This window comes from Melospiza georgiana, chromosome 21, assembly GCF_028018845.1.
Source record: "Melospiza georgiana isolate bMelGeo1 chromosome 21, bMelGeo1.pri, whole genome shotgun sequence".
Taxonomy (NCBI): domain Eukaryota; kingdom Metazoa; phylum Chordata; class Aves; order Passeriformes; family Passerellidae; genus Melospiza; species Melospiza georgiana.
Genome location: NC_080450.1, coordinates 6,536,691 through 6,655,269, shown reverse-complemented (window position 1 = coordinate 6,655,269; position 118,579 = coordinate 6,536,691). Strand labels below are relative to the sequence as shown.

The window sequence follows — 118,579 nt, the reverse complement described above, 5'->3', positions numbered from 1 at the left end:
ATCTCTTCATGCCACTTCCTCACCATGTTGGTTTGACTGCTTGTCACTATTTGGAATGAAATTTGTGTTTCCCATACTTTTAATCTTAACGAAAAAACCAATATTTTTCAATAATAAAAATTATATATATGTGTAGTTATATATAAATTTATATATATGTGTGTGTGTGTGTGTGGGTGCGCGCGCATGCTAAATGCTTCAGGAATCTTCGCTCCTGCTATTTTACCTTTTTTCCTAAGAAGATGAAAATCACATGAAACAATGTAGTCTTAGTCCATAAAAAAAATGCATACTTCTCATTGCAAGAGAAAAAAAAAATGCATATAATTATTACCATTCTTCATGCATTTTTTAAAATGCAAATGTAAAAATTCCTTGCTGTTTGATATAATTTTGAATGTGAAGATGAACTGTGTACATGTACTTCAAAAGTAATGAATACTAGAATAAATGAATAAATAAAACATCATAGTCACTGTTCATATGCAAGGGTCTCTACTCTCTTTATTACCTAGACATAAATGATAATTACTAAAGAAAGCAACACAGAGGTTTGCACTTTATGCATGCCTCAGGTCACTTTTTAATCTTGGGAACTTCATTCCTCTTCTTCTATCTTCTTATGAATCTCCCGGCTCTTGGCTCGGAGCTTGTTGACCTGTGACTCTGCAATGTCAGCCCGCTCCTCGGCCTCCTCCAGCTCGTGCTGGATCTTGCGGAACTTGGACAGGTTCACATTGGACAGCTCCTCCTGTGTGGGGAAAGGGAGTTGGGAAAACAACAGGCAGCGTGTTGGATGTTTATTACCATAAAACTGGGTCAGCAAAAATTCAAAAGCCACAGCTGGGCTAGCAGAGCAGATTCAGAACCAAGATGAGAAGCTGCTCAGGGTGTTATGGGTGTCAGAAGAAAAAAGAATACTGGAATGTCAAAAAGATATTATACACAGCATGGTCTATTCAGAGTTCCTGAATATACAGACTGACCGTACTGTTTCTGGCATCCAGGGCAAGGCAGAAGCAAAGAAATAGCTGGGAAATGAGGCCTACAGCAAAATATATAGGGCTGGGGAAGTGTACTTCCTCCCATACCTGGCAAGTCTTATTCTCACAATCCCCATTGTATCAAAATATCACCATGTTACATCAAAACAGTCAAGGTTTCAAAAAGCTGTGCAAAGAAAACATGACTACAGAATTCCACCTCCACCAGAAGAAAGTCTGGTTTGGACAAATAGGTACTTACAGCCTCCTCAGCTTGTCTCTTGTAGGATTTCACTTTCATTTGCAGCTTGTCCACCAGATCCTGCAGCCTCAGCACATTCTTCCTGTCTTCCTCAGACTAGAGCAGTTGGTAAATAGATTAGAGAGTCAATTCTTGGTTCTGCATCATGGGAGGTTAACAATTCCCCATGGGGATGATGTGTGCAAAATGTGACTCACTGTGAGAAAGCCCAGTGAGAGCAGGAGAGCTCCTGCCTTACCTGGTAGGTGAGTTCCTTCACCCTGCGCTCGTACTTGCGCACGCCCTTCACGGCTTCAGCGCTGCGCTTCTGCTCAGCATCAACCTCCCCTTCCAGCTCCCGCACCTGCAAGGACAAGCCCAGCCCTGCAGCTGCCCTGCCAATGTCTCTCCAAGGAGGGACACGCTCCCTCAGGCACAGCCCCAGCCCTACACACCCTGGCCTCCAGCTTCTGGATCTGCTTCTTCCCTCCCTTCAGTGCCAGCTGCTCGGCCTCTTCCAGACGGTGCTGTAGGTCCTTCACTGTCTGGTCCAGGTTCTTCTTCATCCTCTCCAGGTGGGCACTGGTGTCCTGCTCCTTCTTCAGCTCTTCTGCCATCATGGCCGCCTGATAGAGCAAAAGGTCAAAGCCATTTTGGGGCTGGAGATATTTTGGGCAGAGTACATTCATCATCAGCAATGCCAAGAGCGTCCAACTCACATCTGTGATGGCCTTCTTGGCCTTCTCCTCAGCATTGCGGGCTTCCTGGATGGTATCCTCCATTTCGCCCTGGATCTGGGAAATGTCTGTTTCCAGCTTCTTCTTGGTGTTGATCAGGCTGGTGTTCTGTTGAAGAGCATGAACATGATTTTTTTTTTTTGTTAGCTTGCAGTATCATATCAAGTACAGCATAAGTATTTCTTTTTAATGTAGATTGTGCCATCAGGTCACATTGGATTCCAAGAGAACTATTGTTGTAGCTATTAATTTCTCAGGTATGATGTGCTTTGGTATTTCGTGAGCATCCTCTAAGTCTTTTCTCAGACAACAAAGAAGGAATTTACACTGAAAAATGAAAAAAAATGTTTTCCTTACCATTTTCACTGTAGTGGCCATAAAACTTTGAGACGGTTCTATAGAATATTGATAGTGACATTGTTAAATTAAATTAATGACAGAGTTAGTGTAGTCCTATTTTGTTCACGATCATCCTACATTTGCCTTTAAAGTCCCCAATGGAAATGTGAAAAGTGTTAAACTCAAGTAAAAGAGTAAGAACCTCACAAACTTCTCTGGATTTATTAAGGTATCTATACTGTAGTCTACTTGGAATTCTTATTCTATCTACATCTGAAAAAAAATCTTGATATTATCTATCATCAATTACTTCTTATTTACTGTGAAAGATCCTACATTTAACAAAATACTGTTACAACTCTTCCAGTCGTAAGTTCATTTATATGTATGGAGCAATACTATAAATATTAACTATGCTAATTAACTGACCTGACTATGGAGGAGCTGAACTCTCTCACTGGCATCCAGAAGCTCCTGCTCAGCCAATTTCCTCGACCGCTCCGTCTGCTCCAGGGCTGCCCGGAGCTCCTCAACTTCAGCCTGCAGCAGGTTTGCTCTGCGCTCCACCATGGCCACCTGCTCCTTCAGGTCATCCTGTGCTCTCACAGCATCATCCAGGTGCAGCTGGGTGTCCTGGAAAGAGAGATACAACAGACTGGGAGGTGTGTGCTTTCTATTTTTGTATTTCATATTTTCCCATCAACTTAGAACTGAAAGACATGTAACAGAGGAAAAAAATTTAGCTCTGTCAAAAATCAGCACATTGTGCCATACCTTCAGCACTGCCTGGGTGTTTCTCAGGTTCTTCTGTGCCTCTGCAGCCTGGCGGTTGGCATGGCTCAGTTGGATCTCCATTTCATTCAGGTCTCCCTCCATCTTCTTCTTCAGCCTCAGGGCTTCATTCCTGCTCCTGATCTCAGCGTCCAGGGTGCTCTGCATCGAGTCCACAACTCTGAGGTGGTTTCTCTTCATCTGATCAATCTCCTCATCTTTCTCTGCTATCTTCCTGTCAATCTCAGACTTCACTTGGTTGAGCTCAAGCTGCAGGCGCAGGATTTTCCCCTCCTCATGTTCCAGGGAGGCCTGGAAAAGTGGACACAAACATTGATAACATTGATGACAGTTCTTCTTACATTCTAGGGAATTACAAAATATTTTGTGAGATTTCCGCTGAATGCACTCCACAGAAAGAAGAGAGGCCAACCAGGCCTTGCTAGCCCTATCTCCTCATTTCTTTCCTGCAGACACCAGTGTACGGTCATGTACCTCAGCTTCCTCCAGGGAGGCTTGCAGTTCAGATTTCTCCTGCTCAATCTGCTTCTTCACTTTCTCCAGCTCATGAACTGCCTTTCCTCCCTCTGCAATCTGCTCTGTGAGGTCGGAAATCTCCTCTGCAAGGAAGGGAGACAAGCGCCATAGTCAGGCAGAGAGCTGAATGGTGAAAGGCTCTGGCCTACCAAGGTGCCAGCCATGATCTTATTCCTGCAGGCCCAGAGCTGTTAAGCGTGGCAGACAGACAAGCTTGTGAGAAATGCCAGGGAGGAGCAAAGGGCCAGGGACTTACGCTGCAAGTTCTTGTTCTCCCGCTTCATTGTTTCCAGGTGGTCCAAGGACTCCTCATAGGCATTCTTCATCTTGAACAGCTCCGTGCTCAGAGAGCGCGACTCCTTCTGCGAGGCCTCCAGCTCAGCCTGCGTTTCCTCATACTTCTGCTTCCATTCTGCCAGGATCTGAAGAGAAATGGGGGGTGAGTAGGGCTGTGGCCATCACAGGGCCCTGCTCTGGCCAGGAGTGCTGGTGCTGGAGGCCAAAAGACCTTGTCAAAGTTCTTCTGCTTCTTATCCAGAGCAGCACAGGCAGCATTGGATCTCTCCACATCAATCATCAGGTCCTCCACTTCATTCTGCAGCCTCTGCTTTGTCTTTTCCAGGGAGGCACATTTGGAATTGACAGCCTCAACATGCTCCTCTGCATCCTGCAGACGCTGGGCCAGTTTCTTCCTGGAAAGCAGTAATCATAAGTAAGACTGTGGCATGAAGCAGCACATTTTTCACAAGGCTAAACTGAGCCTCTTGGTATTGTGTGACCCACATTCACAGAAAGGTGTAAGACTTTTCCCAGACAGCCACTGTATTTCCATGTCTGAATTCAGGAACAATCTTGCAGCAGTTCCCCCTCTGCTGGCCTCTCTCTGCTATTCTGGATCTTTCTGCTTTTCCCCAATGTGTCCCTGCTTTCTGTCATATTTTGTCTCTTTGTGACAGCACTCAAAGCAGAACACTGATTTCTTCCTGACAATGCCATGGTGGGCTCCTCAAATTTCTATCCTTACTCTCTGCCAGTGTTCTCCACATTCCCCACGTACTTGGCCTCCTCGAGCTCCTCTGTGCGCTGAATCGCGTCCGTCTCGTATTTGGTTCTCCACTGGGCCACTTCACCATTTGCCTTGGACAGGGCTCGCTGAAGCTCTGCCTTGGCCTCCTGCTCCTCCTCATATTGTTCCCGGAGCAAGTCACAGTCGTGGCGAGCAGACTGTAGGCCATGGGCAAGGGCGTTCTTGGCCTTGGTGAGAAAAAAAAACAGAGGGAAAATGAATGGAAATATCTTGGGAAATCTTAATGAGAAGATCTTAGAAAGACCTTTGATGGGTAAGATGTGTGAATTTGCAAAAGAATTAACATATAGACTGCACTGAAAGAGAAGCAAGGCTTTGATGGGAAAACTTGCACACTGTTATCTAAGGGGTAATTTTTGTCCCTTTCATCGTTTTGATTAACCGATTTAATATATTTAGGAAAAAGCCTTCTCACCTTTATCTCTTCCTCCAGATGCCTCTTGAGTTCCTCAATCTGCTGGGTGAAAGCCTGTTTGCCTCTTGACAGCTGAGAAACCAAAGCATCCTTCTCTTCCACTTGACGTGAATATTCACCTGAGAAAATTTGCAGATACACAACAGTTTTAAGGCCATTGATGGTGACACTGTAAACATTTGGAGATGTAAAACCAGATAGTTTTCAGTCCATGCTGAAATTTATGATCCCATTTCAAGCACTTCACAGTAGGTGTGCAACAAAGTGTGCTGAAAAAACCACTTGCCCAGAAGAGTACTTTTTGCAAAAACTCTGTTACATTATTGATCTTCATATGTAGATGAGGGTGTCTCACCTGACTCTGTCTGCAGACGAGCTCTTTGAGCATTGAGGTCATTGATCATGCGCTGATGCTCCTCTTCCTTGGACTTAATCTCACTCAGCTGATCTTCGAGAGTGCGGCACATCTTCTCCAGGTTGGCCTGTGTTTTAGAATATGGAAAACGATGCATTAATAATCCACACTTGAAAGAAATCAAGGAGCAAGGATGTGTTGTATTCCACTGGGTCAATGAACCAATAAAATAATTGTGTACCTTGGCTTTGGAGACAGACTCCATGTTGCTGGCCAAGTCATCAATCTCCATCTTCAGCTCACTCTTCTCCTTCTCCAGCTTCTGCTTCACGCGTTGCAGGTTGTCGATCTGCTCGCCCAGCTCAGCTGTGCTGTCCGCGTGCTTCTTGCGCAGGGCGGCAGCCGTGGCTTCGTGCTGCAGCGTGGCCTCTTCCAGGTCACGGCGCATCTTCTGGAACTCTGCCTCACGCTTCTTGTTCATATCAATTTGAGCTGCTGTGGCCCCTCCTGCTTCTTCCAGGCGTTCGCTGATCTCCTCCAGCTCCCTGGACAGGTCAGCGCGATGCTTCTCTGCTTTAGCGCGAGAGGTTCGCTCTGCCTCAATTTCCTCCTCCAGCTCCTCAATGCGGGCCTGCAGAACAGCAGGGACCCTTCACAGCCATGCCCTCCTCCTGCCTGAGCTGAGCCTGAGCAAGGCAGGGCGAGGCACAGAAACTTGCCTGCAGCTCCTTGATCTTCTTCTGAAGTTGCATGCCCAGGGCTTGTTCATCCTCGGTTTTACTCTGGATCTGGCTGATTTCAAAGTCTTTCCTTTGGGACAAGTGAACTGTGTTAGAGCACAAAGAAACAAGACAAGTGCTGCAGCCCAGCACTCAGGTGCCCCAGAGCCACACTTACTTCTTCAGTTTCTCATCCAGCTGCTGCTTATCATTCTCCAAATCCATGATGCTGTCCTGGGCCAGCTTCAGGTCTCCTTCCAGTTTCCTCTTGGCTCTCTCCAGGTCCATGCGCAGTTTCTTCTCTTGCTCCAGGGACCCTTCCAGCTAAACACAACAAGACCATCAGGGCTCTGCCAGCCAGTTTGGACTCCATACCTGTCCTCTTCCTGCTCTATGTCTGTGGGCTTACATCATCCACTTGCTGTTCCAGCTTGGTCTTGGATTTGGTCAGAGTATTGACTTTGTCTTCCTCTGCCTGCAGGTCATCCAGGGTCTGCTGATGCGCCTCTTGGAGGGCTTTCTTCTCCTTTGTCAGCTTGGCAATTGTCTCGTCCAGACCTGCCATCTCCTCAGTCAGGTTTTTCACCTTTGAGAAGAAGGGAGCAAATATAAATAAAGGAAATAGCTATAGATGTCCTGCTATGGCACACAGCCCATTTTCTGGAGTGTGAGTGGCAGGTTCTACCTCATACCTTATTTTCAGTGGCATGTTTTTCCTTCTCCACCTTGGCCAGTGTTAGCTCAAGGTCATCAATATCTTTCTTCAGCTCTGAGCATTCATCCTCCAGCTTCCTCTTCTTGGCTGTCAACTCAGCATTAATTTCTTCTTCATCCTCTGCCCTTTCAGTCACTTCCTTAATTTTGGCTTCCAGCTGGATTTTGGTTTTGATCAGCTGATCGCACCTTTCCTCTGCATCGGCCAAAGCATCTGCTTCCTAGTAGAGAAATGTTCATTTGTTTAATAATCACAACTGTTTGCAAAATGTGAATAGAGAAATGGTATTTCTCACTGAGGAAAAGAAACATGGAATTATTCTTTTTTGTTTTCTTCTAGGAAGTTGATTCTTGCATAGACTCTTTTAAATCAGAGTAGGGTTTCATTCTATTTCATTTTTTTGCTCTGATCCATTATTCCCTCCTATTTTTCTTATGGATAATAAGATAAAATCGAGTAGTACTTTTATTTTCAAGAGTTTTGATTACTTTCTCTGAAAGCTAAATACTGTATATAAATGTGGAGAAATTTTTTTTCTTTATTTTTTCATAAGCTTTTCTTGACAAGACTGACTTTGAATTAATTTTCTTTGAGTGAGATAAGTTGATATATAATCAAGGTGCAATTAGAGATTTCAAATTGAACCTGAGTTTACTTTGAATCTGTGTAGCAAACATCTAAATACAAAAGGTAATCTTTAAATATTGACCAATGCCCTGATCTCCCAAAGGACTTAGGAGGTACATATAGGGATGGGACAGAATGCAGAGGGTTTTTGTGTCCTCCTAGAAAAGTGATTGCAGAAAGACAAGTGACATAAAATGTATCATAGAAAATGGCATAGAGGTCTTTAGGCAACTGACTGAAACAGAGAAAGTTTCAAATAATTGTTCCACAGACCACTAACTGTAAATTCTTAATCTCCAGTGACTACGCTTGTATTGCGTGCCTGGAGAAACAGCCCCATGCCCATACATGCTTCAAAAGCCATTCCCAAGCTAGAACCTCCTATTATAATGGTGACACTGAATGGTCTGAAGTCTACCTTCCATTAGTCATATTAAAATATTTTATCAGACAATTTATTGTGTAACATGAGAGTTGTGTGCTGTGAGAGTACCCAGAAAAATACATTAACGATACTTACAGATTGCACTTGGAGCTGCAGGTCATTCTTCTCCTGCATCAGAGAGGCCATTTTCTCCTCCAGCTCCTTCCGCTTTGCCTCAGACTTTGCAAGTTCCTCCTTGGTTTTCTCAAACTCTCCCTTCATGTTGGCCATCTCCTTCTCAGACTCTGCACTCTTCAGCAAGGGCTTGATCTTGAAGAACAGCTTCATCCATGGCCAGTGTTTGACATTCATGAATGAGCGAACGTTGTACTGGATGCAGAAGATGGACTCTCTGAGGCAAAATTAAAATGTACAATGAATATTCTCAGTCTGATGAGTGTCAATACTTCGCCCCCAAGCAGAATGGCATTTCAGGTGAAGAAGGGGAAGATGTACCTGCGCTCCACCATTCTGCGGTATTCCACCCTCATCAGGAAGCCCCTGCACCTGGCCTGGGTGCGGGTGATGAGCTCTGCCAGCTTCTCATCTCTCATCTCCTCCAGAAGCCCCAGCAGCCCAGCTTTGAAGAACACCTTGAGAGAGACAATATTGCAGCACATCACTGTCAGATGGAGAGAGCAAAGCCCAGGCAGGCAGTGAATGGGGGAGTTTGTACCTTGGTGTGTCCAAATTTATACTGGGTGTGATCCACATCGATTGACCCAAGGAGCTTCTCAGAAGCCTTCTTGCTATCGATGAACTGTCCCTCAGGGATGGCACTGGCATTAAGCACCTTGTATCTGTGGAATTGGAGGAAATAGAATATAAGAGAATGTCCAGTAATAAGAGCATTCTGTTTAGTGAAACTAAGAGCAGTGTTTGCAGCAGAACCAGGCTGAAGAAATTGGAATTTCATCCCTTTTTTAGAGATACCATTCTTATGAAGTCTTAACCTGGTAACAAAATTTAAGGAAACTTTTCCAGTCTTTAGGTGACCAGCCACAATGAAGAAGACATTGATTTACAGTGAGTTCAATCCTTATCCTTTTACTGAAACTATTCTCTAGAAAATTGCTTGAGAGAATCATTGCCACTTTCCTATACCCTCTGCACTGGAGAAAAACCTCTTCCCCTGAAACTTGCAGCTGATGCAATGGCCAAGGAACTCATGGTTTGTAATTTTTACCTGAGTACCTTTTGCTACCAATCCCAGCCTACATTTTATAATCTTGTAATCGCTGGGTCTTGCAGGTCTACTGTGCTTCCATACTCAGATGCTCCTGCAGTCAGTGAGGACACCTGACACTCTTCATTTCTCAACAATTTTTCTTTTCTAAGCGATATATGGTGCCTTTTGTTATGCACCTCAAAATTCCCTTTTCTTCTAATTATAGCCAGAAAGAGCTAGTGTTAAAAAATATCCCCAAGTGATAAAATAGTTGGCAGGAAAGACAGAATGGAAATCAAAAGGGAAACTGACCTCTGTTTGAAATCAGCATAGAGGATTCTGCTGGGGAACCCTTTCCTGCAGATCCTGATCCCTTCCAGCACGCCGTTACAGCGCAGCTGGTGCAGCACCAGCTCGTGCTCCATGGCACCTAAGCAACAAGGCAATTATTTGTTAATTCATGATAAAACATAGAGAATAATAGGAGCATCACACTGTTTTTTATTTCTGCTTACCAGGTGTTTTAGACTCGTTGGGGATGATGCAGCGCACAAAATGTGGATGGGTGCTCCGCAGATTGGTCATCAGCTTGTTCAGATTCTCCTGTGGGTTCATGAATAAAGGTTTTCAGTTAACACGTAGTACCTCCTCAGTTACTCTTTCAGATGTGAGAAAAGTCTTGTAAAACATTAACAGAATTGTAATTCCTAACTATAGCCATTTTTAATGTGAGTCTTTCACTCTTCAGCAGGAGAGAAAGCAACAAAACCTTGCAATGTGCTTTAACGATACTGGGGAATGTATCTATGCTTTCCTCAGCTGACTTGATGTCAGCTCATTTATGAATAACTAAATAATTATTCTTGATACAGAAAAATGTTAACACCTGGAGTCGAATGCCTTATTGCAGCTAGAGTGTGGATTTATGATCTTCAACTCAAAACAAACAAAAAAAAACCAAATCAGGAAAGAAGCAGAGAAAACGACTTTGGAACTCACCCTGAAAAGAGCTGAGACAGTCTGGAAAGAAGAGCCCTTCTTCTTGCCTCCCTTCTTGCCACCACCACCACCTCCACTAGCCTCTGAAGAACACAAAAAAAAAATAAAATGATGGTTTTACAACTTGTAAAGACCAAGTTTTTCGTATATACCAGTCATGATAGGAATGGAACAAGGAAAAGAACAATAGCTGATGTTCATGGCTCTGGTAGAGTCAATAAATAAACATGGAAATATGAATTTCAGAGAACTGACCTGCCTCTCCTCCAGCAGAGGCAAAGAGTAAGGCCAGGGTCTTCAGGGATGACTTCTGATACAGCCCCACAACAGTTTCATTCAGAGGGTCCTTGTTCTTGTCAAGCCACCCAGAGATGTTGTAGTCCACTGTTCCAGCATAGTGCACCAGGGAGAAGTGGGCCTCAGCCTTGCCTTTGCCTGGCTTGGGCTTCTGGAAGTTGTTGGACTTGCCCAGGTGCTGGTCATAGAGCTTGTTCTTGAAAGAGGTGTCAGTTGCCTTGGGGAACATGCACTCCTCTTCCAGGATGGAGAAGATGCCCATGGGCTGGGAGAAATCACAAGGAAAGAGGGAGGACAAGGTGAAAAGGTCGAAAGACTCAGAGATGAAAACACTTCCTGAGTGGGACAATATTTCTGCTCTCAGGGATTGTTCTGTTCAGCAAATCATAAAATGATACAAACTGATGTGTCTGCAGTATCATATTTACCATTTCAAGTTGCATTTAGAAATAGATATAAAATAATGCATTCTGAAAATACCTGACATTGTGAATTACAGAAATACCTTCTCAATGAGCTCAATGCAGGCAGCCAGGTCCATGCCAAAGTCAATGAACTCCCATTCAATGCCCTCCTTCTTGTACTCCTCCTGCTCCAGCACGAACATGTGGTGGTTGAAGAACTGTTGCAGTTTCTCATTGGTGAAGTTGATGCACAGCTGCTCCAGACTGTTGAACTGCACAATTACAAACCAAGATTATTATGAATGTAAATTAAGTAAGTTAGGGATAAAGAACAGTGCTGTCTATTTGTACCAAACACAGGAAATCTCTAAGAGCTCCATGTTAATTGATCCAGAAGTTTGGAATTTCTGTCAGTGTTTGTCAACCTGAACTTTATCCATATATTCATTACTCTAGAAACTTAGATAATTGTAATAACTCAGATTTTATCAGCTTTGATATCTACTAGACTGCGCTAATTCAGTTACAGGAGAGTCCACAGCACAACACAACCCAACATTCACAAATGTTGATTTCAAATCATGTGCCAAGCCTTCAGCAGAAAATCTGCACTTAGGGATTTCATTGGCATATGTACAAAACAAAAGCCTATTTCCAATTAGAACCCTGTGAGAATCAGAATGCTCTAGATACACTATAAAAGATAAAACCATTTATTAAAAAAAAATAAAACAAAAAATGAAAACAAAAAAACGCCAACAAATCAGCATCATTCCTTCTGATGAAATTTGTCATAGAGCAATGTGATTTTTACAAGCATGCTAATAAACCCCTGCTCCTTACATCAAAGATCTCAAAGCCAGCAATGTCCAGGACACCAATGAAGTACTGCCTGGGCTGCTTTGTGTCCAGCTGTTGGTTGATACGAACAACCATCCACAGGAACATCTTCTCAAACACTGCTTTTGCCAGGGCACCCACAGAATTGTATACCTAAAATGTAAAACAGAAAGAGTGTAGTTATCATGCAGGACAAAAGAGAAAGTCCAGAGAACCTATCCACAAAACAGGGGGTTGTTGTTACCTGCTGCACAGTTTGGCCCTTGGTCACGTATTCATTCCCCACCTTGACTCGGGGGTAGCAGAGGGCCTTGAGCAGGTCTGCTGAGTTCAGACCCATCAGGTAGGCAGCCTTGTCAGCAACTGAACATCAAAAAAATTGGTTGTTAAATAGACATTACTATTCCTTTAAAAAATATATCAAAAGGGCAATTCCAGTAAAAACCAAAATATTATAAAAGATAAAAAAAGGATAGGCAATAACGGCAGCACTCTTTGGAAGACACTGGACCTTACAATATGTGTTATTCAAAATAATCTGATTTGGGTTCCTCCAGAGAAGTCCTCTGGGTAGGACCCACTGCTATTCTACAATACTGGCACTGGGGAAATGCACAGGCTGAGTCAATCATTCTGACCCTCACATGCTGCCTTCAACTCAGTGAGTGTTCACTATCTCCTGTGCTCTGGGATGGGTTGTGCTGGTACCTTCGGTGCCATCAGGCTCTGCCTGCTCCTCTCGTTGCTTCTGCTTGAATTTCAGGTTCCCATAGTGCATGACAGCCCCTGTCAGCTTGTAGATGGCTGTTTTCTCATCAGCACTGAAGCCCAGGATGTCAATGGCACTCTGACAAAAGAGTTATTAAGGTGAGTACCCCAGCTGTTAAAGGACAGAGAAATGAAACTTCACATGAGAAAACTTCTGCTACTCACATCAGTGGCCATCAGCTCTTCCTGGTCGTTAATGCTGGGAACTGTGATCTCACCTTGACTCACATACAGGTAGTCATAGGGGTTGGTGGTGATCAGTAACATCTCTGAAAAGAAGAACAAAACCGAGCCAGGTCAAATGTAATTGTCACAGAAAAGAATTCAAAGTTGTTCCATGACATTTGCATGGAGGAGTTAGTGATCTTTCCTACCAATCAGCTCTGGCTTCTTGTTGGACATGATCTGATAAAAGATGTGGTAGCTCCTTTCCGCCTTGAGCTGGAAAGTAACTCTGGACTTCTCCAGCAGATCTGGCAAGGAAGGTAGCACAGTCAAGCACAAGAAGTGGGGAAGGCTGGAGGGAAGGGGGATCAGGCCAGAAAGGTGTCTTACATGTTTCAATATCAGCAGAAGCCAGCTTGCCTGTGGCACCAAAATGGATTCTGATGAATTTACCCTGAAAGCAGCAGGAAAGTCAAATGAGATTTATTTTACTAATCTGGACAGCAAGAATATTCCAATTGGTGTTGACAGTTGTACCAATTAATAACTCACAAAGCGTGAGGAGTTGTCGTTCCTCACGGTCTTGGCATTTCCAAAGGCCTCCAGCAGTGGGTTGGCACTGATGATTTGATCCTCAAGTGTCCCCTAGAATAGAAGTCTTCTCGTCATGATCTAGTTCATCAAGAAATTGAGTAGTTGCAGGCTTCTAGCCCTGGGACCTCACCTGCATTTTGCCTGAGGTCTGCTCCTCCTTTTTCTTGTCTCCACTGGCTGCAATTGTTGCAAAGTACTGGATGACACGCTTGGTGTTCACAGTCTTCCCGGCCCCGGATTCTCCGCTGCCAAAGCCAAGAGAGAAGCAGAGGGTGCGTGGTCAGGCAGGAGGGGCCCTGGCACCGGGCAGCCCTGCAGGGACCCGCGCAGGGGGGTACCTACGTGATCAGGATGGACTGGTTCTCACGATCTGTGAACAAGGCAGAAACAAGTAGACTTTGTAAATGAAGAACTCAAAAATACTGAAAATAATGTAAGTTATGACAAGAAAAACACCTGCATTTTTTTCTTTGTTTACTCCTAAGTCATTTTTGCCATTTCAATTCCTTTCAAAGTTATTTGCACTTGCACTCTTTCTTGAAACATATTCACAAATGTTCCTCCAAATATCATAGGGAAGGCCCATGACATTTTTAAAAATCCCTTCCAGAACGAAACATTCTGCTATTCTATAATTCTTTGCCATGGACATAGAAAACCCTTGAAGAGCCATATGCTGCTCCTCTATTTCGGTCTATAGTGTTTTCCTTCTCCTGCATACAGGAAATCATTTTAATTTTCTGCTACACAGACTGTTTATACAGCAGCAGAGAAAGAGAGATTAAAGACCTATGACAAAGGAATCTTGGTCATGGATAACACTTTGGAACTCAACAACACAGAGGAAGAAAGGAATGAAAAAGGCAGAAGCAAAACTAGCCACTCTACACAATCCTATTTCATTTTTCATGAGAGGGTTTTTTCAAGACAAAGCAGAAGAGTTGTGCTTATGATGAGAGCCACTCACCAGTCAACATGAACTGATAGGCATTGTCAGAGATGGAGAAGATGTGTGGAGGGGCCTCCTGGCGCTTCTTGCCTCGGTAGGCCAACACCACCTCGGGGTTGTACACCGGCAGCCACTTGTAGGGGTTGACAGTGACGCAGAAGAGACCCGAGTAGGTCTGCAAGGAAGGGACACAGCACGTTGCCTTGCCCTGAGCCTGGCCCAGCAGCTCCTGAGGCTGCCCAGAGGAAGCTGCTGCTGCCACTTACGTAGATCATCCAGGCTGCGTAACGCTCTTTGAGGTTGTACAGCACAGCGGGTTCGTGCAGGTGGGTCATCATGGCCATGTCCTCGATTTTGTCATACTTGGGAGGGTTCATGGAGAAGATTTGATCTTCCTTCACAGTCAAGGTCTGTCAGAGTGCAGGAAGATACATGCATGTCAGCAGAGAGCCAGAAAGAGGATGAACTGCTGTTCATAAATTTTGTATTTTACGCACCTCTCCCCCTTCAGTCTTGACAGTGACTTTGCCTGATTCTCTGCTCGTGATAGTGCTCTTCACATAGGATTCCTTTGCATGTACCACGAAGACAGATGACTTGGCATCGAATGGTTTGTTCTGGGCCTCAATTCTCTCCTTCTCTGACTTTCGGAGGTAAGGAGCCGCCTCCCCAAAGATGGCCATCTCCGCGTCCGTAGACATGGCTGCGGTTTACCGCGTGCAGCAAGGCACGGAGCTGAAATGGAGAGGTGGTTCTGAGTGAAGGGGGAAATTTGTTTTAAGCAGCAACCTTAGGCTGTGCAGTGTTCTGCTGTGCCTGTTATTACAGTCTTCCTGCTTTACCTGCTGTTTACCATAGATACTTTTCATTCACTTTAATCTTAAAGAAGCTAGGTGTGTTTGATTGAGGGCAAGTTTTTTTCCCTTTTTCCAGTTTCCAGTTTCAGTTAATTAGATCTCATTGTGTTTTAGAAGGCTATGTAGAAAATTAGATTGATTGGCAGATTCAGTGGTAATCAAATATGCAGCAGAAACACCAAGCAGAATCAGAAGAGATACCAAGAGAAGTCATGTTATCAAAATTATGAAAGCCCACTTATATTCTTTCTCTCTCTCTCATTTCAGCCCTTGTAATTTGTGCCAATTATAGAGATGGAGTATCATCAGGGAACAGATGTGGAGTAAGCAGAAGCAGAGGTCTGAGTTGTCTATGCAAACCTTTTCCCTCTGTAGAGAAATCAGAGTTTTGTTTTCTCCAATTGTTCTGCCTTTTCCTGTTCAAGCTCACCCTTTAATATGAACTTGTATAGAAAAATGAAAACTTCTCAATGTAAAGCATTTGGAGGGATTTGACAAAATCTTAACTGTATACATGCTCCTCATTCACCTTTTCTTTCCTGGGTTCCTGTTCACAGTCAATCTCCTTTTAAGAGTTCTGTGTGTAAGTGGTCAATTATTTCCCAGCAGGCTCCAAACAAATCATCCAGCACAGTTATAAAAGGAAATTTGCCCTTTTAGACAGCACAGCTCAGGTAGAATTGCACTGCTTTAACGGGCACAGATGTAAAGGGTTATGGGAAGTGGCCTTAGAAATCATTAAAAAGGCAAACCTGGAGTCTGTTCCTATGGAGTAAGTAAATCAGTCTTACCTCTTGTACCACCAGTAGACTCTAAGCCTGGAAGCTGGTCAATACTGAAAAAGAGAAGTGACAACTTCTTTCTTATCTTTGAACAAACTCCCAAGAATAAGCCACAGGGCAAAAACGTGCCAGTGACTTCAACAGAGAGGGAACATGCCTATTGACACAGACAGTGCTTTGAGGAAAGCAGTTCCACAGGCAGCAGGAATGCTGTGGGGTTCTGCCAGCACCCTACTTTCCCCATTCTTACCTTTAATCCTTCCACAGAGGCAGAACAGGCTTGTCCTACCAGCACTTTTATAGGTTCTGGTTTGCACATTCAATTCCCTCCTCCTCTTTCTTAGGTCAAAAAATTTTTGGCAAAGCATTGTTTGGCAAACTTGACTGAGTGCTTGTGGATATATTTAGAAATATTTGAGGTCTTCCTAGCTATGTGAATAAATCTCCTATAAATATTATGACTAGGAATCTAGGAAGGAGGAAGTGCAGCCCAGCAAAAAGAGCACGACACTGGATCTTGGAATTGTTGGCTTCTCTTCTCCTGTTAATTGCTCTTTGACATATAAGATTTGTGTGTCTCAGGACTCAGCAGAAGTTTGAAGGATTACTATTTCATGAGCTTTGGAGGGAACCTATTCTAAAACATTCTGGAAATAAAGAATAGAAGTAATCTAGTATAATCTAATTCCAAGACTGGATGACCAAGTCATGCTTGTGTAACTGCTCTTATTTACAACTCCTTAGCTTTTTGGTGGGTTCTTTCAAAATATCAGACAAGACAGATTATTCCCCTTGATTCATACATTTAATTACATCTTTTCCCTTTTTCTGAAGTATTACTGAGCGGCTATGATTTGAAATTCAATTTTAAAGGTATTATTTTGTCATTCTCCATCTCTGGCTGTGCTGGTTTGCTCTGATGTGTGTCCATCAGAAATTGCAGTGAGATCACACTAACAGGAATTCTTAAGGATGCATTTTATAACTTTCATCTTTTAGGTTTATTGGCAGTTTTAACTCACCAATGTCTATTTTAGAAACCTTGGACAGTGGCTGTGGTTAACAAATGCAAGAATAGGATTAAGATCCCAAGCTGTCCTCCTCCAGCCTTCCCAAGCACAAACAAAAATGCCACTGAAATATAGAGAATTCCTGGAAGGTTTTGCATTTCCTTTGCAAAGAATTAGGAAAGATCTGCTGTTCAAAGCTCTTCCATGGAGCTGGGATGTGGTGTTTCTCTATCATATGGTGAAGACTTGCATTTTCTCTCAAACATCAGGAAACTGAAGCAATGTGAGAACGATGACCAGTCTTCTCAACTCACTTCTTTAAAGAACATTTGTGTGCTTATAACACTGCATGCATGACTGAAATATCTGAGATCATGTATTCTTTTAAGAGATTGCCAATGTCTTTCTGAAAAATATATGTGGAGATAATTTCTGTTTGAAAAATAATATTGTGTGTTTGTAGAACTGTCACTGAAGAAAACATCATCCTCCGGCACACAAAAAATACCTTAACAAAGAATAGACTTGACTGTTCTTTATGTGTCACATGAAATTAAGATGAATTTGCAGTTTTTTGATAAACTTGTCTCTTACTGCTGACTCCTGAGCTGTGGGGACTTAAAGCTCTCCAGCTGAGAGCCATACAGCCATAGGAAAGCTCCCATCCAATATCTCCTTTTACAGTTATTACTGTGTTTAAGTGTCTAGTTGCAGCTGCAAAATGATTCCTCATAATTCAATTTCCCTCCTGGGTTCTCTACACATGTCAATTAAAGAGGATGACATGGATTCCAGTGCACTGGTTCAAAGGTTACATTTGTAGTATATCATCCTTTCTGTCAGTTTGATATCTTGCATTTTGTTTCACCTCCTAGAGTAATGGGAATCATCTGGGAAGGCAACAAATTCAAGAAGGAATGCCAGATGACTTGTTTTTCTGTTTCTTCCAAACCTAGAAGCCTGAGATTAAAGGACTACTGATTTTCATCTGCCTTGTTCAGGAAATAGCACCTCATCTATATTTTTTCCTGCAATGAGTACAACATCTGACCCAAAGCCATTCTAGGACTCTGAGTTTCTCATAGATTGTCTTGCCCCTTCATGTTCTTTGAATTTTCTGAATATTTTTCCATCTTTGTGACATCTCATGAGCCCATAATATTTCAGACTTTTACAGAGTATTTTTAACTAGGATGAAATAGTGTCAACTTTTGCTTAAGCTATTTTCTGCTGTTTTTTAATTTTGGAAAGGATTGCATAAAGGTTTTTCATTTGTGGATGGAAAAAAGATTCATAAATACAGAGAAGTGAGGGTTCTACTTCCGTGATTGTAGAGATGGACTTCATGCTACTGGAAAAGTTATTGACCTCAATCTTCAACTCATCATTTTCCTTTGACAGCTTCTGATTGATGCTTTGCAGGTTTTTACTCACTAAATCCCTCTGTCTTCAGCAGTTAGTTTGTGAAACAAATATTAAAACAACATGTTTTCCCCAAGATACTCTGATACTCCACTTCTTTATTCCTGATCCCTCTGCCTCCATCTCCAAACAGTCCAGTTAGGTAGGGAATGGGAAGGAGAAGTGATTCCATGACAGCTTCTCTCTGCTTCTTCTTCCTCTTTGTACTTCTCCCTTACTCCAGCATGGGCTCTCCATGGGCTGCAATTCCTCCAGGAAATTTCCACCTCCTCCAGTCCTTGAGCTGCATGTGGGAATTTTGTCTACAGTGGTCCTCTCCATAGGCTGCAAGGAAGTCTCTGCCCAGTGCCTGGAGCACCTTCTCCCGCTCCTTTTTATTTGACAAGATAGAACACAGGATCAAAAGAAGAAAAACACTCACTAAGGTCAAACTCATCAACAGACACTGCTCTTTTCCTATTCACTAAAATGGTAATTTCATCACAGAAAGCTTGATCAGGTAATATTTCTTCTGTTAAGGACTCCCAATGATCTTTTTCTCAGTCAGTGTAGATGAAATAAGTTTCCGTGAAGATTTTGCCCCACTGAATAAGTCTGGCAAGTTAATTCAGAAACTTGAGTAATATACCACAAACCAGATAATGAGGGTAGAGCAGAAGGTAGGAAATGTTGATGGACATTTTACACCTCTTGAGAGATCTAAGGATGATGGAATTGGAAACTGGAACATTGGATGTTGTAGGCTGGATGAGGCCTTTTGCAGCTTGTGAAGATATGACCACCTGTCCTATGTACTGATGTATTTTTCTAGGGATACGTGGGATATATCATTCCCCATATGTTTTTTTGGATTTCCTGGCTCACTGGCTGCTTCCCAGATTCAAATGAGCTGTTTCAAAACTTTTTTTTTTCTTACACACTATTCTTCACATTAATATTAGGCTTAGGGGTATAATAATGTTGATTTTATCACATTACAAAAATTATTTATACTGCAAAGATGTGTGAATTTGTTGATTTTCATAGTCCTCAGTTACAATTCATTTTCAGTGAAAATTTCGTGTTTGATCTGTGCTAGGGATTTGATGCGGGGCTATAGGTGGGAATATGACTCTTATTAGAGACCATTTGTCTTTGGCGTCTTGTGTAAGGCAAATGTACTCAAGGAGTTGGTGATACCTACTTGGTTGGTCCTTGCACTGTGGACTTTAGAATTCCATATGTTATTAAGGTAAGCTTTAAATTAAATATCTATGAGAAAGGCGAATTGTGTCTGTATCAAGGGGTAGAATGTCTCAGTCCTGACCAGGAGACCAGTGTCCGTGGAGAAGTCAAGGACCTGCATCCCAGTTAACCTCAGAGTGCCCAGGCCCACCCTGAGCTCTGCTGCCCATCCTGCACCACCTTAGGGCTCTGCTGTGCACTTCTGTGTGGATCACCTCTTTTCTTGTACGCTCTGTCATTAGCATCACTGCTGTTACTGTTGTTTTTCTTATCTCATTGCTATTTCCAGTAAATTGTCCTTATCTCAGCCTGTGATCTTTGCTTTTTCTGCCTCTCCTGTGTGCTGCAGAGGAGGGAGAGGGGGGAAGGGCCCATGGTTTTAGAGGGAGTACTAATCTGTAGAATACATTCACAACACTATCTTATTCAACTGACTGTTTTATTAAACCAGATTTTCTTGGACCTTTCTTATTGAGATCCACAAAAAAACCTGCATTGTCCATCTCCTCCTCCCTGCCGGCTCCCATCCGCCTGCAAATCTGCAGCTTGTTCACACCTTCTCACTTCAAGCCACGATTTCATCTTGAGTTACTGTGAAAATCCTTCTTTGCGGGCTAATTGGAAAGAGCACATCTTCCTCAAAGACAAAAATAACTATCTAACTAGGTGTGCTGGGACAATTGGACAATCTGCTTAACTGCCTTCCCTACCTCTTGTGCAAGCAGGGTAGTGTATCAGGCACTGGGAGCAGGATGAAATTATTTAGATTTGCCAATTTAAATGCAGTTAGAAAAGGGGCTGTGACCTTTCTCGGCTGCTTTAAGGTTTGTTGAAGATAAATCCAGATAAAACGAACGATGTGATCAGCATTTGTCATGACATTCTTTGGAAAACAGAGCTTTAGAATTCTTGGCTTTCAGTCGAGTTCTTATTAGTTCTTTCTCACTCTTCCCTGCTTACATGAGTTTCCAGGGGTATTTGCCTCCCATACAGATACAGCAATGTCATTAGCTCTTCTGTAAAAGTCAGCCCAGACCCTAATTTCTTTTTATCTGCTGTGAGAAGCATCCGACTCTCACCCACCTCCCTCAACAAATCCATGTGTGAGCACCTCCTAGGAGATCATGACAGGGACCAGGCTGGTCCTTTTAGATATTCCACATGGGGAGGGTTTTTAATGCTTAACACCAAATTTACTTATTTGAAGATGTTTGATTCCTGTTGTTGCATGCGATTTTGCTTCAGCACAATGGCACAGCAGTGTGATGGAGCCACAATGCAAACACAGCAGAGCGATTGCAATATTGAGTGGGGTCACAAATCACACCTGAGTCCTGCTCCACACACCCACCATCACTGAGGGGCCCCAGGAAGGAATGTCCCTCCCTTGCTGCTGACAGAGTTGTCTTCCCACTCTGTAATGGCTGTTGAGGGCAACACACAAATGGGTTAAAAGCCTGTCTGGGCAGCCATCTCTGCACAAAAAGAGGCTTAAGCTGGAACTGGTGCATGAAAAAAGTGATTTAGAAACCACTGACTTAAGAAATAGCAAAACCCAGTTTATAAGTGAAGGGTAGTGAATACCAAAGCTGTCAGTGAAAAAACATACATGAAAAATACTTTTCCAGTACAGGAAAGAGTGTGCAGTCTAAAGAACTGTTAAAAAGAAGCACTGTAAACTACCAAGAACATAACATGGTCACAAACAACTCTGGGTGAGAATTTGGTTTCTGGAGACTGTTTTGTAGCCTTTGGGCCACCAAGAAGGTCAGGGGGCACATCATTGGAGCACATGATGTGCAAGGAAAAGCTAAAAGAAGTGTGTTTATGCAATCTGATGAAGAAAGGATAAAAGGGAGATATTATTTACAGGTATCTGATACAGTGAGAGAGAGCGAACACAAGCTGGAATGTGGGAAATTCAGATTAGATCTAAGGAAAATTGTTTTTATCCTGACAGTGATCCAAATCAGAGAGTTTCCATGTTTAGAGGTGTTCAGGATGTGGCTGGACAAATCCTGAGCAACCTGAGGTAATTTGGCTTGCTTTGAATAGGGTGTTAGATTAGGTGACCTTTGAAGAGCCTTGAAATCTCAGCTATTCTGGATGATTTCATGATCTCAGCTGAGCAGCACAGCAAGGCTCTTCTACTGGGGGAAGAAGCAGCACACATCTGGTTCAGGCATTGCTGCCTGGCTTTGCAGACTGTGGTACAGATGTGCAATAACAGCATGACTCACTAAATTAGCTTGTACTCTCATCAGACAGCATTAACACTGAGGTTAAGGGCCAGGCACTGAAGAAGAAACCCAGGATCTATGATAAACTTCAGCAGCTTTGCTGAAGCCCTGCTGGTGTGCCCCACTGCCCATAGCAGCCCAGGTCTGGGCTTTGCTCAGCTGTGAGCAGCCCCAGCTGTGCTGTGGTCATACATTGGCCCCTGAACACAGTGGGCATCTGAGACTGTGGCTCCAGCCCTGTGGGATGGGTGCAAGGAGCTTTTCCCCTGCCAGGAGTGTGCTCTGCCCAGAGGCACAAGCAGTGCTAACGGAGGCTGAACTGGCTGCAGAGCAGCAGCACCTGGGCTCCAGGCTCTCCATGGCCTCTTGGCCAGGGGAACATCCCTGCCCTGCTGCTGCCTGCTGGCTTCTTGTGACAGACATGCCAGGGCACAAAGGCCAGCCCAGAGCACTGTCCTGGCAGTGGCTGGGCAGTGTGGGAAGCATGAACAGACAGATGTGCTGAGGCTGTCCCTAAACACTGCCCCATTCCTCAAGTGCTCCTGGCTCAGGCACGTGCCAGTCTTGGTGTCTCTGTACTGTTTGGGATCTGGAGTCTGCACCTGGTGCTGCTCCCTTGCATTTGTGTGGCAGATCTTTGAATTAATGAAAACCTTCACCACCACTGGGTTGGTGGTGATGATCTGATATAACAATGGCTGATTTGAAGTCTCCTGTCCCTCTGTGACTTCACCTGATGGCCCTTCTTCTGGTAGAGGGAAGATCAGCAATCCATCCACTCCCTTTCATTGTCCTATCTAGGTTTTACAGACCTTATCTTACATCTGCTGGCTGCCTCCTCTTCAGCTTGAGGGGCACAGGGCTGACGGAGCATTTTCAAGAGCTGACATTTCAGACGCCTGTGTCGGATGACACTGGATGCTGTTTTCAGTGGGAGTGCAGGATGCCTGAAAATATCCCTCATTCTGGTTCATGTTAGTGTTGGAGAGTTGAAAAAGTTGTCTGTCTGCAGTGTGCATAAAGCCTGTGAGATTCTCAAAATGAACCTGCCTATGCTGGGGAAACCACTGGAGCATGATTTGGTATGAAAATTTCTTGGCTTAGCAAATCCAATACAAACACATCTCTGATGACCCCAGCTGATGGGCCTATTTTTAAGACTATTGATATCAGTGCTCTCAGGGGTCAGGTTTCAGAAGAAAGAATCTAATTTTTCGCTGACATTGTAAATTTGAGGGGGAGGTTAGAGGTCTCTGAAGCATTTGACTCCACCAGCTGCAAAGGGAATATGATCTGGGCCAAATATAAGAACTCAGGGATTTATACATTTGCTTTAGACGATAGAATTTTATTTAAAGTGATAGTTCTCCTCACAACCATAACCACATATGTCTGTCTCACGCCATTGATGGTATTCTAATGTTTCTGATCTGTATTTGCTTTGCTGTTGCTGTGCAGAGTCTGAAGCACTCCAGGGAGTGAATCTCTATGTAACTGTGTAGGTGGATTGGTTTTTCCTCGTGAAAAAATGTCCTCCATGTTCCTTCCAGAGAACTATGGACACTGTTGAATGTGGCCATACTTGCTCCCTTTTTTTGTTTAGTCATCCCAATTCTCAACTAAGTATTTGCAACAGCATTCATAGCTGTCTCTGATAAGAAAAGAGGTTCTTGTGTGTCACAGAGGAAATTTTTTCCTCTTATTAGGTCATAAAATTGCTCAAGAGAGAACAATATCTCCACTTTTGCATTGGGAATTGGAATTATTTCCTCCTTTGGAAGTAGAAGTGTGGCTGTGGAACTGCAGAAAAGGGTCTTTGTGTCCTGTTGGACTAACTCCTACCTGTGTTATGCAACAGGAGGGGGGTATCCTATGTGGCATCAGATTTCCACAGGGAACCAGGATCATCATGTGTTAGGCTCATGAGAAGGGTTTGCAGCATCATCTCTGTTCTCTGAGCCTTCAATATCAGTAGTCTCCAAAGGCACTAACTCAGAAAAAAAACAGAGGAAAGTTGTAGACTGCATATCTGAATGTCATGGGAGATTTCACTTAGCAACCTATTTCATGCTCAAATGAGTTCTAATCTCCTTCTGTTCAGCCAGGAATGACACATCAGTGCCAGAGGAAACAGCATGTGCTCCCTGGTCACAGAAGTATTGCAGAAAAGGGAGTCCTGTTATTGGGAACTTGACAATGTCCCACAGAGACTGGACTCTTGGGAAGGATGAAAGTTTGACAAGAAAGTCTCACAGATATATGTGTGCTTAGCTGAAAGATTTTTGGATGTAGAATCTGAAGAAGGAATAGAGATGGAAGCAAGTTTTGATAGAGAAGAAAAGAATTGCTGAGCCAGTGTTACTGGATAACCAAGGAGGCAAAGGGTGTGTTAGTTAGAAGGGGTTTTTATGGCTTAGAGCAAAGGATAAATCCACCTCAAACAAGATGTTTTTACCAAGCAGAAAGATAGCACAGGCAAACAAGGCAGCAAATGTTGCAAGAAGAAAAAATGTCTCAGAATTTTCCACTGCAAGAAAACTGAAAAACAACTTCTAGCTTAAACTGTAATGTACTAACTTTTAGTGATTGGAGAACAGTAACATGAATATGGTAATTATAGCAGTTATGATAGGCTATAGGTAAAAGTTGAGGGATAGATTGGTTCTACTGTATTAAGATGCTCAGCAAAGAAAAGTCTAAAATGCACTGTAACCAAAACCAAAGGGTGTCCAGGCCTGCCTGCAGCTGGAGCTGACAGCTGTGGGCACAGCTCTGTCACCCATGACCCTGGCCTGCTGTGACATCCTGGGTACAATAAACTGCATTTTGGAGAGCTGCCTGGAGTCCCACATCCCTTATTTCAGCTCTTACACTCGACAACATTGGACTGTGGTTGCCAATGACTTGAATTTAGCTACAGGGAAGGTGCTGGGCTTTGTGCAGTTTGCTGTTGCCAAAGCAGCAGTTCCCTCATGTCCTCACCTGAGATGTCCATGCAGCAATCCTGCCAGTGCCAAGGGGCAGTTAACATGCCCAGGAAATAATCCCACTTATGCAATGGCTGCTTGGGTTATTTGGGAGCAGGCTGTGGCATGGCATCCATTAATCTGCATAACAAGGAAGATTGGCTTCCACATCATGCAAAGCATTCAGGGCACTTCCAGCACAGGCAGTGTGTTAGCAGGGAGGCATGCACAGAGCAAGGAGTTCAGAGCAAGGACAGGCACAGGCTGGCTGCTGATAGTGGCACAGCTTTGTCCTCTCAGAAAGGAAACGGGAAATTAAAGGTTTGTCTGTGAGACTCAGAGAAGAAAATGCTGGAAAAATGTTCCTTGAATTGCAATGGTCAAATTGCAGGTGATGAGGGAAGCATTTTTGGGCTATATAATTGCGCAGGAGAGTGTTTGTATGTCCGAGAGTTTGTGTCTGTGGAAATGAACAGGGGCTCTCACACACACCTGCATTTTCCATTGCCTTGAACCAAATTCTCTGCCATCTCTTCTGCCAGGAAAGATCACAAATAAACAACCCTGGTTTGCCTGTGGCAAAAGGCTTTTACTGATGATTCTCTGAGGCCATATTGGGCTGGACACTTTGATCACAAACCCATCATTCTGGTGTTTCTCTCCCTTTTATTTTGATCTATTTGCTTCCCATTAAGCAAATATTTGCTCAGTGCTTCCTCCCTGTCAGCACTGAGCAAGTAACACGTGTGGCTAATGCAGAAAAGAAATAGGGAGGTTGGTGCCTTCCAGCCAGAGCAGCCAGAGGAACTTGCTAAATATGTTTGTCATTCACTTGTTGTCTCAGACACTGCCAGAATATTTTGAGCAGCAAAAGCCCCTGCAGCCCTGCTGGCTGAAGGGCATCAGCTGGCAGATTGGCTGTCTGGTGGGAAGTGCTCCTTTCCCAGTCTCCCAGTGCTCAGTGCCTGCCTGGTTTCCAGCTTTACAGCAGTTTCTATGAAGGATCTGTTCCCCAGGTTTTCTTGTCAGGCAGCAAGGCTGAGTCTGGCACTGTGACACAGACAAGACTGCCACAGATCCAGGTCCAACCAAGCAGTGAGGCTGAGCAAGAACTCCCCAAAGGCACAGGCACATGGAGAACACAAATGTACACAATAAACAGCCGACCACATGTCAGAGCAGGTGAACACACAATTGTGAGAATTCCCACAAATAAGAGAGCACAGAGATCTCACCTCATTCCCCTTGGGCAGTTCAGGGTGAAGTCCCAGAAGAGATGCTCATAAGTACAAGGGGAACCTTCTGGAGCCTGTCTGGGCATAGGCACTCCATGTGCCCAAGAGCTGTCCCTGGAGCCCAGTCTCCTCAGGCTACATGGTGTGCTCCTCATGACTTGCACAAAGGCAGCTCTGAGAGGTGTTGGATATCTGAAGGAATCAGAGGACTTTCCCACTTCTTCAGGTAACCTACTGCCATTTTACAGAACAAGATTTATGGATATAATTTATACAATTTTTGGAGTGTACTTCAATGTTTTCATGTTTTCTTTAATGGTCTGTTAACAACAATTGCTTTTTTTTTTTTTTTTTTTTTTTTTTTTTTTTTGGTGAAAATACTGTCTTCCCAAGCTCCTGCGTTTCATCTGGTTGAAACATGCAGAAACCTGCAACCTGTGATTTTTTCCAGAAGTGTTTGTATGCCTGGGCTCCAGCATCTCCAGTTCTCTGATAACAATAATTCTTTTGCAGTTGTCACCAGATTTGTTCTGGGCTTGCCTTTCCAGAACAGAAGACAAGTGTGCTGCTGCTTAACTGCACTGCATGATGGATCAGCTGCTGTCACATATGGATAAAACTCTTCCACATTGTTCAGCAAGGGCTAAATGTCTGGATAATGAAAAGGAGGAAATGAACTGGGGTTACATATTCCTTCCCTTGTGTAGGACTGGACTTCAGCGTATAAATTCCTGATGGGAGACCCCCAAAAATACCATGGCATTGCACATTTCCTCAGCTGAGAAAAGCAATTGGTCCACTTTGACCCTGCTCCATTCCCACATCTGTGAGTCAGAAACCAGAGCCATGCCTATATGGGTATCACGATGGATTTTCTTCCCCAAAGCTTTTGAGATAATGTTGTCTGCTTGCAGAAATTTCATAGCAAATTCATGCTGTGGCTGCACTGTGTCCAGTCTTGGTGTCAGAAAGTCAGAAAAGCCCTGCATGCCTATGCTGCTATTCAGCTCTGTACTACAACCTGTACTGTAGTACAGTGTTGTACTTCAGACTGTACTACAGCCACTGATTTCTGTTACATTTAATTTCATAGAGAGTCCTATTCACTATTCTTTTTTTATTTATATATTTTCTTTGTAAAATTCTTTCATTAGATGAAGTTAATTTTCTTACTCTAATCCACAGTTTGGAACTCTGCCTTCTTTTTTTTATTCAATTTCTTTCTCACTGGCCTACTTATACCTCCATCCTGTCTGGGGTTGTTCTGCTGGGAACCCATTCGTGCCAATCATTCCCATGGGCTAATCAGGATAGAATACCTGATAATGTTAGCAACATTAATTTGAAGATATTTGAAGCTGATCCACACCCAACATTTTGATGTTTCTGATAATGTCTGCGAGAGGGTTTGGTAACAATATTGGTTAAGAAAATTCTTATCTCAAACTTCTTCCCTCCTGTGTAGAGAAGGACAAATATTTCTTAATCTGTACCTGAACTGAATAAAGGAACAAAGTTAAAAGTAACTATGCCAAAAAGAGGGCATCTCATAGTCTCTCATGTCTCTTCCACTTCAACCTTTCTTCACAAATGAACTGCCTACATTGAATTCTATCGTCCTAGGAAAGATCTTAGGCCTCGGATAACTAACAGTGTTGTGGACAAATCTTTGTGATTTAAATAGAGAAATGAGCTACCATCAATGGAAAATTCTGTTTTCCTTGATAACATTTTAAGTATCTTTTTAGCTGTAATTGAGCACAGCTCTGCGCGGGGGTGGTTCTGGCCTCAGCCAGGGGGGCTGGCAGGAAACTTCTGCTGCTGCCACTGAATTTCTCTGCTCCAGCCTGAGCACTGGAGTGCACAGCACTGATCACAACACCTTTTTGAGCACACTTTGGTTTTACTCTACAAAAGCTGTATTGGTACTTTCAGCACATTTTCCTCCCTAGTGTTTATTGATACATAAATTACAAATGCTGGGATATACTCTAAGGTTCACTCCTGAGTCCCTCTTAAAGCCTGATATTTTGTTTGCAATTTCCATTTCCCTGGCATTGATTTGAGCACTGTTCATATTCACCAGAAAGTAATTCAGTTTCTTCAGATTTTAATTCATTTAGCAATATTGGGTGAGTACCCTCTATTCTTGGTGCATTGCTACTCCTCTATTTATTCCAAAACCTACTGCATTAAAAAAAAAATAATAAAAAAGCAGGAACATTCTTAATTGCTCTCTAGTGAAAAATTAGCTTTTCTGTGCTCTTTTTATACCTTGATCATCTGTTGGCTTTTTTAGATACTCTTGAAATGTTCATTGCAACCAAAAAACTCACAAGCAACTCCCATGGGATTTTTTTGTAATCAAGAGTTAGCTCCACAAACAGCTTTCAGTTAAAAATAATTTTTCTCTTAATCACATTGATAAAAATTATTCTTGGTGTAGCCCTGTTGCTATTACAACCAGTCTTTGAATGGTCAACAATAGGACAATTATGTCCTCAGACTGCCATTGCTAATCTTATCATGGAAGCAATTTTATTCTCCTGCTATAAACAGTATTTTTTCTTCTTTACTCTCAGCTGTGCCAGATGCGAATCTTGTCAAACAAAAAACTAAACTATGATTCACAAGTGCTGAAAACTATGAAGATATCCAGAAAAAGAAAAAAAAAAAAAAAAAAAAAAAAAAGACAGGAAAAAAGGTGGTCAGATTTTATAAATCTGTGGATTATTCAGTGCAACACTATTTGAAAAGCATTCCCCATGGGATTTTCAGCTTGCCTGTGCTGTTGTCAGCCATGCTGTCAGTATGACAGGGCATGCTGGAGGCATCAGCAGCGTGCTCTGCGAGCCCTCTGACAGGGAATGCTCAGCTCCTGCTGCAGCAGCACTTCTGCTGCCTTCTGTGTAAAATGAGAGCTGCCAGGAATGTTAGCACCAACCAAAGAAACAGAATTGCTGAAACACTGATCATTCAGAGCAAGGCTTCTCATCCCAACACTTCCCAGTTTTAAGATGCAGCTGGGCACTGGACTCTGGAGATGGTAGGACACACTTTCCTTAATCTAACATCCCTTTCTCCTGTTGGAAAATGAAGTGCATGGGTTTGGTGAAATGCATGCTTCCCTGCAGGAAGTGTCCAGTCCAAAGTGGTGCTGTAGTGCTGTGTGGTTCAGAGATTCCATATCAGGTAAGACTAGAAGGGTTTGGGGACTGGATTTTTGAGTAAAACAGGTTGATAAACAGAACCCTTAGAATCTTAAAAATATTCAGGGGAGAGATACAGAATAGGTACAGGGAAATTTTGGCCATGGCAAAGGTAAGTTAGTATTTCTGGGGTAGAACTTACTTGTGAAGATTGCTCTGTCCCATGCACCAAAACATGGAGGGACTTTGAAGATCCATCTGTCTCCTCATTCTACTCTCTTGAGACTGCTTCAAGGTTAATTTTTCAATTTATTTATGGTAAAGCTTAATGATATACCATAATATGCCACATAAACCTGTACGATATTTCACACTTGCGTATTTCAGAAAAGAGAGAAGGAAGAGAGAAACTCCAAAGATATCTCAGCATCACTTGACTGTGAAGTGCATCAGAAGGTAAAAACAGAACACCTGGGCAGGTGCTGAGTGAGTATCAAAGCTGCACAGTTACTTAGGCTTCTCCTGTCTTTCCAGGAAGCATCCATGGAAGAGAGCAGGAGAGTGGGTCCTGGATGAGGACATGACCTTCAGGATGGCCTTTCCATCTCTCAGCAAAGCAGCTGAGGAGCTCCTGTTACAGAACAGGTGTGTGGGGTGAGCAGCCTGGGTGGTGCTGGGTGGAACAGTCAAGAAGAAAGGCAACAGGTGGTAGAAGGGGTTGATGGTGGAGAAGGATCTGGATCAGAAGGGAATCAGGGTTACTGAAATTGTGCAATTTTGAAAAGGTGACTGCTCCTCCCAGAAAACATCGGAGAACATGTTGAGCAGTTGAAATCACTGAGAGATAACAGATGCCATGAAGGCATCTGTTTTTGATAACCTTCCTTTAAACGCCATTATTTGAAGAAGCATATATATTATCCTTATCTGAGATGTAGCTATACTTTTCTTAAGAATTGTCACATGCTACTTATGATATAAAAACCAGTTTTAACACCCATAATACCTCCTGCAACAAAGTTCAGGCAGTTACACACAGAACTATTGTGAGTTATGTTGTACTGTGGTTTTCATGCCAGTTTTCCTCCCACTTCCACAAGGGCTCATTCACAATCTCAAATCACTCCTAGGAAAACCATATTTTTCTCTCTGTTAGTTCTAAGCATCTCCTAGTTTGATTTCAGAAGTTCTGTATTGCAATGTGGACATAGTCCATTCTTCATTAGGGCCAGATTTTTGGCTAACTGAGGCAGGTATTTTTCAGGATGTCACAAACATTAAAAAGTGTTTTGGAATACCAAAAAAGGAGGAAATTATGAACATTTCCAAGAGCATCTAAGGCTGGGAAAGCTTCCTGCCTAGCTTAAATTCTAATATTCTGTGACCTGGCTCGTGTGTCTGCCATGAGCACCATCACATTTAGACTCTGTGTCTAGAAGTATTACCAGCTTGCAAAGTAGTTGGATGTCATGGAAAGCCTGCAGTGTGAACCCATTCTCTCCTCTCTCCAATGAGTGTCCCACATTCTCCTCATCCTTCCCAGTCCCTATGAGCACTTCCGCTTTCTCAAGCTGCCCCACTTCAGTGTTTTCAGCCTTTTCTTTTAGCATCACTGCTCACAAGGCCTTGGGAAGTGAGGAGGCACCAGACACAACCTGCCTGCCCCTCCTGCAGTGCCAGGACAGAGCAGAGATTCAGAGAATAGATTTGTTTATCAAGGCACACTCTTAGTCTTCTTAGCAAGGCACCCATTGTAGGGTGTTGTGTGTGATAGGGGTCAGTGAACAGGAGGTTCCCAAGAGCAGTGATCAAAAGCAGCAGAGTTAAGTCCAGTGTCAGTTTGTCAGGTACCAAAACCCAAACAATGCTAAATTGTTTCCTCTCTTCCTTTCTCTTTCTCTTCCTTCCACCTCTATTTTCTGTCTCTTTCTCCCCTGATCTTCATGAATTTTCTTGCTCCCCATCTCAATATTATTTTCTCAATCTTGCTTTCTTTCTCATTTTTCTCAGTATCTTCCTTCCTCTTCTTTCTCTGACATTTTCTGTGCTTCACTCTTTTTCCATTTCTTTCTCACAGTATCTCCCCAACCCACTTCTCCTCTACTCTCCCTCTCCTGCTCAACCTGACTCTCCCTCTTTTGCTTCTCTCTTCCTTTCTGTCACTCACTCGCTGGTCCCTTTATTTTCTGCTGTTGGGGAAGAAAACACTTTCTGGTCAAGGCAATGTTGCTGTGGGCAGAGGGCATAAAAATTCAGTACTTGGAGAACTGGAAAGCTGAATTGATGGCAAGAAGCCTCTGTGAGGAACCTGTGTCTTCAGGTCAGAAATACTTTCTCAATGTCTTAGTGCCTCCTAAAGTGCTGATGCTTTGGTGCACAGGGGACACAGTTGTCCATGCCCAAGCTGTTGAAGGTCAGAGAACTCCATAGTCCCCATGGGGCAGCAGCTCTGGTGGAGCTGCATCTATTTTAAAACTCCTCTGAGATTTGTTTCTTCAGGCCACTTATGGGCCCATGTTTCTTCCAAGATCAGTTACCTGTGCATCAGCACATTTTCTATCACACGCAGCCTGTCTCCAGAAATAGTGTGTTGATGCAAAATGACTCCTTGTCCTCCAGCCAAGGCAGCAAATCAAAACTGAAGAGAAATTGGTTTGCCTTACTCATCCCTTTAATATTCCACTCTGATTCCAACAAGACTCCAGCCCTGCTTTCCAGGCTGGCTGGTGGCAAGGCCAGCTCAGCACAGGGCAATGTGTGTGATTTCTCTCCCTCTCCCACCTGTGCAGTTGGAATTCTGGCCCCAGGTGTTGTCTCTAAAGGAACCTGCAATGTTACCTTTCATCAGCTGAGCATTAGCAAGAAATCCTGAGACCAGAATTTCTTACAGGTGAGACACAGAAGAGCCCAAGAGTCTCAGGTGCTTCAAGTGCATCCTGATTCTTCCACAGTCAGAGCAGCTTGTACATTTTGGAGAGTGATTATGATGTTGTCCAAAGGGAACAGGGAGTTTTGGCATTGAAACATGGTCCCCAAAGTTGTTGTGATATTAACTACTCTGTCAGCAGGTCTATAAAGGTACCCAGGGTATCTTTTCCGTGTTGCCCAGATATCACTGGCACTGATGAAGTTTTCACAGCTTCACACATAGAGATGATGTCTCTGAAGAGCATCACTTACAGTGGCACAAGAGTCAAACCGGGGCATCGTCTTTTCCTTAAATATATTTAGCTGCTGCCTAGCCAACTACTTCCATATTTGGTTGTAACATGGAAGGATTCTGTGGGTGTAAACCTCAGTGTGGTTGGGAGGAGGAGGACCTCCCAGTTCTGAACATTGCTGCAAACACACTGTGTGCTGTGGTCAGTGCAAAAGGCTCTGCAGTACATCCAGCTCCCTTCCCCAGCCATTTCACAGCTCTTTGGAGTACTCTCTGTAAATGGAGAGGTGTAGACATAGACAGGGACCTGGAGAGACTGCTGAGTGTCCCTGCAGTCAAAGCCATGTCTCATTTACCATTCCCCACATCTGCCTGTAGAATCTTCCCTCAGCAGCTTCCTGATGTGCCAGGCTCTGGTGAATGGTGTGTTAAACTGCCTCTTACTGTGCAGGTTGCCTCTAAACACCTATTCCAGACAAAGGAAGCTCCAATGTCAGAGTCAGTGTGATGTCCCAGTGGGCACTGATCTCTTTGCTTCAGGGTGGAGGTACCTGTGCTCTCCAGACTCACCACCTGCTCAGCCCCCACTGGGGCACTGAATGAGAATGCCTGGGAATGGGAAACATCCTTTCTACCTTGCTCTTCCTCATGGTCAGCTTTTCCTCATTTTTGTCCTGCTCATTCATTATATTCTGCAGTGTTACCCAATGTGGGATGAATAAAAAAAAGCCAGGGTCTATCAGCTACTTTTTCCATCCAGTTTTCAGTTTCCTTATACAACAAAGCTCATGAACTGCTGTAAAAGGAAGACAGGAAGCACTGTTTGGCAATGTGGAAACACCATGTTAAGAACTTCTCTGTATTCTCAGGGTGCCAGACTTGGAGATTTCTTTATGGTGTTAACAGAGTTGCTCTCAATTCCAGTGTTAAAAAATAAAACCAGTTCGTTTTGATATGTATGCTTGTAAATTTGTAAAACACAGGCTTAAAATTTCTCTTCCTAAAAAGCATTATTTATTTAATATTTATTTATTCTAACTTTAAATCACAATTCCATTTCTGGGAAACACTCTAGTACAGTGTAAAATTTTTTGTTTGCTCTCATGCACATTACTTTTACTGTAGTTGGAGTTTCTAAATCTTACTCCAGAAAATTCAGGAGTTTACTCCTGAATATTGTTTGAATATTGTTTGAACAAAATCAGCACCTAAATAACTGCAAAACTAAAATATAGCTACTGCTTTTCATGCAAAGGAATCTACGGTCTTTGTCTTTAGACATTGACTAATTCATAAAGCCTTGTTGCAGAAAGAAGTGACAGAGGGCTCACATTTTGTGCAGCCCTCAGGTCACTTTGATGCCTCATGCAATTTTCATTCTTCCTCTGCTATTTTCTTGCTGTGAAACTCGCGGCTCTTCACTCGGAGCTTGTTGACCTGTGACTCTGCAATGTCAGCCCGCTCCTCGGCCTCCTCCAGCTCGTGCTGGATCTTGCGGAACTTGGACAGGTTCACATTGGACAGTTCCTCCTGTGAGAGCAGAGCCAATCAGGGCTCATGATCACAGGGTAGGGGTTTCACTCCTGCTGCAAGTCAGCCTTGTGGGGCTGCAAATCTCCATTCCCCTCCCACCACTGCTCACACATCAGCCTCACACAGAGCTCCTCATCCTCCCCTTCACAGGACCCTACTGGGGCAATTTCACCAGGATGATATCCTGGTGTCCTTGCTCCAGGTGAGGAGCAATTTCATAATTTCAGTTTGTCATTTCTGTACTTATTCTCCCGCTTGTTTAGTGCTCATGTGCTGGGGAGTATATCTGGATGACACAGTTCCTCTCCTTAGGAGGATACTTGTGTGAAACTCAGAGAAAGCAATGATTTTATATCCCTGAGCAATACTCACAGCTTCCTCAGCTTGTCTCTTGTAGGATTTCACTTTCATTTGCAGCTTGTCTACCAGATCCTGCAGCCTCAGCACATTCTTCCTGTCTTCCTCGGACTTGAGTGTTAGCATATTGGAAAGAATAATTATTGCTTTCTGCCCACACCAATATAGCATTTATCCTTGCAGTCCATGAAAATCTCTTTTGATTGATGGAATAAGGGTACATCAGCCCAAGGAGAGCTCCTGCCTTACCTGGTAGGTGAGTTCCTTCACCCTGCGCTCGTACTTGCGCACACCCTTCACGGCTTCAGCGCTGCGCTTCTGCTCAGCATCAACCTCCCCTTCCAGCTCCCGCACCTGCAAGGACAAGCCCAGCCCTGCAGCTGCCCTGCCAATGTCTCTCCAAGGAGGGACACGCTCCCTCAGGCACAGCCCCAGCCCTACACACCCTGGCCTCCAGCTTCTGGATCTGCTTCTTCCCTCCCTTCAGTGCCAACTGCTCAGCCTCTTCCAGACGGTGCTGCAGGTCCTTCACTGTCTGGTCCAGGTTCTTCTTCATCCTCTCCAGGTGGGCACTGGTGTCCTGCTCCTTCTTCAGCTCTTCTGCCATCATGGCCGCCTGGTCAGAACAAAAGGTCAAAGCCATTTTGTGGCTGGAGATATTTTGGGGAGAGTACATTCACCATCAGCAATGCCAGGAGCGTCCAACTCACATCTGTGATGGCCTTCTTGGCCTTCTCCTCAGCATTGCGGGCTTCCTGGATGGTATCCTCCATTTCACCCTGGATCTGGGCAATGTCTGTTTCCAGCTTCTTCTTGGTGTTGATCAGGCTGGTGTTCTGTTGAAGGAAAAAAGCATGTCTTTTTTCTCCAGTTCCTTCACACTATCCTTGGAAAAATCAAATTACCTATTTTTATTTATGATTTTATTACAGTTGCATATGAAGAATACAAAAAACTGATAAATGAAAATGGTAGACTGCTGAAGACTATTGTATTTCAATTAAAAAAGGAAAACAGACCTATTGTTAACTTTAATTCTCTAAATACTGTCGGTGCTATAGGCTTTCAATTCTAGAATTTACCTGAGTGTGGAGGAGCTGAACTCTCTCACTTGCATCCAGAAGCTCCTGCTCAGCCAATTTCCTCGACCGCTCCGTCTGCTCCAGGGCTGCCCGGAGCTCCTCAACTTCAGCCTGCAGCAGGTTTGCTCTGCGCTCCACCATGGCCACCTGCTCCTTCAGGTCCTCCTGTGTCCTGAGAGCATCGTCCAGGTGCAGCTGAGTGTCCTGAAAGAAAGGTAAGAGAGATTGGAAGGCATATCCTTCCTCTTTACTTTTTTTTCCATTTTTATATCAACAGGGAAAACATGGAACAGTAAAAGAGAAATATTTGCAGCTGTGTAAGAAACCCATGAGCACCTGGTCTGTAATGCCATACCTTGAGCACAGCCTGGGTGTTCCTCAGGTTCTTCTGTGCCTCTGCAGCCTGGCGGTTGGCATGGCTCAGCTGGATCTCCATTTCATTCAGGTCTCCCTCCATCTTCTTCTTCAGCCTCAGGGCTTCATTCCTGCTCCTGATCTCAGCATCCAGGGTGCTCTGCATCGAGTCCACAATTCTGAGGTGGTTTCTCTTCATCTGATCAATCTCCTCATCTTTCTCTGCTATCTTCCTGTCAATCTCAGCCTTCACTTGGTTGAGCTCAAGCTGCAGGCGCAGGATCTTCCCCTCCTCATGTTCCAGGGAGGCCTGGAAAAAGCATAAAATCCTGTTAATTGTAAAAAATCGCAATATCAACAACTTTACATGAATTGCTATTTCAAAGAATAATGTATAACCACAGGTCTGAGATTGAAAGAAAGGAAAGAAAAAAGCATACCTGTGGTTTCAAAGATTTTACCGGTGTGAAGAAAACCTGCTTCCTATGCCTCCACTCAATTCTCAGTGCATAGAATTATTTAAATGTTACCTGAAGTTGCTGAGCAGTGTGGTAACTTATCAGGTAAAAACAGAAGGCTTTACCTCAGCTTCCTCCAGGGAGGCTTGCAGTTCAGATTTCTCCTGCTCAATCTGCTTCTTCACTTTCTCCAGCTCATGAATTGCCTTTCCTCCCTCTGCAATCTGCTCCGTGAGGTCGGAAATCTCCTCTGCAAGGAAGGGAGAAAAGCGCCATAGTCAGGCACAGAGCTGAATGGAGAAAGGCTCTGGCCTACCAAGGTGCCAGCCATGATCTTATTCCTGCAGGCCCAGGGCTGTTAAGCGTGGCAGACAGACAAGCTTGTGAGAAATGCCAGGGAGGAGCAGAGGGCCAGGGACTTACGCTGCAAGTTCTTGTTCTCCCGCTTCATTGTTTCCAGGTGGTCCAAGGACTCCTCATAGGCATTCTTCATCTTGAACAGCTCCGTGCTCAGAGAGCGCGACTCCTTCTGCGAGGCCTCCAGCTCAGCCTGCGTTTCCTCATACTTCTGCTTCCATTCTGCCAGGATCTGAAGAGAAATGGGGTGTCTGTAGGGCTGTGGACATCACAGGGCCCTGCTCTGGCCAGGAGTGCTGGTGCTGGAGGCCAATTGACCTTGTCAAAGTTCTTCTGCTTCTTATCCAGAGCAGCGCAGGCAGCATTGGATCTCTCCACATCAATCATCAGGTCCTCCACTTCATTCTGCAGCCTCTGTTTTGTCTTTTCCAGGGAGGCACATTTGGCATTGACAGCCTCAACATGCTCCTCTGCATCCTGCAGGCGCTGGGCCAGCTTCTTCCTGTGTTAAATGTATCTCATGGTTTAAGGGAAAAGGGAAAGTTGGGGCATGTGGTTAATGGGCTTTTCCCTGTCTTTCTACCAGTCCCTGTTTTCTACAGATTTGCCTGTGACATTTTCCAACACTATTTGCATTATAGAATTAATTTGCTATTCTCCTTTTGCCCCAACCCCAAGAAGAACACTGACTTCTTCCCAATTATGTCACAGTGGTCTCCAAGAATTACTGATCTTAATCTGTGCTAGCCTTCCTCACTTTCCCCACGTACTTGGCCTCCTCCAGCTCCTCCGTGCGCTGAATCGCGTCCGTCTCGTATTTGGTTCTCCACTGGGCCACTTCACTGTTGGCCTTGGACAGGGCTCGCTGCAGCTCCCCCTTGGCCTCCTGCTCCTCCTCATATTGTTCCCGGAGCAAGTCACAGTCGTGGCGAGCGGACTGCAGGGCATGGGCCAGGGCATTCTTGGCCTGGAGCAACAAGGGTATTGGGTCATGGAACAGAATTATCCCAGAAAATCTGACTGAAAATAAAGGGACATTGGATCATGCTTCTATGCAAACGGACAACCATGCAATCAATGAGGAAAGAAATTGGGCCTGAAAAAAAGGAATAGTGGATAAACTTGAGGTAAAAATTAGCATGAGACGACTTGCACCAAATAACATAATATTTTTTTTCCCTGTCTCGTCATATAGTTCAGTAGTCACATAAGTGTTTGGAGCACCTCTGAGAGGAGGAATCACCTTTATCTCTTCCTCCAGATGCCTCTTGAGTTCCTCAATCTGCTGGGTGAAAGCCTGCTTGCCTCTTGACAGCTGAGAAACCATAGCATCTTTCTCTTCCACTTGACGTGAATATTCACCTGAGAAAATTTGCAGATACACAACAGTTTTAGGGCCATTGATGGTGACACTGCAAATATTTGGAGATATAAAGCCAGATAGTTGTCAGTGCAAGCCAAAATTTATTATCCCATTGCAAACATTTCACATTGGATGTGACACAAAATGTGCTGAATAAACCACATGCCAAGAAGTGTAATTTTTTCAATAACTCCGAGACATTATTTATCTGCATGTGTAGATGTATCTCACCTGACTCTGTCTGCAGACGAGCTCTTTGAGCAGTGAGGTCATTGATCATGCGCTGATGCTCTTCTTCCTTGGTTTTAATCTCACTCAGCTGATCTTCCAGAGTGCGGCACATCTTCTCCAGGTTGGCCTGTGTTTTAGAATATGGAAAACGATGTATTAACCATACACACTTAAAAGAAAGCAAGGAGTAAGAGTTGTGCTGTATTCCACTGGGTCAATGAACCAATAAAATAATTGTGTACCTTGGCTTTGGAGACAGACTCCATGTTGCTGGCCAAGTCGTCAATCTCCATCTTCAGCTCACTCTTCTCCTTCTCCAGCTTCTGCTTCACGCGTTGCAGGTTGTCGATCTGCTCGCCCAGCTCAGCTGTGCTGTCCGCGTGCTTCTTGCGCAGGGCGGCAGCCGTGGCTTCGTGCTGCAGCGTGGCCTCTTCCAGGTCACGGCGCATCTTCTGGAACTCTGCCTCACGCTTCTTGTTCATCTCAATCTGAGCTGATGTGGCCCCTCCTGCTTCTTCCAGGCGCTCGCTGATCTCCTCCAGCTCCCTGGACAGGTCAGCGCGATGCTTCTCTGCTTTAGCGCGAGAGGTTCGCTCTGCCTCAATCTCCTCCTCCAGCTCCTCAATGCGGGCCTGCAGAACAGCAGGGACCCTTCACAGCCGTGCCCTCCTCCTGCCTGAGCTGAGCCTGAGCAAGGCAGGGCAAGGCACAGAAACTTGCCTGCAGCTCCTTGATCTTCTTCTGAAATTGCATAGCTACTGCTTGTTCATCCTCGATCTTGCCCTGGATCTGGCTGATTTCAAAGTCTTTCCTTTGGGACAAGTGAACCATGTTAGAGTTCAAAGAAATAAGACAAGTGCTGCAGCCCAGCACTCACGTGCCCCAGAGCAACACTTACTTCTTCAGTTTCTCATCCAGCTGCTGCTTATCATTCTCCAAATCCATGATGCTGTCCTGGGCCAGCTTCAGGTCTCCTTCCAGTTTCCTCTTGGCTCTCTCCAGGTCCATGCGCAGTTTCTTCTCTTGCTCCAGGGACCCTTCCAGCTAAACACAACAAGACCATCAGGTCTCTGCCAGCCAGCTTGGACTCCATACCTGTCCTGTTCCTGCTCTATGTCTGTGGGCTTACATCATCCACTTGCTGTTCCAGCTTGGTCTTGGCTTTGGTCAGAGTATTGACTTTGTCTTCCTCTGCCTGCAGGTCATCCAGGGTCTGCTGATGCGCCTCTTGGAGGGCTTTCTTCTCTTTTGTCAGCTTGGCAATTGTCTCATCCAGACCTGCCATCTCTTCTGTCAGGTTTTTCACCTTTGAGAAGAAGGGAGCAAATATAAATAAAGGAAATAGCTATAGATGTCCTGCAATGGCACATAGTCCATTTTCTGGAGTGCGAGTGACAGGTTCTACCTCATACCTTGTTTTCAGTGGCATGTTTTTCCTTCTCCACCTTGGCCAGTGTTAGCTCAAGGTCATCAATATCTTTCTTCAGCTCTGAACATTCATCCTCCAGTTTCCTCTTCTTGGCTGTCAACTCAGCATTAATTTCTTCTTCATCCTCTGCCCTTTCAGTCACTTCCTTAATTTTGGCTTCCAGCTGGATTTTGGTTTTGATCAGCTGGTCGCACCTTTCCTCTGCATCGGCCAAAGCATCTGCTTCCTAGCAGAGAAACACGAATTTGTTTGCAAATCACAACTGTTTGCAAAATGTGAATAGAGAAATGGTATTTCTCACTGAGGAAAAGAAAGATGGAAGTATTCTTTTTTGTTTTCTTCTAGGAAGCTGGTTTTTGCATAGGCTCTTTTAAACTCTAATCTTTGAGTGAGATAAGTTGATACATAGTCAAGGTGCAATTAGAGATTTCAATTTGAACCAGAGTTTATTTTGAATATGTGTAGCAAACATCTAAATACAAAAGGTAATCTTTAAATATTGACCAATCCCCTGATCTCCCAAAGGACTTAGGAGGTACATATAGGGTTGGGAAAGAATGCAGAGGGTTTTTGTTTCCTCCTGGAAAAGTGTTGCAGAAAGACAGGTGACAAAACATGTAGATCCTTGGCCAACTGACTGAAATCAGAGAAAATTGTCAAATGAATTGCTCCGTAGACACTGCTAACTAAATTCCAAATCTCCAGTGACTACACTGGATGTTGTATTTTTAGCCTGGATAAACAGACCTATGCCCTTACATGCTTCAAAACCCATTCCCAAGCTAGAACTCCTATTATAATGGTGACACTGAATGGTCTGAAATAATATTAAAATATTTTCTCAGACAATTGTCTAATATTAGAGTAATGTGCTGTGAGGATACCCGGAAGAAATACACTAATGATACTTACAGATTGCACTTGGAGCTGCAGGTCATTTTTCTCCTTCATCAGAGAGGCCATTTTCTCTTCAATCTCCTTCCGCTTTGCCTCAGACTTTGCAAGCTCTTCCTTGGTTTTCTCAAATTCTTCCTTCATGTTGGCCATCTCCTTCTCAGACTCTGCACTCTTCAGCAAGGGCTTGATCTTGAAGAACAGCTTCATCCATGGCCAGTGTTTGACATTCATGAATGAGCGAACGTTGTACTGGATGCAGAAGATGGATTCCCTGAGGCATAATTAAAATGTACAATGAATATTCTCAGTCGGACAAGTGTCAACACTTTTCCATGAGCAAAATGATTTTAACTGAAGAAGGGGAAGGTGTACCTTCTCTCCACCCTTCTCTGGTACTCCACCCTTGCCAGGTAGCCCCTACACATGGCCTGGGTGCGAGTGATGAGCTGTGCCAGCTTCTCATCTCTCATCTCCTCCAGGACCCCTATCAGCCCAGCTTTGAAGAACACCTTGAGAGAGGAAACATTGCAGCACATCACTGTCAGGTAGAGAGAGCAAAGCCCAGGCAGGCAGTGAATGGGGGGGTTGTACCTTGGTGTGTCCAAATTTATACTGGGTGTGATCCACATCGATTGAACTAAGAAGCTTCTCAGAAGCCTTCTTGCTATCGATGAACTGTCCCTCAGGGATGGCACTGGCATTAAGCACCTTGTATCTGTGGAATTGGAGACAATAGGAGGAAGACAATGTCCAGTCATAAGAACGTTCTCTTTACTGAAACCAAGAGCAGTGTTTGCAGCAGAACCAGGCTGAGGAAGTTGGAATTTAATCTCTCCATACTTAAAGACCCTGGCAAAGCTCAGTTGTGTGATGGAGAGCAGATGGTGAGGACACCTGACTTGTCTCTTCATTTCATAGCTCTCACCTCTGTTTGAAGTCAGCATAGAGGACTCTGCTGGGGAACCCTTTCCTGCAGATCCTGATCCCTTCCAGCACGCCGTTACAGCGCAGCTGGTGCAGCACCAGCTCATGCTCCATGGCACCTGGCAATGCAGAGCACAAATGAGGGGCACAGATTGCATTGCAGAGGGGAATGGATGTATCAGAGCAAGGATCTTTTAGCTTGGGCTTCTTACCAGGTGTTTTAGTCTCATTGGGGATGATGCAGCGCACAAAATGGGGGTGAGTGCTCCGCAGATTAGTCATCAGCTTGTTGAGATTCTCCTGTGGGATCATGATTAAGTGTGCATTTATAAGAAAAATGGCAAAAATAACCCAATGAATTCCTTGAATTTAACATGAAAGACCGATCAATGGAGATACACTGGGCTGAAAATTGTAAGCTGAGCATGCCTCAATCAATTGCTCTGTTTCTTCTGATTACCCAGCAATAAACCTCACCTTGTAGGTCAAGAAAAAACTTACCATCAACCTAATAAAGGCTAGAAAGTGGACATGTTTTATGACAAAATTTTATGTTTATATTAAGTGTAAGTTTAGAGTTTTACAGTGCTATTTTTCATTCCATAAGATTTGATTTTAATGGCGGACTAAAGACAAGTTATCATAAAATATTTTCTTGTTGGTTGGTTGGTTGGTTGGTTTGTTGATTGTTGGGGGTGTTTTTTGCCATTTTTTTCTGTGTCTGAGGCAGCTAAAAATACAGAATAAATCTCTGCAGAAATGAAAATTTGTTTACATACCCGGAAAAGAGCTGAGACAGTCTGGAAAGAAGAGCCCTTCTTCTTGCCTCCCTTCTTGCCACCGCCACCACCACTAGCCTCTGATAAAGTAAAGATAATGAGACATCTGTTGCTTTGGGGACCAACCACCATGCATCAGAGATGAATTTCAGAGAACTGACCTGCCTCTCCTCCAGCAGAGGCAAAGAGTAAAGCCAGGGTCTTCACAGATGATTTCTGGTACAGCCCAATGACGGTTTCATTCAGAGGGTCCTTGTTCTTCTCCAGCCACCCAGTGATGTTGTAGTCCACTGTGCCAGCATAGTGCACCAGGGAGAAGTGGGCCTCAGCCTTGCCTTTGCCTGGCTTGGGCTTCTGGAAGTTGTTGGACTTGCCCAGGTGCTGGTCATAGAGCTTGTTCTTGAAAGAGGTGTCAGTTGCCTTGGGGAACATGCACTCCTCTTCCAGGATGGAGAAGATGCCCATGGGCTGGGAGAAATCACAAGGAAAGAGGGAGGACAAGGTGAAAAGGTCGAAAGACTCAGAGATGAAAAAACTTCCTGAGTGGGACAATATTGCTGCTCTCAGGGATTGTTCTGTTCAGCAAATCATAAAATGATACAAACTGATGTGTCTGCAGTATCATATTTACCATTTCAAGCTGCATTTAGAAATAGATATAAAATGAATGCATTTCTGAAAATTCCTCACATTGTGAATTACAGAAATACCTTCTCAATGAGCTCAATGCAAGCAGCCAGGTCCATGCCAAAGTCAATGAACTCCCATTCAATGCCCTCCTTCTTGTACTCCTCCTGCTCCAGCACGAACATGTGGTGGTTGAAGAACTGTTGCAGTTTCTCATTGGTGAAGTTGATGCACAGCTGCTCCAGGCTGTTGAACTGCTCAGTGGAAAAAATCAGAACAATCAAACCTCATCAATATGCCCACTTAATCATTCTCCTCCAACCTTTATAACCTTTATCTCCGCAGTACAGTAAACTTCCAACCTTTATCTCCGCAGAAAAAACACAACTGTATTACCAGGACCTATGCATAAGAGAACCTATATGCAACTCCAGACAGAAATACCTACATAATGTAAATGAGGGAATTTTTTTGGCCAGATTTTTTTAGTGAATCTGATAAATTAATACAATATTTTGGTAATTTTTTATTCAGCAAACAAGATGAGTGTATGTTCTTTTCTCCAAACTGAAAACTCTTGATATCTCTGATTAAACACCTAGCTAATGATTTCGTGGCTCTTTAAACATTTTGAACATCCTTAACTCATTATATATTTGCCAATGAATCTCCTAGCTCTGCTCCTTGAGCTCTTTAAAAATTTATTCAAAATATTTTGTGTTCTTTAATCCTTAACATTAAGCTCAAACACTTGTAATATTACAACATATAAAATTCTATTTGCTGCCTCCGCAAAATCAAAATGACTCTGTGCTTGTACTGATGGAGCTTTTGAGGATTTCGTTTTCTGCTAGAGAAGAAAATGACTGGGGTTTTTCCTACATAAAATCACAAATGAGTAGCCTGTTACTTGCAAGTCCTCTGATATAATAATCTTTCCCTTCAATAGAAGCCCTCAAACCTGAAATCCTTACATCAAAGATCTCAAAGCCAGCAATGTCCAGGACACCAATGAAGTACTGCCTGGGCTGCTTCGTGTCCAGCTGTTCGTTGATGCGAACAACCATCCACAGGAACATCTTCTCATAGACAGCCTTCGCCAGGGCACCCACTGAATTGTATACCTAAACCAAAGGAGAATGGAGTAGAAGGAAAATAGTACCCAAAAGGAGAGAGTATATCAAGTCAGAGGTTCCCAGTCACCAAGTGGTTGTTGTTACCTGCTGCACATTTTGGCCTTTGGTCACGTATTCATTCCCCACCTTGACTCGGGGGTAGCAGAGGGCCTTGAGCAGGTCTGCTGAGTTCAGACCCATCAGGTAGGCAGCCTTGTCAGCAACTATGTACAAAGAGAGAGGGAGGAAGTAGCAGAGAAAAAGTGATAATTGAAAGGGGATACCATCTAAGATGTAGCCGTTGGTCTCAGTTTTGAAATTTGTTATATCTCGAGGAGAAATTTAGAAACATGAATAGTCTGGAAGCTGAGATTTATGCATTTGTGATACTAAACAGAGGGAAAATACATGATTGCCAACTTCCACCTATCCATATCTGTGATTAGGAGTTCTACAAGGCTTTAATACCTTCGGTGCCATCAGGCTCTGCCTGCTCCTCTCGTTGTTTCTGCTTGAACTTCAGGTTCCCATAGTGCATTACAGCCCCTGTCAGCTTGTAGATGGCCGCCCTCTCATCAGCAGTGAAGCCCAGGATGTCAATGGCACTCTGGCAACAGAAGCACTCAAATAAACTTCCAGGCCATTACAAGGAAATTTCACCAAACCAATATGCTCAGTGACACTTACATCTGTAGCCATCAGCTCCTCCTGGTCGTTAATGCTGGCAACAGTGATCTCACCTTGACTCACAAACTGGTAGTCATAGGGGTTGGTGGTGATGAGGAGCATGTCTGTACAGAGGAATAGGATGTATCTGGATGTGAGAATGAAGATAAATACTTAGCACATTCAGATTTTATCAAACAATTCATAATACTTCATACCGATTAGCTCCGGCTTCTTGTTGGACATGATCTGATAAAAGATGTGGTAGCTCCTTTCCGCCTTGAGCTGGAAAGTGACTCTGGACTTCTCCAGCAGATCTGGCAAGGATGGTAGAAAGAGTTAGACACTTGTGGGAATGTACATGGAGACGGGAATTTGGGAAGGGATGGGAGCAGTCCAGGAGAATCTCTTACAAGTTTCAATGTCAGCAGAAGCCAGTTTGCCTGTGGCACCAAAATGGATTCTGATGAATTTGCCCTGTGAAGCAGAAGCAGCAGCAGGTCAGCCTGGATGTGTTCTGCTGATGTCCCCTTTGCATGAAGAACTGTTCAGGCAACAAGTGTGTTGCCATGAGGGTGGGAGATTTTATGCAAAGCAAGAACTCACAAAGCGTGAGGAGTTGTCGTTCCTCACGGTCTTGGCGTTTCCAAAGGCCTCCAGCAGTGGGTTGGCACTGATGATTTGATCCTCAAGCGTTCCCTGCAGGGACATAATTATTCAGTCACTGTGTTTGGTTGACAGGGCAATGACAGGCCAAGCATTCAGTCTGTCCTTCCAGACTCACCTGCATTTTGCCTGATGACTTCTCCTCCTTTTTCTTCTCTCCACTGGCTGCAATTGTTGCAAAGTACTGGATGACACGCTTGGTGTTCACAGTCTTCCCGGCCCCGGATTCTCCACTGCCAAAGCCAAGAGAGAAGCAGAGGGTGCGTGGTCAGGCAGGAGGGGCCCTGGCACCGGGCAGCCCCACAGGAGCCCCGCGCAGGGGGGTACCTACGTGATCAGGATGGACTGGTTCTCACGATCTGTGAACAAGGCAGAAAAACGGTATTTAAAACTCAGTGAACAACAGAGGAAGAATGAGACATTGTCAGGTAAGTCTAATGTTTTGCCTGATGTCAGCTGCAATCAAACAAGCAAATCCTTCCAAAGCACATCCCTGACTATAGAGGAGCCTTTAATTTAAAACAGTAGAAACAATGCTATGACGATAGTAAACTACAACAGATGTGTGCGTCAGATCCAAGAAAGGTTTGAAAAAGCCTCTTCACTTTGCTGAGACAGGGGATCCCATCAGACAATTTAATGAACCAATAGCCCTAAAGGCTAGACAGAGCCACTCACCAGTCAGCATGAACTGATAGGCGTTGTCAGAGATGGAGAAGATGTGTGGAGGGGCCTCCTGGCGCTTCTTGCCTCGGTAGGCCAACACCACCTCGGGGTTGTACACCGGCAGCCACTTGTAGGGGTTGACAGTGACGCAGAAGAGACCCGAGTAGGTCTGCAAGGAAGGGACACAGCACATTGCCTTGCCCTGAGCCTGGCCCAGCAGCTCCTGAGGCTGCCCAGAGGAAGCTGCTGCTGCCACTTACGTAGATCATCCAGGCTGCGTAACGCTCTTTGAGGTTGTACAGCACAGCGGGTTCGTGCAGGTGGGTCATCATGGCCATGTCCTCGATTTTGTCATACTTGGGAGGGTTCATGGAGAAGATTTGATCTTCTTTCACAGTCAGGGTCTGTTTAGGAAACAAAAGATCCACATGTGTCTCTGAAAAGCTCAGTGTTCAGATAATATTTACCTTCGGCCTTGTTTTTGACTCACCTCTCCCCCTTCAGTCTTGACAGTGACTTTGCCCGATTCCCTGCTCGTGATTGTCCCTTTCACAAAGGATTCCTTTGCATGTACCACGAAGACAGATGTCTTGGCATCGAAAGGTTTGTTCTGGGCCTCAATTCTCTCCTTCTCCGATTTTCGGAGGTAAGGAGCCGCCTCCCCAAAGATGGCCATCTCAGCGTCCGAAGACATGGCTGCACTTTGTGGAGGGGCTTGTCCACAGAGAACACTGTGGAGGAGCAGACATGTTGCCCAAATTAGTCATTATTTTTTTCTTGTCACACACTTTATTGATAGACCCTAAAAGTGTAATAGAAAGTATGATTTGGGAAGAATCTAAGTAGTTCTTTGGTTCACCTTCTTGTGCAACCAGGGCAAATGTTAGAAGCAGGTTTCCACCGCTTTTTCCAGAGAAGTTTTTATTATGTAAAAGAACAAATATTTCTAGTCTCTTTTCATCCCCGTTTCATTTCTGATGACCCTGATGGTGATTTTTTCTCTCTGTTTATTGCCTAATCAAAATTTCTGTGGCTGAAACCTGTACTTTTTATTCCTCAGCCTTTCACTCTTCCCATTTGAGAAGTCTATCTCTTTCTATGATATAACCATCTTCTTATTGTTGAACATAACTATAAGATAACCACTTTTTAATTTCATCCCAGTGTAGACAAATTGCACCTTTGCAGCCTCTTCTCATACATCATTTTTTCCTACTTATTTTGAAAGTTCTCGCTTGGATTCCATCCAAAATATCGTTGTTTGGTCGCCAGAAAGCACCAAAATTAATGTAGTGCTCCAGATATCAGAGCTGAATGCAGCAAAATAATCACGTCTTTTCCTGCTGACCATGCTTTCATGAGTATCTGACAATGTGCTGCTGATCTTCCTTCCCACAAAGGCACACAGTGACACTTGCACCCAAATTCATGACCCATTTCTGCAAAGAGATTCTCCAGCCAAAATGAAGTACCACATACTCTTGCCTGGGACTATTCTTTCTCATATGCAGGATTTTTGAGGTTCTTATCAGCTACAGGATGAAGCTTTCTGATGATCTTTTCCAGGGTAACATTGCTCTTTAGCATAATTGCAAGTTTCTGTTTGTTGTCATCTATAATTCCTGAGGATGCATTCCATGCATCATTTGGGTTGATAATGGTACAGAAGGTGTTCTGAGGACTATCATAATGTCTTTTGCTGATGCTCTGCATCATTCACTACAGCTGTTTGCTTCTCATCCAAAATGATTTCAGTAGTATGTGAGCAAGTGGCGTGTAAGGACACATAATTCATCAGTTTAAAATACTGCACAACCAAATGTTTCTTCTTATGTTAATTGTTTGTGGAAATAACTATAGGCAAAGCTGGAAACCTCAGTTGAAGAATTTATAAATCAAAGCCAGATATCTGAATCCAGTACTGGACTTCCAAAGAAATACCACATAGCCAGTAATAGAAAATATCTGAATTCAAAGGAAGTTAGACAGGCAGATTGGTAAGATGTCATGTCATAACTTTCAGTTAGGTAAATATCCAAAATGTTAACAGACACTTGCAGCTACTCCTAATAGCATGCAGATCTTCCATTTTACTCAGTCTTCTTTCAGAGGAATAGGAGCAGTACCTCCCCCTTTTTTGTTGTTTGGATAGTTAGATAGCTATTTTTGCATTTTTATCAAGTTAACTAGTATGAGACCTACATTCAGATTATAACCCTGGAGTATCATTTGGAAAGCATTTTCATAACATTTATTGGCCAGTCTCTTATGCAGTAATAATTACAATTCACAAGTCTGTAAGGTTTTGCAACATTCTGTTCTGTTGGCTAGCTCTGTCTGTCTGTCTGGACTTCATGCCAGAATGGATCATTTACCTCAGTGTTCTATAATTAAACATAAGGAATCCCCAAGAAGCATTTCTTGGCATTACAAAGTGGCTGTGTCTTCAAGCACAGCCACTTATGAAAACTTGCTAGCTGTGAGCAGCCTGCCCAGCCATCAGCATGCTTTATTAGTTACAGCAGAGCACTGTCCACAAAAACATACAGCAATTGCCTACAACATTTTACAGGGATTTGTCACCATGAAGAAACCTGTTCTACAGAAATCTTCCATCTTTTTCTATCCCTTGAATGCAAGCAAATGTGGCTCTTACCTCTTATGCTATGAGAAGATACCTTGCAGGCTGGGAGGTGATCAGTGCTGTAAAGCAGAATCATGAGATCGTTCATTATTGCTGCACACAATTCCACTGACAGATCACAAAGTGAAAATGCCAACATGCTTTATGATACAAATATCAAATCCTTGCAAGTACATGTACACACATCAGGACAGCAGGGCTGGAGAGGGACTGCAGGGACAGTGTCCCTTTCTGCCCACCAGAGACGTGCACTTACCATGAATTTCCTCTGCAGACAGAGCAGCCCAGATCCAAGGACTCTTTTATAAGGTCTGGTCAGCGCATGCTGCAGATGCCTCCTCTGTCTTTGGGCAAAGAATTTCTGGCAAACCTTGTTTTTGGCAAAGCATTGTCTGGCAAACTGAATGTACTGAAAACTGGAAAGTGATGTTACTAGATATAATTAGAAAATTTTGGTGTCTTCCTAGCTATGTGAATAAATCGCCTATAAATAATACGAGAAGATTCCTAAGGGGGGAAATACAGCTAATGATGACTAGAGGAATGAGGGTAACCACTAATAACTGTAAGGCCATGGATGCTCCATGAATCTGAGCTAAGGGAGCAAGGCAAAACCATTCCCTGGGCGAGCATAGTGACATTTGGATGCATACTTCAGCTAATTCTGAGGACATCATATGTCTGATGACAGTTGAACTTTCACAGAGCTCTCTACTTACAGATCTTGGATATGATACGTGGATTTCACTGTTGTCTGCCTTGCTTACCTTAGTCAGAATATTAGATATTAGTCTTTATTCATATTGTTCTGTATACACATATCTCTGCAGGGCTGGATTCTATCGGTGCCGGAAGCAAAACACAGCCCAGCTGAACAAGACAGGGCAGAATGAAGGATGTCTAGGGGAACAGTCTGTTTTCCCCAAAATGCACCTTGGACAAAGCATTGCTGTGCTGATATTCTCCATTGAGGAAACGGGATTCAGGCATCCTGAAGACAGGGTCTTCTTGAGAAGAAGATCACAGAATGACAGAACCTGGTCCAACTCCTCTTGAACAGGGAAGTTTCTTTAATAAATGAGAATATCTGTATCCAGATCTTCGTAGCTCCTTCCTCGGACCCTTGCCAAGAGAGGGTTCCCCGTTAGAATATGTAAATGTAACACGCATGTAGTGATCTTGCTGAGAATGCTTCCACAGCCTCTCTGATGTGTTGCTTAGAGATTTGTCTGAGTCAGTGAAAATGTCTTGTTGTATTTTACGTCTAAACCTAATTTTTATACTATGAATTTGCCCATTGCCTGGCATCAAGTAGTTGTACACCAGAGGGACATGCACATCGCTTTGGTGCAAAACCTAATGTATTCCATAGCAAATTCAATTATTTATCCAAGTCTGAGGCCTACAGACATGTCTTAATAAATAAAAATATATATATAAAAGAAAGAAAGAAAAAAAGGGAGCCTGTATTGCTGTTGAAGACCTATAAGTGAACTTCCTGCTCTCATTGACAGAAAAATCCATAGAGACAAGGGTTACAGATGGATGAAAAATAGTCATTATTTAGCGCGAGAAATGAATGGAATCCGTCATAAATGTAAACATTACAGATTCAGAGAATGCAACACTGAGGTTGTATTTGCAAAAGAAAAACTGGAACAAGTTAATATCAAGAAATTTGAACTCCCAGGCAGTGGCACATTGCCTCCAGCTTGAAATGAGGACATGTAAAAACTGGGTCGATTGGATGTAAATGTGGCTGCAAACTGAGTATGCATTTTTTTATATTTCTTAGGGAATGGAATGTTAATAATCACCATGCCTGTAAAGTATGCTGGCATGAATAAGGCACAAATCACTTCCTAGAAGCAAAATTCTGGTTTTCCTGAAGTATGTGTGTACGGAAGGCTAAAATGAGAGCACAGATGATAACTTGATGTTGAATCCATATAAGCTCTATGACAATGGGGTAAATATAAATTGTATATAAATTTATAATATCAATTTATAATATAAATTTTATATATGATATATAATTTATATATTATTGTATTATATAGTAAATAGTATAAATTTATAATAAATTTATATGCTAGCTATATAAATTCTGAGGTGGGATGAGAGCTTGTTAGAAAAATGGATGGGAGAGAATTCAGATCATCAGATATTGGTTTCTCAAGTCAGGATAGAAGGCACTTGAGACACTAGTTCATGTTGGGACTCAGGTGTTTATTATTTCTCATCAGTAAAACAGCCTCAAAACCATGAGTTTGGTGCCTTTTATTAGCAAGGAACAAAATGGATAACAATCTTGTTACAAGGCCTTTTAAGACTAAACTATCCAATTAAGAAATGACACCCAGATTATTTTCTCTTTTAACCCTATACCTGGTCCCTTGAAGACCGTAATGCAGACGTTTCTGCCCAATTACAAGACATCACCTAAACCCACAAAGAAGAAGGATTAAGAAGGTCAAGAAGAAGGAAGAAGAAGATTAAGAAGAAGATAAAGAAGAACAACCTGCCTCCACCCTAAAACCTCCATCTTCCTTCATATTTATTACTATGTTCTACAACCCCAAACTCTGAGTTTTCCACCCTGTGATATTACACACTTCTAAACAACTACACACCTACAATCCTAGTGCTATTAATCAATTTTGGAAGCCTTCTCCACAGCCTCAGGTCAATTGCAGTGTTTACTGTGGGTCTGTGCCTTTGAGCACAGAAAGTTTGAAAGTCTCAGCATCCAGGGTTCCAACAATCAGAGGAAGTCACAAGAGTGCTGTAAGACTTCATCAAGAGGCAAGATAATGCTGAGTTCATGAGCAAACACAGTACTGGCATCGGGGAAAGACCCTGACGATACAGAAATATCCTGCACAGCCTCAGCCAAGTCTACTGTAGGGGCAAGACATTCTTGAGCTTCAGCTCACCCAATGCACCAAAACTTTGCTCTGCTCCAGACCTGAGACAATCTGCTTCAGGGTCCCCATGTCTGCCCAGCTGCCACACATTTCTGCCACCCTACTTGCTCCTTTTTCTGATATGGCACCTTGCTGGCCCCTCAAAAACCCCAAAGGCAGCTGAAGGTGTTTGAGGCCTGCCATGAGGCCCAGTCATTCGGCTTCTTCCCTCTCCAAAATGTGCCAGGCCCCATGTTCTTCCTTCATAACTCCTCCTCCCTCTGCCCCTGGCCAGCACCCAAGGGACACCAGTGAGCCACCCACTTGCTTTGAGGTGGGACAGACCTGCCAGGACCTACAGGCCAGCACAGAGCCTTGTCCTGGCAGTGGCTCAGCCATGATGCTGTCTGAGGCTGTGGGGCAGCAGTGTCTGCCCACACCTTCTCCTGCCTTGAACCAAATGCCCTCCCACCTCTCCTGCCACCTGAGGGTGAGGTCCGTGTGCAAACACATCATCATTTCACTCAGGAAAGAACACTTTTCTGTGGTTTGCCCTTTGACAGCCTGTTCTCTTCATTTGGACCTGGGAAATGTCCCAGATAAACAGATTTGGCTCCCCTGTGCCAAACATTTTACCAGTATTTCTGAGAACATTCTGAGCTGGACATTTTGATACCAACCCCACCATTCTAGTTGGTTACTCTCCCTTTTATTTTGATTCATTTTCTTGCCATCAAACTTCCTCTCTGTCAGCACTGAGCAAGTAACAAGTGTGGCTAATACAGAAAAGAAATAGGGAGGTTGGTGCCTTCCAGCAGGTCAGGCAGAGGAATTTACCAAATATGTTTGTCATTCACTCGTTGTCTCAGACACTTCCAGATTATTTTGAGCAGCAAAAGCCCCTGCAGCCCTGCTAGCTGAAGGGCACCAGCTGGCAGATTGGCTGTCTGGTGGGAAGTGCTCCTTTCCCAGTCTCCCAGTGCTCAGTGCCTGCCTGGTTTCCAGCTTTACAGAATTTTTCCTGCTGGATTTTTTCCAAATCCTGGCTGTTCTGATCCAGTTGGATTAGGAATGCCACAGCTCCTTTGCCTGGACAGTCTCATCTGCTGAAGATGACACGTTGATCTGTCTTGGCCTGCTTTTGACAAACTGCCTTTATCCACTCTTCCTTGTAGTGTGGACTCTGTTGCAGGTCTTGCAGAAGGTCACAGCCCTTTGGACAGTTATTCCTTCCCCAGACTTTGTCATTCCTAGTCCTCACTGTACTCCATGCATGGTGTGTGCATGGTGTATGAAGGCAGGTCTGGAAATCCCTCCTGAAGGGGAACTGAGCAGGTCTGGTCCCAGTAGAAGAGAATTTCTCCCCAGCTTGTGACCTGATCCCACCAAATGTTGAACTATGTTCTGGTCCCTGCAACGGCCACAGGAGCACTCCATGGCAGCCACTCCAGAATGAGCTTTCAGTGGGCAGAAAACTGGAGTCTCATGATTCACAGAGGCATTCAGGGCTGGCATGACTGATGGGAGAAACTTCCCCAGCCTCACTGAAAATTCCTCACCATTCTGGATCATTTAATCAGTCTCTTATAAATTTGAACCAGAATGGCCTTCAGATAGAATAGGGGATATAGGCGAGCTTCAGCTTTTTGCCTACAGGCAAGTAGCAGAAAGGAACTGCCTTTGTTATCATGAGAGTTTACTTACATTTTTGATAGAGGGCTTTCACTACATGTGCCTGAGCCTTGAACTACCTAAATATAAATCCCAGTCCCGAGGAAACTCCAAAAAGTAGATTGGGATTAATCTTGAAGGTTTCAGGGATTGGTGAGCAGTCATGTTCTCTTTTGATGGTGAGTAGATCTTTGTCTTGCCAGAGGAGACCCATCCATGTGTAAGTGAGGGGATATGTGGTGGAAGGATTAAGGTGTTTAGTGTGGATGTGTCTTGAAGGAAGATGAAGAATGTTCCCCCTCACCACAGCCCCCACATTTTCAGGAGGACCTGCAGGAGCCTCATGGCCCTTGATGGACTTTTCTACCAGAAATTCTCTGGTTTCTCCATTTTTTTTTTCTGAGCTTTCCAAAAACATCGCGTGTAACACAGACAAACCTACCGCTATTTCCAATTACTACTTTAGATTATCTAATCCATTAGGTATTTTATTCAAAACCTTCCCCATGGGATCTGCAGCTTGCCACTGCTGTAGTCAGCCATTCTGTCATATGAACATCAGTGCACCCTGTGGACCCTGATTAACTGTCTGGCAGGGAATATTCACACTGCTGCAGCAGCATTTCTGCTGCCTCTGGGTAAAACGAGAGCTCCCAGGAGCATTAGCACATGCTGAAAACAAATACTGATGCTCTGATCTGCTGGAGCAAAACTTCTCATCCCTACTCTTCTACTAAGACCTAGCTGAGCACTGGACCATTGCAATGGTAAGGACATACTTTGTATATAAAAACCAGTAAGAATCAGATCAGACTAAAGTAAAGTGTATTTCTTTCAGGCTGTTTGTGTGTCATACTGTGGCTGGTGCAATGAGCAGCCCAGCAAAGAAACATGGTTTGGAGATCTATTAGGCATCCCTAATCCATGCTGGTGCAGGGAATGGAAAAAATAAAATAGTAAGAAACATGAACTGACCTTGATAAAGTTGTTAATTTTCATAATGTAATGACAGACTTGAATGCATCGTTTGGGATGAAAAGCAGTTCAGGATGTTCACTGTATGGGCTGTGAGAGATGAGAGCTAAAATCCAGGACAGTAGAGCACAAAGCCCTTGGTAATGCTGCTGGTGGAATTTGGGGGCAGAGGCAGCTGTTTAGGTGGGGATTTTTTAGAGGGGGGAGAGGGGGGTGAGGCTGTTTTTTTCTGTTTGTTAATTTGTATGAATTGGTGTCTTTTCTCTTTCAAGTTCTTTTCCTCTAGTCTTACTGGTTGCTATGCTTGTGATCTTGCACATGGAAATCAAAGTGTTACTTTTCATGGTATGGACTGTTGAGATTTACATGTTTGTAAAGGTGATGGCATCCTTTTTCAGTGGGGACTCCAAGTGGCTTCCTGAAAAACTGCAGTGGCAGATTATCTGCTGTTAGGAGAAGGTTTCATTTCACTGAGCAGAGGAAGGTAAAAGCTGTGACCTGGAATGTCAGGATAAACAGTTCTTGAAATTGCATCACAGTTAGCTAATCATTCTCCTTCTACCAGCAAACATGAGAAGATGATATCTGAGCAGTGTTCTAAATAATATCAGAGTGATGTAGGGGATACTTTTTTCCCCACACACTGGAGCTTCAGTTACAGAGAAGATGAACAGGGTGGAAGGACTGATAAGCCAATGAGAGGAAGATTAGTGCCTGGAAATGTCAGAGATGTTGGAAAGTGAAGCAGAAATGACAGAAATCAGTGTTCAAAGTTCAGTATTAGAAAGTAAAAAAGGCCAGCATGTACTGAGAAAGGAAAAGGAAAGGATGATGAGGTATAACTCACATATAATGTCTTAGTGCCTCCTAAAGTGCTGATGCTTTGGTGCACAGGGGACACAGTTGTCCATGCCCAAGCTGTTGAAGGTCAGAGAACTCCATAGTCCCCATGGGGCAGCAGCTCTGGTGGAGCTGCATCTATTTTAAAACTTCTCTGTGATTGTTTCTTTAGGCCACTTATGGGCCCATGTTTCTTCCAAGATCAGTTACCTGTGCATCAGCACATTTTCTATCATACGCAGCCTGACTCCAGAAATAGTGTGTTGATGCAAAATGACTCCTTGTCCTCCAGCCAAGGCAGCAAATCAAAAGTGAAGAGAAATTGGTTTTCCTTTCTCATCCCTTTGATATTCCACTCTGATTCCAACAAGACTCCAGCCCTGCTTTCCAGGCTGGCTGGTGGCAAGGCCAGCTACGCACAGGGCAATGTGTGTGATTTCTCTCCCTCTCCCACCTGTGCAGTTGGAATTCTGGCCCCAGGTGTTGTCTCTAAAGGAACCTGCAATGTTACCTTTCATCAGCTGAGCATTAGCAAGAAATCCTGAGACCAGAATTTCTTACAGGTGAGACACAGAAGAGCCCCAGGAGTCTCAGGTGCTTCAAGTGCATCCTGATTCTTTCACAGTCAGAGCAGCTTGTACATTTTGGAGAGTGATTATGATGTTGTCCAAAGGGAACAGGGAGTTTTGGCATTGAAACATGGTCCCCAAAGTTGCTGTGATATTAACTACTCTGTCAGCAGGTCTATAAAGGTACCCAGGGTATCTTTTCCTTGTTACCCAGATATCACTGGCACTGATGAAGTTTTCACAGCTTCACACATAGAGATGATGTCTCTGAAGAGCATCACTTACAGTGGCACAAGAGTCAACCCGGGGCATCATCTTTTCCTTAAATATATTTAGCTGCTGCCTAGCCAACTACTTCCATATTTGGTTGTAACATGGAAGGATTCTGTGGGTGTAAACCTCAGTGTGGTTGGGAGGAGGAGGACCTCCCAGTTCTGAACATTGCTGCAAACACACTGTGTGCTGTGGTCAGTGCAAAAGGCTCTGCAGTACATCCAGCTCCCTTCCCCAGCCATTTCACAGCTCTTTGGAGTACTCTCTGTAAATGGAGAGGTGTAGACATAGACAGGGACCTGGAGAGACTGCTGAGTGTCCCTGCAGTCAAAGCCATGTCTCATTTACCATTCCCCACATCTGCCTGTAGAATCTTCCCTCAGCAGCTTCCTGATGTGCCAGGCTCTGGTGAATGGTGTGTTAAACTGCCTCTTACTGTGCAGGTTGCCTCTAAACACCTATTCCAGACAAAGGAAGCTCCAATGTCAGAGTCAGTGTGATGTCCCAGTGGGCACTGATCTCTTTGCTTCAGGGTGGAGGTACCTGTGCTCTCCAGACTCACCACCTGCTCAGCCCCCACTGGGGCACTGAATGAGAATGCCTGGGAATGGGAAACATCCTTTCTACCTTGCTCTTCCTCATGGTCAGCTTTTCCTCATTTTTGTCCTGCTCATGCATTATATTCTGCAGTGTTACCCCATGTAGGATGAATAAAGAAAGCCAGGGTCTATCAGCTACTTTTTCCATCCAGTTTTCTGTTTCCTTATACAACAAAGCTCATGAACTGCTGCAAAAGGGAGACAGGAAGCACTGTTTGGCAATGTGGAAACCCTCTATTCTCAGGGTGCCAGACTTGGAGATTTCTTCATGGTGTCGTGTTAACAGAGTTGCTCTCAATTCCAGTGTTAAAAAAAAAAAACCTGTTCCTTTTGATACATATGCTTGTAAATTTGTAAAACATAGGCTTAAAATTTCTCTTCCTAAAAAGCATTATTTATTTAATATTTATTTATTCTAAGTTTAAATTACAATTCTATTTCTGGGAAACATTCTAGTACAGTGTAAAAGTTTTGTTTGCTCTCATGCATCTTACTTTTACTGTAGTTGGAGTACTGCACTTTCTGAATCTTACTCCAGAAATTCAGGAGATTACTCCTGAATATTCATTGTTAGAACACACTCAGCACTGAAATAACTGCAGAACTAAAATGTAGCTACTGCTTTTCATGCAAAGGAATCTGCGGTCTTTGTCTTTAGACATTGACTAATTTATAAAGCCTCATTCTAGAAAGAAGTGACAGAGGGCTCACATTTTGTGCAGCCCTCAGGTCACTTTGATGCCTCATGCAATTTTCACTCTTCCTCTCCTATTTTCTTGCCATGAATCTCACGGCTCTTGGCTCGGAGCTTGTTGACCTGTGACTCTGCAATGTCAGCCCGCTCCTCGGCCTCCTCCAGCTCGTGCTGGATCTTGCGGAACTTGGACAGGTTCACATTGGACAGCTCCTCCTGTGAGAGCAGAGCCAATCAGGGCTCAGGAGCACAGGGCAGGGATTTCACTCCTGCTGCAAGTCAGCCTTGTGGGGCTGCAAATCTCCATTCCCCTCCCATCACTGCTCACACATCAGCCTCACACAGAGCTCCTCATCCTCCCCTCACAGGACCCTACTGGGGCAAGTTTCACCAGGATGATATCCTGGTGTTCTTGCTCCAGGTGAGGAGCAATTTCATAATTTCAATTTGTCATTTCTGTACTTATTCTCCCGCTTGTTTAGTGCTCATGTGCTGGGGAGTATATCTGGATGACATAGTTCCTCTCCTTAGCAGATGATTTTTGACAATTTAAAAACTTCTGTAATTTCTCTCCTGGACATTTGTGTGACACTCAGAGGAAGCAATGCTTTTTATTTCCCTGAGCAATACTCACAGCTTCCTCAGCTTGTCTCTTGTAGGATTTCAATTTCATTTGCAGCTTGTCCACCAGATCCTGCAGCCTGAGTATATTCTTCCTGTCCTCCTCAGACTAGAGTGTGGGCAAATTGGAAAGAGTGAATTATTGCTTTCTGCATACCACAATAGAGCATTTGCCCTTGCAGTCCATGAAAATCTCTTGTGACTGATGGAATAAGGATGCATCAGCCCAAGGAGAGCTCCTGCCTTACCTGGTAGGTGAGTTCCTTCACCCTGCGCTCGTACTTGCGCACACCCTTCACGGCTTCAGCGCTGCGCTTCTGCTCAGCATCAACCTCCCCTTCCAGCTCCCGCACCTGCAAGGACAAGCCCAGCCCTGCAGCTGCCCTGCCAATGTCTCTCCAAGGAGGGACACGCTCCCTCAGGCACAGCCCCAGCCCTACACACCCTGGCCTCCAGCTTCTGGATCTGCTTCTTCCCTCCCTTCAGTGCCAGCTGCTCGGCCTCATCAAGACGGTGCTGCAGGTCCTTCACTGTCTGGTCCAGGTTCTTCTTCATCCTCTCCAGGTGGGCACTGGTGTCCTGCTCCTTCTTCAGCTCTTCTGCCATCATGGCCGCCTGGTAAGCAAAAGGTCAAAGCCATTTTGGGACGGGAGATATTTTTGGGAGAGTACATTCACCATCAGCAATGCCAGGAGTGCCCAACTCACATCTGTGATGGCCTTCTTGGCCTTCTCCTCAGCATTGCGGGCTTCCTGGATGGCATCCTCCATTTCACCCTGGATCTGGGCAATGTCTGTTTCCAGCTTCTTCTTGGTGTTGATCAGGCTGGTGTTCTGTTGAAGGAAAAAAGCATAATTTTTTTCTCCAGTCGCTTCACACTATTCTTAGAAAAATCAAATTACCTATTTTTATTTCTGTTTTTATTACAGTTGCATATGACGAATACAAAAAACTGATAAATGAAAATGGTAGACTACTGAAGACTATTGTATTTCAATTAAAAAAGGAAAACAGACCTATTGTTAACTTTAATTCTCTAAATACTGTCGGTGCTATATGTCTTCAATTCTAGAATTTACCTGAGTGTGGAGGAGCTGAACTCTCTCACTTGCATCCAGAAGCTCCTGCTCAGTCAATTTCCTCGACCGCTCCGTCTGCTCCAGGGCTGCCCGGAGCTCCTCAACTTCAGCCTGCAGCAGGTTAGCTCTGCGCTCCACCATGGCCACCTGCTCCTTCAGGTCCTCCTGTGTCCTGAGAGCATCGTCCAGATGGATCTGGGTGTCCTGGAAAGAAAGGTAAGAGAGATTGGGTGGCATATCCTTCCTCTTTACTTTTTTTATATTTTCATTTTAATATAGAAAAGATAGAACAGTAGAAGAGAAATATTTGCAGCTGTGTATGAAACCCATGAGCACCTGGTCTGTAATGCCATACCTTGAGTGCAGCCTGGGTGTTTCTCAGATTCTTCTGTGCCTCTGAAGCCACACGATTGGCATGGCTCAGCTGGATCTCCATTTCATTCAGATCTCCCTCCATCTTCTTCTTCAGCCTCAGGGCTTCATTCCTGCTCCTGATCTCAGCATCCAGGGTGCTCTGCATGGACTCCACAATTCTGAGGTGGTTTCTCTTCATCTGGTCAATTTCCTCATCTTTCTCGGCTATCTTCCTGTCAATCTCAGCCTTCACTTGGTTGAGCTCAAGCTGCAGGCGCAGGATCTTCCCCTCCTCATGTTCCAGGGAGGCCTGGAAAAAGCATAAAATCCTGTTAATTATAAAAAATAGAAACATCAACAACTTTACATGAATTGCTATTTCAAAGAATAATGTATAACCACAGGTCTGAGATTGAAAGAAAGGAAAGAAGAAAGCATACCTGTGGTTTCAAAGCTTTTACCGGTGTGAAGAAAACCTGCTTCCTATGCTTCCACTCAATTCTCAGTGCACAGTATTATTTAAATGTTACCTGATGTTGCTGAGCTGCGTTGTAACTTATCAGGTAAAAACAGAAGGCTTTACCTCAGCTTCCTCCAGGGAGGCTTGCAGTTCAGATTTCTCCTGCTCAATCTGCTTCTTCACTTTCTCCAGCTCATGAATTGCCTTTCCTCCCTCCGCAATCTGCTCCGTGAGGTCGGAAATCTCCTCTGCAAGGAAGGGAGAAAAGCGCCATAGTCAGGCACAGAGCTGAATGGAGAAAGGCTCTGGCCTACCAAGGTGCCAGCCATGATCTTATCCCTGCAGGCCCAGAGCTGTTAAGCGTGGCAGACAGACAAGCTTGTGAGAAATGCCAGGGAGGAGCAGAGGGCCAGGGACTTACGCTGCAAGTTCTTGTTCTCCCGCTTCATTGTTTCCAGGTGGTCCAAGGACTCCTCATAGGCATTCTTCATCTTGAACAGCTCCGTGCTCAGAGAGCGCGACTCCTTCTGCGAGGCCTCCAGCTCAGCCTGCGTTTCCTCATACTTCTGCTTCCATTCTGCCAGGATCTGAAGAGAAATGGGGTGTCTGTAGGGCTGTGGACATCACAGGGCCCTGCTCTGGCCAGGAGTGCTGGTGCTGGAGGCCAACTGACCTTGTCAAAGTTCTTCTGCTTCTTATCCAGAGCAGCACAGGCAGCATTGGATCTCTCCACTTCAATCATCAGGTCCTCCACTTCATTCTGCAGCCTTTGCTTTGTCTTTTCCAGGGAGGCACATTTGGCATTGACAGCCTCAACATGCTCCTCTGCATCCTGCAAGCGCTGGGCCAGCTTCTTCCTGTGTTAAATGTATCTCATGGTTTAAGGGAAAAGGGAAAGTCGGGGCATGTGCTTAATGGGCTTTTCCCTGTCTTTATGCCAGTCCCTGTCTTCTACAGATTTGCCTGTGACATTTTCCAACACTATTTGCATTATAGAATTTATTTGCTATTCTCCTTTTGCCCCAACCCCAAGAAGAACACTGACTTCTTCCCAATAATGTCACAGTGGTCTCCAAGAATTACTGGTCTTAATCTCTGCTAGCCTTCCTCACTTTCCCCACGTACTTTGCCTCCTCGAGCTCCTCCGTGCGCTGAATCGCATCCGTCTCATATTTGGTTCTCCACTGGGCCACTTCACTGTTGGCTTTGGACAGGGCTCGCTGCAGCTCCCCCTTGGCCTCCTGCTCCTCCTCATATTGTTCCCGGAGCAAGTCACAATCGTGGCGAGCAGACTGCAGGGCATGGGCCAAGGAACTCTTGGCCTGGAGCAAAAAATTCATTGGGACATGGAGCATCAAGATCCCAGGAAATCTGACTGAATATTAGTGGAACATTGGATCATGCTTCTATGCAAATGGACAACCATGCAATCAATGAGGAAAGAAGTTGGGACTGAAAAAAGGAATAGTGGATAAACTTGAGATAAAAGTTAGCATGAGACAACTTGAACCAAATTACATGAGATATTTTTCCCTGTCTCGTCATATAGTTCAGTAGTCACATAAGTGTTTGGAGCACCTCTGAGAGGAGGAATCACCTTTATCTCTTCATCCAGATGCCTCTTGAGTTCCTCAATCTGCTGGGTGAAAGCCTGCTTGCCTCTTGACAGCTGAGAAACCATAGCATCTTTCTCTTCCACCTGACGTGAATATTGTCCTGAGAAAATTTGCAGATACACAACAGTTGTAATGCTATTCATGTTGATGCTAAAAAAATTTGGAGATATAAAGCCAGATAGTTTTTAGTCCATGCTGAAATTTATGATCCCATTTCAAGCATTTTGCAGTGCATGTGATACAAAGTGTGTTGAAAAGATCCTGTGCCCAAAAGAGTAATTTTTGCAATAACCCTGAGAGGTTATTGATCTGCACATGTAGATGAGGGTGTCTCACCTGCTTCTGTCTGCAGACGAGCTCTTTGAGCATTGAGGTCGTTGATCATGCGCTGATGCTCTTCTTCCTTGGTTTTAATCTCACTCAGCTGATCTTCCAGAGTGCGGCACATCTTCTCCAGGTTGGCCTGTGTTTATGCAGATGGAAAGTGATGAGTTAACCATCCATGTGTTAAAGAAGGCAAGGAGAAAGGATTGTCTTGTATTCCACTGTGTCAACGAGCCTATAATTGTGTACCTTGGCTTTGGAGACAGACTCCATGTTACTGGCCAAGTCATCAATCTCCATCTTCAGCTCACTCTTCTCCTTCTCCAGCTTCTGCTTCACGCGTTGCAGGTTGTCGATCTGCTCGCCCAGCTCAGCTGTGCTGTCCGCGTGCTTCTTGCGCAGGGCGGCAGCCGTGGCTTCGTGCTGCAGCGTGGCCTCTTCCAGGTCACGGCGCATCTTCTGGAACTCTGCCTCACGCTTCTTGTTCATCTCAATCTGAGCTGATGTGGCCCCTCCTGCTTCTTCCAGGCGCTCGCTGATCTCCTCCAGCTCCCTGGACAGGTCAGCGCGATGCTTCTCTGCTTTAGCGCGAGAGGTTCGCTCTGCCTCAATCTCCTCCTCCAGCTCCTCAATGCGGGCCTGCAGAACAGCAGGGACCCTTCACAGCCGTGCCCTCCTCCTGCCTGAGCTGAGCCTGAGCAAGGCAGGGCAAGGCACAGAAACTTGCCTGCAGCTCCTTGATCTTCTTCTGAAATTGCATAGCCACTGCTTGTTCATCCTCGATCTTGCTCTGGATCTGGCTGATTTCAAAGTCTTTCCTTTGGGACAAGCGAACCGTGTTAGAGCACAAAGAAACCAGACAAGTGCTGCAGCCCAGCACTCACGGGCCCCAGAGCCACACTTACTTCTTCAGTTTCTCATCCAGCTGCTGCTTATCATTCTCCAAATCCATGATGCTGTCCTGGGCCAGCTTCAGGTCTCCCTCCAGCTTCCTCTTTGCTCTCTCCAGGTCCATGCGCAGTTTCTTCTCTTGCTCCAGGGACCCTTCCAGCTAAACACAACAAGGCCATCAGGGCTCTGCCAGCCAGCTTGGACTCCATACCTGTCCTCTTCCTGCTCTATATCTGTGTGCTTACATCATCCACTTGCTGTTCCAGCTTGGTCTTGGCTTTGGTCAGAGTATTGACTTTGTCTTCCTCTGCCTGCAGGTCATCCAGGGTCTGCTGATGCGCCTCTTGGAGGGCTTTCTTCTCTTTTGTCAGCTTGGCAATGGTCTCGTCCAGAGCTGCCATCTCCTCTGTCAGGTTTTTCACCTTTGAGAAGAAGGGAGCAAATATAAAGAAAGGAAGTCGCTACAGAAGTCCTGTAATGGCACATAGTCCATTTTCTGGAGTGCGAGTGACAGGTTCTACCTCATACCTTGTTTTCAGTGGCATGTTTTTCCTTCTCCACCTTGGCCAGTGTTAGCTCAAGGTCATCAATATCTTTCTTCAGCTCTGAACATTCATCCTCCAGCTTCCTCTTCTTGGCTGTCAACTCAGCATTAATTTCTTCTTCATCCTCAGCCCTTTCAGTCACTTCCTTAACTTTGGCTTCCAGCTGGATTTTGGTTTTGATCAGCTGGTCGCACCTTTCCTCTGCATCGGCCAAAGCATCTGCTTCCTAGTAGAGAAACATGATTTTTTTTGCAAATCACAACTGTTTGCAAAATGTGGTATTTCTCACTGAGGAAAATAAACATGGAATTATTCTTTTTTTTCCTAGGAATTTTTTTTTTTTTTGCACAGACTCTTTTAAATCAGAGTAGATTTTTATTCTATTTCATTTTTTGCTCTCATCAATTATTCCCTATTATTCCCTCTTATTTTTCTTATGGATAAGACTGTAGTATCCTGCTTAACTTTTATTTTCAAGAGTTTAGATTCTTTTCTCTGAAAGTTAAGTACTGTATATAAATGTTAGGGCTTTTTTCCTTTATCTTTTTATAAGCTTTACTTGGCAAGACTGACATTGAATTAATTTTCTCTGAGCGAGGTAAGTTGATATATAGTCTAGGTGGAAACAGAGATTTCAATTTGAGCCTGAGTTTCTTTTGAATCTGTGTAGCAAACATCTAAATACAAAAGGTAATCTTTAAATATTGACCAATCCCCTGATCTCCCAAAGGACTTAGGAGGTACATATAGGGATGGGACAGAATGCAGAGGGTTTTTGTGTCCTCCTGGAAAAATGGTTGCAGAAAGACAAGTGACATAACATGTATCATAAAAAAATGGCATAGAGGTCTTTGGGCAACTGACTGAAACCAGAGAAAGTTGTCAAATAATTGTTCCACAGACTACTATCTGTAAATTCTAAATCTCCAGTGACTACACTGGATGTTATATTGCGAGCCTGGAGAAACAGACCTATGCCCATACATGCTTCAAAAGTCATTCCCAAGCTAGAACCTCCTATTATAATGGTGACACTGAATGGTCTGAACTCTACCTTCCATTATTCATAATAAAATATTTTATCAGCCAATGTGTAACATGAGAGTTTTGTGCTGTGAGAATACCCGGAAGAAATACACTAACGATACTTACAGATTGCACTTGGAGCTGCAGGTCATTTTTCTCCTTCATCAGAGAGGCCATTTTCTCTTCAATCTCCTTCCGCTTTGCTTCAGACTTTGCAAGCTCCTCCTTGGTTTTCGCAAATTCTTCCTTCATGTTGGCCATCTCCTTCTCAGACTCTGCACTCTTCAACAAGGGCTTGATCTTGAAGAACAGCTTCATCCATGACCAGTGTTTGACATTCATGAATGCACGAATGTTGAACTGGATGGAGAAGATGGATTCCCTGAGGCATAATTAAAATGTACAATGAATATTTTCATCTGACAAGTGTCCACAGTTTTACATGAGCAAAATGACTTTAACTGAAGAAGAGGAAGGTGTACCTGCGCTCCACCATTCTCTGGTACTCCACCCTCCTCAGGTAGCCCCTACATATGGCCTGAGTGCGGGTGATGAGCTGTGCCAGCTTCTCATCTCTCATCTCCTCCAGGACCCCTATCAGCCCAGCTTTGAAGAACACCTTGAGAGAGGAAACGTTGCAGCACATCACTGTCAGATAGAGAGAGCAAAGCCCAGGCAGGCAGTGAATGGGGGAGTTTGTACCTTGGTGTTTCCAAATTTATACTGGGTGTGATCCACATCGATTGAACTAAGAAGCTTCTCAGAAGCCTTCTTGCTATCGATGAACTGTCCCTCAGGGATGGCACTGGCATTAAGCACCTTGTATCTGTGGAATTGGAGACAATAGGAGGAAGACAATGTCCAGTCATAAGAACATTCTCTTTACTGGAACCAAGAGCAGTGTTTGCAGCAGAACCAGGCTGAGGAAGTTGGAATTTCATCTCTCCATACTAGAAGACCCTGGCAAAGCTCGGTTGTGTGATGGCAGCAGTTGGTGAGGACACCTGACTTATCTCTCCATTTCATAGCTCTCACCTCTGTTTAAAGTCAGCATAGAGGACTCTGCTGGGGAACCCTTTCCTGCAGATCCTGATCCCTTCCAGCACGCCGTTACAGCGCAGCTGGTGCAGCACCAGCTCGTGCTCCATGGCACCTGGCAACGCAGAGCACAAATGAGGGGCACAGATTGCATTGCAGAGGGGAATGGATGTATCAGAGCAAGGATCTTTTAGCTTGGGCTTCTTACCAGGTGTTTTAGTCTCATTGGGGATGATGCAGCGCACAAAATGGGGGTGGGTGCTCCGCAGATTCGTCATCAGCTTGTTGAGATTCTCCTGTGGGATCATGATTTAGTGTGCATTTATAAGAGAAATGGCAAAAATAACCCAGTGCATTCCTTGAATTTAATATAAAAGGCCGATCAATGGAGATACACTGGGCTGAACATTTTCAGCTGAGCACGCCTCAATTGCTCTGTTTCTTATGATTCCCAGCATTAAACCTCACCCTGTAGGTCAAGAAAAAACTTACCATCAACCTAATAAAGGCTAGAAAGTGGGCATGTTTTATGACAAAATTTTATGTTTATATTAATTGTAAGTTTAGCTTTTTAAAGTGCTAATTTTCATTCGATAGGATTTTTTTCCCAATACTGGTCTAAAGACAAGTTATATGTAAAATATTTTTTTGTTGATTCGTTTGTTGGTTGGTTGGTTGTGAGGGTTTTTTGCTTTTTTTTTTTTTCTGTCTGAGGCAACTAAAAATACAGAATAATTGTCTGCATATATGAAAAAAAAAGTTGTTTACGTACCCGGAAAAGAGCTGAGACGGTCTGGAAAGAAGAGCCCTTCTTCTTGCCTCCCTTCTTGCCACCGCCACCACCACTAGCCTCTGATAAAGTAAAGATAATGAGACATCTGTTGTTTTGGGGACCAACCACCATGCATCAAAGAGATGAATTTCAGAGAACTGACCTGCCTCTCCTCCAGCAGAGGCAAAGAGTAAAGCCAGGGTCTTCACAGATGATTTCTGGTACAGCCCAATGACAGTTTCATTCAGAGGGTCCTTGTTCTTCTCCAGCCACCCAGTGATGTTGTAATCCACTGTGCCAGCATAGTGCACCAGGGAGAAGTGGGCCTCAGCCTTGCCTTTGCCTGGCTTGGGCTTCTGGAAGTTACTGGATTTACCCAGGTGCTGGTCATAGAGCTTGTTCTTGAAAGAGGTGTCAGTTGCCTTGGGGAACATGCACTCCTCTTCCAGGATGGAGAAGATGCCCATGGGCTGGGAGAAATCACAAGGAAAGAGGGAGGACAAAGTAAAATGGTAAAAAGACTCAGGGATGAAAAAACTTCCTGAGTGGGACAATATTGCTGCCCTCACGGATTGTTCTGTTGAGCAAATCGTAAATTAATTCAAACGGATCTATCTGCAGTACCATATTTACCATTTCGAGCAGCATTGAAAAAATACATGAAATGAATGCAATTCTGAAAATTCCTCACATTGTGAATTATAGAAATACCTTCTCAATGAGCTCAATGCAGGCAGCCAGGTCCATGCCAAAGTCAATGAATGTCCATTCAATGCCCTCCTTCTTGTACTCCTCCTGCTCCAGCACGAACATGTGGTGGTTGAAGAATTGTTGCAGCTTCTCATTGGTGAAGTTGATGCACAACTGCTCCAGGCTGTTGAACTGCTCAGTGGAAAAAACAAGAGCAATCAGCCCTCATCAATATGCCCAGTTCTTCATCATTCTCCTCCACCCTGTATAAATCTTCCCAGATAAATCATAACTGTATTAACAGGACTACACCATAACAGAAGAACCTATATACAGCTCCAGAAAGAAATACCTACATAATGAAAATGAGTGAATTTTTTTGACCAGATTTTTTATTGAATCTCCTAATATTAATAAAGCACTTTGGTATTTTTTTATTCAGCAAACAAGATGAGTGCATGCTCTTGTATCCAATTTGAAAACCTGTTATATCTCTGATTAAACATTTAGCTAAACATTTCTTGGTTCTATAAACATTTTGAACATCCTTAAGTCATTATATATTTGCCAATGCATCTCCCTGTTGTGCTCCAGAAGCTCTTTTATACATTTATTGGAATTATTTTGGGTGATTTAATCCTTCATATTAGCTTTAAACAGTTCTAATATTACAATAAAAAAAATTGAATTTGCTGCTTCTGCACAAACAACATGACTCGGTGTTTATACTGATGGAGCTTTTGAGGATTTCGTTTTCTGCTAGAGAAGAAAATGGCTGGGGTTTTTCCTACATAAAATCACAGATGTTAAACCTTCAGAGGAATATTACTTGCAAGTCCTCTGCTATAATAATCTTCCCCTTCAAGAGCAGCCCTCAGACCTGAAATCCTTACATCAAAGATCTCAAAGCCAGCAATGTCCAGGACACCAATGAAGTACTGCCTGGGCTGCTTCGTGTCCAGCTGTTCGTTGATGCGAACAACCATCCACAGGAACATCTTCTCATAGACAGCCTTGGCCAGGGCACCCACTGAATTGTATACCTAAACCAAAGGAGAATGGAGCAGAAGAAATACAATTTCCAGAGAAAATAGTGATTCAAGTCAGAGGTTCCCAGTCACCAAGTGGTTGTTGTTACCTGCTGCACATTTTGGCCTTTGGTCACGTATTCATTCCCCACCTTGACTCGGGGGTAGCAGAGGGCCTTGAGCAGGTCTGCTGAGTTCAGACCCATCAGGTAGGCAGCCTTGTCAGCAACTGAACACAAAGAGAGAGGGAGGAAGAAACATGGGAGGAGTGATAATTGAAAGGGGATATCCTCTAAGATGTAGCCATTGGTCTCAGCAGTGAAATGTGATATCCTGAAGGGAAGTTTTGAAGCATGAATAGTCTGGAAGCTGAGATTTATGCATTTGTGGTAGTGAACAGAAGGAAAATACATGACTGCCAATTTCCACCTATCCATATCTGTGATTAGGAGTTCTACAAGGCTTTAATACCTTCGGTGCCATCAGGCTCTGCCTGCTCCTCTCGTTGTTTCTGCTTGAACTTCAGGTTCCCATAGTGCATTACAGCCCCTGTCAGCTTGTAGATGGCCGCCCTCTCATCAGCAGTGAAGCCCAGGATGTCAATGGCACTCTGGCAACAGAAGCACTCAAATAAACCTCCAGGCCATTACAAGGAAATTTCACCAAACCAATATGCTCAGTGACACTTACGTCTGTAGCCATCAGCTCCTCCTGGTCGTTAATGCTGGCAACCGTGACCTCACCTTGACTCACAAACTGGTAGTCGTAGGGGTTGGTGGTGATGAGGAGCATGTCTGTACAGAGGAATAGGATGTATCTGGATGTGAGAATGAAGATAAATACTTAGCACATTCAGATTTTATCAAACAATTCATAATACTTCATACCGATTAGCTCCGGCTTCTTGTTGGACATGATCTGATAAAAGATGTGGTAGCTCCTTTCCGCCTTGAGCTGGAAAGTGACTCTGGACTTCTCCAGCAGATCTGGCAAGGATGGTAGAAAGAGTTAGACACTTGTGGGAATGTACATGGAGACGGGAATTTGGGAAGGGATGGGAGCAGTCCAGGAGAATCTCTTACAAGTTTCAATGTCAGCAGAAGCCAGTTTGCCTGTGGCACCAAAGTGGATTCTGATGAATTTGCCCTGTGAAGCAGAAGCAGCAGCAGGTCAGCCTGGATGTGTTCTCCTGAGGTCTCCTTTGCATGAAGAACTGTTCAGGCATCAAGTGTGTTGCCATGAGGGTGGGAGATTTTATGCAAAGCAAGAACTCACAAAGCGTGAGGAGTTGTCGTTCCTCACGGTCTTGGCGTTTCCAAAGGCCTCCAGCAGTGGGTTGGCACTGATGATTTGATCCTCAAGCGTTCCCTGCAGGGACATCATTATTCAGTGACTGTGTTTGGTTGACAGGGCAATGACAGGCCAAGCATTCAGTCTGTCCTTCCAGACTTACCTGCATTTTGCCTGATGACTTCTCCTCCTTTTTCTTCTCTCCACTGGCTGCAATTGTTGCAAAGTACTGGATGACACGCTTGGTGTTCACAGTCTTCCCGGCCCCGGATTCTCCGCTGCCAAAGCCAAGAGAGAAGCAGAGGGTGTGTGGTCAGGCAGGAGGGGCCCTGGCACCGGGCAGCCCCACAGGGACCCGCTCAGGGGGGTACCTACGTGATCAGGATGGACTGGTTCTCCCGATCTGTGAACAAGGCAGAAAAATGGTACTTAAAACTCAGTGAACAACAGAGGAAGAATGAGACATTGTCAGGTAAGTCTAAAGTTTTGCCTGATGTCAGCTGTGCTTAAACAAGCAATCCCCAATGCACATCACTGAGTACAGAGATATCTTTCATTTAAAAGAGTAGAAACAATGCTATGACGATAGTAAACTCCAACAGATGTGTGTGTCAGATCCAAGAAAGGTTTGAAAAAGCCTCTTCACTTTGCTGAGACAGGGGATCCTGTCAGACAATTTAGTGAACCAATAGCTCAAAAGGCTAGACAGAGCCACTCACCAGTCAGCATGAACTGATAGGCATTGTCAGAGATGGAGAAGATGTGTGGAGGGGCCTCCTGGCGCTTCTTGCCTCGGTAGGCCAACACCACCTCGGGGTTGTAGACCGGCAGCCACTTGTAGGGGTTGACAGTGACGCAGAAGAGACCCGAGTAGGTCTGCAAGGAAGGGAGACAGCACGTTGCCTTGCCCTGAGCCTGGCCCAGCAGCTCCTGAGGCTGCCCAGAGGAAGCTGCTGCTGCCACTTACGTAGATCATCCAGGCTGCGTAACGCTCTTTGAGGTTGTACAGCACAGCGGGTTCGTGCAGGTGGGTCATCATGGCCATGTCCTCGACTTTGTCATACTTGGGAGGGTTCATGGAGAAGATTTGATCTTCTTTCACAGTCAGGGTCTTTCAAGGAAACAAAAGATCCACATGTGTCTCTGAAAAGCTCAGTGTTCAGATAATATTTACCTTCGGCCTTGTTTTTGACTCACCTCTCCCCCTTCAGTCTTGACAGTGACTTTGCCCGATTCCCTGCTCGTGATTGTCCCTTTCACAAAGGATTCCTTTGCATGTACCACGAAGACAGATGTCTTGGCATCAAAAGGTTTGTTCTGGGCCTCAATTCTCTCCTTCTCCGATTTTCGGAGGTAAGGAGCCGCCTCCCCAAAGATGGCCATCTCCGCGTCCGAAGACATGGCTGCACTTTGTGGAGGGGCTTGTCTGCAGAGAACACTGTGGAAGAGCAGATATGTCACCCAAATTAGTCAATATTTTTTCTTGTCACACACTTTATTGATAGACCCTAATAGTGTAATAGAAAGTGCGATTTGGGAAGAATTTAGAGTAGTTCTTTGGTTCACCCTCCTGTGCAACCAGGGCAAATTTTGGAAGCAGGTTCCCACAGCTTTTTCCACAGTAGTTTTTCTTATGTCAAAGAACAGATATTTCTTAGTCCCTTTGCATCCCTGTTTAATGTCTGATGACCCTGATGGTGATTTTCCCCCCCAATTATTGTCTAATCAAAATTTCTGTGGCTGAAACCTGTTTTTTATCCCTCAGCCATTCACTCTTCCCATTTGAGAAATCTGCCTCTTTCTATGATATAACCATCTGCTTTTTGTGGAAGATAACAATAAGATAACCACTTTTTAATTTCAGCCAGATATGGGAGCTGAATGCAGGGAAAGAACCACTTGTCTTTACCTGCTGACCATGCTTTCATGAGTATCTGACAATGTGCTGCTGATCTTCCTTCCCACAAAGGCACACAGTGACACTTGCACCCAAATTCATGACCCATTTCTGCAAAGAGATTCTCCAGCCAAAATGAAGTACATACACTTTGTTGTATGGGACTATTCTTTCTCATATGCAGGATTTTTGAGGTTCTTATCAGCTACAGGATGAAGCTTTCTGATGATCTTTTCCAGGGTAACATAGCCCTGTAGGATAATTGCAAATTTCTGTTTGTTGTCAACTATAATTCCTGAGGATGCGTTCCATGCATCATTTGGGTTGATAATGGTCCAGAAGGTGTTCTGAGGACTATCATAACATCTTTTGCTGATGCTCTGCATCATTCCATAGAGTTGTTTTCTTCTCATCCAAAATGATTTCAGTAGTATGTGAGCAAGTGGTATGTAAGGACACATAATTCATCAGGTTTAAATACTGCACAACCAAATGTTTCTTCTTATGTTAATTGTTTGTGGAAATAACTATAGGCAAAGCTGGAAACCTCAGTTGAAGAATTTATAAATCAAAGCCAGATATCTACATTCAGTACTGCACATCCAAAGAAATGTCATGTGGCAAGTAATAGAAAGGAACTGAAATCAAAGGAAATTAGACAGGCAGATTGGTAAGATGTCATGTCATAACTTTTAGTTAGGTAAATATCCAAAATGTTAACAGACACTTGCAGCTACTCCTAATAGCATGCAGATCTTCCATTTTACTCAGTCTTCTTTCAGAGGAATAAGAGCAGTACCTCCCTCTTTTTTGTTGTTTGGATAGTTAGATAGCTATTTTAGCATTTTTATCAAGTTTACTAGTATGAGGCCTACATTCAGATTATAACCCTGGAGTATCATTTGGAAAGCATTTTCACAACATTTATTGGCCAGTTTCATATGCAGTAATAATTACAATTCACAAGTCTGTAAGGTTTTGCAACATTCTGTTCTGTTGGCTAGCTCTGTCTGTCTGTCTGGACTTCATGCCAGAATGGATCATTTACCTCAGTGTTCTATAATTAAACATAAGGAATCCCCAAGAAGCATTTCTTGGCATTACACAGTGGCTTTGTCTTCAAGCGCAGCCACTTATGAAAACTTGCTAGCTGTGAGCAGCCTACTCAACCATCAGCATGCCTTATTAGTTACAGCAGAGCACTGGCCACAAAAACATACAACAATTGCCTACAACATTTTACAGAGATTTGTCGCCATAAATTTTCAACAGAAATCTTCCATCTTTTTCTATCCCTTGAATGCAAGCAAATGTGGCTCTTACCTCTTATGCTATGAGAAGATACCTTGCAGGCTGGGAGGTGATCAGTGCTGTAAAGCAGAATCATGAGATCGTTCATTATTGCTGCACACAATTCCACAGACAGATCACGAAGTGAAAATGCCAACATGCTTTATGATACAAATATCAAATCCTTGCAAGTACGTGTACATACATCAGGACAGCAGGGCTGGAGAGGGACTGCAGGGACAGTGTCCCTTTCTGCCCACCAGAGACGTGCACTTACCATGAATTTCCTCTGCAGACAGAGCAGCCCAGATCCAAGGACTCTTTTATAAGGTCTGGTCAGCGCATGCTGCAGATGCATCCTCTGTCTTTGGGCAAAGAATTTCTGGCAAACCTTGTTTTTGGCAAAGCATTGTCTGGCAAACTGAATGTACTGAAAACTGGAAAGTGATGTTACTAGATATAATTAGAAAATTTTTGTATCTTCCTAGCTATGTGAATAAATCGCCTATAAATAATACGAGAAGATTCCCAAGGGGGAAAATACAGCTAATGATGACTAGAGGAATGAAGGTAACCACTAATAACTATAAGGCCATGGATGCTCCATGAATCTGAGCTAAGGGAGCAAGGCAAAACCATTCCCTGGGCGAGCATAGTGACATTTGGATGCATACTTCAGCTAATTCTGAGGACATCATATGTCTGATGACAGTTGTCCTTTCACAGAGCTCTCTACTTACAGATCTTGGATATGATACGTGGATTTCACTGTTGTCTGCCTTGCTTACCTTAGTCAGATTATTACATATTACTCTTTATTCATATTGTTCTGTATACACATATCTCTGCAGGGCTGGATTCTATCGGTGCCGGAAGCAAAACACAGCCCAGCTGAACAAGACAGGGCAGAATGAAGGATGTCTAGGGGAACAGTCTGTTCTGCCCAGAAATGCAGCTTGGACAAAGCACTGCAGTGCTGATATTCTCCATTGAGGAAACAGGATTCAGGCATCCTGAAGACAGGGTCTTCTTGAGAAGAAGATCACAGAATGACAGAACCTGGTCCAACTCCTCTTGAACAGGGAAGTTTCTTTAATAAATGAGAATATCTGTATCCAGATCTTCGTAGCTCCTTCCTCGGACCCTTGCCAAGAGAGGGTTCCCCGTTAGAATATGTAAATGTAACATGCATGTAGTGATCTTGCTGAGAATGCTTCCACAGCCTCTCTGATGTGTTGCTTAGAGATTTGTCTGAGTCAGTGAAAATGTCTTGTTGTATTTTACGTCTAAACCTAATTTTTATACTATGAATTTGCCCATTGCCTGGCATCAAGTAGTTGTACACCAGAGGGACATGCACATAACTTTGGTGCAAAATCTAATGTATTCCACAGCAAATTCAATTATTTATCCAAGTCTGAGACCTACAGACATGTCTTAATAAATAAATATATATATATAAAAAGCAGGAAAGAAAAAAAAAGGGAGACTGTATTGCTGTTGAAGACCTATAAGTGAGCTTCCTGCTCTCATTGACAGAAAAATCCATAGAGACAAGGGTTACAGATGGATGAAAAATAGTCATTATTTAGCGCGAGAAATGAATGGAATTGGTCATAAATGTAAACATTACAGATTCAGAGAATGTAACACTGAGGTTGTATTTGCAAAAAAAAAAAAAAATGGAACAAGTTAATATCAAGAAATTTGGACTCCCAGGCAGTGGCACATTGCCTCCAGCTTGAAATGAGGACATGTAAAAACTGGGTCGATTGGATGTAAATGTGGCTGCAAACTGAGTATGCATTTTTTAATATTTCCTAGCGAGTGGAATGTTAACAATCACCATGCCTGTAAAGTATGCTGGCATGAATAAGGCACAAATCACTTCCTAGAAGCAAAATTCGGGTTGTCCTGAAGTATGTGTGTACAAAAGGCTAAAATGAGAGCACAGATGATAACTTGATGTTGAATCCATATAAGCTCTATGACAATGGGGTAAATATAAATTGTATATAAATTTATAATATCAATTTATAATATAAATTTTATATATGATATATAATTTATGTATTATTGTATTATATACTAAATAGTATAAATTTATAACAAATTTATATGCTAGCTATATAAATTCTGAGGTGGGATGAGAGCTTGTTAGAAAAATGGATGGGAGAGAATTCAGATCATCAGATATTGGTTTCTCAAGTCAGGATAGAAGGAACTTGAGACACTAGTTCATGTTGGAACTCAGGTGTTTATTATTTCTTATCAGTAAAACAGCCTCAAAACCATGAGTTTGGTGCCTTTTATTAGCAAGGAACAAAATGGATAACAATCTTGTTACAAGGCCTTTTAAGACTAAACTATCCAATTAAGAAATGACACCCAGATTATTTTCTCTTTTAACCCTATACCTGGTCCCTTGAAGACCGTAATGCAGACGTTTCTGCCCAATTACAAGACATCACCTAAACCCACAAAGAAGAAGGAAGAAGAAGGTCAAGAAGAAGGAAGAAAAAGATTAAGAAGAAGATAAAGAAGAACAACCTGCCTCCACCCTAAAACCTCCATCTTCCTTCACATTTATTACTATGTTCTACAACCCCAAACTCTGAGTTTTCCACCCTGTGATATTACACACTTCTAAACAACTACACACCTACAATCCTAGTGCTATTAATCAATTTTGAAAGCCTTCTCCACAGCCTCAGGTCAATTGCAGTGTTTACTGTGGGTCTGTGCCTTTGAGCAAAGAACAATTAAAAGTCTCAGCACCCGGGGTTCCAACAATCAGAGGAAGTCACAAGAGTGCTGTAAGACTTCATCAAGAGGCAAGATAATGCTGAGTTCATGAGCAAACACAGTACTAGCATGGGGAAAGCCCTGACGATACAGAAATACCCTGCACAGTCTCAGCCAAGTCTACTGTAGGGGCAAGACATTCTTGAGCTTCAGCTCACCCAATGCACCAAAGCTTTGCTCTGCTCCAGACCTGAGACCATCTGCTTCAGGGTCCCCATGTCTGCCCAGCTGCCACAATTTCTGCCACCCTATTTGCTCCTTTTTCTGATATGGCACCTTGCTGGCCCCTCAAAAACCCCAAAGGCAGCTGAAGGTGTTTGAGGCCTGCCATGAGGCCCAGTCATTCAGCTTCTTCCCTCTCCAAAATGTGCCAGGCCCCATGTTCTTCCTTCAGAACTCCTCCTCCCTCTGCCCCTGGCCAGCACCCAAGGGACACCAGTGAGCCACCCACTTGCTTTGAGGTGGGACAGACCTGCCAGGACCTACAGGCCAGCACAGAGCCTTGTCCTGGCAGTGGCTCAGCCATGATGCTGTCTGAGGCTGTGGGGCAGCAGTGTCTGCCCACACCTTCTCCTGCCTTGAACCAAATGTCCTCCCACCTCTCCTGCCACCTGAGGGTGAGCTCTGTGTGCAAACACATCGTCATTTCACTCAGGAAAGAACACTTTTCTATGGTTTGCCCTTTGACAGCCTGTTCTCTTCATTTGGACCTGGGAAATGTCCCAGATAAACAGATTTGGCTCCCCTGTGCCAAACATTTTACCGATATTTCTCTGAGAACATTCTGAGCCTGACACTTTGATACCAACCCCACCATTCTGGTTGGTTACTCTCCCTTTTATTTTGATTCATTTTCTTGCCATCAAACTTCCTCTCTGTCAGCACTGAGCAAGTAACAAGTGTGGCTAATACAGAAAAGAAATAGGGAGGTTGGTGCCTTCCAGCAGGTCAGGCAGAGGAATTTACCAAATATGTTTGTCATTCACTCGTTGTCTCAGACACTTCCAGATTATTTTGAGCAGCAAAAGCCCCTGCAGCCCTGCTAGCTGAAGGGCACCAGCTGGCAGATTGGCTGTCTGGTGGGAAGTGCTTCTTTCCCAGTCTCCCAGTGCTCAGTGCCTGCCTGGTTTCCAGCTTTACAGAATTTTTCCTGCTGGATTTTTTCCAAATCCTGGCTGTTCTGATCCTGCTAGATCAGGAATGCCACAGCTCCTTTGCCTGGACAGTCTCATCTGCTGAAGATGACACGTTGATCTGTCTTGGCCTGCTATTGACAAACTGCCTTTATCCACTCTTCCTTGTAGTGTGGACTCTGTTGCAGGTCTTGCAGAAGGTCACAGCCTTTTGGACAGTCATTCCTTCCCCAGACTTTGTCATTCCTAGTCCTCACTGTAGTCCATACATGGTGTGTGTATGGTGTATGAAGGCAGGTCTGGAAATCCCTCCTGAAGGGGAACTGAGCAGGTCCCAGTAGAAGAGAATTTCTCCCCAGCTTGTGACCTGATCCCACCAAATGTTGAACTATGTTCTGGTCCCTGCAACGGCCACAGGAGCACTCCATGGCAGCCACTCCAGAATGAGCTTTCAGTGGGCAGAAAACTGGAGTCTCATGATTCACAGAGGCATTCAGGGCTGGCATGACTGATGGGAGAAACTTCCCCAGCCTCACTGAAAATTCCTCACCATTCTGGATCATTTAATCAGTCTCTTATAAATTTGAACCAGAATGGCCTTCAGATAGAATAGGGGATATAGATGAACTTCAGCTTTTTGCCTACAGGCAAGTAGCAGAAAGGAACTGCCTTTGTTATCATGAGAGTTTACTTACATTTTTGATAGAGGGCTTTCACTACATGTGCCTTAGCCTTGGACTACCTAAATATAAATCCCAGTCCCGAGGAAACTCCAAAAAGTAGATTGGGATTAATCTTGAAGGTTTCAGGGATTGGTGAGCAGTCATGTTCTCTTTTGATGGTGAGTAGATCTTTGTCTTGCCAGAGGAGACCCATCCATGTGTAAGTGAGGGGATATGTGGTGGAAGGATTAAGGTGTTTAGTGTGGATGTGTCCTGAAGGAAGATGAAGAATGTTCCCCCCACATTGCTCCCCACAGCCCCCACATTTTGAAAAGGACTTGCAGGTGCCTCATGGTCCTTGCAACGGCCATGAAAGAGAAAAGACACCAATTCATACAAATTGGACTTCTTTCCCAGAAACTCACCGGCTTCTCCATTTCTTTCCTGATCTTTCCAAAAGCCTCACAGGTAACACAGACAAACCTACCACTATTTCCATTTCAGCTTTATACTCCTTCAAATTATCTGATAAACCAGATATTCCATTCAAAACCTTCCCCATGGGATCTGCAGCTTGCCACTGCTGTAGTCAGCCATGCTGTCATATGAACAGGGCGTGCTGGAGGAATCAGCGCACCCTGTGGACCCTGATTAACTGTCTGGCAGGGAATATTCACACTGCTGCAGCAGCATTTCTGCTGCCTCTGGGTAAAACGAGAGCTCCCAGGAGCATTAGCACATGCTGAAAACAAATACTGATGCTCTGATCTGCTGGAGCAAAACTTCTCATCCCTACTCTTCTACTAAGACCTAGCTGAGCACTGGATCATTGCAATGGTAAGGACATACTTTGTATATAAAAACCAGTAAGAATCAGATCAGACTAGAGTAAAGTGTATTTCTTTCAGGCTGTTTATGTGTCATACTGTGGCTGGCATAATGATTTGCCCAGCAAAGAAACAAGGTTTGGAGATATATTAGGCATCCCTAATCCATGCTGGTGCAGGGAATGGAAAAAATAAAATAGTAAGAAACATGAACTGAGCTTGAAGAAAGTTGTTAATTTTCATAATGTAATGACAGACTTGAATGCATCGTTTGGGATGAAAAGCAGTTCAGGATGTTCACTGTATGGGCTGTGAGAGATGAGAGCTAAAATCCAGAACAGTAGAGCACAAAGCCCTTGGTAATGCTGCTGGTGGAATTTGGGGGCAGAGGCAGCTGTTTAGGTGGGGATTTTTTAGAGGGGGGAGAGGGGGGTGAGGCTGTTTTTTTCTGTTTGTTAATTTGTATGAATTGGTGTCTTTTCTCTTTCAAGTTCTTTTCCTCTAGTCTTACTGGTTGCTATGCTTGTGATCTTGCACATGGAAATCAAAGTGGTACTTTTCGTGGTATGGACTGTTGAGATTTACATGTTTGTAAAGGTGATGGCATCCTTTTTCAGTGAGGACTCCAAGTGGCTTCCTGAAAAACTGCAGTGGCAGATTATCTGCTGTTAGGATGAAGGTGTCATTTCACTGAGCAGAGGAAGGTAAAAGCTGTGACCTGGAATGTCAGGATAAACAGTTCTTGAAATTGCATCACAGTTAGCTAATCTTTCTCCTTCTACCAGCAAACATGAGAAGATGACATCTGAGCAGTGTTCTAAATAATATCAGAGTGATGTAGGGGATACTTTTTCCCCACACACTGGAGCTTCAGTTACAGAGAAGATGAACAGGGTGGAAGGACTGATAAGCCAATGGGAGGAAGATTAGTGCCTGGAAATGTCAGAGATGTTGGAAAGTGAAGCAGAAATGACAGAAATCATTATTCAAAGTTCAGTATTAGAAAGTAAAAAAGGCCAGCTTGTACTGAGAAAGGAAAAGGAAAGGATGATGAGGTATAACTCACATATAATGTCTTAGTGCCTCCTAAAGTGCTGATGCTTTGGTGTACAGGGGACACAGTTGTCCATGCCCAAGCTGTTGAAGGTCAGAGAACTCCATAGTCCCCATGGGGCAGCAGCTCTGGTGGAGCTGCATCTATTTTAAAACTCCTCTGGGACTTGTTTCTTTAGGCCACTTATGGGCCCATGTTTCTTTAGGCCACTTATGAGCCCATGTTTCTTCCAAGATCAGTTACCTGTGCATCAGCACATTTTCTATCACACGCAGCCTGTCTCCAGAAATAGTGTGTTGATGCAAAATGACTCCTTGTCCTCCAGCCAAGGCAGCAAATCAAAACTGAAGAAAAATTGGTTTTCCTTTCTCATCCCTTTAATATTCCACTCTGATTCCAGCAAGACTCCAGCCCTGCTTTCCAGGCTGGCTGGTGGCAAGGCCAGCTCAGCACAGGGCAATGTGTGTGATTTCTCTCCCTCTCCCACCTGTGCAGTTGGAATTCTGGCCCCAGGTGTTGTCTCTAAAGGAACCTGCAATGTTACCTTTCATCAGCTGAGCATTAGCAAGAAATCCTGAGGCCAGAATTTCTTACAGGTGAGAGACAGAAGAGCCCCAAGAGTCTCAGGTGCTGCAAGTACATCCTGATTCTTCCACAGTCAGAGCAGCTTGTGCCTTTTGGTGAGTGATTATGATATTGTCCAAAGGGAACAGGGAGTTTTGGGCATTGTAATACCATCCCCAAAGTTGTGATATTTACTACTCTGTCAGCAGCTCTAAAGAGGTACAGATGGAGCTGGAAATACTTGTCCATGTTTTCACCGTGCCACAGTTGTAACTCACTGATTTTTGAATTAAGTTTTTGGGGTTTGTTGATTTGTTTGTTTAAAGAAAGATGGTCTTTAGAACAAAGAAATTCTACTGCTTTATTTCAAGGTGTGGCAGGCAAGGATTTGTCATGAAAAAAGATACCACCTATGTCTTAGGAGCATATTGTTTGAAGGGAAAAGGAGAGGAGTCATTTCCCTTCTTTGTTGCCCAGATATCACTGGCAGTGGAGCAGTTTTCACAGCTTCACACATAGAGATGATGTCTCTGAAGTGCATCACTTACAGTGACACAAGAGTCAACACAGAGTGTCATCTTTTCCTTAAATATATTTAACTGCTGTCTAGAAGACTACTTCCATATTTAGTTATAAAATGGAAGAACTCTATGGGTGTAAATCTCAGTGTATTTGGGAGGAGGAAGTCCTCCCTGTCCAGAACACTGACTGCTGTGGTGCAGTGCAAAAGGCTTCAATACTGCTCTTTTCTCATCATCCCCTTTCCAACATCTTCAGCTCCTTTCCCCAACAGTTTCACAGCTCCTTGAAGCACTCTCCATAAATAAAGAGGTGTAGAGCTAGCCAGGAACCTTGAGGGACCCACAAATGCTCTTGTAGTGTGATGGAACCAAGTCTCCTTTACGATGGTAAAATGGAGAATGGTATCTGCATGTGGAATCTGCCCTTGGCAGCTGTGCAATGTGCCTGGGTCCAGTAGTGCTACAAGTGGGGTTCCCTATTTTAATTATTGCTTCTTGCCTTGCAGGAAACAGCCCGTCATTTAAGACTTCAGACCAGTACACCTTATGTAGATGTTTTGTTTCTTTTCTGTTCAACTGAAATACAGTTGGTATCTACATTCCACTCCAGTGCTGCAAGAGTCAGAGAGGTAGGACACAGTTTGTCATCGTCTATGAATTTTTGTCTCTGTAAAGTGTTAGATTTTATGATTCCTTTCAAGTTGTAATGCTCTCAGTATTATTACTTGAAGACTTACAGTGCATGATGTAAAACAGCTCTTTTAGCTTTTTGTATTTGTACATTACTCTTAATTATTCCTTAGCACAAAAACTCATACATTTCAGTACTGGAAACACTATACAGTAGTGCAGCTGTTCCCACTTGTTCTGGTGGCTCTACATGTTACACTGCTTGGGGTTTGTCTTCTTATTCACACTTCTACCAAGCTGTTCATTAAGTTCAATTTAATTTACAACTGGAACATATTAGTATTGGCTATTCTGCCTCACAGAGGAAGTAAGGCACTGCAATATCCTCTTATCCAAATAATACATTATTTGTTTTTCTTTGAAACTTAATGTTAACATCATATTTGTGAAGTTATTAACAAGGTAGCATGATCTTTAAATTTCCTCAGTAAGAAGCCACTTCCAAGAGTTACTGGCCTTCACTTGCCTTGTTCTAAGGCACAGATAATTCCTTGCCTAACTTCCTCCATAAGGACTCGGAGACATACAGATGCTTTTGGGACTACAGATGTTTTCCCTTGGGAAAACTTCCCTCTAAATACCATTTGCCCAAGTGATAATGGGACCATCAATGAGAACCTCTGAGTACTGTACCCATGTAGAAACACAATGCACAAAGGAAAACCAATTTTTTCTATGCCAGGACAGAAAAGGTGCTTGTCCTGCCTTTGTCCTGATCCTCTCCCAGAATGGAAATTAAATTAGTCTTATTCCCATCTTGGTAATGCAAGTAAGACAGAGTGGAGAAATACTGGAGATGGGATAAGTAAAGCTGTACTGTTACGCAAGGCTTAAAGTGAAATAAATATTTCATTTGAAAGTGCCCCAAACTTGTGTAACTGCAGAACTGAATTGACCAAAATCACGGATTCTGCTGTGTATGCCACTAAATCTACGTTCTTTATTCTCTACATATAGACATGTTTATGAACACTTGAAGAAGGACAGAGGGCTCACATTTTGTGCAGCCCTCAGGTCACTTTGATGCCTCATGCAATTTTCACTCTTCCTCTCCTATTTTCTTGCCATGAATCTCACGGCTCTTGGCTCGGAGCTTGTTGACCTGTGACTCTGCAATGTCAGCCCGCTCCTCGGCCTCCTCCAGCTCGTGCTGGATCTTGCGGAACTTGGACAGGTTCACATTGGACAGCTCCTCCTGTGAGAGCAGAGCGAATCAGAGCTCAGGAGCACAGGGCAGGGGTTTCACTCCTGCTGCAAGTCAGCCTTGTGGGGCTGCAAATCTCCATTCCCCTCCCACCACTGCTCACACATCAGCCTCACACAGAGCTCCTCATCCTCCCCTTCTCAGGACCCTACGGGGACAAGCTTCACCAGGACTGTGTCACATGTGAGGAGCAATTTCACCCCTTTGATTTATAATTTCTGTACTTATTCCCACACTACTTCCTGCCCAATTGTCAGCACAACTTACGGGGCTAGGAAGACCAGGAAGCCTTCTGCTGCTGATTAGTAGCAGAGATTCAGGAAATTGTCAGTCACTGGGTGTGGTCCCTGGTTTGTTTACTCTGGCCTCCTGTGTGAAACAGGCTGCAGAGCTTCCCTTAATGAATGCCCTGATTGCAGGGTGCCCAGAGCTCACCAAGGCCTCATGACATGATAACAAAGCAGCATGGCCAAGACAGTTGCATATTGGGAGTTTCCTTAATACCCTTCCTCCTGGTATTCAGCTTGATTCAATGTGTGTCCTGCCCTAATCGAATTTTTGCCCATTCTCCAAGCAATACTTACAGCCTCCTCAGCTTGTCTCTTGTAGGATTTCACTTTCATTTGCAGCTTGTCCACCAGATCCTGCAGCCTCAGAATATTCTTCCTGTCTTCCTCAGACTAAAATGTTTGGCGAATGGAAAGGAGAGTAAATTCTTGGTTCTGCAACTCGTGAGTTTAACCATTCCCCTTGGGATGGTGTGTGCAAAATGTGACTCACTGTGAGAAAGCCCAGTGAGAGCAGGAGAGCTCCTGCCTTACCTGGTAGGTGAGTTCCTTCACCCTGCGCTCATACTTGCGCACACCCTTCACGGCTTCAGCGCTGCGCTTCTGCTCAGCATCAACCTCCCCTTCCAGCTCCCGCACCTGCAAGGACAAGCCCAGCCCTGCAGCTGCCCTGCCAATGTCTCTCCAAGGAGGGACACACTCCCTCAGGCACAGTCCCGGCCCTACACACCCTGGCCTCCAGCTTCTGGATCTGCTTCTTCCCTCCCTTCAGTGCCAGCTGCTCGGCCTCATCCAGACGAAGCTGCAGGTCCTTCACTGTCTGGTCCAGGTTCTTCTTCATCCTCTCCAGGTGGGCACTGGTGTCCTGCTCCTTCTTCAGCTCTTCTGCCATCATGGCCGCCTGATCAGAGCAAAGGGTCAAAGCCATTTTGGGGCTGGAGATATTTTGGGGAGAGTACATTCACCATCAGCAATGCCAGGAGTGCCCAACTCACATCTGTGATGGCCTTCTTGGCCTTCTCCTCAGCATTGCGGGCTTCCTGGATGGTATCCTCCATTTCACTCTGGATCTGGGCGATGTCTGTTTCCAGCTTCTTCTTGGTGTTGATCAGGCTGGTGTTCTGTTGAACAATAAAATTATGTGCAGTTATTTCCAAAAGACAACAATTACTGAACAAATTTACTGTTTCAATGTAAAGTTATCCTCTAAATATCTGATATTAGTTATATATCTGATAAATATCTGATATCTTCCTGATGTATCTTGTCAGGTCATACACAGGTAGATAGCAGAGGATTATTGATGTTTGAAGCAACTCTTCTGGCTGCTCATGCACTCTTACTCATTTTGCCATAATCCATTTCTTTGTACGAGTGTAATAATTCTAGTTCAGATAAAGTACTTTATTACAGGAGTTGATTTAGGAATTTACACAGAAGAAAAACTATAAAGGAAAAAAATTGCACATGAGATTTTGAATCTAACCTGAGTGTGGAGGAGCTGAACTCTCTCACTGGCATCCAGAAGCTCCTGCTCAGCCACTTTCCTCGACCGCTCCGTCTGCTCCAGGGCTGCCCGGAGCTCCTCAATTTCAGCCTGCAGCAGGTTAGCTCTACGTTCCACCATGGCCACCTGCTCCTTCAGGTCATCCTGTGTCCTGATAGCATCATCCAAGTGTATCTGGGTGTCCTGTAGAGAATAAAGAGAAATTATAAGGCAGGATTTTAAAAAATTATAAGAATCAGGAGAAATTATAATATGACGCAGCATTGTCACACAATGGCATTTGCCACCAGTCCCATAATGATTATGGTAGTACAATATATATAATTATAGGGATATATTTATATGTGGACTTATTGTCTGTCTATGCACAGTAACTTAGAAAATTCAGTTGGAGGTTGATTCATGAGAATCTGGGACAGCTGAAGAGTAAGGTTAAGTCCCTGAATTTTAGGAGACTGGACTTGAGTTTCTCAAGGAATTCCTGGATGGTAAACCCTTGAGAAAGTCCTCTCAAGAATAAAGAAGCAAAAACCAAGTTAAGAATGCTTTTCCTGGAGTGCAGGAGCTCTCAATTCACATGTGTAAGCAATCAGGAAAGAGAGGCAGATCAGCATGGCTGAGCAAGGACCTTCAGGTCAAACTGAAGTGTAAAAAGGAAACGCATTGATGGTAGAAAAAGCAGCAACTGTCTTTGGAAGAATATAAGGATGCTACCAGGATGTGTGAGGATAGTATTATGAAAGCCAAGGCAGAGCTGGAGCTCAATTCCTCTTTTGTGTGGCCTCACATTGAGTACTGCATCCAGTTCTGGGCTCTTCAGTTAAGGAGAGTCATTAAGGAAATAGAATGTATCTAGAGGAATTCAGCAGCTAGTATTGGACAAAGTAAAACCCAAAGTGCACATTCTTAGTGTAACATACCTTAAGCACAGCCTGGGTGTTTCTCAGATTCTTCTGTGCCTCTGCAGCCACACGATTGGCATGGCTCAGCTGGATCTCCATTTCATTCAGGTCTCCCTCCATCTTCTTCTTCAGCCTCAGGGCTTCATTCCTGCTCCTGATCTCAGCATCCAGAGTGCTCTGCATGGACTCCACAATTCGCAGGTGGTTTCTCTTCATCTGGTCAATCTCCTCATCTTTCTCTGCTATCTTCCTGTCAATCTCAGCCTTCACTTGGTTGAGCTCAAGCTGCAGGCGCAGGATCTTCCCCTCCTCATGTTCCAGGGAGGCCTGGACAAGGGGACACAAACATTGATAAAAATCAAAAATATTTTCAGAAATCTCAACTGCACTCCTCAGCCAGAACAGAGTGTAACTCTGTTCCAGGCCTTTTCAGCCCTATTTCCTCATTTATTTACTACAGATGCCAGTGGTTGTCATGTACCTCAGCTTCCTCCAGAGCAGCCTGGATTTCAGATTTCTCCTGCTCAATCTGCTTCTTCACTTTCTCCAGCTCATGAATCGCCTTTCCTCCCTCCGCAATCTGTTCCGTGAGGTCGGAAATCTCCTCTGCAAGGAAGGGAGAAAAGTGCCATAGTCAGGCAGAGAGCTGAATGGTGAAAGGCTCTGGCCTACCAAGGTGCCAGCCATGATCTTATCCCTGCAGGCCCAGGGCTGTTAAGCATGGCAGACAGACAGGCTTGTGAGAAAGGCCAGGGAGGAGCAAAGGGCCAGGGACTTACGCTGCAAGTTCTTGTTCTCCCGCTTCATTGTTTCCAGGTGGTCCAAGGACTCCTCATAGGCATTCTTCATCTTGAACAGCTCCGTGCTCAGAGAGCGCGACTCCTTCTGCGAGGCCTCCAGCTCAGCCTGCGTTTCCTCATACTTCTGCTTCCATTCTGCCAGGATCTGAAGAGAAACGGGGGGTGAGTAGGGCTGTGGCCATCACAGGGCCCTGCTCTGGCCAGGAGTGCTGGTGCTGGAGGCCAACTGACCTTGTCAAAGTTCTTCTGCTTCTTATCCAGAGCAGCACAGGCAGCATTGGATCTCTCCACATCAATCATCAGGTCCTCCACTTCATTCTGCAGCCTCTGCTTTGTCTTTTCCAGGGAGGCACATTTGGCATTGACAGCCTCAACATGCTCCTCTGCATCCTGCAAGCGCTGGGCCAGCTTCTTCCTGGGAGGCAACAAACACAGTTGCACATCAGAGCCTGGAAATATGTCAGTTCTATACTTGTCATGAGAGGTCAGCTGGTCACTTTAAGGGTTTTGAACTGTGCACTTTTCACAGATATGTAAGGATCCATACTTTGCTGTGTCCTATCACCTATTAGGCCTGTCATAGCACTTCTAGTCCTAAAGCCTATATTTTCTCTTCCTATCTCCACTTTTTCTCTGCCTTCCTCTCTCTCCTTTTTTTTACAAATCTATATTATTGCCTTCATCCTATTCTTGACTTAGACCACTCTCAGAGATTCTAATTTCCCATGACCAGTTTCAGTCTTCTCCCATCATTTCCCATTCTGCTTCCTCATGTACTTGGCCTCCTCGAGCTCCTCTGTGCGCTGAATCGCGTCCGTCTCGTATTTGGTTCTCCACTGGGCCACTTCACTGTTGGCCTTGGACAGGGCTCGTTGCAGCTCCCCCTTGGCCTCCTGCTCCTCCTCATATTGTTCCCGGAGCAAGTCACAGTCGTGGCGAGCAGACTGCAGGGCGTGGGCCAGGGCATTCTTGGCCTAGATGGAGAGTGGGGTTGCATCAAGCAGTGATAATATCCTGTGAAATCTCTTCCAATGAATTAACTTCACAATTCCACCATGACAGCTGGAGGAATGTTTGCAATGAAGAACAGATGTAAGACTGGTGACAAAATCCATTAATCAAACTTATTGCACAAAGAAAAGCGATCCCCCAGGATGGCTTACACTAAGCAGATCCTGTCCCCACTAGGCTGTGTAAAGCTAAAAGCATAGTCAGTGGCCAGTGGTAAGAAATCAGGAATAACCTTAATTTCTTCCTCTAGATGCCTCTTCAGTTCCTCAATCTGTTGGGTGAAGGCCTGTTTGCCTCTTGACAGCTGAGAAATCAGAGCATCTTTCTCATCTACCTGGCGTGAAAATTCACCTGGGGAAGCAAACATAAAAGAAAATATTCTAATTGTTATTTATGACCCAAAGAAGCTGGTTTAGGAGTCATGCAAAAACATACTGGAGTCTCTCTAACCTGCTTCTGTCTGCAAACGAGCTCTTTGAGCATTGAGGTCATTGATCATGCGCTGATGTTCTTCTTCTTTGGTCTTAATCTCACTCAGCTGATCTTCCAGAGTGCGGCACATCTTCTCCAGGTTGGCCTGTGGAGATCACAGAGAATGAAAGAAGATTAGTAACTAGATGCCTTCTTATTATGAACAGCAGGATTCTAACCAGAAAAAAGTGAAACAACTTGCAAGTTATAGACTTTTTCTTGGAGTTAGAAGGTTAGAAACAAGTTCCATACAGAGACATGAGTTAGTTGGTAATCTATCCATAATTTTAAAGGATATACTTCAACATTATTTATATTCATGGTTTTTTTAATATTTTTCCATACCTTGGCTTTGGAGACAGACTCCATGTTGCTTGCCAAGTCGTCAATCTCCATCTTCATCTCACTCTTCTCCTTCTCCAGCTTCTGCTTCACACGTTGCAGGTTGTCGATCTGCTCGCCCAGCTCAGCTGTGCTGTCCGCGTGCTTCTTGCGCAGGGCGGCAGCCGTGGCTTCGTGCTGCAGCGTGGCCTCTTCCAGGTCACGGCGCATCTTCTGGAACTCTGCCTCACGCTTCTTGTTCATCTCCACCTGAGCTGCTGTGGCCCCTCCTGCTTCTTCCAGGCGCTCACTGATCTCCTCCAGCTCCCTGGACAGGTCAGCGCGATGCTTCTCTGCTTTAGCGCGAGAGGTTCGCTCTGCCTCAATCTCCTCCTCCAGCTCCTCAATGCGGGCCTGCAGAACATCAAGGACCCTTCACAGCCATGCCCTCCTCCTGCCTGAGCTGAGCCTGAGCAAGGCAGGGCAAAAGGCACAGAGACTTGCCTGCAGCTCCTTGATCTTCTTCTGAAATTGCATGCCCAGGGCCTGTTCATCCTCGATCTTGCCCTGGATCTGGCTGATTTCAAAGTCTTTCCTTTGGGACAAGTGAACCGTGTTAGAGCACAAAGAAACAAGACAAGTGCTGCAGCCCAGCACTCACGGGCCCCAGAGCCACACTTACTTCTTCAGTTTCTCATCCAGCTGCTGCTTATCATTCTCCAAATCCATGATGCTGTCCTGGGCCAGCTTCAGGTCTCCTTCCAGCTTCCTCTTTGCTCTTTCCAGGTCCATGCGCAGTTTCTTCTCTTGCTCCAGGGACCCTTCCAGCTAAACACAACAAGACCATCAGGGCTCTGCCAGCCCGCTTGGACTCCATACCTGTCCTCTTCCTGCTCTATGTCTGTGTGCTTACATCATCCACTTGCTGTTCCAGCTTGGTCTTGGCTTTGGTCAGAGTATTGACTTTGTCTTCCTCTGCCTGCAGGTCATCCAGGGTCTGCTGATGCGCCTCTTGGAGGGCTTTCTTCTCCTTTGTCAGCTTAGCAATGGTCTCATCCAGAGCTGCCATCTCCTCAGTCAGGTTTTTCACCTACAAATATATGCATGTTTTAAAATTTGGAAGAAAACATGTTCACTGGTTTTATGTCTGATTTATATTTTGGATGCTGATAGACGCACAGCTCAAGATTTTCCAAAATCAGCATGTCTTTTGTTAAGTTGCCTTTTACTCTGAGTCTGTAATTTCATGACCCTTTATGTGCCTGCCAATGTGTGTACCTTGTTTTCAGTGGCATGTTTTTCCTTCTCCACCTTGGCCAGTGTTAGCTCAAGGTCATCAATATCTTTCTTCAGCTCTGAACATTCATCCTCCAGCTTCCTCTTCTTGGCTGTCAACTCAGCATTAATTTCTTCTTCATCCTCAGCCCTTTCAGTCACTTCCTTGACTTTGGCTTCCAGCTGGATTTTGGTTTTGATGAGCTGATCACACCTTTCCTCAGCATCAGCCAAAGCATCTGCTTCCTGGTGGGAAAATCCAGAAAATATTATTTAGTACTGTAGGAAGCTATGGGAATTGGCAAGACTTTCAAATTACTTTTAGGGAAAAACACACTGTGGAATTACCTTGGAAATTACAAATCTAGAAAAAGGTTTTAGTTAGTTTTCTTGTTGGACCTTTTGCATCTTTAGTACAGCTCTGTTTAGCTACATTTTATTTCAACTTATTTATTTTGGGTATATAAGAAAGTCACTTAGATTTAACTGATGTTTTCCTTTTCTCCTTTAGAAAGTGGTTGTGTCTTATTATACAAAACTCAGATTTATGTGGAAGTGTTGAGACATGTAAATACCTCCACCTCCAAGGAAATATTTGAAACTCCCTTTAGTAGCTTTATACTCAGCCATTGGTGTCAGTGGACAATAGAATGAGATTCATCATTCCCTGAAACAGACATTTCAGCTCCAGGGTATTGCCAAAATATTTTTTATGGTTGTGGGAGGCCAAAAGACATTGGAGACAGACATATAGTGATGATGCTTGTGTTGTAAGTTGTTATGGGTATCTTTGTTTTCTGGAAGTAGAAGCTGCAGGAGTTGAGATGACATCTGCTATAAGAAATCGTAATCAGCTCTTCATTTTGATGAAAGTTAAGGCAGAGTAGTAGATCAGTCAAGCTACTGTCTCTGCTCCACTAGATAAACTACAGTGACCACAATAAGGCTTTATGTCTCACATAATGTCTCTCATATAGCTCTATGAACTCACATGGACACATGTAGTTATGAAGAATAAAAGCTCATACTTTTAAAATTACAGCTCGCAATAGTAAGATGGTGCGAAGAAAGAATGTGGTCTTTAGTTACATGGTATTAGGCTTAAAGTATTTTAGAAGGCTTAGTATATAATTTGAGAGTGTATTAAGAAAGGAGTGTTAGATCATATTTACTTATAAAAGTATAGAAATATGTTACTCACAGCCTGCACATGGAGCTGTAGGTCATTCTTCTCCTTCATCAGAGAGGCCATTTTCTCCTCCATCTCCTTCCGCTTTGCCTCAGACTTTGCAAGTTCCTCCTTGGTTTTCTCAAATTCTTCCTTCATGTTGGCCATCTCCTTCTCAGACTCTGCACTCTTCAGCAAGGGCTTGATCTTGAAGAACAGCTTCATCCATGGCCAGTGTTTGACATTCATGAATGCACGAATGTTGTACTGGATGCAGAAGATGGATTCCCTGAGGCATAATTAAAATGTACAATGAATATTCTCAGTCAGACAAGTGTCAACACTTTTCCATGAGCAAAATGACTTTAACTGAAGAAGAGGAAGGTGTACCTTCTCTCCACCATTCTCTGGTACTCCACCCTCGCCAAGAAGCCCCTGCATCTGGCCTGAGTGCGAGTGATGAGCTGTGCCAGCTTCTCATCTCTCATCTCTTCCAGGACCCCTATCAGCCCAGCTTTGAAGAACACCTTGAGAGAGACAATATTGCAGCACATCATTGTCAGGTAGAGAGAGCAAAGCCCAGGCAGGCAGTGAACGGGGGAGTTTGTACCTTGGTGTGTCCAAATTTATACTGGGTGTGATCCACATCGATTGAACTAAGAAGCTTCTCAGAAGCCTTCTTGCTATCGATGAACTGTCCCTCAGGGATGGCACTGGCATTAAGCACCTTGTATCTGTGGAATTGGAGCAAATAGGAGGAAGACAATGTCCAGTCATAAGAATGTTCTCTTTACTGAAACTAAGAGCAGTGTTTGCAGCAGAACTAGGCTGAGGAAGTTGGAATTTCATCTCTCCATACTTAAAGACCCTGGCAAAGCTCAGTTGTGTGATGGAGAGCAGTTGGTGAGGACACCTGACTTATCTCTTCATTTCATAGCTCTCACCTCTGTTTGAAGTCAGCATAGAGGACTCTGCTGGGGAACCCTTTCCTGCAGATCCTGATCCCTTCCAGCACGCCGTTACAGCGCAGCTGGTGCAGCACCAGCTCGTGCTCCATGGCACCTGGTAATGCAGAGCACAAATGAGGGGCACAGATTGCATTGCAGAGGGGAATGGATGTATCAGAGCCAGGATCTTTCATCTTGGGCTTCTTACCAGGCGTTTTAGTCTCATTGGGGATGATGCAGCGCACAAAGTGGGGGTGAGTGCTCCGCAGATTGGTCATCAGCTTGTTGAGATTCTCCTGTGGGATCATGCATAGTAGTTTAGATGAAGGAAATTTACTTTTGCATGCTTTGTACCTAGATGCCAAGAAACTAATATAATAAATATTAGAAGAAGCTTAAAATTTGACATCTAGATTTAATGAAACCTTCTATAGACTTTTTGTTGAGAAGTAGTCTCATTAAAAAAATGTTTAAAATTCTTTGCCTTTTTCTGGAAGAAGTAAAACACTACATTATAAATATACTAACACAAACCCTTTGGGGATAAATTTTTATATTTATATTACATGACAGATTCTGAAAAAAAAAACATTTCCCAAAAAATGGGAGTGAACTTTTGCAAGAAATTCAAAGAGCCAAATGAAGACTTATTCCTAAATTTGAACAAAAAATCACTATGGAATGCACTTCAGACTTAGTATCGCTTCTCTATAAAACCAATGCCAGAACACAAACCTGAGTGCATTTCGCTCAGTTTTGACATTTTGTTCATGTTACTTTATAGAAAATTAATCCATACTTTACCCGGAAAAGAGCTGAGACAGTCTGGAAAGAAGAACCCTTCTTCTTGCCTCCCTTCTTGCCGCCACCACCACCACCACCACTAGCCTCTTAAAATGAAAAAAACAATTTTTTAATATACCCATATAACCTTTTTTGCTATATCTTTACATATCCCAATTGTTGAAAAAGAAAATTTAGAAAAATAACCTGCTTCTCCTCCACCATATGAAGCAAAGAGTAAAGCCAATGTCTTCACAGATGATTTCTGGTACAGCCCAATGACAGTTTCATTCAGAGGGTCCTTGTTCTTCTCCAGCCACCCAGTGATGTTGTAGTCCACTGTGCCAGCATAGTGCACCAGGGAGAAGTGGGCCTCAGCCTTGCCTTTGGCAGGCTTGGGCTTCTGGAAGTTACTGGATTTACCCAGGTGCTGGTCATAGAGCTTGTTCTTGAAAGAGGTGTCAGTTGCCTTGGGGAACATGCACTCCTCTTCCAGGATGGAGAAGATGCCCATGGGCTGGAAGATAGTTCAACAAGCAAGAGAGAATGCCTGTAGAATATATGATTATGGCCTGGTCTCAAAGCGAATGTAGTAAAAGACAGGAAGCTGAAAAATAAACTTTGCCAATGATGATGTTAAAGTTCATGAGGAGAAAGAATATTTTAAAGTTTTTTTCACAAATGTGTCCATGACATATTAACTTGTGTATTTGAATTTTCAATCAGCACCTCAAATTATAAGGAACTACAAGAAATCTCTGTTTCTTCCTCTCAGAGGTCAGACACTGTACTCGCTTTGGTGTGAACCATACAGAACCATTACAGATAACTGTATTCATTTCCAGATAACTTTATTCCAGAACCCAAAGAAAATGTTTTCAATTTACTTTAGGAACTGCCCTGTGCTTTTGAAGATAATATCCTTTAGCCAAACAAATGAGATGCCTTCCATGCAGAGAATCTGTGAGAATTACTTCTATAGTTTTCAGTGGACTTTCTAATATGTATAATGCATAATTAGCAATAGTACAGGTCAAGATGTATTTCTGCACTTAAAACCAAATACAAGAATCCAACTACTGGAAATTTAAAGCAATGAGATCTTGAATTAAAAACATACCTTCTCAATGAGCTCAATGCAGGCAGCCAGATCCATGCCAAAGTCAATGAACTCCCATTCAATGCCCTCCTTCTTGTACTCCTCCTGCTCCAGCACGAACATGTGGTGGTTGAAGAACTGTTGCAGTTTCTCATTGGTGAAGTTGATGCACAGCTGCTCCAGGCTGTTGAACTGCCCAGTGGAAAAAACCACAACAACAAACCCGCATCAATATGCAAAATTCTTCATCATTCTCCACCACCCTCTATAAATCTCCGCAGTAAAAACACAACTGTATTACCAGGACCTCACCATAACAGAACTTATATGCAGCTCCAGAAATCAGGGATTTTTTTCAGAGCAGATTTTTTAGTGAATCTGATAAAATCAATAAAATACTTTGGCATTTTTTTATTCAGCAAACAAGATGAGTGCATGCTCTTGTATCCAAATTGAAAACCTGTTATATCTCTGATTAAACAAATAATTATTCATTCCTTGGTTCTTTAAACATTTTTAACATCTTTAACTCATTATATATTTGCAAATGCATCTCCTAGCTCTGCTACAGAAACTCTTTTATAAATTTATTCAAAATATTTTGGGTTATTTAATCCTAAGCATTAAGCTCAAACGGTTGTAATATTACAACATATAAAATTCTATTTGCTGCTTCTGCACAATCAAAATGACTCTGTGCTTGTACTGATGGAACTTTTGAGGATTTTGTTTTCTCCTAGAGAAGAAAATGATTTGGTTTTTTCCTGCATCAAATCACAAATGACTAGCATGTTAAATATTCAGAGAAGTATTACTTACAAGTCCTCTGATATAACCATCCTTCCCTTCAAGAGCAGCTCTCAAACCTAAACTCTTACTTACATCAAAGATCTCAAAGCCAGCAATGTCCAGGACACCAATGAAGTACTGCCTGGGCTGCTTCGTGTCCAGCTGTTCGTTGATGCGAACAACCATCCACAGGAACATCTTCTCATAGACAGCCTTCGCCAGGGCACCCACTGAGTTGTATACCTAAACAAAAGGAGAATGGAGTGGAAAAAATACAATTTCCAGAGCAAATAGTAAGTGATTCATGTCAGAGATTCCCAGTCACCAAGTGGTTGTTGTTACCTGCTGCACAGTTTGGCCTTTGGTCACGTATTCATTCCCCACCTTGACTCGGGGGTAGCAGAGAGCCTTGAGCAGGTCTGCTGAGTTCAGACCCATCAGGTAGGCAGCCTTGTCAGCAACTAAGTACAAGAACAAGGAGATAGAAAAATTAAGGCTAGCAAGACATGCAGCACTTTGAGTGATGAACCCTTCGCAAAACAGCTGCAATATTTAATGTTCTTGTGATCAAATTTTGCTTACTGGCTCTCAGAGGAACCATGACATAATTATTCAATTGAAATCATCTTTGCATTGAATGTTTTATATCTAAAGAGTATATTTGTCTTTAAAAATCTTCACAGAAACTTCTAGAAACAATGTATTTATGAAAAATTATTTCAGGAATTCATGAGTAATTTTGTCCTAAAAAGTGATTAAAGAAGTAGAAGTTCTCTAATGAAATATAATACCTTTATTTTCTTTAAGTATCAAGCAGAAACAAGTTTTTTTCAAAAAAATCTTTTCTTTCTCAGTGGGTCTCAGCACATAAGCAAGTTATGCTGATTCAGAATGGTAGCTCAGGAGAGATTTTTGGACATATATGCAGTTGGTAGTGCAGATAACGATGAGCGGTAATTGAAGAAAGAGTGCATTTTGGATGACAGTTTCATACCTATGCACCATCTCACCTAAACACATTTCTACTCCATCTTCCAAATACATATTTATTATTGCCACTTCTATTTCTAACAGGTCAGTCAAAGATTTTGCTGATACCTTCTGTGCCATCAGGCTCTGCCTGCTCCTCTCGTTGCTTCTGCTTGAACTTCAGGTTCCCATAATGCATGACAGCCCCTGTCAGCTTGTAGATGGCTGTTTTCTCATCAGCACTGAAGCCCAGGATGTCAATGGCACTCTGAAATAGGAACAGTAAAGTAAAACATTTGTCTGGGAGATTCCAATTGTTGCAATACTCTGAATTTCTACTTACATCTGTAGCCATCAGCTCTTCCTGGTCATTAATGCTGGCGACAGTGATCTCGCCTTGACTTACAAACTGGTAGTCATAGGGGTTGGTGGTGATGAGGAGCATGTCTGAAAATAAGAGGATGGGTCATGTAGGCTTAGTTTAGCCTACAAGTAACAGTGTGAGCAGAAACTCAGCAATCTTCCTTCAAGTTAGTAATTCTTCCTACCGATTAGCTCCGGCTTCTTGTTGGACATGATCTGATAAAAGATGTGGTAGCTCCTTTCCGCCTTGAGCTGGAAAGTGACTCTGGACTTCTCCAGCAGATCTGGAGGGGAAATTTGGTTAGAAACAAGAAGAAATAGCAAAAGAAAAAGAAAAGTGAGAAGATGGGAAGAAAACAGGGAAGGCAGTATAGATGATGTTGTATGGATGGGGGAATGGATGGATTGGAAACTGCTGTGAAGTGTCTTACATGTTTCGATATCTGCAGAAGCCAGTTTTCCTGTGGCACCAAAATGGATTCTGATGAATTTGCCCTTTAAAGGAATAAAAGTGTTTTAATATTTACTACATAGAAAGTATATCTGAAATAAAGAAGTTGGTACAAGTTTTCTACTTAGAGACATTTTCTTAAAATCTCTGTATTTGCACCATAACATAAAGGTATCTTTTTCATTTTTGACCATGAAAATAATCAGCAGTGGCAAAACTGTATTTTAAGTATGCTGAGTGTACAAATGAGAAAGAATGTGTGAACTTCATTCAGCAAATTATTCTAACTATATCCCTGCATACAGAGAGGAATTACCTTGATGATATGGAAATACCAATTTAAGTAGTTGAGCTGCTTATATCTGAATTGTGATCTAATAAACAACTTCATTTCTGATTAATTAAATCTGAAATACAGTAAATATTCAATTAGAAAATCTATTTCTCTTTCTTTCTTTTTTTCTTTCTCTCTCTCTCTTTCTTTCTTTCATCTCTTCTAGCCTTCCTTTTTTTCCTGCAATTTATCTGTCTCTTAGAAAATAAGTATAAATGTAAGTAAAAAAAAACAGAGCTCTTTTTTAACATTACAGTATGTTCTAGGAGAAACACCACATAACATGGTATTATTTGCATTTTAATATAAAACAGAATTAAATTTTTGTGTTGTGAAATCTGGAGAATGATCTTTAGTATAAGCGGCAAAGCTGTGGTAAGAAATTTCAGTTTTACTCTTGAAAACATGATGGCTGAACAGAAAACAATACTGACATAAACTCCTGTTTACTGTGTTACAGGAATTATTTTGTTAAGCAACTCACAAAGCGTGAGGAGTTGTCGTTCCTCACGGTCTTGGCATTTCCAAAGGCCTCCAGCAGTGGGTTGGCGCTGATGATTTGATCCTCAAGCGTTCCCTGCAGGGTGATAATCAGTGCTAGTTATCCTTTCCAAAAATCATGTCAGGAAGAAAGGAAAGCATTGATCCCAACATGTATCTAATAAATTACCTGCATTTTGCCTGATGATTGTTCTTCCTTTTTCTTGTCTCCACTGGCTGCAATTGTTGCAAAGTACTGGATGACACGCTTGGTGTTCACAGTCTTCCCGGCCCCGGATTCTCCGCTGCCAAAGCCAAGAGAGAAGCAGAGGGTGCGTGGTCAGGCAGGAGGGGCCCTGGCACTGGGCAGCCCCGCAGGGACCCGCGCAGGGGGGTACCTACGTGATCAGGATGGACTGGTTCTCACGATCTGTGAACAAGGAAAAACACAGTACATAAAACTCAGTGAACAACAGAGGAAGAATGAAACATAGTCAGGTAAGTCTAATGTTTTGCCTGATGTCAGCTGCAATCAAACAAGCGAAGCACATCACTGAGTACAGAGATATCTTTCATTTAAAAGAGTAGAAAGAGCACTATGAAGATAGCAAACTCCAACAGATGCGTATGTCAGATCCAAGAAAACTTTGAAAAAGTCTCTTCACTTTGCTGAGATAGGGTATCCCTTAAAAGAATTTAGTGGCCCAGGGCCCCTGAGGAAGACAGAGCCACTCACCAGTCAGCATGAACTGATAGGCGTTGTCAGAGATGGAGAAGATGTGTGGAGGGGCCTCCTGGCGCTTCTTGCCTCGGTAGGCCAACACCACCTCGGGGTTGTACACCGGCAGCCACTTGTAGGGGTTGACAGTGACACAGAAGAGACCCGAGTAGGTCTGCAAGGAAGGGACACAGCATGTTGGCTTGCCCTGAGCCTGGCCCAGCAGCTCCTGAGGCTGCCCAGAGGAAGCTGCTGCTGCCACTTACGTAGATCATCCAGGCTGCGTAACGCTCTTTGAGGTTGTACAGCACAGCGGGTTCGTGCAGGTGGGTCATCATGGCCATGTCCTCGATTTTGTCATACTTGGGAGGGTTCATGGAGAAGATTTGATCTTCCTTCACAGTCAGGGTCTGTCAGACGAAGAAGGATACACATGTCAGCTAAAAAACCAGAGTGGGGATCATATGATTTCCTTGACTCTTATTTTTGACTCACCTCTCCCCCTTCAGTCTTGACAGTGACTTTGCCTGATTCCTTGCTTGTGATTGTCCCTTTCACAAAGGATTCCTTTGCATGTACCACGAAGACAGATGTCTTGGCATCAAAAGGTTTGTTCTGGGCTGCAATTCTCTCCTTCTCTGACTTTCGGAGGTAAGGAGCCGCCTCCCCAAAGATGGCCATCTCCGCGTCCGTAGACATGGCTGCGGTTTATGGAGGGGCTTGTCCGCAGAGAACACTGTGGAAGAGCAGATATGTTACTCAAATTTGCCAGAAAGTAAGCACTTGTTAGGAGAAGAAAAGAGAAGTTGTGGAGAAAAAGAAACTATATTAATACAGCTTGTAGCCTTTTGGAAGGAATTGCGAATTTTTGCATTGGTGCAATTCAATATTTTTGGAAAAGGTCAAAATTATATTTAAGGAGATTATTTGGCCTTTACTGAAATCAAATTTAAATAATTTATAGATACTTAGAATTCAACTATTTAGGCACTGTACTATGGAATTAAGAACCTCAAAAATCTCTTCAACTGCTGAAGCACTCTTAAAATTAATTTGGAAATATTATAATGTTGTTTTCTCACAATTGATTGTTTTTTACAAAGATCAGAATGCTCATACTCCACTGTCTGAACTGCACACTGAAAACTCTAGCTTCTTAATGACTCAGTTTCAGTATTTATAACTTTTTTATAATGGCATTAATAATAAAATTTTCTCTAATTTTATTGACTGCTTGAATCCAGGCATAAATTGCAACATGACTGTCTAAGATTAGTGCTGTTCAAACCACACTGAGATAGCTCCTTTTCTAGTACTTTCTTTTGTTTTTTAAAAATTAGTAGAATTTTAGAGAAAAACAAAGTTCAAAGACTTAAAGCTGTGATGAAGTATTTAAAAGTAAGGAATTTAACGCCTGAATTAATTTATCTGAAATATATATTTTCTTTCCTCTGCCCTGAGGAAAAAAAAAAAAAAAAAGCAAAACCAAACACTGGGCAGCTTAGGAAAACATTTAAATATCTCTTTTTGTATAGAGTTAGGTACCTGATATTGACACAACATTTAATCTTGTGTTTATTTTACTAAAATGAGAAAACATAACATGATATTTCTTTGTTTGTCTCTGGAGGAACAGGTAGTGGCTTCCAGAGGAGGGAGGCTGCGTCTTCCATTTCTTGTGAGGTAGAAAACAAGCAGAGCAGAGAATAAAGGGCAGCATTGCCTTTTACAGAGGTGACAATCAGAGCTTGGTTTGTTATGTTACAGCTGTTACTGCTTTAGTGATTCCATGGCAAATTTCAGACAAAATATCTCATTACATATGCTGCGACAAAATGCTGAATTTTGCAGTTTTCCTACTGTATTCTTAGTTCAGTTACACAGCAGTGATGGGAAGGCAGTGCTCCTCACTCCCTGTTAGGTGAGTTAAGCAGAAGTGAAGAATGTCCCCTTGGGGATTTTCTGGCCTGCTATGAGTAGTCAGAGACTTCAAACACAGCTCCTTAAAGAGTGGACCAGATGACCTTATGAGATCCCTTACAACCTACACTGTTCTATGATTCAATAATTCACTTGAAAACCATACCAACCTTCAGCATCCCACCACCTTATACTGTGACTACAGTGGTTTTAAGAATATACAGTGAAGCAGTGACCATTCACTCAGCCATACACACACCCCACCCAAAAGGATCTGTCTCTGTTCCTATAAATTGGTAAATCAGCTTCTTACCTCTCGTGACACCAGATGTGTGGCTTATGAGCTGGCAGCTGATCAGTGCTGTAAAACAGAAATGACAATTCCCAAATTGCTGCTGCACAAAAATCAAGAGTGAAAACATGCAGGTAGGTGCCTTGAAAAGAGATTTGTAATGGAGTCCCCTCCTGCACAGGAGCACCAGAGGCAGCAGGAATGTGGGGGCACATTAGGCTGACATCCCCTTCCTGCAGCCTGCAGACCCCATCCCTTACCTTGGAGCTTTCTGTGGAGCCAGGGCAGACGTGTTGCAGGGACATTTTATACGATCTCGCCTGCAGATGCTCCAGATGCCTCCTCTTTCTTCGGTCAAAAATATTTTGGCAAACCCTCTCTGGCTAAGCATTGTCTGGCAAACTGAACTAAGGGCATAATTGTCATTTGACATGAGTAGATATAATTAGAAAATTTTGATGTCTTGGTGGCTATATGAATACATCTCCTATAAATAATGTGACAGGAGTGTTAAGGAGGGAATCTGGACTAGTTGAAGCACTTAAAGAACTTGGATTCAGGACTTATGGATTCTATTGCTGGCTTTCCCACCGACTCACTGCACAACCTGGGATGGATTGCTTGGTATGTCTGGGCTGCAGCTACCCCAGCTGTACAATGGGAATGTCAGCTTTTATCTTTCCCTTGTAATGGTGTGAATCTTGTAAGAAATGCCTTAGAGGAATACATTGGGCAAGCCACTAAGGGGAAGTAAGTATTATGAAAAGCATTTGGCGGATGTGCTGGTAAGATTCTGAAAGCAGAGGAACAATCTCTGTGATAGTGTGATAGTGCTGGTGCCTGAGAGTCATAGACAGGGCAAGATTTTGTCACAGAAATAAGAGCCTGGGGTGTAGCTGAACTACTGGGGTAGGTCTCAGAGAGTGATGTGAGGTCACTTCTGATACATGAAAAGAAGCATACCTACATTAGTGCAGATATACCAATCTGTGCACTAGAAATTGCAAAAGAAGTGGGAGATTCTCCAAGAAAGAATAATAAGCCTGTGCATGAATTTGTGCTGAGTATTGTAAGATGTGCTGTGATTTCTGTTATGCAGATCAGTGCAGCTCAAAAATAGATGTTTCTTTCTTTTCTTGATGATGTTTGAATTAATCAAAAAGCACCCATATCCAGGACAGGACCTCAGTTGTTTCTTATATCTTTTTTTCCAAGTTTGACCTGTCAATCTGTACCATAAATAAAAGAAATCTTGAGGTAAAGATTTGGGCTTGTAGAAGTCTATGGCATTTGAATACCCATACTTCTTTCAACACGGAGCATGAGGTTTGGTGTTGTTGGCAAACTTGCTGAGGATGTCCCTGAACCCACTGCTCCTGTTGGCTAAAGAGATATTAAACACCTCTGGTTTTGTTTCCCCTTCTACAGTGGCAACTTCACCAGACAGCCACAACTTCTTAAGTATAACAGATAGTGGTTTAGCCATTTCCTCTGCCAGTTCTCTCAGGACCTGTGGATGGATCTTATCAGGACCCATGGACTTGTGCACCTCTAAGTTCCTTAAATGGTCTCAGACCTGATCTTCTCCTACAGTGGGTGGTTCTTCATTCTCCCAGTTCCTGCCTTTGCCTTCTGCAAATTGGATGATGTGGCTTAAGCACTTGCTAGTTAATACAGAGGCAAAAACCTCCTTGAGTACCTCAGCTTTCTCTAGATCCCAGGTAATGAGGTGACCCCATTTCTTCCAGAGGAGGCCCTAATTCTCCTGTCTTCCTTTTATCACCAACATTCCTACAGAAGCTTTTCTTGTTGCTTTGGATGTCCCTGGCCAAATTTAATTCTATCACAGCCTTAGCTTTCCTCTGCTATTTGGCTGCTTGGACAATTTCTCTATATTCTTCCCAGGATACCTGTTCCTGCTCCCACCCTCTCTAGGTCTTCTTTTTGCATTTGAGTTCATCCACAAGCTCTTTGTTCATCCATGCACACCTCCTAGCATTTTTAACTGACTTCCTCTTTACTGGGATGCATCACTCCTGAGTTGTCCTTGAAAAGTCCAAAGTCTCCTGGAGTCCAGGGCAGTGAGCTTGTTGTGTCCCCTCCTTGCTGCCCCAAGGATCTCTAACCCCACCATTTCATGGTCCCTGCAGTCAAAGCTGACCTTGAGCTTCACATTCCCCACCAGCTCCTCCTTGTTGGTGATAACAAGGTCCAACACAACCCTCCTCCATATTGGCTCCTCTATCACTTGGAAAAGAAGTTACCATCACAAGAAAGTCCTAGAGCAGTCAGAGTGGTTCCAAAGGAGGACTAAGAACTGGAACATCCCTCCTATGAAGAAAAGCTGAGCTACTTCACACAATCATAGAATCATTATGGTTGGGAAAAGCCTCCAAGCTCACAGAATCCAACCTTTGACCAAACAGCACCACCACCCTCACTGAACCACAGCAGTAATTGCCATGTCCAGTCATTGGGGTTGTTCAGCCTGGAGATGAGAAAGGTTCAAGGACACCTTCTTGAGGCCCTTCAATACTTGTGGGGGCTTGTAAGAAAGACAGAGCAAAGAATTTAAAGCACAAGATGCACCAGTTTTAAGCTGAAAAAATGTAGATTTCAGATAGATATGACAGATAGAAATATTTTATGATGAACCCAGGGATAGGATTCCCAGAGAAGTAACAAATGTGCCACTACTGGAGGCTGGGTTTGTTGGGGTTCTGACCATTATCCTTGAGGTCTTCTCTGAGTAGCTGCTGTTGCCTTTCTGTTAAGTCCTGCTCTCAGTGGCATGTAGCAAGCCTGTCTTATGCAGTGCTGTCAGGCTGGGACCTAAGGTAGCTTCTCACATGAGAGTCAGGCTGTGAGAAAGAATTCCTTCCTTGCTCCCTAATCTCCTCTCAGTAGTCAGATGACATTTTCTCTAGCTGCAAATCAAGTTTTATTTAGTCAAAGGCCAAGGGTGTTTGGTCAGTGTTCCCAGAAGGACACAACTGTCACCTGTGTTATGTAGCTATATATTATATGTTATTCTGCTATGTATCTTTCCACAGCTATATAGCAGAATAGATCCATATATATTCTTTGAGAAAAAATTTGTGAAGGAATTTCTGAAGTTATTGCAGTAAAGGTGAAGTAAAACTATGCTCAATATGTAAAATTCCCAATTTTACTTTAGGAAAAAATACGGTACTGTGTACATTTCAATATAACATCCATAACTGTGATATGCAACAGTCCTACAATATCTAAATGTAAGTATATATGGATATTCACCTCTAATTCTTACTGCTTTACAATTTTTCTATGCATGAGCAACATACTCTTTGCCAGTATATTGCACAGTCCTAAACTCAGGTGACACCTTCTATCATTGCAAACAGAGTTACAGTGGTTTTCTGTCTTTTCAAATATTCTGAATATTTTTATTATCTTTTTACTGAATTGTGTTCTTAAATTCATATTACAGGCACTTGTGGTTTTTTTCGTGATTGATTGTTTTCTATTGTCCAAAGACTGCAAAAAAGTCAAAATACATAATGATGAAGAACTTTTGTTTAGTTTATGGACCCTCACACAATTTCTTCACATTGAGTGAAATCAATTTAGAAAGAGTAGTAAAAATTTAAACCTGATGATGCTTATATGCACTCAGGCATAATCAAAAATTCAGGTAATTTTCAGTGTGCAGAGAAAAGAATAGAATTATCTATGCTCTGCCAGGGAAGCTGAGGAAAATGCCTCTGTACTGAGCTCCTCTAAAATGTGATAAAATGTATGTCATAAAAGAAACTCTCCTGCTGCCTTTTCCATAAGCCACACATCTAGTGCAGCACTGACCTGTCTTCTCAATGTGACCTTCAGGGGAGCCTTTCAGGGCTCTTTTTAGGTTACAGCAACAGCTGAGAAAAGAAGTCGCTGATTCCCATTGCTGCCAGGACTTAATGGAAACTCAGCAGGGGATGGATGGAGAATTTAATTTCTTCTTGTGTGTTCTCTCTGATATCAATGTCTGCTGCTATTTGCCTACCCTTTGCAGGGTGATATATACCTGAACCCTTTTCCTTGTCCCTCTCAAGTCTCTTTCCATGTACAAGCACAGAAGGAATAACATCACGCTGAGCTAGCACAGCAGAAGTTTGCAATGCTGCAGTATTTGCTTCATAAGATCCAGGATCCAACGTAGTGGGGATGATCTCAACAAGATACATTAAAAAAAACCTTAAATTCTTCAGTATATTTATTCCTGGTCCAGCTCTGGTCCTTCTCAACAGTAGGTAACTTTCGACAAGCATAGCTGGGACAGTACTATGTGTATTCAAGAATGTGGTCTGACATTTGAGTTAACTCAGAAAATTCAGAGTTGAGTGGAGAATTGGAAGTATATTAATGGTGTTCTGGCATGCTCTGTCCACCTGAGTAGCAAGGAGAGTCATAGTTCCAAAGATGTATCATATGACAGAAACCGTGCCATCCCAGTGGCAGTGCTGAAAACATGCTCCTGCAATGCCAGCATCTCGCCAGGAATGGGAAGTTCTATTTCTTTCAAAAGTAGGTGATAATTTAGAGGCAGCTTAATTAATAGCTTGGGAGGACTTCAGCCTCGTGTCTTGTAGGAAACATTCAACTATCTGATGAACTCAAGGACCTATTAAACTCCAACAATCTGTGACTAGATGCATTTCATTATGGAATGAGATTTAAATAATGATGGTTTCAATATGAGAACAAAGTAACAGCATAATTAAATAGCTGGAACAAAAAGCTGAATTCATGTGTCCAGATTTATCTTATTTGACACTGTGTGATTGAGAGATGCTAAAGTCATCATCAGTTCCCTATAAGCTTCAACAGAGCAGGAAGACAAAAGGTATGGGCAGGTAGCATAAATATCTGTTCACTCTAAGCATAATAGAGGGAAAAGGCATTACTCTGAGTGTTTCTAACTACCACATAATTGCATTGCAGACTACAAGAAAAACTTTCAATATAAAAAGACATTTCAATGTCTTAGCTGTTTTGGTGGACTGTCATTTGTCCTTGCAAATCTGGTCATCTTGATCTAACAAATCCAGGCTGACAGCTCCTGGTGACATCTCACAGTATATTTTCTGTTCCAGAGGAAGTCCCTTGTTTACATGAAATTTGAAATGCTGTAAAAATAAAAATGAATATGTTAAAAGATTTATTTTTTAATTTGTTGTCTTCTACCTTCACTGAAATAAGACTATACAAAAGGGACAATTCTTTAACTGATACTGTACTGCTGTAGAACACCTTGTTCATTGGAAGAAAGAGCTACAGGCCCACTGAAAAATGTTGACAGTTTTTGGTATTTTGACTAAAAAAGCAGCAAGTATAAAGGAAGAGAATCTAGATGAAAAATGTAGGTGATTTACATGTCTTGCTTGAAAACGTATTGATAAAATCATTCCAAAATAGCATGGTGCCATGAATGACTTGGATATGTCAGAAGTTTGGCAGATGATACAACCAATGATATTAGCACAGATTTGCATAAGTCTTCCAAGAGAAGATTTATATATTAGCAAAGGCTTTGCAGGGACCTGATCAATACTGTCAGTAGTGCTTTGAACTAGGAAAATACACAAAGACAATGGAAGCACAGCTAAGAAATACTGAAGAGTAATTTAGCTGAAAAAGTTAAACTAAAACATATGGAAACAATAACCTGAAAACCTCTTAAGTAATCTTTGACAAAATACTGGTGTGTTGGTTTTGGTTTTTTTCCATCTCAGCTCCTTATTCACAGGCTAGGAATTTCAGAAGTAATCTCAATGAATAATATCAAGGCAAATAAACTAAACATTACATTAAAGTTTCAGGGCAAAGTGAGAAAGAAAAAGTAATTTGGACTATGGTTATAGAGATCAAAAAAATGGAGATAAATGTGAGAAGAACATCACGGAAAATCAGTGGATATCCAAAGTTTTTGTGTTGTTGAAACTACCAATACTGATGGCACTTCTTTAATTTACTGCAGTGAAATTAGAGAATCAGTTATAGAATGGATTCATTTGGAAAGAGCCTGAAAGAACAATGGGCAGGGACAACTTCCACTATCGCAGGCTGCTCCAATCCCCCTCCAGCATGGCCTTGGACACTGCCAGGAATCCAGGGTAGCCACAGCTTCTCTGAGCAACCTGTGCCAGGGCCCTGCCCACCCTCACAGGGAAGAATTTCTCTCTAATGTCTGATATATCACTCTTTTCCAGTTTAAATCTGTTACCCTTGTCCTACTGGAGAAAAGTTCATTTCATGCTTCCTTTCCTAGAACACTGCCTCGTGGCAGGAAACCTTTGCAGACAGGGGAAGCTAATTACTTCTACTAATAAATCATTAGCACATTTCTTGTCAAGCTTTTGACCTGTGCCAACAACACATCTCCTAAACAGATTTAAAGGCATAACTGGACAGCTGGCATTTTCTGGGACCCTTCCCAATACAGTCTGCATCCAGCCTCACCATGCTTGATACAGAAATAGTTTACTTCTATAAGCACAAACAGTTCCATGCCAATTGGCCTAAGTTCCTGGACATGTTTAATTTACTAGTGGAGCTGCAGTGTTACTCTGGAAAGGTCTGGAGGAGCAACAGCAGTATCTGTCCTTGGAAAAGGAAGGACCTGCTGGAAGAAGCAACAACACCTTGATGGAAAAAGGAAATTAAAATCGATTGTGCCTCTATTAACCTTCAGCCAATGCTTCCATCTCTTCAGGGCTGGGCTCCATTGCAGCTGGATGCAAAACACAGGGAGTCAAAAGAGAAGAGGCTGATTGAGGGTAGACTCCAGCTACAGGCTGGAGTTCAGACTACAGCTACTGCACAGTAGCGAGGAGGGGGCAAGGATCTGCAGTGCTGACATTCTCATGGAAGAGGAATGATTTTATTGTGCTGAAAATAGATCCTTCTTGAGATGAAGATGGGGCAGCTGCCTCACCCTTTGCCAGCTCATAGCCATGGCTTCCCCTGCCCCGTGTTCTGGGACTGGCTGTGAATTCAGGAGCAGGAATTACAGGAAGGCAGCAGAGTCAAGTGGAAAGTGGAGGCATCTCAACATTACCAGACTGTATCCTTTAGGACACCTCCTGAGCCCCCATCCATGTTTTTATCTTGGTACCATTCAGCTCGCAAACTAGAAGCTTGATTTGAGTGTGTGGATGAGGAAATAGAGGTGGAAATAACAAATAACATTTAATACCTTGCTGAACACCCTGAGGTTATGTAAAGTGTTTTCACAGTATATCTTTCAGATGTCTCATTTGGAAGCTGAGGATTGGCTGGACAAATGGGTGGTTGTAACCTTTGAAAATTGTCTGAACTGTCTCAACTGTTCAATCAGCAGCTAATTAGTAGCTGGCTGGCAGTTGTTAATGAGAGCAATACCTCTGTGGCTCACAAGGAGTCTTATCTTTCAAAATCTCCATCAAAGCCCTATGAGTGAGTCACAGATTGCACCTTTGCAAATTTGCCAATTACGTTAAGGGATTGGAGTGACAGAGATTTAATCCGTCTGCAAGTTTGAATGAATAGGGCTTGTCAAATAAAGCTTATTGCAGGGAACTGAGTTTTTCTCCTTCCAAAGGCCAGTTTTGGTGATTCAGATACATTCAGACTGTTCTCAGACATTGCAAATGCAATCTTTTGTGCACATCTAGGGATGTGTAACTCAACTCCCAGCTCATTCAGATTTCCTTTTTGTTGCCCTTGCATTCAGATTTTTTTTCTGCTTACAGCTGTGGTGGCAATCCTGTGCCTCAGTGAACATGGAGAGTCCTGGTGGCTTATGTGTCAGTGACACTCTTACCTCTCTAATGGAAGTTGGAGCCAAGGGATAAGAAAACAGACTCCATGGATAGCCATGTCCAATACTGTTCTTGAACTACTGTAGTCCCAGATAGACAGGGCAGGGATTATTCATGGTGGCAAGCAAGCCCAAAGCCTTTCCCAGTTGCAAATTCAAGTTCTAATAAGTAGAGAGCAAAAACCTGTCTTTACATGTGACACTATTTCCTGTAAGTATTAATAAATAAAGCCTTTAAAAAGAGCCACAGTATGAAAGCAGGTGTGTCACAGACAAGAAATCTCTTAGCTGGGCTCATTTATCCTGTAACCAAGAAAATGGGATAGGAAATATACTGCAAATATTTAGGGAAGATTTTGTCAGCATACGGGAACAATGCACCTCCATTATCCAAAGGGCATTAAAAAGCTAAGTAATAGACACATTTTGGCTTGAAAATGGGGGGAATGGGTTGCCTGCTGGAGCCTTTCCTGTCAGCTGCTGGCTGCTTTCTACCTTAAGTAAATGAAAATCACATACACAAAGATAAATTTTTTGATTAAGCCATCAGTAGGGCATGTGGACTGCAGGCCAGAGCTACAAACCACAGACTTACCTCATGGGAATGGCAGGAAAGCCAGCAGGGATGTCAGGATCCAAGAAGAAGTATATTTTTCCCCACATCATGGGCTGGCTCTCCCTTCACCTCCATGAGCACAGGGCTTCCATAACTGCCAGAGTTATCAGGGTCCTGGCTTCAACCAGCTGCTGCTCTCCCAAGGGAGACAAGTCACACTGAGGAAAAGCAGACAGAGATTGCAAACTCTCTGCAGGGGGAGAAAGGGTCCCTGAGGGATCCCCCAGCATGTGGGTGTGAGTGGCACTGCTACCCATTGCTAGCTCAGTTTGTTGTCTGAATTATAGGTGGTGAAGGTGTAGTCCTGTTCTGCTGAGAAAATTTCAGGTCAACATATCTTTCCTGATCTGCAGTGTAGGAGGATTAAAAATGCAATGGGAAGGAAGAATAGAAGACAATGCCTGTGATTTATACTGGACTAGCAACTTGCCAGTTCTTCAGCCTTAAAATATATATTGGGCAGTATTCAGTCAGCTCAAGGCTAGCAAAAAGCTCTAATTAAAGAAACTAATAGGAAATCCCAGGGTGAAAGAGCAACAGGAGGTATGATTTCACATTTTTAATTGGCAGAGTTCTTGCAATAACTCTTCTGAGAAATAGGAGCACCACAAGTCTCCTGGGACAAGTCTGTTCTACTCATTAAATCCCTTACATCTAAAGCCAGTCACAGGTGTACCAAGTTAGCTGTGACTGCTGGAAAATTTGCATTATAACATGAAAACCAGGATTGTTTGTTGCTGTCCTGAAAAATGAGATGGTAACTTAATATTTGATCCACTGCTGTGTAACACTGCAGTAAATAAAACAGTCCCCTGTTCAGAGGTAAGATGAGAGCACAACAGCAAAGAGTGACTGAAAATAAGAGCTGAGAGCATTAGCAAAAATCACGTGTTCTGTGGGTTTCCCAAACAGGCACAGTGATGTGGAGTGAACCAGTGTTGTACTTTGGAAACTGTAAGGAAGCTCTGTGTGAAGTTCTGGTGAACCTCTGCTGAAATATTCTGTGTTGTCCCAGCATTACACGTTCAGAAATTAGACTCAAGGGAAACAGGGGCATTTGTGAGACCACAGGGGAGCAAAGAAACTCCCTTGAGGGAGGAGCTTGGAAGAATTTAACTTAAAGCTCTTGGGTCTCGGCCAGCACCCAAGAGGCACTAGTGAGCAACCCACTTGCTTTCAGGTGCTTCAGACCCTTACAAATCCATCCTACAGCATGGTGCCTCCCCAGGCTCTGTCTCATGCACTTTGCAAACTTGACTTGCCAAGTTTGAAACCCACATCAGCCCGGAGCCAGAATCACTGGGCACAGCACGAGCTGCTCTGCCCAGGCAAGAAGAGGCCCCAGCTGGCCCTGGCTGCAGCAGCTTTCTGTGCCCTCCATGAACACACAGAGAGCTTTGTCTGCCAGGAGTGTGCTCTGCCCAGAGGCACAAGCAGTGCTAACAGAGGCTGTCCTGGCTGCCGAGCAGCAGCACCTGGGCTCCAGGCTCTCCATGGCCTCTTGGCAAGGGGGACATCCCTGCCCTGCTGCTGCCTGCTGGCTTCTTGTGACAGACATGCCAGGGCACAAAGGCCAGCCCAGAGCATTGTCCTGGCAGTGGCTCAGCCTTGATAACATCACAGGCTGAAAAGCACAGGAATGATGAGACTGGCAGATGTGCTGAGGCTTTTCCTTAACACTTCCCCATTCCTCAAGTGCTCCTGGTTTAGGCACATCCCAGTCCTGCTGTCTTTGTTCTGTGTTGGATCAGAAGTCTGCACCTGGTTTTCCTCTCATGGATTTGTCTGGCAGATTTTTGAATGAATGGAAACCTTCAGTAGCCACTGCATTGCTGGTGATGAGTTGTGTAGATTAATTACAAGTGTTTTGAGGAATATGTTACACTAAATGGTCTCCAAAGGATGGTTCTTCTCACGGGGGAGGTACTCTTTGGGGCATGAACCTTCTCTCCTCTATTTTCTGCCACACATGAACCATAACCTTTCCAGATTTATGATGTGGACATCTGCACTGTCTTGTCCTGAACAATTCTGTCAGCGATACATCCCTAAGGATCCCAGACCAGTTATTTTTATGGATGGTAGTATCATTGCTCCTTGGGGTTGGGTTTCAGAAACAGGGGGATTGTTTTTCACTGACATCTTAAAATTTGAGGGGGAGATTAGAATTCTCCAGGGAGTAAGTGTGACATTTGTCTCTGTCAGCTGCACAGAGTATATAATCTGTTCCTATAAAAAGAACACCAAGATTTATACAATTCAGGACATCATAAATTATGCTAAAATGTGGGGGTTTTCTGAATTGAGGAAACTGAAATGTAAATTAATGGAAAAATGAAAATATACCCACATTTGCCTGCACACTGTTTATGTTACTCTCATATTTTCTTTCTGTGTCAATCCTGCAGAGGTTGTCCAGAGCTTAAACTCTTCTTGAGAAGAAATTTCTGCATGAATGCACAAAAAGGGGGAAAGACCTTCCTAGGCTGTTGTACTGAAAAAATTCTTGGAAATCAGATTTTTCCAATGCTGATTTTCCATGTAGGTGGGGAGAACACCTTTTCTTTTTTGGCAGGAGGAATGAGGTGATAGAAATGTCCCCCTTCTCTGGTTCCCATAGAATTCCCTTGGACAGACATCTCCTGTGTGGCATCAGGACTCCTTAGGAAATATGTTGGGCACATCACAGGTACCCTGAGAAATGTCTGCATGAGCTTCTCTGTGCTATCCCCAACTGTCCCCAGCCCCTTCTTCAGTATCAAAAATTGTAGTAGGCACTAATGCACCAAAACTGTCAGGGAATTTCCTGAATTTTCCTGTGGAAGATTTCACACAGCAATATGCTCTGTGCTTAGTCGCGTCCTGCCCTCCCTCGATTGCTGCTCAGCCAAGCATTTCCCAGAAGTTCTGGGAGTAAGGGTTAGTGAGTGTGCTGTCATCCTCTTCTGCTGTCATTCCAGACCCACTGAACTGAGGAGTGGGAGAGCCTGGAACCTGCCTGGCTCAGTCAGCCCTGGCTCAGAACAGCATCGTCATCTCCTGAGGGACAGGGATAGAAGGAAGGAAAAACTGGGTCAGAGAGAAGTATTGGAAATCAATGCAGTGCAGCTGAAGTAACTCACCCTCTCCAAACTATGAAAGAATTGCTGACCCTGTGTCAATCTGACAGTTTTCCCCCTCAGAGAAAATTTCTGGTCCCTGGCATGACAGAACAACCACCTGGTGTGGGTCTCCTCAGAGTTGTAGGGAAACAGGGCTGTTGATGTGCCTTGCGTTTAGCTCAGAGGAAGGTGCTGGGCTTCATTCAGTTCCTGCCAGAGCAGCAGTTCCCTCATGTCCTCAGCTGAGATGTCCATGTGGCAGTTCTGACAGAGCAGTCCTGGCAAAAGACTTGTTAATATGCCCAGGAAACAATCCACACATGCAATGGCTTCTTGGATTGTTTGGGAAGAGCCCATGGCATGGCAGCTAGTAGACACTGGATTATCTGCATAACAAGGAAGTTTGGATTTTGTTTTATGCAGAGCATCCAGGGCTCTTCTGATGCAGGCCAACATAGTGGCATGTGCAGGAAGAATGTGATTCCCCTGCTAGTGTCAGGAGTACAATGTGGTATGAATGAACCCTTTCCTAGCATGGTATTGTATAGCCTCCAGTGAGCAGCTCATCCAGAAGAGAAGGCAGGTGCATGCCAGAGAGCCCAGGGAGAACTAATCTCCTGCTAATAACACAGACAAAGGGAAGTAAAAAAAAAAAAAAAAAAAAAAAAAAGATGTGATGTAATATAATGATGAACAGTAACCCTGGAAAGAGGCCATCCCATCAGTCATTTTAGAAGAATAGAGTCACAACAGTCACTGTAAAATTTCCAGCCCTTGTTATAAATTCAGTATTTACAAGGCACATTGTTCTCCCCCAGAGAATTCTCTCCCGAGTGGTGAGAAATGTTTGGCATGTCATGAAGGCTTTTGTTAAATTATTTTTGTGATTTGCAGATTGTTATTCATGAGTGGGCATTTTGGTATATCATTTGTCTGTCTGAGACTCTAGTTTGTGCTTTACACATCTGTCTGGCTAGAGAGGCTTGATAAATATCCCTGTCATTCATTTGCTATCCATGACAAAGCCAAAACTTCTTGAGCAGAAGAACATTGAAACTCCTGGAAGTCCATCTGGAACAAAAAAGAAGATTGAGCCTTACATTAAAAGCAAGACTGATGTAATTTGGAAATGAGGATAGAAACACAGAAACAATCACCTCCCCAGTCTGCCTGTAACAATCAACCTAACTTACAGTCAATTCTGTAATCTCATCAGGTCACAAATTATTGCCAAGCTATAGTGAAAACAGAAAGTGTATGGAGAAAAATTTCTGATATAATGCTGCAGTGACCAGAATTTAATGGCAGCTTCCAGATCTTAATTTCTATAAAATTTGTTTACCTCTAAAGTTCTCAAAATATGGATATATAGGTGTTTTAGATCAGAAAACACCTTTAATTTTCAAAATGAATTAGCAAATGGACTCTTTGCATTCATTCATTTTGCTCCTTATATTTTCCTTCAGCCTTTTTTCCTCCTTGTTTTTTTTTTCCTCAGCAGAGTTATACAAATAAATCCATCTTGTATCAGTTTCATCTCCATAGACTATCTTTTCAATCACTCAGCAAGTGTGACCCATCATCATTCAAGCCAATCTTTTCAAGTCTCTCATCATAAAGGAGTTCATCCATTCTCATGAACATTTTAATAATTCTGATGGGGTGGAATAACAGAGACAGGGAGAGAGAGACATGCAGTATGGACCAGGAGGCAGGAGAAAACAAAAAGCAGTGGAGAGGTGAGTAAAGGGAAAGCTGTTTTCAAGCAGTGGGAAAAGGTATTTTCTGCTCAGTACTAACTCTAATGACCACCCTGTTGAGAAATAAATATTTCTTTCTTCTCAAATAGATCCTTTCAGTAATTTGACAGAAATGGACTGGAGGTGTTTTCCAAGCCACCCAAAACTCACAGTGCTTCTGCATAGGATGTGCCACCTCAGGGGTCAGGCTGGCCTCGGGAGAAGGACCATGATCTCACTGCTCTATGCTTCACAGTTGCTTGCATGAAGGTCACACTCAATCTGTATTTACAAGAGTCACCTGCTTGTAAAATAGCTCACCCAGTGAGCACATATTCTCTCAGGAGTATCCTAAATACTTTCTATCCTCCCAGTCACCACTAGTACCTCTTCTTTCCCTTCCCCTTTGATGTTTTCAGCTGTTTCTTTGGGTGCTCCTGCTCACAAGCACTTGTGGTTTGTGAAGGCACCACACACAACCTGCCTGCCCCTCCTGCAATGCCAGGAAAAAGCAGAGATTCTGCAAATTGATCTGTTACCCATGGCCTAAAGAGATAATCATCGAGGTACTGGGCAATGGGCATGAAATTGGGTGGAAAAACACAGAATATACCCAAAGCTGATAGACCTTTTCTTCAGACATTTTCCAGAGATTCATCTTTGCTTTTTCTTTTAAAATTATACATTTGCCTTTAAAGATTGCAGACCTCTACTTATCACTGCTTAAATAATATTTATTCATAATTCCTCTTCATTTTGAAAGAGCCCAGCATCACAGGCAAATGGTGAACATTCCCCACAGTGAATAAAATTTGCAGTATCAAGCCTTAAGTTACATGTCACAAATCAAATACTGGGGTTTTTTGGGCATTAGATTATCCAGAGTAAAGGACTTTAGTTAATCTTAAGGAAATAGAAATGCTCAAGAAAAATAATTTCTGTGGAGCAGAGATGTGTTCATCCACCTCTGATGACAGGAAAGGGAATGGAACTCATGTTCTAAGACATACCTGTCACTCTTTCACATCAACATTATTATGGACTTGGAAGTCTCTGCAATAAAAACAAGGTATCAGATGCATCTATTTTAAGCTTTCTCTCAGAGGTGTATATTTATGCCTATTATGGATCCATGTTTTTCCCAAGATCAGTTACCTTTACATCAGCACTTACCAGCTGACAGGCAGCCTGACTCCAGGAATAGTGTGTCCCTGCAAAATGATGCCTGTCCTCCATGTATGGCAACAAATCACAAAGTGAGGAGAAATTAATTTTCCATTTCACTGCTATTAATATTCCATTTTGATCCCGATAATCCTCTGCAAGTTACAGGGTGTGCAGTGAAGTTCAGCACAGTGCAATGTGTGGGAATTTTGTGTTGCCCAAATGTATGCTTTATAACAGAAAAGCCAACTATTATTTTTAATTTAAAAAAATTTCAGTTTTTTTACATTAAAAAAATCCCACAATATCAATAGTTTGTTCAAAGCACTGTAAGATGCAAATTTATTAAGAAAGAAAGAAATAAAGACATTTCATTTAAAACATGTTGTGATTGCTTTAAATAAATATATGTAATCCATTCCATATCTTTTGTGATAGAATCAAAAGCAAAGAGAATGGAGAATGGCTATTTTCAAAGTCTATCTGCCCTTCAGGAAACAGACATAGATTTCAAACTTTTCTACACTTTAATTGCAGTGTTTTTAGGGAAGCCACAAGAGCAGCATGTAAATTAAAGGATTTGCATTCTGATCTTTCTTTTACGGTGTTATGAAAGACTGTGGGATGGCTCCAATCACTTTCAGTCCCTCTGGTGGACACCAGACTGGTATCCAGATACCAAATATTATCACTAGTGCCCAATAACACTTCACTGGGTTGAACTTGTTTCTATAATCTTATGCAAAACCTCAGAACATTTCTCATCGTGAAACCCAGGATGCTGCTGGCTTTGTGTCTACCAGGTTTTTTTCTGCTTTCCAGCCAGTCACCCCCAAACCTGTGCTGGTATATGGGGTTATTTCTCCCCAGGTATGGAACTATCAGTTTTCATTAACTGAACTTACGTCAACCTGTTTCTCCAACTTGTCAAAATCCCTCTGAATAACAGCACAGCTATGTGGTGTATCAGCCACACCTCCCAGTTCTGTATCATCAGCATATTTGCTGTGTGTGCACTCTGTTCCAGCATCTAGAATGCTAATGAAGGGGTTAAAAGAATGTGGGCATTTGTTTTGATTACCGGAACACAACACCGTTTTTCTGTTCAACTATTTTTTTCCCAACAAGAAAGTCAAAACATGAAAAACATTAATGTAAACTACCTGTGAGGGACCACAAAGTGCAACAAACTGTTGTTTCAGAAATTTTAGACTGTCAGATGCTGAGTTCAGGAAGGCAAAATGTTGTGTTAGCTTTTGCTCTTACGTCAGGCACTGTGTACCCTTCCACAATTCACGGTTTCCCTGCTGAAAAAGTAATATAAACAATTAAAACAGGATTTTTATCTGAAGGGTTTAAGGCTCAATCTGATACCTTGGGAAGGCATTCTAGGTTGCAGGAAGGACAGCCTCCTCGTTCCTTATTAGACAACTACTGATATCCTTACAGAACCTTGTCCTCAAGAGAGAGTGCTTGATAACCAGTTCCCAGGCTCACAGAAGCTGTATCTCTTGTCTTCTAGCTGCAATTATAAATTCCTGGCTATCATGACTGGCAAAATATTCAATAATAGCATTGCATTTCAGAATAGCGGACCCCTGTCCTGGAAGCAGACCAACATACAAATCACAGCCTTTCACTCTCTGTCTATGTAAGTGTTTAAACTGTTCTTCAAACTTCTACCGAGCCAGATCATTTCAACGTTGTAACAAAAATATCTTTTTAGGATTTGTTGTTATTGTTGTTTTTAAACCTAATATGGTAAATGATCAATACACCAAAAGAATAACCATGAACAGGCTGGTTTCCTGGCACAGCAGTCCTTACCCCTGTGCAAGGTCCCACGTTGATGGGGGAAAAACCTTGTCCATTCTGTGGCAATGGAAATTGTAAATCTCAGCACCAATCCACATCAAGTCCCTGCCATGTTTTCCTGTACACAGTTCCTCATTTAGCCATGAGATTCCCTGCCAGAGCTGAGGGTCCCAGCCTGTTCCCTTGCACACACAGTGCTACATTATAGTGTGTAGCAGTGTGCCCCTAAATATTTTTTCTACTTTCTGCATAACCATAAGAGATAAGAATTAATATTATCCATCTAGATCGAATAGTTAGGAAATGAAAGAACAGAAAAAGACTCTGGAGAGAAGGAATAATAGAATCTGATACATTTAAAGTGTATGCATCAGAGTGCAGTGGAGAAGGATTTCCAGCAAACATGGGTCTTTAACAACACAGTTCATGCTCTGTAGCAGGGGTTCATGCTGGATCAGCAGCAGTCCATTAGTCATGACATGTTAGTAAATCACATAAGAAATTCAACACCATTTTTGACAGGAGCAGGTGCATCACACGGATGTCTCTAGACTTTGGCAAATCTTCAGGAGTGTGTAATTTCATTCCCCAAGAAGCAAAACAAAGCTGAGCATTTTCAGATTGTCCAGTAGCTTAGTTCTTCTTTGACAAGTCTCTTTTAACAAATTTACCTCTGTAGTCACACAATTAGCCATGCTAATAGTTTCAGGGTTAGATTGTGAATGGAACAAAGCAGCTGGCAAAGTACCAAAGCCATCATCATCTGACAGTTCTTCATTTCACAAAAGTGCGACATAAACCTATGTAATGTGCTCTCATGCCACACAGGGACATATCCAGTCAAAAAGACACTGGGAACCAAAAGATTTTGGGCATGCTTACCAAGGAAAGATTATTCTCTGTCATCGCCAGATTCTTACTCAACATGGACACTGATTTATGAAGGGCATATTAACAAAACCTGGGGGAAGAAAAAACAAAAAGGACTGAGGACAATCATGAGGAGTTCAGCAGGAGCAAACCACGCAGACCTGTAAAATCTCCTGTGAAAGAGCATTTGTGTGTGGAGAAAAGCCAAAGGGCTGTCTGTAGGGCTATAGCAAGGTCAGAGCTCTCAGAGAACGAGCATCTATAGAGACAGCCTGCAGGAACACTTCTCTGATGTGGGATTTAATCCTACTTTTACCTGCCACTTCTCCTGGGCTGGACCTAACTGCTTTCAGTTTAGCTTTGTTTTGGAGCAGTAAGTGGCTGAGCCATTCAGAAATGTGCCCTTTCCAGAGTATGTCAGACTGCTGAGGATATCAGGAAGCAGCTGGACACCACAGGAGCCAAACAGGAGTATTTGCACCTACCTTAAGCTCTGTGCATCAGAGGGAAGGTAACTGGCCTTCAATTTTCCTGTTGATTTAGCTCCATGGAGAGAATCTCTCATGCCAGAAATTCCCTCAGACAGGTAGCCAGTGACCCATTTGGCTTATGTTAATATGAGAAGTCATCTGAGAATGAACAGTAATAGTCTAGTGAGACTAAATATACACTGTCTTTCCTAGTGCCTCTAAAACCCTCTAATGGAAATTTTATTATGCATTCAGTAATTATATTATCAAGCTTTCCACTTCTGACTCTTTGAGGAAAGTGACAAAATGTTTGAGAATGTCTAGAACAAGACAAAGAGCTTGAGAATTTAATGAAGCATTTGTTCTTGAGTTGTTTCTGTAACTCAGAATTACTGTTAAATAGAAAAGAGCTCTTCTGGACTACATTTTTATCTTTTATAACCCAAATGCTCTTTAGATGTCTTCTCCAGCTGCACTGATACCTTTGGGAATGGTTTCTAAACATGACTGCATTTGGCTTAGTAACTCAGAATTTATTCAACAAGACTTAGAAATAGGACACTTTGCCTTCCAGAATCCTATTTATTTTGAAAGATTTTTCTTGTTTCTTCTTTGACTGATGTACTTTCCAACAAGCTTCCTACCTGTCAACACTGACTGGTTAATTACTGGGTTTAAAATACATGAGAAATGTAGCATTTGTGACTTAGAAGCCAGGCAGACCGTGGAGCTTTCCAAACATGCTTGTCATTCACTAGGTACCTGAGATGCTGCCAAAATATCTTCAGTAGTTGTTATTGCATGTCTTCCAGTCCAGCTAAGGCCAGATAAAATGTTAGCTTTATAATAAGAAAACAAGACTAGAAAAGTAGGATAGGAGCACTGAACCAGCAGGAAGTCTTGCCCTCTTCTTTTATGAGCCCCAACATTGCAAAAAGAGGGAAACATCAACCACTTACTTTCTATTAAATACAGCCCTGGGAGCAGTTGCTCTCCTTGGGCTGCTGCAGTGGAGGTGGCAGGGCCACTGACACTGTGCCTTGTCCTTTTGTTAGCCACACACTCCCAAGCACCTCCCTGGTTCCTTTCTGGGCAGAGTGCCCAGTGCAGATGAGGCCCTGTGCCCTGAGCAGTGCCTGCTTCTGTCAGCTCAAGGTCTTTTCTTCCAGCATTGATGACACAAACATTTCCAGTTGTTCTTTGGCCCATTCCATCTGTTCTTTGGGGAACACATGAAACTGGCCCACCTGGCTGGATTTTAACCCCTCTGCTGTGATTAGCTCCTAACAGGTAGGCCAGGCAGTTTCAGCATCTAGGTTTTAACAAGATGGGCCCCCCAGCAGTTTCAGGAGGTTTGAAGCTTTCAGGGAGATGAGCCAGCAGTTTCAGGAGGTTTGAAGCACCCAGGTTTAAATGAGATGGGCCAGGCAGTTTCAGAAGGTTTGAAGAACCCAGGTTTCAGGGAGATCTTCCAGCAGTTTCAGCACCCAGGTTTCAACAAGATGGGCCAGAGAGTTTCAGCAGGTTTGAAGTACCCAAGTTTCAGGGAGATAGGCCTGGCCGTTTCAGCAGGTTTGAAGCACCCAGGTTTCAACGAGATGGGCCCTGCATTTTCAGGAGGTTTGAAGCACCCAGATTACAGAGAGACAGACCAGGCAGTTTCAGGAGGTTTGAAGCACCCAGGTTTCAATGAGATGGGCCCAGCAGTTTCAGGAGGTTTGAAGAACCCAGGTCTCAACAAGATGGGCAAGGGAGATCTCCCAACAGTTTCAGGAGGTTCAAAGCACCCAGATTACAGTGAGACAGGCCAGGCAGTTTCTGGAGGTTTGAAGCACCCAGGTTTCAGGGAGATGGGCCAGGCAGTTTCAGCACGTTTAAAGCATCCAGGTTTCAACAAGATGGACAGGCAGTTCCAGGAGGTTTGAAGCTCCCAGGTTTCAATGAGATGGGCCAGGCTGTTTCACGAGGTTTGAAGCATCCAGGTTTCAGGGAGATCTCCCTGCTGGTCTGCAGAGGAGCAGGACCCAGAGGAGAGTCCCCTCCATGGCTCCAGGCTGCCATCCCCTGGCACTGGGGCCTGGTCAGCTGCTGCCCAGGAGCTCCCTGTGACTGACAGGAGCCTGATGGGCCCTGAAGCTGAGAATAAAGCTGAAGGAGCCTTGTCCTGATATCAACAGCCTAAATGGTGAAGCAAAAGACATGGCCACAGCCCAACTGATGTCTTTTTGCCCTACACCACCCCTCACCCTGGGGTATTGCCTCAGATGTCTGTGCTTTCTTCACAGCACCAAAGGCCAGAGGTAAGTGTGGGACAGTGGGTCACTGCCTCATTGTACCCATGGTCTGTTCAGGTTCCCTCCACCTGTGGGGGAGCAGACAGGCAGTTTCCTTGCAATGCCTGCCAGTGCTTACCCCTCATCTCAACTTCCACAAAGCTGGTGGGGTGCTCACCTTCCTGCCCAGTCCCCAGCACTGCCTCAGGCTCCAGCCTGAAGCTGATCTCTCTGAGGTGACTTACAGGTACTATTTCATATACATCCATGAATATATCCCAAGATTTCAGGTCCATGCAGAGTTCCCCAAGAACAGGCAGGGTTCAAGCATGTATGGCTATCTTCTGAGATAGGGAAGGTATTTGATACACATTTCCAATAAATGGTGCATCTTCTTACAGAAGTGCAGTTTTCCCTTTTCTTTCTATCCAAGGTTATCTTAGAAAACTTATCTTCCTAAGTCCCTGCGTGTAGTTGGTCTCCTCGACCTTGTTTCTTCTTATTTTCTCTTCTGCTACCACTGCTGAAAAATGAGCTGATATTTTCACACAATTACACAGAACATGTGGCAGAACTTCCTCCTG

General features: G+C 43.5%; 4 protein-coding genes across 16 annotated transcripts; all 4 read right to left on the bottom strand.

The window, feature by feature from the left end:
• Positions 1–481: 481 nt before the first annotated feature.
• On the bottom strand, positions 482–16,044 carry LOC131092203 (myosin-1B-like). The gene is made up of 40 exons (XM_058038793.1): positions 16,024–16,044; positions 15,783–15,826; positions 14,632–14,869; positions 14,401–14,544; positions 14,153–14,309; positions 13,528–13,555; positions 13,316–13,430; positions 13,144–13,236; positions 12,982–13,045; positions 12,801–12,899; positions 12,592–12,695; positions 12,367–12,505; positions 11,903–12,021; positions 11,662–11,811; positions 10,920–11,090; positions 10,373–10,679; positions 10,118–10,200; positions 9,634–9,721; positions 9,431–9,548; positions 8,627–8,750; positions 8,407–8,543; positions 8,047–8,302; positions 6,877–7,119; positions 6,594–6,770; positions 6,363–6,508; positions 6,185–6,275; positions 5,707–6,096; positions 5,466–5,592; positions 5,111–5,229; positions 4,666–4,862; positions 4,117–4,300; positions 3,865–4,030; positions 3,567–3,691; positions 3,075–3,383; positions 2,730–2,933; positions 1,944–2,069; positions 1,680–1,850; positions 1,484–1,588; positions 1,246–1,341; positions 482–751 (listed from the first exon to the last, which is right to left on the bottom strand). Exons 3-40 carry the CDS (start codon positions 14,833–14,835, stop codon positions 599–601), a joined length of 5,829 nt encoding a protein of 1,942 aa, XP_057894776.1. The 5' UTR covers positions 14,836–14,869; positions 15,783–15,826; positions 16,024–16,044; the 3' UTR covers positions 482–598.
• A 17,126-nt stretch (positions 16,045–33,170) lies between these two features.
• On the bottom strand, positions 33,171–46,377 carry LOC131092204 (myosin-1B-like). Of its 7 annotated transcripts, none has more exons than XM_058038796.1 (38): positions 46,174–46,377; positions 45,944–46,087; positions 45,696–45,852; positions 45,349–45,376; positions 45,136–45,250; positions 44,958–45,050; positions 44,765–44,828; positions 44,570–44,668; positions 44,373–44,476; positions 44,154–44,292; positions 43,791–43,909; positions 43,545–43,694; positions 42,654–42,824; positions 42,101–42,411; positions 41,944–42,016; positions 41,377–41,464; positions 41,166–41,283; positions 40,832–40,955; positions 40,613–40,749; positions 40,256–40,511; positions 39,327–39,569; positions 39,044–39,220; positions 38,813–38,958; positions 38,635–38,725; positions 38,157–38,546; positions 37,915–38,041; positions 37,564–37,682; positions 37,091–37,287; positions 36,639–36,822; positions 36,387–36,552; positions 36,089–36,213; positions 35,507–35,815; positions 35,152–35,355; positions 34,780–34,905; positions 34,515–34,685; positions 34,319–34,423; positions 34,085–34,180; positions 33,171–33,709 (listed from the first exon to the last, which is right to left on the bottom strand). In XM_058038796.1, the coding sequence occupies exons 1-38, from the start codon at positions 46,375–46,377 to the stop codon at positions 33,554–33,556; spliced, it is 5,826 nt and encodes a 1,941-aa protein (XP_057894779.1). In that variant the 3' UTR covers positions 33,171–33,553. The 7 variants fall into 7 exon arrangements, with proteins under 7 accessions (XP_057894779.1, XP_057894778.1, XP_057894784.1 ...); XM_058038795.1 differs by having other exon boundaries at positions 41,944–42,023; positions 42,105–42,411; XM_058038801.1 differs by having other exon boundaries at positions 41,944–41,990; positions 42,105–42,411.
• Positions 46,378–56,914: 10,537 nt separating this feature from the next.
• On the bottom strand, positions 56,915–69,989 carry LOC131092212 (myosin-1B-like). Of its 7 annotated transcripts, none has more exons than XM_058038820.1 (38): positions 69,786–69,989; positions 69,556–69,699; positions 69,308–69,464; positions 68,964–68,991; positions 68,752–68,866; positions 68,574–68,666; positions 68,381–68,444; positions 68,186–68,284; positions 67,989–68,092; positions 67,770–67,908; positions 67,409–67,527; positions 67,164–67,313; positions 66,292–66,462; positions 65,685–66,050; positions 65,581–65,634; positions 65,017–65,104; positions 64,806–64,923; positions 64,473–64,596; positions 64,253–64,389; positions 63,897–64,152; positions 62,728–62,970; positions 62,445–62,621; positions 62,214–62,359; positions 62,036–62,126; positions 61,558–61,947; positions 61,321–61,447; positions 60,966–61,084; positions 60,494–60,690; positions 60,042–60,225; positions 59,790–59,955; positions 59,492–59,616; positions 58,910–59,218; positions 58,555–58,758; positions 58,183–58,308; positions 57,920–58,090; positions 57,724–57,828; positions 57,489–57,584; positions 56,915–57,070 (listed from the first exon to the last, which is right to left on the bottom strand). In XM_058038820.1, the coding sequence occupies exons 1-38, from the start codon at positions 69,987–69,989 to the stop codon at positions 56,915–56,917; spliced, it is 5,862 nt and encodes a 1,953-aa protein (XP_057894803.1). The 7 variants fall into 7 exon arrangements, with proteins under 7 accessions (XP_057894803.1, XP_057894805.1, XP_057894804.1 ...); XM_058038822.1 differs by having other exon boundaries at positions 65,581–65,653; positions 65,740–66,050; XM_058038821.1 differs by having other exon boundaries at positions 65,581–65,660; positions 65,744–66,050.
• Positions 69,990–80,944: 10,955 nt separating this feature from the next.
• LOC131092208 (myosin-1B-like) lies at positions 80,945–98,193 on the bottom strand. The gene is made up of 39 exons (XM_058038808.1): positions 98,144–98,193; positions 96,406–96,646; positions 96,177–96,320; positions 95,929–96,085; positions 95,595–95,622; positions 95,383–95,497; positions 95,197–95,289; positions 94,359–94,422; positions 94,113–94,211; positions 93,908–94,011; positions 93,694–93,832; positions 92,938–93,056; positions 92,689–92,838; positions 91,828–91,998; positions 90,915–91,224; positions 90,729–90,814; positions 90,133–90,220; positions 89,922–90,039; positions 89,588–89,711; positions 89,368–89,504; positions 89,011–89,266; positions 87,813–88,055; positions 87,448–87,624; positions 87,217–87,362; positions 87,039–87,129; positions 86,559–86,948; positions 86,193–86,319; positions 85,975–86,093; positions 85,509–85,705; positions 84,963–85,146; positions 84,711–84,876; positions 84,413–84,537; positions 83,950–84,258; positions 83,009–83,212; positions 82,518–82,643; positions 82,253–82,423; positions 82,057–82,161; positions 81,820–81,915; positions 80,945–81,226 (listed from the first exon to the last, which is right to left on the bottom strand). Exons 2-39 carry the CDS (start codon positions 96,607–96,609, stop codon positions 81,071–81,073), a joined length of 5,838 nt encoding a protein of 1,945 aa, XP_057894791.1. The 5' UTR covers positions 96,610–96,646; positions 98,144–98,193; the 3' UTR covers positions 80,945–81,070.
• Between the last annotated feature and the right edge of the window lie 20,386 nt (positions 98,194–118,579).

Bases quoted from the DNA above. Each gene is read 5' to 3' on its own strand.
- LOC131092203 (XM_058038793.1), bottom strand. From the start codon at position 14,835: ATGTCTACGGACGCGGAGATGGCCATCTTTGGGGAGGCGGCTCCTTAC. The intron at 14,545-14,631 runs GTGCGTAAAATA...GCACTCTGACAG, and splicing joins TCAAGACTGAAGGGGGAGAG to ACCTTGACTGTGAAGGAAGA. The intron at 1,589-1,679 runs GTGTGTAGGGCT...TTGTCCTTGCAG, and splicing joins TCCAGAAGCTGGAGGCCAGG to GTGCGGGAGCTGGAAGGGGA.
- LOC131092204 (XM_058038794.1), bottom strand. From the start codon at position 46,377: ATGTCTTCGGACGCTGAGATGGCCATCTTTGGGGAGGCGGCTCCTTAC. The intron at 45,251-45,348 runs GTAGGTACCCCC...TGGCTTTGGCAG, and splicing joins AACCAGTCCATCCTGATCAC to TGGAGAATCCGGGGCCGGGA. The intron at 44,829-44,957 runs GTGAGTTCTTGC...TCTGCTTCACAG, and splicing joins ACGACAACTCCTCACGCTTT to GGCAAATTCATCAGAATCCA.
- LOC131092212 (XM_058038820.1), bottom strand. From the start codon at position 69,989: ATGTCTTCGGACGCGGAGATGGCCATCTTTGGGGAGGCGGCTCCTTAC. The intron at 62,360-62,444 runs GTAAGCACACAG...TGTTGTGTTTAG, and splicing joins TGGAACAGCAAGTGGATGAT to CTGGAAGGGTCCCTGGAGCA. The intron at 61,448-61,557 runs GTACACAATTAT...GCATAAACACAG, and splicing joins AGTCTGTCTCCAAAGCCAAG to GCCAACCTGGAGAAGATGTG.
- LOC131092208 (XM_058038808.1), bottom strand. From the start codon at position 96,609: ATGTCTACGGACGCGGAGATGGCCATCTTTGGGGAGGCGGCTCCTTAC. The intron at 88,056-89,010 runs GTGAGTAACATA...TTTTCCCACCAG, and splicing joins TACAGCTCCATGTGCAGGCT to GAAGCAGATGCTTTGGCTGA. The intron at 81,916-82,056 runs GTAAGGCAGGAG...CAAACATTTTAG, and splicing joins TGAAGGAACTCACCTACCAG to TCTGAGGAAGACAGGAAGAA.